At 46.4% G+C, this 144,179-nt stretch overlaps 5 protein-coding genes and 1 non-coding gene across 6 annotated transcripts; 5 read left to right on the plus strand and 1 right to left on the minus strand.

The window, feature by feature from the left end:
* The first annotated feature begins 11,079 nt into the window (after window positions 1-11,079).
* Window positions 11,080-13,164, plus strand: LOC138651118 (uncharacterized). Its single transcript, XM_069741115.1, has 2 exons — window positions 11,080-12,018; window positions 12,102-13,164. Exons 1-2 carry the CDS (start codon window positions 12,005-12,007, stop codon window positions 13,069-13,071), a joined length of 984 nt encoding a protein of 327 aa, XP_069597216.1. The 5' UTR covers window positions 11,080-12,004; the 3' UTR covers window positions 13,072-13,164.
* Window positions 13,165-14,864: 1,700 nt separating this feature from the next.
* Window positions 14,865-14,937, minus strand: TRNAF-GAA (transfer RNA phenylalanine (anticodon GAA)). The gene has a single exon. It is a non-coding gene; the product is annotated as a tRNA-Phe (tRNA).
* Window positions 14,938-19,387: 4,450 nt separating this feature from the next.
* On the plus strand, window positions 19,388-27,925 carry LOC138650891 (arylacetamide deacetylase-like 4). The gene is made up of 4 exons (XM_069740748.1): window positions 19,388-19,610; window positions 21,117-21,339; window positions 25,812-25,875; window positions 27,160-27,925. The coding sequence occupies exons 1-4, from the start codon at window positions 19,434-19,436 to the stop codon at window positions 27,914-27,916; spliced, it is 1,221 nt and encodes a 406-aa protein (XP_069596849.1). The 5' UTR covers window positions 19,388-19,433; the 3' UTR covers window positions 27,917-27,925.
* A 6,067-nt stretch (window positions 27,926-33,992) lies between these two features.
* On the plus strand, window positions 33,993-48,789 carry LOC138650907 (arylacetamide deacetylase-like 4). The gene is made up of 4 exons (XM_069740779.1): window positions 33,993-34,210; window positions 41,045-41,267; window positions 46,095-46,158; window positions 48,026-48,789. The coding sequence occupies exons 1-4, from the start codon at window positions 34,034-34,036 to the stop codon at window positions 48,780-48,782; spliced, it is 1,221 nt and encodes a 406-aa protein (XP_069596880.1). The 5' UTR covers window positions 33,993-34,033; the 3' UTR covers window positions 48,783-48,789.
* Window positions 48,790-55,153: 6,364 nt separating this feature from the next.
* LOC138652024 (arylacetamide deacetylase-like 4) lies at window positions 55,154-67,801 on the plus strand. Its single transcript, XM_069742720.1, has 4 exons — window positions 55,154-55,596; window positions 62,072-62,297; window positions 62,498-62,561; window positions 66,552-67,801. Exons 1-4 carry the CDS (start codon window positions 55,165-55,167, stop codon window positions 67,321-67,323), a joined length of 1,494 nt encoding a protein of 497 aa, XP_069598821.1. The 5' UTR covers window positions 55,154-55,164; the 3' UTR covers window positions 67,324-67,801.
* Window positions 67,802-69,911: 2,110 nt separating this feature from the next.
* CFAP107 (cilia and flagella associated protein 107) lies at window positions 69,912-90,188 on the plus strand. Its single transcript, XM_069741395.1, has 4 exons — window positions 69,912-70,079; window positions 82,455-82,568; window positions 85,830-86,004; window positions 89,573-90,188. Exons 1-4 carry the CDS (start codon window positions 69,969-69,971, stop codon window positions 89,851-89,853), a joined length of 681 nt encoding a protein of 226 aa, XP_069597496.1. The 5' UTR covers window positions 69,912-69,968; the 3' UTR covers window positions 89,854-90,188.
* The last annotated feature ends 53,991 nt before the right edge of the window (window positions 90,189-144,179 follow it).

The following is a 144,179-nucleotide window of genomic DNA, read 5'->3' on the forward strand; positions in this document are numbered from 1 at the left end:
GGGAGCAGTTGCTGACATTTGTCATAAAAACTAAATGTACCACTAGCTCGCCTTGCAACAGGAGTAAATGTGGACGGGATCTGCTCGCATGTGTCTGATATAATTTCTTCCCTCCCTTTCTGAGCATTTGCAAAAGGAGGGGTGTCACACCCGAAGATGGCATGCGTGGTTCATGGACCCTCTGTGCCACAGAGCCGGGCTTGCTTAGGTGGTGCTGATTGTGGAGTTAGGTTTGAGCTGCTGGTAGCCACCAGATACCACTCTTAGCCAGTTTCACACATCAGTGGCTCCGGTACGTGAGGTGACAGTTTCCTCACGTACCGGAGACACTGACTCACGTAGACACATTAAAATCAATGTGTCTCTCCACATGTCAGTGTGTTTTCACGGACCGTGTGTCCGTTTGGAAAACACGGAGACATGCCAGTGTTCGTGGGAGCGCACGGATCACATGGACCCATTAAAGTCAATGGGTCCGTGTAAAACACATACCGCACACGGATGCTGTCCGTGTGCAGTCCGTGTGCCGTGCAGGAGACAGCGCTACAGTAAGCGCTGTCCCCCCAGCTTGTGGTGCTGAAGCCCCATTCATTTCTTCTCTCCAGCAGCGTTCGCTGGAGAGAAGGAATGAAAAATCATTGGTTTTTTTTGTATTTAAAATAAAGTTCCCGGTAATCTCCCCCCTACCTCCCCCTGTGTGCCCGCCCGCTGGCATTAAAATACTTACCCAGCTCCCTCGGCGCTTCCATCCTCTCAGCGTCGCAGTTCTTCCTGTATGAGTGGTCACGTGGTGCCGCTTATTACAGTGATGAATATGCGGCTCCACCTCCCATAGGGGTGGAACTGCATATTCATCACTGTAATGTGCGGCACCACGTGACCGCTCATACAGGAAGAGCTGCGACGCTGAGAGGATGGAAGCGCCGAGGGAGCTGGGTAAGTATTTTAATGCCAGCGGGCGGGCGCACAGGGGAGGGAGGGGGGGGAATACCAGGAACTTTATTTTAAACACAAAAAAAAACAATGATTTTTCATTCCTTCTCTCCAGCGCACGCTGCTGGAGAGAAGGAATGAATTCTGGATTCAGCACCCAAATCAGGGGACAGCGCTTAACTCTAGCGCTGTCTCCTGCACGGTGCGTGTGGTACCCAGTCGGCACACGGACGGCACACGGCTGCCGCACGTGTGCCACACTGATGTGCCAGGTAAGCACACAGACACGGATAACTCCGGTACCGATTTTTCCAGTACCGGAATTATCTGGACGTGTGGGACAGGCCTTAGGCAGTCCCCGATGCTGCAGTTGCCGACCACATCGGTTGGGTTCGCTGGACGGGAACACGAGAATTAAGTCATTGACAGACAGGATTTGGAGGCTGATAGACAACCTGGACAATGTGGAATTCGGGAATAGGTTCTCGTTCAGACACACGGGTCTCGGGAAATGGTTCAGGTATCGTCTGACTGGCTCCAGGGTAATGTATATACTACAAAAGGCTACAGGGACAATACTGGTCAAGGAAATAACTGTAATAAATTGAGGGCGGTGGACCTGGCAACATAGAGTTGCACACACAATAACACAAAGGAACAATAGGGGTTGCTTGGGCACCACACTTTTCGGGAGGGTATCTTTTGTAGAAGATGTCTCCCAGCTATGGGCTGGGGGTATCTTTGCAGGTGTGCATGCTGTCCCTTTAGAAACAGTGGAGAGCAAGCGCATACTAGGTGCACCGCTGGAAGGCTTGTGCAGCATCCTCAGGGGAATGAGGGAGAGGAGCACAAAGATGCTGCCGCGGCAAGGGCAGTGAATATGTTGGTGTCCCCTCATGGAAGCAGAAGGAGAACCATGAAGGGCCTGGTCAATGGGTGTAATAAGGGGGGTATAAAGTTTAGGATCACAGTGCGGAGCCATTTTGTTGGTGACTGCAATGTTGCGATATGATACTAAGGTATGGACAACCTAACTGAGGACTGTTACCAGGGTCAATACTAGGCTTTTTACTAATTGAGCTGAAAATTGAAAGTGCAATAAAAACATGCATTGAATCACCACAATCATCCATTGTTTTTTAGGGTTCATTGTATATTGTATGGTAAATATGACTTGATAAAACGATTCTTGAGGTCAGTATGAGGATGGTGATACCAAGCGTGTAATTCAGAAGTTTGGGGGAAAAAGGGTATTTGTTGCGAGACTCGGAATGTTTTTTTTTCGTAGTTCTTCTGTGTGAGATCATCTTTTTCTGTGTGATGAGCTGATATGTTAATTTTAAATAAATACGATGTTTTGATAGCTTTCTCAAGTACCCTACTTTTCCAGTTGATGATACACAGCTAGAAGGAGGCAGGAATTGACAGAAGAACAGAGTGGCCTTCCACCTTAAAGGTTCCTAGGATGACGTGTCACGAGAAACCCTGAGCTTGATAAATGCTGAAGGTACGGACTTAAAGAGGACTGAGACTGTTGGATGAGTGAGGGTCCCTAGCGGTGGATCCAGGGCGTCCATGGCGATAGGACGTGGAGTCGCTGAGCGTGTGTACTCGCTGAGCTGTACCGTGGTGACAAGCTAGGCTGTGATGAAGTAGGGCGAAACAGTGTGCTTCACCAAGGAAACAATGTCTGTGAAAAGGCTTCTAGCTGTGAATGAAACGTGCTGAAGACTGTACTCGCTATTCCTTGCACGTAACCCTTATTAAGTACAGTAAATTTTCCATGTTGGCATGGAAGTCTCTTTCATTAATCTGTGGAACTCACTGTCCTGGCCAGCCAATAATAAGGCCCTCACAACGCTAACATCCAGCCAGGACCCACAATTGTCTGTAATAGGGTTGAGCGACTTTTACTTTTTTAGGGTCGAGCCGGGTTTCGCGAAACCTGACTATCTCTAAAGTCGAGTTGAGTGAAATCGGCCGATTATGGCGTAAAGTCGGGGATCGACCGAAACACGAAACCCAATGCAAAGTCAATGGGTTTTTTTTCTCTCTCTCTCTCTTTCTCTCTCTCTCTCTCCCTCCCCTCTGTCCCTGAATAGAAAAGCTGGTGTTACACATTTCAAATCGCTACAGCGCACAAGCGACAAGATGACGATAGGCGTCCACGCCCCTAAGACCTATGTCATCACTCTGCCCACGCTCCTTCATTGGCTGAAAAAATGGCGCCAAGCGCGTCATACGAAACGCGACTTTGGCGCGAAAGTCGCGTACCGCATGGCCGACCCCACACAGGGATCGGGTCGGGTTTCATGAAACCCGACTTTGCCAAAAGTCGGCGACTTTTGAAAATGAACGATCCGTTTCGCTCAACCCTAGTCTGTAACCTCCAGGGTGACACATGACACTCGTCGATGGCTATCACCCTGGGCACCATTACATCCAAAGGGGGAGGAGCAGGAAACTCTGGTATAAAAAACCCCATTGGTCTGGCCATATTGTCCTCATTGGTGCTGCTGCTGTTAACTCTGCTCTCTCAGGATGTTCAGTCGGAGGTAACGTTATGACAAGCAGACGGCAAATTTGAACAGCTTTCAGAAACACCTGCAGCCAGCAGCAGAGGGAAGCTTCAATCAGCACCTCTCATTTTTGATTGTCCAGCCCCCGAGGAGCAATGAGCATTACACTAGTGCATAGACAGCAGCCCATGAGCTGCAGACAGTAGACTATGAATGTGACTGAGTTCAGTCACACCCTCGAATAGAGGATATAAATCCCGTGCCCCTGAAAAGTGATATTAGGATGTGGTGTAGCCTGGAAAAAGCAACACTCTGCCCAACTAGTCCTAGCTCATAATATACCGAATGATACATAAACATTAGTTTTTCACGGTATAGAAGCATTTGTGTGAGACATGAAGCACTGTGTTATAAAGCAGGGGTATGCCAATTTAAGAAATTATTTATTGGTTATCGACTTAAGCTGTTAGGTGTTTTATTGTAATCTATTTAATAATTTTTATTATAAAAGTACTACGGGAAATTTCTTAAAATAAGTTGCATTGTTTTTTTTTATTGCAAGCTATGAATTGGTTACGAGTACGACATAGCACATATTGTCCCCTGGTATGGAGCACTTAAGGGGTTAATTACATGTGCGAGATGCCTGAGGCAAGAAATATTTTCTGGAGATCTCACACACAGAAGTTCTTCTCGATACTTCGACATTTGATAACTTGGACTGAAGCAGAGCAGATGATAATAGTATACAGATTGTACGGTGCTTCTTCTTTAGGAGCCCAAAGTCCTCGGCAATTACTATCAAGAGGAAACCGGAGGTGGAAGAAGAAACAAGGAAAAGCTGCAAAATGTTGGGAATATTTGCTTTGTGTAATCTGTAATTTTCCATACTTCTCATATTTTTAGGAATCACTTAGTACGAAGCCTCAAAAGCAGAGTACCCCCCTGGGGATTGCAAATCCTACATTTTTCGGACAGTGTTTACTTTTGGCACTGCCGCATTGATCGTGGTGAGTCCATAATTTGTTATTTGTTTTGCACTTGGACTTATTTGAACTTGTTCTCGCCGCAATCTGTAATTCTACAAATCTCAAAATGCTCGTTACCTGCAGTTTCCTGTTGCAGAAAGATGATTTTTCATGCCACTTTTTGGGAGGCGAAATAAACGAAATCTGGATTGTACTTAAAAAAAAAGAAAACTTCTGATATTCAGTAGCTAAATTTTAAATGCTTATCCTGCACGATGACATTATTTTGACAATACAAAACTAATAGATTTTTCATGTTTTTTTATTATGTTTTTTCTAGTTTTTGGTGGGTCAAGCTGTAGTTGTCCTTGGCACCCTTTTAGATGCATACAACTTTTCAATCACTTTTTCTTTCTTTCTTTTTTTTAAACGGTTTACCATAAAAAAACGATAAATCTGTTTTTTTTTATTCATGTACTTTATTTTACTTGTGCATAAAGCGGTTCCTTTAAAAAATGTGTTTTTTTTTTTGTTTGTCACATTCTGAAATCCATAACATTTTTTAGAATTGCTGTGTTAGGCTATGTGCACACGTTGCGGATTAGCCTTAGGAATTTCTGGTGCGGATTCTGCCTCTCCTGGCAGAAAACGCAGCTGCGGATTTGTTGCGTTTTTTTGTGCGTTTTTGCTGCGGTTTTTTTGCGGATTTGCTGCGTTTTTTACCCCTGCGGTTTTCTATAATGGAATGGGTACAAAAACGCTGCAGATTCACAAAAAAGAAGTGACATGCTACTTCTTTTAAACCGCAGAGTTTCCGCAGCGGATTTCCGCAACGTGTGCACAGCTTTTTTTTTTTCTCATTGATTTACATTGTACTGTAAATCAATTGCGGATCTGCAGCGTTCCTGCACCGCAGAGAATCCGCAATGTGTGCACATAATGAACATAACGCACCAACCCATTTCCATTAAGTTACGGATGAATAACACCCCAAACTTGATATAAACATATTGACCGTAAAGTTATTAAACTATACTCAGTCATGAAGTGTTTGATTAATAAAAACAAACCTTTATTCACATATAAACAACACACATGATAAAAACAGTGCCTCAAAATCAGAGCAAAATTCCATAGCAAAGGTAGACAAAGGGAACCGCAGGTATCCAGATAAGATTGCTCAAAATTGCTGCTGCATATATACCCATAAGAATTAATTGATCACTGGAAGAACAATTCCTTACAGCAAATATCAAAAAAAAAATTTTTAAATGACAATGTAAGGTTGCTACTACGCATATATTCATAAATGTTTACAAAGGATATTCAGTCACTCGGTAATTCCTTGCAGCATATATTTAGAATATTAAGGTGACAGTGCAGAGTAATTCATATTTTAGGGCAACACATGACAGTGCAACATGATCCTTATTGGGTTAAATCTCATACAAGTGCACTTACAGGATAAATAGTCTAACAATTCATTGACCGAAAAACATGGATATTCCCAATACCCAAAGTCAGACCCACCATCAATAAGTCAGAGTGGGACAGCCAAATATTGCACATTGATCCGCATGTCAATTGTAACCAGCTACGTCCCTACAAAATGTAGGGCACAGATCACACCATCACATTCCACTACATGGAGCCCAAATTATATTGCACGTTCCATCAACCTCATAGATGTCACACATAAAGAGTAGTAACAGAAAACTGTGGGCAATCCACTCGGTACATATTACCTGGATAAAGCCGCTGTTCACCTGCCTCATGGCACGCTACACTTTGATTACTTTGATTTTTGGGGTAATCAAAGTGTAGCGTGCCAAATATAATTTGGGCTCCATGTAGTGTAATGTGATGATGGTATCTGTGCCCTACATTTTGTAGGCACGTAGCTGGTTACAATTGGCAAGCGGATCAATGTGCAATATTTGTCTGTCCCACTCTGACTTATTGATGGTGGGCTCTGGCTTTGGGTATTGGGAATATCCCTGTTTTTCGGTCAATGAATTGTTTGACCACTTATCTTGTAAGTGCACTTGTATGAGATTTAACCAAATAAGGATCATGTTGCCCTGTCATGTGTTGACCTAAAATATGAATTACTCTGCACTGTCACCTTAGGGACGTAGCTGGTTACAATTGACATGCGGATCAATGTGCAATATTTGGCTGTCCCACTCTGACTTATTGATGGTGGGCTCGGACTTTGGGTATTGGGAACATCCCTGTTTTTTGGTCAATTAATTGTTTGACCACTTATCTTGTAAGTGCACTTGTATGAGATTTAACCCAATAAGGATCATTTTGCACTGTCATGTGTTGACCTAAAATATGAATTACTCTGCACTGTCACCTTAATATTCCAAATATATGCTGCAAGGAATTACCGAGTGACTGAATATCCTTTGTAAACATTTATGAATATATGCGTAGTAACCTTACATTGTCATTTAAAAATTTTTTTTCTTGATATTTGCTTTCTTGAATTTTTCTTCCAGTGATCAATGAATTCTTATGGGTATATATGCAGCAGCAATTTTGAGTAATCTTATCTGGATACCTGCGGTTCCCTTTGTCTACCTTTGCCATGAAATTTTGCTCTGATTTTTGAGGCACTGTTTTTATCATGTTTGTTTTTATTTATCAAACACTTCATGACTGAGTATAGTTTAATAACTTTACAGTCAATATGTTTATAACGTGTTCACATAGCCTAAGGGTTGGTTTAGTTAGTTCTCATTGGGATAAGTAAGAGGTAAATAGTGAAGTAGTTTTAGGGTATGTGCCCACGTTGCGGATTTGCCTTAGGAATTTCTGCTGCAGATTCTTCCCTCTCTTGCCAGAAAACGCAGGTCCGGTTTGGTTGCGTTTTTGCTGCGTTTTTTCCCATGCGGATTCGTATGCGTTTTTGAAAGCTAAATAAAGATCTATTATTGACAAAAAAAAAAGATTTGTGATGTCACTTGTCCAACCTCCTCTTTTACATTTGCCCAACCCACACTCCATTACACACAGAAAGGCCGGAGTCACACTACAACGAGACACGACCGAGTCTCGGGGGTTAAAAACATGCTTTGACACCGGCACTCTGGAGCAGAGCGTGCAAATCCATGTATTGCTGTGCGGCCGAACGCTCCGCTTTGGAGTGCCGGTGTCAGAGCTTGGTTTTAACCTGCGAGACTCGGCCGTATCTCGCTGTGTGTGATCCCGGACATAAACAGACAGATAGATAGAAAGAATGAGATCGATAAAAATTCCGCCAATGAAAGTCTTGCCAACCTTGCCAACGGATTACATACAGAACACTGTTTTGGGAATATTTCTGCGTATTGCGCCAGTAAAAAAACGGACCGTATTTTCCCACGCCAAGTGTGACGACGGCCTGAGATAGATAGATAGTGGAATGAGATGGATAGATGTAGATAGCTATATGGATGGTCAGGCTACTTTCACACATCAGTTTGTTTCCGTCAGGCAGGATGCGGCAAATTTTTGAAAAAACTGATCCGTTGCAAATAGTGGTAAACTGATGCAACTGATCCGTGTTTTTTTTTTTTTTTTAAAGAGAGAGTGAACGGAAAATGTGCATGATTTGAATGGAAACATGCATGAAAAAACGGATTCGGAGGTCGGATTCATCATTTAACATCTCAGTTTCATACGTTTTTTGCCGGATCCGTCGCTGTGCGTTTGTTCGCCGGACAGAAAAACCATTCTTCTGTATGTGTTTTCCGTCCGGCGGAAACAGATTTTTTGATGGATCCGGCAAAAAACGGATGAAACGTGTGGGCATCAGGCGCAATCCGGTGCTAATACAACTCTATGAGAAAAAACGGATCCAGCAGAAAAAAAACGGATCTTTTTTTTTCAAAGCTCGCCGGATTGTGCCTGATGGCAAAAACCTGATGTGTGAAATTAGCTAGATAGATATATGGATAGAAACATCTATGTATCTACTATATAATTGTCTAAGGGTTACTTCCGTCTTTCTTTCTGTCTGTCTGTCACGGAAATCCCAAGTCACTGATTGGTTGCGGCCAGCGACCGTGACCAATCAGCAACGGGCACAGTCTGGCCGTGAAATGGCCACTCCCTACTCCCCTGCAGTCAGTGCCTATTCCAAACTCCCCCCCAGTCAGCGCCCGCTGCCCACATAGCGTTGTAGCAGTTAAACTGACTGCATTACACCGCCGCATAACGCGGTGTAACGCGGTCTGTTAGCGCTGCTATTAACCCTATGTAACATAGTAACATAGTTAGTAAGGCCGAAAAAAGACATTTGTCCATCCAGTTCAGCCTATATTCCATCATAATAAATACCCAGATCTACGTCCTTCTACAGAACCATAGTAACATAGTTAGTAAGGCCGAAAAAAGACATTTGTCCATCCAGTTCAGCCTATATTCCATCATAATAATGTGACATAATATGTGACATAATATGTGACAAACTTTTTACTATTGATGCTGCCTATGCAGCATCAATAGTAAAAAGATCTAATGTTAAAAATAATAACAAAAATAAAAAATCGTGATATACTCACCTTTCGGGGCCTTTCCTGCTCCTTGCGAGGCTTCCGGGCCATGCATTGTGGTCTCGCGAGATGATGACGTAGCGCTCTCGTGAGATCGCATTCTTGGGACCGGAACGTCACGAGGAGCATCGCTGAACGCCTCGCCTGGATCCGGGGGCCGACAGAAGGTGAGTATATAACTATTTTTATTTTTATTTTTTTTTTAACGGGGATATGGTGCCCACACCGCTACATACTACTTGGGCTGTGTTATATACTACGTGGGCAGTGTTATATACTGCATGGGCTGGCTATATACTACGTGGAGAGTGTTATATACTACGTGGCCTGTGTTATATACTGTGTGGGCTGTGCTATATACTGCGTGGGCTGTGTTATATACTACATGGCTCCTATATACTACATGGCTGCTACATATTATGTGGGCAGTGTTATATACTACGTGGCTGTGTTATATACTACGTGGCTGTGTTATATACTACGTGGCTGTGTTATATACTACATGGCTGTGCTATATACTACGTGGCTATGCTATATACTACGTGGCTGTGCTATATACTACGTGGCTCCTATATACTACATGGATGTGTTATATACTACGTGGCTGCTATATATTACATGGGCTGTTATATACTACGGGGCTGTGTTATATACTATGTGGCTGTGATATATACTACGTGGCTGCTATATATTACATGGGCAGTGTTATATACTATGTGGCTGTGCTATATACTACGTGGCTGTGTTATATACTATGTGGCTGTGCTATATACTACGTGGCTGCTATATACATACATATTCTAGAATACCCGATGCGTTAGAATCGGGCCACCATCTAGTCTATAGATATATCCATAGATAGGCCAATATTGATTAATGAGCATAAAGAAAAAATAGGAAATAAAACGGCGTGGGCTCCCGTGCAATTTTCTGCGCCAGACGGGGAAAGCCGACGGCCGGGGGCCAATATTTGTTGCCTGGGAAGAGGTTAATACCCATGGCCTCTTTCCAGGCTATGAATATCAGCCTGCAGCTGTCTGCGTAGCCTTTACTGGCGATTAAAATAGGGGGACCCCCCAAAAAAGGATGTGGGGTCCCCCTATATTTTATAGCCAGAAAGGCTACGCAGACAGCTGTGGGCTGATATTCATAGCCTAGAGAGGGGCCATGGATATTGCCCCCCCGGCTACAAATACCATCCCGCAGCTGCCCCAGAATGGCGCATCTTCCCACTCCCGAGTAGCGGTGGGATATGGGGTAATAAGGGGTTAATGTCACCTTGCTATTGTAAGGTGACATTAAGCAGGGTTAATAATGGAGAGGCGTCAATAAGACGCCTATCCATTATTAATCCTAGAGTAGTGAAAGGGTTAAAAAAAAAGACACAGCCAGAAAAAAGTATTTTATTATTCTTAATTTAACCATACTTACCATACTTCAGCGCCTGCAAAAAACGTAAATAATAAACCGTATACTCCCTTCACCCCAATGCGCGTTTCGCCGCCAGCTTCTTCCGGGGGCGTCCCGAAACGCGCGTTGGGGTGAGGGGATGCCAGACTTTAACCACACATCAGGTAATTATCCACCTTTATTCTAGAACACTGTATGGTCCCTAATAAAACTTGTTAATACCAGGATAACCAGATTGGCACATGAATTATGTGGAGATCATGTAGTGAATTATAGAGACAGGTCTCCTTTTTCTGGGTATTATGTATTGTATTAAAACCACGTATGTGAATACATTGGGATTCGTACATATTAAGTTCAGTTGGATTTAAAAATGTGTGGAAAAGTTTTGGACTTTTGAATGACTATTGTCACAAAGTCTTATATAAATACAATTCAGACTTTATTAATATATTTAATATTGGTTGATAATTGGACAACCCGTTTGTTTTGAACTGTTAGGCCGGCGTCACACTGGCGTTTAAAACGGCCGAGTGCAATGCGATAAAAAATCGCATTGCACTCGGACCAATGTTAACATATGGGTCCGCTCCCAGCAGCCGACTTTTTGACGCCCGTTTTCCTCGGTCCGAGACAATCGCAGCATGCTGCGATTGTCACCGATTATCGGATCGGACTCGCCAATGCAAGTCTATGGATGCGAGGAAAAATCGGATTACAAACGGACCACAAGTGTGACTTGCGATTAAATCGCCAGGAAGCTTTGGCATGCTAATTACACTGGGAGAGTTAAAAAAAAACAGGAACAATGCCTCCACGGATTCCTACAAGCATGTCGACGCTAATTAACGTCGAGATGCTCATAGTTCTGGTCCAAGAGAGACCAGAACTATGGGACCAGAGAGATGCCCACTATGCCGACCGGGCATGCAAGGAGGCAGCGTGGAGAAGAATATGTTGCCAAATGTTCCCAGATTATGCAGACAGATCTCGGGAGGACCAGGAGAGAATTAGTAAGTACACTAATGTTTTTTTGGGGGGGTTTTGTCAACACAGTAAAATGTGCATTTTTGTAGTTTGAGGGAGGGTGAATTTAGCAAAAGTGTCCTCCTTGTCAGATAAACAGCTTTTTCAAAGTATTACGGCACATTGTTATGTGTGAATGTTTACCCCCTAAATTTTGGGCCGCAATGTATGTTGTCCCCATTACTTTGCTATGCATTAATTACCACATTTTTCACTCAAAAATTTTACCATTTCTTGTTGATGTTTTGCCCCTATCTTAGCCAGTATATAGGTGAATCAAAACATCATCATTGTAGTTACTTTCCTTTTCAAGTATGCTCTGATGAAGGTCCTTTTCCACCCTTTTTTTTTGGTGGGTTAATCAATTAATTAATTGATTTTTATTGTTTGCAAAGTCAATTTTTTTCTGGTCTGAACATACCATTTTTGTGTTTTCTAAACTTGTGTTTTGTGTTACATTTCAGTGAATGATGTGACAAGGCGTTGGCGTAGCTGTAGGGATTCATATAGGAGGGAGAGACAGCTGCGGAGCCGGAGTGGTGCGGATGGAACTACCAAGAGGAAATACCTCTACTTTGACCGGCTGAATTTCCTAGCTCCGGTGATGGATCTGAGACCGTAAGTGAATTTTATTATTCTGTTTTTGTTTAATGTTGGTGATTGAATTATTTTAATTTATATGATTTAATTTCTAAATATAGCACTGAGTCAAACCTGACAGAGAGGGAGACGGGTACCGAATCAGAGGTGCAAATTGATCCAGTGGGTGATGATGATGAACAGGCTGGTCCTTCCTCATCACTTTCCAGAAGCACCCAATCAGCACCACCACCACCACTACCACCACCGGAATCAGAAAGCCAGGCTGCGCATCCCGATGAACAGGCCATCAGTAGCAGCCCCACCATGCCTCTGGCTGCCTCTCCCCAGGCTTCTGGCATCCCACGGCGAGCCCGGCGAAGAAGAGAAGGAGCAGGGTCTGTCACAAGGACTCAGGTGGACAGAGGTGTTTTGGATTACTTGTCATCAGTGACTCGTGATGATGGGGAGGAGGCATATGGACGCAGTCTGGCACAGTATCTCAGGGCTATTCCCCGTGAGTTCCGGTTGCGTACAAGAGGGGCTATACAAATAGTCCTAGATGCCAGTACCCCACCCAATAATCCCAGGCCTGTTTTTGCTTTTTTAGAAAGGTGGCAGCTTACAAATGATAATCCAATACAGTCACATGTAAGCCATCAAGTGCAAGGTGAATCAGCCTCTCATCCTCCACAAGCTCCTCCTCCTACTCAAGCACGGATGCCTACACCTCCGCCACAGCTAGCACCACTCACAAATGTGCCTCATCAAGGCCAATATATGGGCCATAGTGCACATGCCCAATATGGCCACTTGAACATACCCAATGTTGTTGGCTGGCCACAACATGGGTATGGGCGACATGGCCATATTGGAGGATATAGTCAGTTTGGTCAGCCCTACACTCAGGACAACCCTCAACATTTACAAAATTTACAATACCAAAACCCACAACTGGATCCTGGAAGGTTCCAACAGAATCCAGGTCTGTCTGCCACCACACATTCTGACACTGAGGTTGGCCAGCAACCTAGGCAAGCAACCCAATCTGGACCACCGCCTTCTCCACCCCCGACCTACCATCATTTGTAGTTTTGATTTTGTGACACAGTGAGTGCCTTCTATTTTTTTTAAGAAAAATTTTTATGTTTGGTTTTATATTTGGACATTGATATGTGAGGATAACATTATACCATATGTTTGAAATATGGTTTTCTAATTTTCATACAAAACAAAAAATAAAAAGTTCCATGTTTAAGCACAATGACTCCTTGTTAATGTTAGGACATGTTATGTAATTTGTTAGCTAAATATAACAGGAAAACAATAGCAAAAGAACATACCCAAAATCGGGAAATGAAGAGAGTTTATACTAGGAAAATCTAACAACACTACATAGATAATGCATCCTCTTGACAGGGAGTAGCACCCTGAGGTGACACTAAATAAGTTGTTAACTCATCACGTACTTTAAGTCATCAAGGGGACGGATGGGGAGGGAGGGTCCTAGGGCAGGGAAGTAACTATGCTGATTCTAGGAACAGCAACATATCATTGTTTAGACATACAATAACGTAATGATAAGCTGCTCCTCTCAAGAAATAGGTTTGTGCATTCTGGTGTCCGGAAACGTGACCTCAGGGTGACCAATATCACCAAAAAAAAAAAAAAAACAAGGCCCATCCAAGAATATTGCAAATAATTGTCAGGATGGCTACGCAGACATGATTCTAGATGGGGGAAATGTCCTTTTAGTTAGCCTTTGCCTCAAAAGTGGATGGACCAACATTCTTGCTCCTCCTTCGCGGATCCACAATCACAGGGTATGCCTCTCAAAAACGTAGGAATAAAACACAATTGAAAAGCACACGCTCAGTGGTGGTTCAATGCCAGTCTATCTGTCATGTTTGTCACAAAGCACAACTAACACAAAACAAGCAACAAATGTTGGGTAAAGTTGGTAGCCTCACAATAAATAGGTGTCTGGCTGCTGTTTTTAATTTATTACAGGCCTAAAAACCGTTATTTGTCCATTTTGCTAGCCGCCGACAAAATATCGCCAGACAGATGTCAAACGGATTTCGAACGGACGCTCACATGCGAGGAAATCGCATCCTCGCATTACAATCGGATTACAGACGGATCAGTGTTTAGGAAACATTTGTGCGATTCTCGTCCGTATAAAACGGACCGATTTTTTAGACGTTGTGTGTGACGCCGGCCTTAGTCATGTGTGGGGAATTATTTCCATGATAGTGGTCTGGCGTCTCCTAGACGGCATTTTTCTTTTTTACTGTTTGTTGTTTATCGTCATTTTTTGGCTTGAATAAAAATATTTGATTTTACATAGCGTGGGATCGCTTCTTTGACCCTAACATGTATTGATGTGGGATTCGGTGGTTATGTTGTATGTATGTAGTATGTTGCATGTTGTATGTCTGTTGCATGTATGTAGTATGTAGCATGTTGTATGTATGTAGTATGTTGCATGTTGTATGTCTGTTGCATGTAATTTAGTACGTTGCATGTGTGTAGTGTGTTGCATGTATGTAGTAACATAGTAACATAGTTAGTAAGGTTGAAAAAAGACATTTGTCCATCCAGTTCAGCCTATATTCCATCATAATAAATCCCCAGATCTACGTCCTTCTACAGAACCTAATAATTGTATGATACAATATTGTTCTGCTCCAGGAAGACATCCAGGCCTCTCTTGAACCCCTCGACTGAGTTCGCCATCACCACCTCCTCAGGCAAGCAATTCCAGATTCTCACTGCCCTAACAGTAAAGAATCCTCTTCTATGTTGGTGGAAAAACCTTCTCTCCTCCAGACGCAAAGAATGCCCCCTTGTGCCCGTCACCTTCCTTGGTATATAAATTATGTTGCCAAAACCCGGGATCAAACCAGGGACCTTTAGATCTTCAGTCTAACGCTCTCCCAACTGAGCTATTTCGGCCAACATACGTTGCATGTGTGTAGTGTGTTGCATGTATGTAGTATGTAGCATGTTGTATGTATGTAGTATGTTGCATGTTGTATGTTTGTTGCATGTATGTAGTGTGTTGCATGTGTGTAGTGTGTTGCATGTGTGTAGTGTGTTGAATGTGTGTAGTGTGTTGCATGTATGTAGTGTGTTGCATGTAGCATGTTGTATGTTGCATGTTGTATGTTGCATGTAGCATGTTGTATGTACAGTATGTAGCATGTTGTATGTATGTAGTATGTTGCATGTTGTATGTTTGTTGCATGTATGTAGTGTGTTGCATGTGTGTAGTGTGTTGCATGTATGTAGTGTGTTGCATGTGTGTAGTGTGTTGCATGTGTGTAGTGTGTTGCATGTGTGTAGTGTGTTGCATGTGTGTAGTGTGTTGCATGTATGTAGTGTGTTGCATGTATGTAGTGTGTTGCATGTAGCATGTTGTATGTTGCATGTTGTATGTTGCATGTAGCATGTTGTATGTACAGTATGTAGCATGTTGTATGTATGTAGTATGTTGTATGTATGTATGTAGTGTGTTGCACGTATGCAGTATGTTGCATGTATGTAGTATGTTGCATGTATGTAGCATGTTGTATATATGCAGCATGTTGTATGTATGTAGTATGCATGTTGTATGTATGTTGTATGTATGTTGTATGCTTGTGTTTTTTTATACATTCAACACATTAGCCGGATGATGGGTCTACTAATGGCTAATGTGTCACTCACTGTCACTGTAGCAGGCATAGCCAGATGGGACTTGTAGTCCCATTGGACGATGCCTGCACACACACACACACACACACACACAGTGCCACACACACCCGGACAGGCCGCAGACCACCTGGACAGCCCGCAGACCCGGCACGGATAGCTCACAGACCCCGCCCACACATACACACGCACACAGTCACCGGCCACACTCCGCCCACACTCTTCCCCCCTCCCGAACTGCAGCGTTTCCTCCTCAGCTAAACCGCAGATCTTTTTTACATCTGCGGTTTTGATGCGGAAGTGCCCGACTCAATGCAAGTCAATGGGTGCAGAAACGCTGCAGTTCCGCACAAAGAATTGACATGGTGTGGAAAAAACAACGCTGTGTTTCCCCGCGTTTTTTTCCCACAGCATGTGCACAGCGGTTTTCCATAGGTTTACATGGTACCGTAGACCGCATGAAAAACTGCTGCAGATCCGCAGCGTCAAAAACACTGTGGATCCGCGGTAAAAACCGCAACGTGTCAACATGGCCTTATTGACCAGGCCAATTTTTACAATTCTGACCACTGTCATTTTATGAGGTTATAGCTCTGGAATGTTTCAATGAATCCCACTGGTTCTGAGAATGTTTTTTCGTGACATATTGTACTTCATGATGATGGTAAAAAAAATTCTATATGACTTGCATTTATTTCTGAAAACAATGGAAATTTGGCAAAAATTTGAAAAGTTTTGCAATTTTCAAACTTTCAATTTTTGTGCCCTTAAATCAGAGAGTCATGTCAAACAAAATCATTAATAAACAACATTTCCCACAAGTCTTCTTTACATCATTTTTTTCGTTCTGAATTTATAAGGATTAAAAGTTGACCAGCAATTTCTCATTTTTCCAACAAAAACATATTTTTTAGGGACCACATCACATTTGAAGACTGACAGATAGTACCCAAAAGTGACCACATTCTAAAAACTGCACCCCTCATGGACCTCTAAACCGCATTAAAGAAGTTTATTAACCCTTCAAGTGCTTCACGAGAACTGAAGCAATGTGGAAGGAAAAAATTAACATTTAACTTTTTTTTCACAAAAAAAGTACTTTAGACCCAAACTTTTTTATTTCCACAAGGATTACAAGAGAAAATGGGCCACAAAATTTGTTGTGCAATTTCTCCTGAGTACGCCGATACCTTGTATTTGGGGGAATACTACTATTGGATACACGGCAGGGAACAGAAGAGAAGGAGCACCGTTTGACTTTTTGAACGCAAAATTGGTTGGAATCGATAGAGGGCGCCATGTCGAGTTTGGAGGCCCCCTGATGTATCTAAACAGTGGAAACTCCCCACAAGTAACTCCATTTTTTAAGCCACACTCCTCAATGATTTCTCTAGATCATATCAGAGGAGAGAAAAATGAATTGTAAATCAGACTTTTTTTTTTCTGTGATCGCCTTTATTCGGTGAATAACGGCAAACACGTGATAGGGGACTGTAAAAATCGGCCCTGATCATGTTCTCCAGGTCGAGACCTTGGAGATTTTCCGACACTGGAGATGCTATACCCTTATTTCTCAGCACCGTTAAAAAGCAGCACAGAGGAATAAGTACCCATAACTGTCGCCGTTAAAAGGCGTATCGGTGGTCGTTAAGGGGGCGAGGGGTTGACATCTGGAGACTTTCCTCTCCAAACACACAACAGAGGAAATAAAAATAGTGGCTGAACATTTAACTTCCCAGCCACACCCTTGAAGGGACTCTGTCACCTGAATTTGGCGGGCTCTCTGTCCGGTCCGATGGGCGGTGTTTTCTCTCCTTTCATGCACCCATTCCTTTCCGGCTGGCCGCAATATTAGGCCGGGATCACACATGCGAGAAATACGTCCGTGTGTCTCGCATGTGAAATCCAAGCTCTGGCGCCGGCACTCCAGAGCGGAGCGTGCGGCTCCATGTGTTGCTATGCGGCCGCACACTCTGCTCCGAAGTGCCAGCGCCAGAGCTTGGATTTCACATGCGAGACACGGACGTGTTTCTCGCATGTGTGATCCCGGTCTTATCTTGAATATGAGTCTGTTCCCTCCGTAGTTCACGCGTGCGCAAAGCAATCTTGCCTTGCGCACGCGCAGTATGCTTTGCCCAACTGCGGGCAAAGCCGAAAAGCATTAGTGCGCATGCGCCGGCGCACTATGTCCCAGAAGTATTTCACTGTGTTCCGGGACATAGTGCGCCGGCGCATGCGTACTAATGCTTTTTGGCTTTTCCCACAGTTGGGCAAAGCATACTGCGCATGCGCAAGGCAAGTTTGCTTTGCGCACGCATGAACTATGGAGGAAACAAACTCATATTCAAGATAATATTGCGGCCAGCGGGAAATGAAGGGGTGCATGAAAGGAGAGAAAGCAAGGCCCATCGGACCGTTAACAGAGCCCGCCAAATTAAGGTGACAAGTTCCCTTTGAGGTGGAGATGTGGTGAGTAGGCATCTGCCCATCTCTCACATACTCACCAAAAAAACCTGGTCCTTTATCATGCTGATTAACCCCTTCAGCATATAGCATGTTGGAGAGAAACATATGCGTTTTTAGATCAAGGAAGAAAGCAATCTTCGTGACACATATCTCCCCTCACATACCGCGCCAGTGATCTTGTCACAGGGAACCTGTCACCAGAAAAAACGCTATAAACCTGCAGACATGAGGGGTTAATCTGCAGGTTAACCCCTTTATCCCGCACCCCATTTTAGTTTTTCCTCCCCTTCTTCCGAGAGCCATAACTCTGTTATTTTTCTGTCCACATAGACATACGAGGGCTTGTTTTTTGCGGGTCAAGTTGTACTTTTGAATAACACCATTCATTTTTACCACATAGTGTACTCAAAAATGGAGAAAAAAAAAATTCCAAGTGCAGTGAAATTGTGAAAAAACACACAATTCTAATTTTTTTGGGGGGATTGTTTTCACTGTGTACATTTAGTAGTAAAAATGACCATGCAATATTATTCTCCTCATCAATACGATTGCGGTAATACCAAACATGTCCAATTTTTTTTTTTTATTTTAATGGTAAAAACAAAATCTGAAGCTGGCATAAAAAAATTGGGGGAGTTGTGTCCCCATTTTCCAAGACCCGTAACATTTTTATTTTTAGTCTGATGGAGCTATATTTTCGTTTTTTTTTTTTGCGAGGCGAGATGAAATGTTATTAATGCCATTTTTGGATATACGTGATTTTTTAATCTAGTTTTTTATGTAATTGTGGCCACCAAAAAAAAATGTAATTTTGGCGTTCTTCAATTTTTTTTATTACGGTGTCCGATACTGATCCAAGTGTCTGATCAAGATCTGCAACACAAGTCTATGTGTCCATGAAAAAAATATCAGATCTCACTCAGACACTATCCGAGTGTTGCCTGTTTTTCACGGACTACTAGATAGGAGAAGGTGGAGAATTTTGGGGGGGTTTTCATACAAGAAAAACTGATGAAACGCTCACCAAAATTACTGATAAAATCTTTGACCGTTTTACTCATGACGTTTGAATGAGTCTTTAACATGGTTCATTCAAGAAAGAAAAAATATAAGTGCAAATTACGCCCAAAAAAATGGAGTAAAAGGAAAAACTGCCCCTTATCATATTATAAAGATCTCGTGCTACTTCTCCTTTAAGTGTCAGTTACTCTCTGTTATCATGCATTTACTTCCGGCAATAACTATGGAGGCTCACCAGGAAGTGAGAGAAGAAACAACAAAAAGCTGCAAGAATGCTCGGAGTATTGTGCGCTCCTCTCTGTGCAATCGGCATTTTCCTTGCCTTGTTCCTTCTAATATTTTTGGGAGTGACTTGGTATGAATCCTCAAAAGTTCAGATCCCATCAGGGATTGCAAATCCTGACTTACTTCGGAGAATTCATACATTTTCTACTGGTGCATTCGTCCTGGTGAGTCCATAGCCTGAGCCCCCAAAAATTCTTATCTGTGTTGTTTTTTTCTCTAATTTTTCAGGCTTCTAATTACGGTTGTGTGAGCCCACATCGGTGCCGCTGCTGGGGTCAACGTAGTCATTGGGGTTTTCTAAAACTACACTTGCACCCTAATTATAATTGACAAGCGTGCTTTTTGTATGTCATTCGGTACTTTTTTTAAGTGGGTAGAACTTGGTTTGCAACAATTTTTCCATAAATGTTCAAAAGTGGACAATTTTTGTTCTTGTTTTATTCCCTGTTTTTTTTTTTCATTCCTGCTACTTTACTTGAAATTTCTGCTTTTTCTTTTCTTTTTTTTTAATCCGCCGTACTGTTCTTTTTATTTAGTGGATCCAATAAGCTAATTTTTACCGTCTTCACCGAGGGCGTTTCTCACATATTTGTAGCTCGTGTCTTTAGGCTGTTCTGCACTTTTGCCCTATGAGCCGCACCTTCTTGCAAAGGCTGGAAAAACTGGCACTAAATAAAGAGGCTCATATCTCTGGAACCGTATGGTGGATTTAAAAAAAAAAAAAATGGAATAGTCAAGGAATAAAATAAAAAGCAAATCCTTTTGCTTTTTGAGGTTTGCTAACCCCTTATCAGTCACTGTTAATAAGACTAGTCTATACTGCTAACCCCTAGGACACCCATGTGTCAGAAAAACAAGGGATTTATTAATACATGGAGGTGGAAATTAAAGTTTGCGGCTCTTTGCTTGAATTCTAAGTGCTCGCTCACACCACCTTTAGTAATCGAACGAGTGTTATCTGATTATTTTATCTGATCGCACTTGGACCAATGATATGTAATGGGGCAATGCTTATCAATTATTTCTTTCTTATACCAATTCGTCATACGAAAAATAATCACAACATGCTGCTATTTGACGCGTATATCAGACGAGACTATGATTGCTTGGAAATCATCGAACTGCACTCGGATGGTATCCGAGTGCAGTTTGATTTCCGCGGACTCACAGAACGGAGAAATTTTGTCTTCATCTTCTCCACACACAGTGTGCTCACATCCGAGAGAATCGGATCGAACTATGCTGACAGTGTGATAAGAATGTCATTAGCATAATCAACCTGATGAGAGAATCTACCGTCATGTGATCCTAGCCTGAGGGAGTTTTTGGCTTGGGTATCTTCATGTCTACGAGGCCTCATTCAGACATCCATTTTTTATCAGTATGCTGGATCCAATTTTCTTCCATTTTTTTAGGAGGTTTGCATCTGATTTTATCATCATCAGTTTATCAACTTTTTTTCTCGTGTTTAAATTTTAAAACACGACAATTGGCCCCCACTAATTATCTTTTTTGTTTTTAATAATTCTTTTTTTTTTTTTTTAACCTAGAGACATCTACCAATAATACATTGAGAAATCGAGCCGTTGCCCGTATTGTTTGTTAATAATTCACCGGATTGTTTTTTGGGAACCTTCAATATGAAATTATTTTTAATTTTGTTTTCATAGGGGAAGGCTCTTGATAAATTCGGAGTAGGGAATGTTGCAGGCCTTATTAACTATTTACAAAAAATATCAGTACCCAAGCCGAAGGAAGATCCGGAGATCTTCAAGAAAGACTTAGAATTTGGAGGAGTGCCGGTGAGGGTCTACCAGCCCCGATCTCCTTCAGCTGGGGGCAGAAAAGGAGTCATGTTCTTTCATGGAGGAGGATTCGTGTTTGGAAGTATCGGTAAGGAAATCCGAGGATGATCCGTAGCTGTTCATTTGTCTTAGGGCTCATGCACACAGCTGTATTATAGCTCGGTGGCTCAGTGGTTAGCACTGTACTATGTATAGGGCAGATCAGTGGTTAGCACTGTAATATGTATAGGGCAGTACGGTGGCTCAGTGGTTAGCACTGTACTATGCATAGGGCAGTACGGTGGTTAGCACTGTAATATGTATAGGGCAGTACGGTGGCTCAGTAGTTAGCACTGTACTATGTATAGGGCAGATCAGTGGTTAGCACTGTACTATGTATAGGGCAGATCAGTGGTTAGCACTGTACTATGCATAGGGCAGCTCAGTGGTTAGCACTGTAATATGCATAGGGCAGATCAGTGGTTAGCACTGTACTATGCATAGGGCAGATCAGTGGTTAGCACTGTACTATGCATAGGGCAGCTCAGTGGTTAGCACTGTAATATGTATAGGGCAGATCAGTGGTTAGCACTGTACTATGTATAGGGCAGATCAGTGGTTAGCACTGTACTATGTATTGGGCAGTACGGTGGCTCAGTAGTTAGCACTGTACTATGCATAGGGCAGATCAGTGGTTAGCACTGTACTATGCATAGGGCAGCTCAGTGGTTAGCACTGTACTATGTATAGGGCAGCTCAGTGGTTAGCACTGTACTATGCATAGGGCAGCTCAGTGGTTAGCACTGTACTATGCATAGGGCAGATCAGTGGTTAGCACTGTACTATGTATAGGGCAGATCAGTGGTTAGCACTGTACTATGTATAGGGCAGTACGGTGGCTCAGTAGTTAGCACTGTACTATGTATAGGGCAGATCAGTAGTTAGCACTGTACTATGTATAGGGCAGATCAGTGGTTAGCACTGTACTATGCATAGGGCAGCTCAGTGGTTAGCACTGTACTATGCATAGGGCAGATCAGTGGTTAGCACTGTACTATGTATAGGGCAGCTCAGTGGTTAGCACTGTACTATGTATAGGGCAGATCAGTGGTTAGCACTGTACTATGTATAGGGCAGATCAGTAGTTAGCACTGTACTATGCATAGGGCAGCTCAGTGGTTAGCACTGTACTATGTATAGGGCAGCTCAGTGGTTAGCACTGTACTATGCATAGGGCAGCTCAGTGGTTAGCACTGTACTATGCATAGGGCAGATCAGTGGTTAGCACTGTACTATGTATAGGGCAGATCAGTGGTTAGCACTGTACTATGTATTGGGCAGTACGGTGGCTCAGTAGTTAGCACTGTACTATGTATAGGGCAGATCAGTGGTTAGCACTGTACTATGCATAGGGCAGATCAGTGGTTAGCACTGTACTATGCATAGGGCAGATCAGTGGTTAGCACTGTACTATGTATAGGGCAGTACGGTGGCTCAGTAGTTAGCACTGTACTATGTATAGGGCAGATCAGTGGTTAGCACTGTACTATGTATAGGGCAGATCAGTAGTTAGCACTGTACTATGTATAGGGCAGATCAGTGGTTAGCACTGTACTATGCATAGGGCAGCTCAGTGGTTAGCACTGTACTATGCATAGGGCAGATCAGTGGTTAGCACTGTACTATGTATAAGGCAGATCAGTGGTTAGCACTGTACTATGTATAGGGCAGATCAGTGGTTAGCACTGTACTATGCATAGGGCAGCTCAGTGGTTAGCACTGTACTATGCATAGGGCAGATCAGTGGTTAGCACTGTACTATGTATAGGGCAGCTCAGTGGTTAGCACTGTACTATGTATAGGGCAGCTCAGTGGTTAGCACTGTACTATGTATAGGGCAGTACGGTGGCTCAGTAGTTAGCACTGTACTATGTATAGGGCAGATCAGTGGTTAGCACTGTACTATGCATAGGGCAGCTCAGTGGTTAGCACTGTACTATGCATAGGGCAGATCAGTGGTTAGCACTGTACTATGTATAGGGCAGCTCAGTGGTTAGCACTGTACTATGTATAGGGCAGCTCAGTGGTTAGCACTGTACTATGTATAGGGCAGTACGGTGGCTCAGTAGTTAGCACTGTACTATGTATAGGGCAGATCAGTGGTTAGCACTGTACTATGTATAGGGCAGTACGGTGGTTAGCACTGTAATATGTATTGGGCAGTACGGTGGCTCAGTAGTTAGCACTGTACTATGTATAGGGCAGATCAGTGGTTAGCACTGTACTATGTATTGGGCAGTACGGTGGCTCAGTAGTTAGCACTGTACTATGTATAGGGCAGATCAGTGGTTAGCACTGTACTATGCATAGGGCAGATCAGTGGTTAGCACTGTACTATGTATAGGGCAGATCAGTGGTTAGCACTGTACTATGCATAGGGCAGATCAGTGGTTAGCACTGTACTATGTATAGGGCAGATCAGTGGTTAGCACTGTACTATGTATAGGGCAGCTCAGTGGTTAGCACTGTACTATGTATAGGGCAGATCAGTGGTTAGCACTGTACTATGCATAGGGCAGATCAGTGGTTAGCACTGTACTATGTATAGGGCAGTACGGTGGTTAGCACTGTAATATGTATTGGGCAGTACGGTGGCTCAGTAGTTAGCACTGTACTATGTATAGGGCAGATCAGTGGTTAGCACTGTACTATGTATTGGGCAGTACGGTGGCTCAGTAGTTAGCACTGTACTATGTATAGGGCAGATCAGTGGTTAGCACTGTACTATGCATAGGGCAGATCAGTGGTTAGCACTGTACTATGTATAGGGCAGTACGGTGGTTAGCACTGTAATATGTATAGGGCAGTACGGTGGCTCAGTAGTTAGCACTGTACTATGTATAGGGCAGATCAGTGGTTAGCACTGTACTATGTATAGGGCAGATCAGTGGTTAGCACTGTACTATGTATAGGGCAGCTCAGTGGTTAGCACTGTACTATGTATAGGGCAGATCAGTGGTTAGCACTGTACTATGTATAGGGCAGTACGATGGCTCAGTAGTTAGCACTGTACTATGTATAGGGCAGATCAGTGGTTAGCACTGTACTATGCATAGGGCAGCTCAGTGGTTAGCACTGTACTATGCATAGGGCAGCTCAGTGGTTAGCACTGTAATATGTATAGGGCAGTACGGTGGCTCAGTAGTTAGCACTGTACTATGTATAGGGCAGATCAGTGGTTAGCACTGTACTATGCATAGGGCAGCTCAGTGGTTAGCACTGTACTATGTATAGGGCAGCACTGTGGTTCAGTGGTTAGCATTGTACTATGCATAGGGCAGATCAGTGGTTAGCACTGTAATATGTATAGGGCAGTACGGTGGCTCAGTAGTTAGCACTGTACTATGTATAGGGCAGATCAGTGGTTAGCACTGTACTATGCATAGGGCAGCTCAGTGGTTAGCACTGTACTATGTATAGGGCAGCACTGTGGTTCAGTGGTTAGCACTGTACTATGTATAGGGCAGCTCAGTGGTTAGCACTGTAATATGTATAGGGCAGATCAGTGGTTAGCACTGTAATATGTATAGGGCAGTACGGTGGCTCAGTAGTTAGCACTGTACTATGTATAGGGCAGTACGGTGGCTCAGTAGTTAGCACTGTACTATGTAGAGGGCAGCGCGGTGGCTCAGTGGTTAGCACTGTACTATGTATAGGGCAGCTCAGTGGTTAGCACTGTAATATGTATAGGGCAGATCAGTGGTTAGCACTGTAATATGTATAGGGCAGATCAGTGGTTAGCACTGTAATATGTATAGGGCAGTACGGTGGCTCAGTAGTTAGCACTGTACTATGTATAGGGCAGTACGGTGGCTCAGTGGTTAGCACTGTACTATGTAGAGGGCAGCGCGGTGGCTCAGTGGTTAGCACTGTACTATGTATAGGGCAGCTCAGTGGTTAACACTGTAATATGTATAGGGCAGCACAGTGGCTCAGTGGTTAGCACTGTACTATGCATAGGGCAGCTCAGTGGTTAGCACTGTAATATGTATAGGGCAGCACAGTGGCTCAGTGGCTAGCACTGTTTTGCTTCATTGGGGTCCTGGTTTGAAATCCCACCAATGCCAACATCAGTAAGGAGTTTGTATGTTCTCCCCGTGTTTGCGTGAATTTCATCCGGGGTCTCCGGTTTCCTCCCACGCTCAAAAGACATAGTGATATAGAATCTAGATTGTGGGCCCCAATGGGGACAGTGATGATAATGTCTGTAAAACGCTGTGTAATATGATGGCGCTATATAAGCAACGCATAATAATAATCCTACTGAGCGGGAAGGGGAGGTGGTGTCATCTTTTGATAGATGAGAGGTATTGTGAACCCCATTTGCAGAAGAAGCAGGAGCCCGCCAGTTGTGCCTCCTATATCTGGCTCTCTTCGTTATAGCTCTAGTATTATCTCTTTATGTAAATGTGACCCGTTACTATTTGCAGCAGAGAATTGTTTTTTTGTTTGTTTGTTTTTTTTTATTGATAGAGCGATAGAACGGATCCGATAACTCATGTCCTGTTTATTTGGTTTTAGACACATATGACTCTCTCTGCCGATACCTAACAAAAAATTCTGGAGCCGTGGTCGTCTCTGTCGGGTAAGGAGACAATCATTCCGCTAACATTTCCTTACATTATAATTAAACTACCGTAATAATGTAGGCATGATGTATTATGTTCAGTGTTCATCACTTCAGCCTTCAAGTAATGTGACGACTAATTTCCAAAAGTGTTTTCCCAAACAATCAATCCGATTATAAAGGTGATGTCTGTTTGGTTGTTTGGGGAACTGTCCAAATTTTTGTCTTTAGTAGTTTGTATACACAAGGCCTAATGGGGAAGTAAATTAAAGGAAATCTGTCAGCAGAAGTTAACTCCCCCTGAATTATTTATATGTGCATGTACCTCTTTCAAAGACAAGCCCAGCAATACCTATACATGTCCAGTCCGTTCCTCCGTTACTGAGAAATCACCATTTGAATTGATATGCAATTGAGACTGAAGAGCTATGGTAGATCTGAAGCATCTGTCACTCCAGCTCTATTCAGCACACATCGTCGCTTCATCCTCCTTGCTTGACTGACGGACTCCTTTGCTTATGGTCGCACATCATAGAAGCTGTCAGTCAAGCAGGAGGAGGTGGCGCTGGGTGTGGGATAGAGCTGCAGTGACGTAGACTTCAGATCTATCATAGCTCTTTAGCTCCAGTTGCAGATCAATTCAAAAGGTGATTCCTTAGTAACAGAGGACTGAACTTCCCTAATAAAGGTATAGCTGAGCTTGTCTTTGAAAGAGCTACATGTGCATAGAAATAGTTTAGGGGGGTGAAATCCTGCTGACAGATTATTTATAGCTGCTTTTTTATTTAGATTTTTTTTCATTCCATTTTTTCAAGGGTCATAAATAAGCTGCAGTTTTGAATGCCACCCTTTAATTTACCATGAAATAGGCAATAAAAAGGGAGGCACAGGGTGGTAGAAGGTGGGTGTAAACTGCAATGATTGGATCTAGCTCTGATCACTGCAGATACAGGAAGGTTCTGGCTATATCACAAGTTGAGTAGGTTACAAGAAGGGCGGAGGAGCAATCATTTATCTATTAACTCTATGTGTCGGAAACATTTTGATCATTTAGGGGGTCCCCAATTCAGGACTCAACTCTTGGGGCTCGAATTAGCTGCAGACATCTCTATCTCTCTGCAGGAAGTAGCCTGACTATGGCTTGTTGTCAATGGACATAGTGTAAAAATGCAGGGTAATTATTAATACCTTAAGAAGAGTACCTCCAGACTTGGTAGAGGTAGTACACAATGCCTGTGAGAACCTTATAATATTCAGGTATTTACTCTCGTTTCACAAAAACATTTTGATTAATAATTTTAGGTACCGCCTGGCCCCAAAACACAGATGCCCGGCTGCATTTGATGACTGTGTCTTGGCTACAGTTCACTTTCTGAAGACGGCACAAGAACATGGAGTCGATCCTTCTTCTGTTATAATATGTGGAGACAGTGCCGGGGGCAATCTTACAGCTGGGGTTTGTCAAGCTCTCGTGGGTAGATCAGATATTCCAAAGCCTCTTGCCCAAGTGATGATATACCCATCGGTCCAGAAGGCGGACTTTAATGTACCATCTTACCAACAAAACAAGATGGTCCCATTGTTACTCCGAGAAAATGCTTTATACTACTCACTGACCTATATAGGTGGTGATCTCTCTTTATCAAAAGAAATGATGAAGGGCAGCCATGTTCCTCCCGACGTAAGACAAAAATTAAGTAAATGGTTGAGTTCTGAAGAATTTAAGGTTGAAGGCTACAAACCTCACATCATGGCGCCCTTTAGTAAAGACGTTTATGAGAAAATTAGGAAAGTTCTTGACCGTCCATGTTCTCCATTGTTCTCTGATGATGCTGTGATCCGGCAACTACCACAGGCCTACATACTAACATGTGAGTTTGATGTTCTCCGCGATGATGGGATACTCTACAAGAAACGGTTGGAGGACAATGGAGTCCCGGTCACATGGTATCATGTTAAAGATGGCTTCCATGGAATTGTTAGCTTTTTTGATCAACCTGATGGGGTGTCTGGAAAGCTGGCTGTGGATAATGTTATTACTTATATTAAAAACCTTTAACTCTTAAAAGTGAAAAAAATTGGTGATTTTAGATGACCCAAAATCTTATTCTGTTTCAAACGATGAATTTCAGCTTTATTTTTTCAGTTCTATTATAAAATTGTTACCTTTTACTCAAGGGTTTATCTCACTAAAGTTTTGATAGATGAGGTCCATACATGATGACATGTGTCAATGTTATCTAATCAGTAGGTTGTTTCGAAAAAAGGTCATATCCGAACCTGAACCTCGTCAATAAAAAAACTACTTGAACTTCTCCAAGAGTATGAAACTACTCTTCAACCAATAGCAGCATGGTAAGTATCATACATCTATGCCTCTTCACTTGATGTGTCAGTGTTTGGCACAGTGCTTAAAGGGACTCTGTCACCTGAATTTGGAGGGAACAATCTTCAGCCATGGAGGCGGGGTTTTTGATTCACCCTTTCCTTACCCGCTGGCTGCATGCTGGCCGCACTATTGGATTGAAGTTCATTCTCTGTCCTCCATAGTACACGCCTGTGCAAGGCAATCTTGCACAGCGCAGGTGTGTACTATGGAGGACAGAGAATGAACTTCAATCCAATATTGCAGCCAGCATGCAGCCAGCGGGTAAGGAAAGGGTGAATCAAACACCCAAAAACCCCGCCTCCATGGCTGAAGATTGTTCCCTCCAAATTCAAGTGACAGTGTCCCTTTAAAAGAGAAGTAGAAAAGTGCCTGGCATCCAAAACATTGTCAATTTATCATCAATTGTATAAAAATCTGTACTAGAGCCTTTATCTATCATACATTTAGTTGTGACTTCCTCATATGGAGCATGCACTTTTTTGATTCTCCAGACTCTAGAGCCTGACTTCATTCCCCAACTATCTATTAATCCAGAACATTCGATAATCCACTACTGTTGAACACTCGTAAGTGCCTAACAAAAGGAATTTCACCAAACTACTAATTTGTTTTGGTTCAGTTACTCACACCTAAGGGTATCGTCACACAGTGGCACTTTGGTCGCTAGGACGGCACGATCCGTAACGTTCCAGCGATATCCTTACGATCTCGCTGTGTCTGACACGCTACTGCGATCAGGGACCCCGCTGAGAATCGTACGTCGTAGCAGATCGTTTGAAACTTTATTTGGTCGCTGGATCTCCCGCTGACATCGCTGAATCGGCGTGTGTGATGCCGATTCAGCGATGTCTTCACTGGTAACCAGGGTAAACATCAGGTTACTAAGCGCAGGGCCGCGCTTAGCAACCCGATATTTACCCTGGTTACCAGTGTAAATGTAAAAAAAAAAAAACACTACATACTTACATTCCCGGTGTCTGGTCATGTCCCTCGCCTTCAGCTTCCCGCACTGACTGGTGAGCGCCGGCCAGACGTAAAGTACAGCGGTGACGTCGCCGCTCTGCTTTCCGGCTGTCCGGCGCTCACTGTCAGTGCAGAGAAGCACAGCGCCGAGGGACGCGACAGGAATGTAAGTATGTAGTGTTTTTTTTTTTACGTTTACGCTGGTAACCAGGGTAAACATTGGGTTACTAAGCGCGGCCCTGTGCTTAGTAACCCGATGTTTACCCTGGTTACCGGGGACCTCGGGATCGTTGGTCGCTGGAGAGCTGTCTGTGTGACAGCTCTCCAGCGACCAAACAGCGACGCTGCAGCGATCGACATCGTTGTCGTATCGCTGCAGCGTCGTTTTAGGGTGACGGTACCCTTAGTGATCTTTCAGATGTGCTAGTGTTCACCATAGGTCATTCGTTAATGTGGTCTATGATCTTTTTGAGCTTTCTTACAGTCTTATCGTATACATAACGTAATTCCATGGGGACCTCAAATCTGTTGTTTTATTACAAATGTCCCCCAATGGCAGGGGGACAGCTTTAATGCCCATAGGGATGAAACCCTATTACTGATTGAGGAAAAATTTGACATCGGATTGAACACATCTATAACTTCCACTCTATGAAACTGGTATACTTGGCCCAATGCAATAATTCTCCAACCCAAAGGTTACAGGAACTTGCTGCCTTGGACCTTAGGTGTGACCTTCTTAATGTACAGTTCCTCTAAGAGGACATGGGAAATATAGCGAGATAATTTTGAGGCCTACTCCCTAATGCTGGCCCCTAGAGGTTTGCACTATGGACCTTTGTCAGTTCCAGGAGTCTATGCAGGGCCATCACCACTATTTTTTCCTGATTATGGACTATAAACCTCCCAACGAGGTTTCCCAAGTTGCCACCTCATTTCTATCTGAGGATATTAAGCCTGCTTTCATCAGCCAGCAGAGAGCTAGGAATAAATGTCCAACTCAATCTCCAATCTACCTAGAGGAAACTCTGAGTCAGCCTCACTATGTTTTGGTAAAGGACTGCAATGGGAACATTGGCGTACAAGAAATCAGCGGATTCAGGATAAGAGAGAGGCAAGTGAAGCTGGAAGCACCAGATATTGCAGTAGGGGCAGTCACATACAAGAGCAGCAGAGAAGTACATGCAGTACAGAACTTCAGCAGTAATATGATTAACAGCCGAGACATATATGCAATCAAGGACTTGCAGTAGGGATATGGTTAAAAAACAGAAACGCAAATGCAATTTGTTAACTTGGTTGCAAGAGGCGATTACACACAGAAATAATATACGTATAGGCTATCTGGTAACTTGCTTGCAGAGCCAAAGGTGTAAACAGCCCAAGTATTAGCAGATATCTGACTGAGCAAGGAAATAGTTGCAGATTGCAGGATAGCAGACTGGTGTTTGCTGGTGCGTTCATTATTCACCTGGATGTATCTGAAAGGCTGCAACAAACTCCTTTAAAGGGACACTGTCACCTGAATTTGGAGGGAACAATCTTCAGCCATGGAGGCGGGGTTTTCAGGTGTTTGATTCACCCTTTCCTTACCCGCTGGCTGCATGCTGGCTGCAATATTGGATTGAAGTTCATTCTCTGTCCTCCATAGTACACGCCTGTGCAAGGCAAGATTGCCTTGTGCAGGCATGTACTACGGAGGACAGAGAATGAACTTCAATCCAATATTGCAGCCAGCATGCAGCCAGCGGGTAAGGAAAGGGTGAATCAAACACCTGAAAACCCCGCCTCCATGGCTGAAGATTGTTCCCTCCAAATTCAGGTGACAGTGTCCCTTTAAATATCCTAGTAAATGGATGCAATGCTTCCTGAATACTCAGTCACACATGGATGCCTGAGCCAGCCTTAACACGCCTTGGGTGATGACCTTAAAGATGGTTTCATGGTTTTCAAAGTAACCTGGCACAGGCTAGTACAAAGGGAGACGGCTATAAGAGAAGGGAGCAAGGCCCAATGTTGGAGTCGGGATAGGTGAGTAACAGTTTTACTTTGAAAGACCCCAGAGGTGGATGCAGCCAAGGGACATTTAAGGGAAAAGTTGTCCAAGAAGCTGGCTGTTGACCTGACCAAGACGTGAATGGCTAGGATGAGGAAAGTTTGGTCATAAAAAGTCCTATCATTTTAGATCTGCTAAGTCATACAAAGTGACCATGTTTACTCCTTTTGGGCTGATGTCAGATGTGCCTGAACAACCAAAGGTCAGCTAGATATATCCATGGGCAACTGACAGGAGAAACCAAATTACCACTCGGTGAAAACCACTGCTGCTTTTCTTAGGATCAAGTTTGTACCTCTGCGATGTCTGACAATATAACTGCTGTGCTGAAGTATGTGAGTTTATATTCCCTTAGTTACCTGTCGGGTTTACCTAACATGACACACTACCGTACTGGCGGGAGCAACCCTTCATTTCACTGTTTTGTGTGTAAGGATAGCGGGAAGAAGAGATTAGTGGACCAACTTAAAAAAGAAAAAAACACTACATTTTGGTATGAATTTGCCACAAAAATTTTAATTCGCCATTTGGACGCCATTTTGGATTCTTTTGAGCTCTCAGAAGGGCTTACAATTTAATAAAAGATTATACTTGCTTGTCCACGTCTACCCATCCTCCTGCGTCAACTCCCCACCCAGACTTTCATGTTCTGCTGCTAGTTTGGCTTCATGGGGTCACGTAAGGCACAATGTGCATCACTGGCATCAATATAATGCCACAAACTGGTAACACCTAGTTGTCAATATTTCCAGGAAAATTAATATTTAATTTTGCAGTGGCAGCCAATATATCCAGGGGTATTCCCCTCCTAATCGCCAGCATGTCACACTCATGTAGTAGGGTCCCAGATATTTTCTTAAAACTGTGCATTATACCTTTTCTTTGGTATTGCTATTATCAATAAATTGTAGTAATAGCAAATAGTGGGATAAAAACATAATATTTATTATGTAAAATCTAAAATAAATATAGGAGGTCCACTCCTGGCCAATAACCAAAACACACCAAAAAAGTAGCACACAACTTATAAATAATAAGAAACGCCCTGTTAAGCAGCACCCCAAAGTTACAAAACACCGGTTGGTGTATTAATGCTTAAGCAAAACATTGAAGGTGTGCATATAAAAAGGATAACTCAAATAAATATCATTATATTGAGTATAGATAAGTAATAATCTCACCACAATATGAAGATACATCCTCAGTTGTTCCCTGGCGACCCCTCATTTGCATGGAGGAAGGGTCAAGTCCGAACCCAAACTTGCCTAACATCAGAGATTCCAATTGTGGTCTCCCGATGCGTTTCCTCAGTTAAGATTCATCAGGGGGAGTAAAAAAGTATGGTCGTGCCTGGTCCCAGGCTAGTACTATATTGGCTCCCCTGATGAATCTTAAATGAGGAAACACGTCAGAAGATGACAATTGAATATGCAGATCAATTATCGGAAAGTGGAGCTGAGCACCTTATAGGTTGAAGGGTAGGATGCAGTGCCCCTTACTTTCTAAGAGGCCCCGAGAATGGTGGTTATAGCAGACTTATGAGGCAGCAGGTTGACTTGAACAGGGGCGAAACAGTTGGTGCTTGCAACAAAAGGTTGACACTTGCGGCAATTTGTAATGTTCCACCATTCTGCGGATGTCTCTGTGCCTCTGTTTCAGCAGGTCACACTCTCTATATTGGTCACTCACAACTCCTCTCCTGGTCACCTTTCAATGGCAGCATTATTCTGGAATATATTGGTTTATCAATTTTGCACACTGGTGCAGCCTACTCTCACAATCATCCATGACAAAAGCAACATACTGACTAAGGATTGGCATTTCTATTCACACGTCACCTTCCAGACTTTTCAGGTGATTATCTTTACAGACGGATATACTCTTCACTGTCAGGAACGAGAATCTGCTCCCTGTGAAAATCTGTGCCCAATATTGGGGGTACCTAAGGCTGTTGAGCATGCTACCCAACTGCATGAGGATATTTTTGATCCTGAGGATTATCTCTCCTGAAAACTCTAAGGCCTTCTTCAGACGTCCAATTTTTCCACGTACGAGAAGATAGGAGCGATTATTCCGATCAGAGTGTGGTCAGAGTGTCATCCAATTTTCTCATGCGTGAAGTCATTGAAGAAAATACTTTCTCCACCTTCTCCATTCTGACAGTCCGTGAAAATCAGATTTTTTTTTTTAATGGACCAATTGACTTGGATTTTTTAATTTTTGATCCGATACGTCTCTGCCATTTTGCTCTCACCGACTTGTGACTTGCCCCATTAACTATCACAGGTGCGAGTGCTATCCATGAAAATCAGAGCAAAATTCGGATGTCTGAATGAGGCCCAACTGTGACCTCATCACTCTCTCCTCAAGGCAATGGAATAATTCCGTCTGTTGAAAATATATTGCATCCTAAAACTTTTAAAGGACAACTCAGATAAAGCAATGACATTGTGTAAGTGGCACAATGGACACGTCACAATGCAGAGCTACAAAACATACAACTGAGGAGCGTTATTCTATAGGGAACAGACCGGTTGGGACAGACCACAGGCTGTTTATAAATTACATGGAGCACTGGGCTTAAGGGGGTTAAATGCATATACGATATGTCCCCAATGAGTTGTCCTTATAGAGACGACATTCTTGCACGTTAATATTTGGCTAATATAAACATCTGGTGGCACTTCTCCTTTAAGAGACTGCTTAGATACAAAACCCAGAGGAGAAACAGGAAGTCACAGGAGGACAAAGTATCAGAAACCGTGAAAATGTTTGGAGTATTAGCTTCTCCGCTTTGTGCAATCAGCGTTTTTCTTCTTTTATGTCTTCTGATGTTTTTGGGGATAACTTGGTATGAATCCTCAAAAGCGGAGTACCCCCCGGGGATTGCAAATCCTGAATTACTTCGGAGATTTTATACATTTTTGACAGGCGTTCTCCTCCTGGTGAGTTCATGACCGGAATCTGATTTGTGTTGCTTCTTCCTACAAACCTCACAATCCCCGCTTTACATGCAATTCTACTTCTGCTACTGGGATCAGATGTTACACTGAAGCCATTGGGATTTTATGTTGTTGAAAACCCTGCAGTTTTTATGGCATTTTATGTTTTCGTTGTGTTTTCCCATAAACTTCAGTAGAGACAACGGCTTCTATGAAAATCATTTCCAAACGCTACATCGTGTAGTACCGCAATATGACAGGCAAATAAATTTTTTATAAAATTATTACTGGGCTGTTACCAAGGCAAAATATAATAAGTTCTTTTGGAATTTTTGTGTTGCATTTTTTGTTATGTGGAAATGTGCAGCTGGCGGCTTTCCTGTAAATTGTACTTGGAAGTGTCCAGTGGGAAACATAGAAATCAGGGGTCCCCATAGCACTTGCATGAATTGTGTGAATTGTGCACGGCTTCCTAACATACAATTGTACAGTAAAGTCAGGCAGGATCACATCATGTAGGCGCAGTCACACAAGAGCATAAGTCCAACAGACAAGGAAGAGGAACATGTAAAGTGGCGCACAAAATAGTGCCCTAATGAAGCCCCTCCTTGTTCCCACCCATTATGACACCCATTTCATGGCCTCCATGCAGTATGATGCTCCCATGAAGCGCATCCACCAAGCATGATACGTACATAGTGCCCCTCAAACATGATGCCCTCACAATTTCCCCAAACACACTGTAATGCCCCCAGAATGCTGACACATGACGCCCCAACAGTTCCCCCTACACAGGATGATGCCCCCATTGTGATCTGACACACAATGCTCCCAAAGTTCCCCTTATATAGTATGATGCCCCAATAGTGCTGTGACACACAATGCCCTCACAGTTCCCCTTACACAGTATGATGCCCTATAGTGCTGTGACACACGATGCCCTCACAGTTCCCCTTACACAGTATGATGCCCCATAGTGCTGTGACACATGATGCCCTCACAGTTCCCCTTACACAGCGTGATGCCCCATAGTGCTGTGACACACAATGCCCTCACAGGTCCCCTTACACAGTATGATGCCCAAAAGTGCTCTGACACACAATGCCCTCACAGTTCCCCTTACACAGTATGATGCCTCGTAGAGCTGTGACACACGATGCTCTGACACACCATGCCCTCACAGTTCCCCTTAAACAGTATGATGCCCCAATAGTGCCGTGACACACGATGCCCTCACAGTTCCCCTTACACAGTATGATGCCTCATAGTGTTGTGACACACAATGCCCTCACAGTTCCCCTTACACAGTATGATGCCCAATAGTGCTCTGACACAATGCCTCCTCAGTTCCTTTTACACAGCGTGATGCCCAAATATTGCTCTGACACACCATGCCCTCACAGTTCCCCTTACACAGTATGATGCCCCAATAGTGCCGTGACACACGATGCCCTCACAGTTCCCCTTACACAGTATGATGCCCCAAAACTGCTGTGACACATGATGCCCTCACAGTTCCCCTTACACAGTATGATGCCCCAATAGTGCCGTGACACACGATGCCCTCACAGTTCCCCTTACACAGTATGATGCCTCAAAAGTGCTGTGACACATGATGCCCTCACAGTTCCCCTTACACAGTATGATTACCTATAGTGCTGTAACAGACGATGCCCTCACAGTTCCCCTACACAGTGTGATGCGGTGTAGTGCTGTGATACATGATGCCCTCACAGTTCCCCTTACACAGTATGATGCCCCAATAGTGCTCTGACAGACGATGCCCTCACAGTTCCCCTTACACAGTATGATTACCTATAGTGCTGTAACACACGATGCCCTCACAGTTCCCCTACACAGTGTGATGCGGTGTAGTGCTGTGATACATGATGCCCTCACAGTTCCCCTTACACAGTATGATGCCCCAATAGTGCTCTGACAGACGATGCCCTCACAGTTCCCCTTACACAGTATGATGCCCCAATAGTGCTCTGACACACGATGCCCTCACAGTTCCCCTTACACAGTATGATGCCCCAATAGTGCTCTGACAAACGATGCCCTCACAGTTCCCCTACACAGTGTGATGCGGTGTAGTGCTGTGATACATGATGCCCTCACAGTTCCCCTTACACAGTATGATGCCCCAATAGTGCTCTGACAGACGATGCCCTCACAGTTCCCCTTACACAGTATGATGCCCCAATAGTGCTCTGACAGACGATGCCCTCACAGTTCCCCTTACACAGTATGATGCCCCAAAAGTGCTGTGACACATGATGCCCTCACAGTTCCCCTTACACAGTATGATGCCCTATAGTGCTGTGACACACGATGCCCTCACAGTTCCCCTTACACAGTATGATGCCCCAAAAGTGCTGTGACACATGATGCCCTCACAGTTCCCCTTACACAGTATGATGCCCTATAGTGCTGTGACACACGATGCCCTCACAGTTCCCCTTACACAGTATGATGCTCCAAAGTGCTGTGACACATGATGCCCTCACAGTTCCCCTTACACAGCATGATGCCCCATAGTGCTGTGACACACAATGCCCTCACAGGTCCCCTTACACAGTATGATTCCCCAATAATGCTCTGACACACGATGCCCTCACAGTTCCCCTTACACAGTATGATGCCTCATAGTGCTGTGACACACGATGCCCTCACAGTTCCCCTTACGCAGTGTGATGCCCAAAAGTGCTCTGACACACAATGCCCTCACAGTTCCCCTTACACAGTATGATGCCTCATAGTGTTGTGACACACAATGCCCTCACAGTTCCCCTTACACAGTATGATGCCCAATAGTGCTCTGACACAATGCCTCCTCAGTTCCTTTTACACAGCGTGATGCCCAAATATTGCTCTGACACACCATGCCCTCACAGTTCCCCTTACACAGTATGATGCCCCAATAGTGCCGTGACACACGATGCCCTCACAGTTCCCCTTACACAGTATGATGCCCCAAAACTGCTGTGACACATGATGCCCTCACAGTTCCCCTTACACAGTATGATGCCCCAATAGTGCCGTGACACACGATGCCCTCACAGTTCCCCTTACACAGTATGATGCCTCAAAAGTGCTGTGACACATGATGCCCTCACAGTTCCCCTTACACAGTATGATTACCTATAGTGCTGTAACACACGATGCCCTCACAGTTCCCCTACACAGTGTGATGCGGTGTAGTGCTGTGATACATGATGCCCTCACAGTTCCCCTTACACAGTATGATGCCCCAATAGTGCTCTGACAGACGATGCCCTCACAGTTCCCCTTACACAGTATGATTACCTATAGTGCTGTAACACACGATGCCCTCACAGTTCCCCTACACAGTGTGATGCGGTGTAGTGCTGTGATACATGATGCCCTCACAGTTCCCCTTACACAGTATGATGCCCCAATAGTGCTCTGACAGACGATGCCCTCACAGTTCCCCTTACACAGTATGATGCCCCAATAGTGCTCTGACACACGATGCCCTCACAGTTCCCCTTACAAAGTAAGATGCCCCATAGTGCTGTGACACACGATGCCCTCACAGTTCCTCTTCACTGTATTATGCCCCAATAGTGCTCTGACACATGATGCCCTCACAGTTCCCCTTGCACAGTATGATGCCTCATAGTGCTCTGACACACGATGTCCTCACAGTTCCCCTTACACAGTATGATGCCCAATAGTTCTCTGACACAATGCCTCCACAGTTCTTTTTACACACCGCAATGCCCCAATAGTGCTCTGACACACAATGCCCTCACAATTCCCCTTACACAGTATGATGCCTCATAGTGCTGTGACACACGATGCCCTCACAGTTCCCCTTACACAGTATTATACCCCAATAGTGCTGTGACACATGATGCCCTCACAGTTCCCCTTACACAGTATGATGCCCCAATAGTGCTGTGACACATAATGCCCTAACAATTCCCCTTACACAGTATGATGCCTCATAGTGCTGTGACACACGATGCCCTCACAGTTCCCCTTACACAGTATTATACCCCAATAGTGCTGTGACACATGATGCCCTCACAGTTCCCCTTACACAGTATGATGCCCTATAGTGCTGTAACACACGATGCCCTCACAGTTCCCCCTACACAGTATGATGCCCAATAATGCTCTGATACACGATGCCCTCACTGTTCCCCTTACACAGTGTGATGCGGTGTAGTGCTGTGATACATGACGCCCTCACAGTTCCCCTTACATAGTATGATGCCCCAATAGTGCTCTGACACACGATGCCCTCACAGTTCCCCTTACACAGTATGATTCCCCAATATTGCTCTGACACACGATGCCCTCACAGTTCCCCTTACACAGTATGATGCCCCATAGTGCTGTGACACACGATGCCCTCACAGTTCCCCTTACACTGTATTATGCCCCAATAGTGCTCTGACACATGATGCCCTCACAGTTCCCCTTGCACAGTATGATGCCTCCTAGTGCTGTGACACATGATGCCCTCACAGTTCCCCTTACGCAGTGTGATGCCCAATAGTGCTCTGACACACGATGCCCTCACAGTTCCCCTTACACAGTATGATGCCCGATAGTGCTGATATATAACGCCCTCACAGTTCCCCTTTACACAGTATGATGCCCCAAGTTTTCCCCCATCCACATTATGATGACCTTAACATTCCCCAACACAATATGAAATCCTCACCATGCCCCTTACACATTATGATGCTCCACAGTGCTCCCTAACGCAGTATATAAAATCCAAATAAGAGTCCACTGACAAAATAAAAAAAGCTACTCATGTAGCCCTGTTCCCACACTGAGCTGCTCTGCTTTGTGCTGAACCGAGATGTAGATGCATATGGGGAAGGGCGTTGACATCTCCCTGCTCCACCAGTTTCTTCATCTCTATCTGTGTCCTGAGGAAGCAGATTCCATTGAGGTCCTTATTAAGCTGTCATTTCATGTTCTTGGACCGACCTGCCATCTGGCTGAGACTTGCATCGATAATATGCCCATCTGAAAAAAATGGTGATGCACATCTCTGCCAACCAGAAACTATAGTGGTCACATGTAACGAAAGGTCATCATAGGGTGCCAGGATGCACTGAGACTGGCATAGAAGCCCTGTTAAGGTACCGTCTCACAGTGGCACTTTGGTCGCTACGACGGCACGATCCGTGACGTTCCAGCATTGCTCCATTATCGCTCCAGCGTTGTAGACTGCGGTCAAACTTCGCAATGCACGACGCTGGAGCGATAATTTCATGACGTATTTGCGATGTAGAATCAGCAGAGGAGGTGGAGAATATCGTGCACACCTTTGTTACACGATGCGATCATGCCGCCACAGCGGGACACTTGACGACGAAAGAAAGTTTCAAACGATCTGCTACGACGTACGATTCTCAGCGGGGTCCCTGATCGCAGTAGCGTGTCAGACACAGCGAGATCGTAAGTATATCGCTGGAACGTCACGGATCGTGCCGTCGTAGCGACCAAAATGCCACTGTGAGACGGTACCCTTAGAGTAAGTTCACACTGGCCGTTTTTGCTGCTTTTTTTCTGCAGCAAAACCTGATTTCTTGGCAGGAAACAAGCTGTTGCAAAAACGCCGGTTTAGGTGCATTTTTGGTGCGGTTTTGTGTCTCTTTGTCAATACTAATGGCCATGACTTTTCTGCAGAGAAAATGCTGCAAATAATGATACCTGCGTTTTTGCCGCATTTTTTCAACACCCATTCAAGCCAATGGGTGAAAAACGATGCAAAAACACTGCAAAAACGCTGAAAGAAGTGACATGCTCTATATCCAAAAAAAAAAAGCAGCAAAGCACAAAATCCTGATGACACAAAAAACCAATGTGTGTGCATGAGATCTCTGAAATCTCATAGACTTTGCTGGTACTGTAAAAAGCAGCTCAAAATTAGCATAAAAAAGCAGCAAAAAAAAGCCCAGTGTGAACTTACCCTTAGTGGGAGAGCAATCACTAGGGGAATCGGCAGCAATGTCTGTAAGGTGTCCAGGGCGAGCTGCTGCTTCTCCACACCCACCACCGAGATCTGCTACGTTTCCCTCTCGTGGTTCCCCGTATGGCTTTCTCTGTATGGAAGGGATTAAGGCACGCTCCTCAGTGCTTAGTTTGGGTCCGTAGGACCTAGATATTACAGGAAGGTCCACACAAAAATTGGTCCGACTTCATGCTGTCAGAACGATATGTACTCCACGTGCCTCCTGCCCACTGCAGCTTAAACCTGAAGTGCACACGAACCTCTCTCTAACTCAGACTTTCTCTATCCAACTAAACCAGGAAATGCTTCCCCTTTTTGCTTCACTTAATCCCCTTCCATGCCGGGCTGGTCCCAAACATTTAACCATCTCTGTTCCTGCAGTCTGTTGCTGGGACGATCTAACCTTTCACCTATATTCCAGTACACAGGTTTCATTACTTTCCTATGTTAACACTATGCTAACAATATTTATAGTATTCCTATATATTTCACACTAATAGGCCCACCACTTCCTAACTGTCCTAATCTTCCTATCTATTACTAAGTACTAAACTATGTTCTAAACTATCCCTATACCCGAGCTGAATATACCAGAGGTCCTCAGGCGTTACCTTTCAGTGCCCACACAACTGCACCAGTACCTATAACACTCGATGTATTTCACAAGTTTCATCGCACCATAAACCACAATGAAACCACACACCACACTTCACAATTGTTGTCTTCAGGGGCGGGTGCAAATTTCTGTGGATCTGCCACTCTTGACATTCCTGCAGATACCAATAAGGACAATTCTTGTTTTATTTTCATAACTTTGTTTCTTCATTCTATAGACAGAAGCTCTTCATAAAATCGGATTGAGGAACATTGAAGGGATTTTTCATTTTGTACAAAAATTATTAATGCCTGTCCAGAAGGATGATCCAGAGGTTTTCACGAAAGACTTAGAATTTGGAGGAGTGCCGGTGAGGGTCTACCAGCCCCGAGCTCCATCAGTCGGTGGTAGAAAAGGAGTCATGTTCTTTCACGGAGGAGGATTCATGGCAGGCAGTATTGGTAAGCAAGTCAAAATTTGTGCTTTAAGGGTTGATCCATTGTGTGGTGGGATGTCTTTGTCTAATTATCTTTTCAATCGTCTTAGGGTTAAAGGGTTTTTACAGGTTTGGGATGAAAGTCTGCAGTGTCTCTATGTGGCTGCAGAATTGTGAATCCTCACAGCGCGCTCAGTGCACGCTGTCAGGATTCTCTGGTGCCAAGAACAGGCAGTCACGTGACCACAAAAGTATGTGATTTACATCCTTCCTGCCACATTCTGACTAGACATGTCCTTGCTGGCACCCGAGAATCCTGACAGCGTGCAGTGTGCGCGCTCTGAGGATTCAAAAGTCTGCAATTACATAGAGTCACTGCTGACTTTCATCACAAGCCTGGACAACCCCTTTAATGCACAAAGCCGTTTGTATTACAGATCTCTTTTGTAAAGTGCTACAAAATGGATTTCATGGAGGTACGTGAGAGCTCGACTTTAACTATGCGTGCCTATGACGGAATAGTGAAAGATGTGTAAGGGGTGACAGATACTGGTATATGCCCCCACCCCTTTAAGCACGTCCCGGTTGAAACTAGTACTAAATGATGCTTGTTCAATGTGTATATTGTTGTAGTTGAATGCCGTATCTAGTGCTGTTTAATGTAGAAGGTTACTTAGGGAAAGCGCAGTTCCTTGATTGGGACACTAGATGGGGCACAGTAGGATTAGGTTATAGAAGCTGAGTATAGTAACTAGTTAATGAGACGCCCGCCAGGGCCTTGGGGTACTCGGTACCGGGTCCGGTACTTAAAGGGGATGTCACGGTGGCTGTGACACTGTCCGTGGCCTTGGGTGCCCAAGTAAAAGGGAAGGACTTTAAAGGAGTTTGGATAAAGTTTGTTTGTGATGCCACCTGTGCTTAAAGGGAACCTGTCACCCCCAAAATCGAAGGTGAGCTAAGCCCACCAGCATCAGGGGCCTATCTACAGCATTCTGGAATGCTGTAGATAAGCCCCCGATGCATCCTGAAAGATGAGAAAAAGAGGTTAGATTATACTCACCTGGGTGGTCCGATCCGATGGGCGTCGCGGTCCGGGGCCTCCCATCTTCTTACGATGACGTCCTCTTCTTGCCTTCACGCTGCGGCTCCGGCGCAGGCGTACTTTGTCTGCCCTGTTGAGGGCAGAGCAAAGTACTGCAGTGCGCAGGCGCCGGGAAAGGTCTGACCTTTCCCAGCGCCTTCCTACGCTTCCAAGCGTGACATCGCTCTCCCCGTGAGGAAATGAATGCAATGTAACGACCAGGACCTTGGGGTGTTACACTCAAATCCCCCTGTTGAATCCAGTACTCCCGGACTGGGAAAAGAAGAAAACATAAACAATACAGGTTATTAAAAAGACATACAAAAAAAAACATTTTTATATGCATGTAAACTGGTTAAATGTTGGCTTCCCTTTATGGGAGGTAATTGATACTTTTAACGTTGCAGAACATATATACAAAGATATAAATAACTTTTCAGAATTAATACATTTTACTTTAACATACTATGAAGCAGTAACTACCCTCACAGGTATACTATCTTTAAGACTTTCTTTAATTAAAGTGCAAAAAAAAAAAAACATCAACTTTCTTTACTAGTTCTCACTCTATAATTCTTTAACACTATCTGGTAACTTTTCTGACTATATATTTTGACTATCTGACACATACCAACTCACTTCTTCTAATAATACTATGCAAAACATGTATGCTATAAAACTCTCTGGCATATAAAATACAATCCTAGCTAATTTTTCTAACCATATTAAATATTATCACTTTATTAAACAAGTGCAAAAAAGCAATTTTCCTATATTGAGGTAGCGCAATTAAAAGTGCAAATAATATTCAAGTCAATTAATAACAGCAGTAACAATATGGGGGACCCCTTTCATAAACCCCCAACATAGGATTGGGCGGGCTACCAGACCTTGTCGTGGGCTGCGCCAAATGGGTTTTTCTTCAGGTCTCTGTAAAACTAATTAACTTTTTAGTGCAAAACAATGATGAATAGTATATTTAATGGTTCCTTGTAAAACCAGTAGAAAGCACCGAAGTAGGTGCAAACTATTTACAAAAGTGTTTGTAGCCCAATCAGTGTTGTGATGCAGTGACCCCTGTTACAGGTAGGGGGCACTGCATGGTCTTCCCAGAATACGCATGGAGGCATATTGAGGCCATAGGAATGCATGGCAATCGCAGGCATAACTGTGGTGATGATGAGTCAAAGTCCGGCATTATTGTGAATGGCCGGTATGTGTGTCGCAGAGGAAGATACTCTATGCTGTCAGCCTGAAGTAAAGATGTTCTGGGACCTGTAGTCCCACAAGTAAATGTGCTGTTTGTATAATTGTAAAAGGAGGCTGGCAGGGCTAGTTATGAGAGCTGGGCGGGTCGAACTAGCCACACACACACTCCCATCTAGGGGAGTAGCTACAAGTATATAATGAGACCAGGGTGTGGGTCACATGTCTCTGAGTGTGGATCTGAATGGTCTGTGCTGAAGGTCCTGGAAGAGCCTATGTGTTGGGAGTGCTATCTCCCTGAGTAGCACATGGTGGGGCTTTGGACCTGGTGGCCTGGGGTGTTGGATGAACGTCCTGAATAGCACCTGGACAGTCCACACGCCTCTCTGTTGGACGGACCGACGTGGGGACGGACGTCCTGAATAGCGCACTGTGGAAGGACTGTGTTGGGAGGTCCTGGGAGTAGGACTGGATCCCTGAAGAGCACAGGGTGCAGTAAAGAACGGAGGACACAGGTTTGCAGTCTCTTTACCTGGTTTACTGAAGACTTCAGGCAGCCACAATCCAGGGCACCAGATCACAGGTACAGGCAGGTCCGGTCGGCTTGGAAGTGAATTCAACACGTGGAGTTAAAAGCCTTCCTACTAGCGCGGTGGTGTAATCCCTTGCTGCCTATGGCTTCTGTCAAGGTCCTCACAGTTCTCTCTGTCCTCCTTAAAGGTGGGACACAAACCCATATGACAGGTGGCTCGAGCCTTTTTACAGGGTCTCTATCACGACCCGGGCTCTATGCGCCATTGTGTCTCCTGGGTATTAGGGCGGACAGGTGACGTGTAGTCCAGCTGTCCTTTCAGTTTCTGCTGTGCCTCCTAGAGTCCGACACAACCTCAGTCTTCCGGCTACCGGTGTCTGCGCTCTGTCAGGGAGGTAGCCTAGTCACAGCTATCCTCCCCAGTTGTCACTCTCCTGCGCCTCGCTCTCCTGCACGCTCACTACATGCTGTTCTTCCTTCTGTATTCTGCGAAGAGAAGAAAGTAAGGTTATTTGTTTAAAGACGAACGTGAACTCTGTCTCGTTTTGTGCAATAACACCAGCAGCAAAGCCCCAGCTGCTGAGATGGGACCCTGAGGGTGCAGATGATGTGGCTGAAGGTAGGCAAAAAAGGGGACATTGTTTGCATGTGGCGGGAGGCCAGGGTGCATGTAAACAGATAGATTCAGCCACGACTACGGCCCTGGCCCTGCCTCACAGATGCAGCCTATCAGCAGCAACTAATTGACTGTGATGGTCATGGGACATATTAATGTCACACTTTCTTATCTGGCAAGGTACACAGACCCGTTAAGGGCTTAGTTTTGTTTGACAGGGGCTGTAACCTAGCGATTGATGATTGATAAGCTAGAATTATGGTGCATATTTCTGACACAAGGTAAGACAACTAAAAGGTGGTGTAAACTTAGACTAAGCAGTCTCAATGATGGCTGGACTATACAAGGTAAATACTCTGTACCCCTTTTTCATCATAGATTGTAACCCCTCACTCTTCTTGTATACATTGTTTTGGTTTTATATTATTTGTAAATGTCAACTCTGAATTTTAAGAAGGAAGGAGAGTTGTGAGAAGTGACTGCGTCACAGCTAGGTAGAAGTAAGTGAGAGTAGTACTCCTTACATATATGTAAGAAGTGCTACCCCAAAGCTGCAAAGTTGCAAACATAAAGTCCCAGCTTGTTCTGCCATGCATGTAATTTGACCCACATGATGGAGGACACCTTAAGTGCAAGACGGAGTACCATCACTGCTGAGAGATGGTGAGGATCGCCTTCATAGAGGGGAGCATAGGCTTATTCATCAAGAATGAGTTTCAGTCACTGCTTATCTGAGTTAGGTAGTTTGCCATCTCGGAGATTAGGAGGTGACTGATACAAGGTAACGGAGGGAGCAGTTTGTCGGAGTGTACAAGATTGCCAGAACACAATAGCAGCGCATTGGTTTAAAGGGGGACGACTGGGATCACGGCTGCACTAAGCACTAGGAGAGACTGTGCTGTGACGTATTGAGAGTGGCACAAAGACTGTGACATTAGCTTTTAGTTCTGAATCCAGTGTTACGTGTACATTTTTCTGTCAATTTTTATCATAAATGTTTGATTATTGCGGCGGGGTTCACTTCCGGTAGAATTGAGACGTGCAGCAAAAGCTGGGCAACCAGGGGAGAAAGGCAGGGGACCACCATACACCCATTTATCTCTCTAACTCCAACGTTCAGTATTTGTAAGCCAAAACCAGGAGACGACCAATCAGAGGAAAAGTATAATCGAAACACGTCACCACTTCTGTATTTATCACCCACTCCTGGTTTTGGCTTACACATTCTGAGGTAAAATACTGACCAAATACTGAACATGTAAACGTGGCCTTATAGCCAGCAGAATCTGGAATCCTCGCTATATGTAAATATGATTGATTGTTATGGATAACAGAGCATTTTTCATTTGTCATGATATTGGATAATTGTTTGGTATAATGGATTCCTATAACTCATGTCTTACTTATTTGGTTTTAGAGAGCCATGACACTTTCTGTCGATACCTGTCAGAGAAATCTGGAGCTGTGGTTGTCTCTGTTGGGTAAGATGGAATCGTTCATCTAATGTTTCCTTACGTTCTAATTAAAATAATGAATTAGTGAAAGTGAATTGCGACTAATTTTTGTAGAATGAAAGTGATCTGACCAAAGGATCTTTTCCGAGTTCTGTCGGAAACTAAAGCTGTAATCTGATTGGTTGCTTTGGGCAACTGTTCCATTTGTTTTGTCGGTAGTAGTTTTTATATTCCCCGAAAATGAAAAAAAAAACATGTCCAGGAACAAAATAATGAGAACTGGGTTCACATTTTGTTCAAAACCATTATAAATATTCATTATCGAGATTGAAAAAGACATACTGATGCACAGAAAACAGTTGGGTGAGCCAGGACCCAGTCATTAATATAGGGCAAAAAAATATCTATTTGTGTATTGTATGGAGTAACCGCCAAGTATACCTCATTTGTGAGTATTTCAATTATTTTTTTTCCCCATCTGCAATTAAAGGGGTTGACATATCCTTTATTTGCACATATTGAAATACCATGGAGATATAACTGGCTATTACTCAATAGTATATAGAAATAGATATCGCTATGGTCCAGAGGTGTTGGCACTTATTCTCCTGGGGCTCACATGACATTATGTCACTCAAGCTCTGCAGCCAATAGGCGGCCGCTTCACTCCTTCCCCCTTCAGAAAAATCAGACATGCCTAGTAAATCAGAGCTGCGGCTGCTCTCACTTTCTCCAGAAGTCTGATTTGTCTGAAGGAAGAGAGAGTGAAGAGGCCACGGATTTGGCTTCAGGGATTGCGTGACGTAATGTCATGTTAGTGCAAGGAGAGCCAGTGCCGTCAATGCTGGAACCGCACCCCCACTGGAGGTGAGTATAGCTGCTATTATTTTCTAAGGGGGTAACCTAGTGATTCAGAAGGGGATGTTAGAATAGCGAACAACCCCCTTAATGTGTTTCCTCAAAAGTTGTCTATAACTGACCCTTTGCTTTATAAGTACTGGTGGATGAGAGACAGCGACTGCAGCACTGGCCTCCTGATCACATCCCGTTTGAGTATCCCAGAATGCACTGGGGATTCTCAAACAAAACGTCAGCAGAACAGAAAAAAAAAAAAAGCAGAAAGATAGTAGAGAAGGAATGATAGGGAATTTTTAATTAAAGTATGTTAAAAAAAAGTGATCAGATGATTAGATTACAAATATAGAAATTCAGGATTAAATTCAATTGGTTTTGGATCACCCTTTAATGAATTTGGCCCATCTTTCAAGTGCCGTGCGCCACCAACAGAAAGGTCACTCTGGAGTTTTTGTCGTAATTTACAACACTTTTGTGGTGTAAACTATGACAAATTTGTCAAGTGCTCTTAGTAGGTCCCATCCAATGTGAGCCGAGTCTTCTTTTCTAAAAGTGGCCAGGACTGGTGTAAAAAAAACCACCAAAAGTTGCTACATTTTTTGCACAACTTCAAGTCACGCAAACATTTTGTGAGATTTCACGGAAAAAAATGTACTTAATGAATAGGGCACAAAGTCGACAACATGATTGGTTTCAAAAAATAAATGTTATCAAGTGTTGTCTACTTCGGACAGCCCCTGCCCATTTACCTTATTGAAGCATTTTTTAAGAGGAGGACTCAATTCTGAACCCACATCTTTTGCATAGAGAAAAGAGGATCTACAACACTATCTCTCAGTCTGGAGGACGTACGGTAGCTTGGTAATAAATCATTGCCATTAGACCGCTGTGAATTAATTAACACCGTAAAGAACATCTAAAATGGCGGAACTAGGTGGAGATATTAACCAATGCAAATGTTGGTCCCTATTATCCAAATATTGACTGTTGCTTCCCATATCAAAGATCTAATAATCTTTTTTTAAATCATTAATTTTAGGTACCGCCTGGCCCCAAAACACAGATGCCCGGCTGCATTTGATGACTGTGTCTTGGCTACAGTTCACTTTCTGAAGACGGCACAAGATCATGGAGTCAATCCTTCTTCTGTTATAATATGTGGAGACAGTGCTGGGGGCAATCTTACAGCTGGTGTTTGTCAAGCTCTTGTGGGTAGATCGGATATTCCAAAGCCTCTTGCCCAAGTGATGATATACCCAGTGCTCCAGATGGCGGACTTCAATTTACCTTCATATCAGCAAAACAAGATGGTCCCATTGCTATACCAAAAGTATGCATTATACTGCACAATGAAATACATAGGTGGTGATCCATCTTTGTCAAAAGAACTGATCAAGGGCAGCCATGTTACTCTTGAGATAAGACAAAAATTAAGTAAGTTGTTGAGTTCTCAAAAATTTAAGGACAAAGGCTACACACCTCACGTCATGGCACCTTTTAATAAAGAAGTTTACGAGAAAGTTAAGATAACTCTTGACCTTCCATGTTCTCCATTGTTCTCTGATGATGCTGTGATCCGGCAATTACCACAGGCCTACATACTAACATGTGAGTTCGATGTTCTCCGAGATGATGGGATACTCTACAAGAAACGGCTGGAGGACAATGGAGTCCCGGTCACATGGTATCATGTTGAAGATGGTTTTCATGGAGTAGTTATCTTCTTTGATCGGTCTGATGTGGTGTCCGGAAAGTTGGCTATGGATAATATTATCACTTACATTAAAAACCTTTGAGACTTTGTATGGGTGAAATATTGTTTATCTGTGTATGAAATAACGAGATATCTTACATGTTCTTTATTTTGGGTTTATGTCATGAGTTGTATTACAAAATTGTATTATTTAGCTAAACTGTTTCTCACTAAGGTTCCTTCACACATATGTTTTAGTTTTTGATTTGTAAGAAACACTGTGATTTTCATGCATATTTTTGACGTGTTGTTGGCAGGGTGTAGACAGGCAGTTGCAAAATGCGTTTTTCCAGTCCTATGGATAATCCTATTAAAAAAAATGCATGGAAAAAGTGGCACACTTGGGCAATGCTGCATTTTGTCAAATATGTCAGTGATCAAACAAATGCACCAAAATTGAAGTTAAATGACCACGCACTGTAGATAACAGACAGAAAATGCCCCCCCCCCCCGTGCAAGAACAATATATGGGGCTTATCAAAAGTCTGCATCCTGAGTTTCTTCCTATTCCCCATTCACCGCCGGCCTCCTGAATCTGATTGAGAAGTCACACTTGTTTCAGTGACCTTCCTCTCCTGTCCGAGATTTTGCACAAGCACAATTATTGCAGGGACTCATCCGCTCAGAAGGAGCAGAGCATGTGCAGATTGTTAGTCCGGGACTTGCAATGTCATCGGGACCTTACTGCACATCTACTGCCTCAGGCAATTACTGCGCTTGCGCAAAATTTCAGTGTACTGCTGGGGTTTCTTTCTTATACTGCACTCTCCCTCTGCTCCTTAGGGAGTGACATGATATGCAGCGCCCTAGGGTCCTGGTTGTGGCAGTAATATCATTCTCCTCTAGGGGGAGTGATGTTACGTTTGGGAGGCAAAGAAGGACAACTGAATCCAGGTATCACAAACATGCAACACATTTCGCACTCCAGGCCACTAGGGGAAGCTCTGTTCCTATTTATTAGGGCACTCCTCACACTTAGGTAAAACTGGTTGCCTGGGGAGGAAGTTAGTTAGTTGCTGGCTGAGCTTTGCTCAGTTAGTTGGTCCCTGACAGGGGTTGGACCCTGTAGAGGCCGAGACAGAAGGACACAGAGTTGTGCCTGCCCTGAGTGCGGCAGCTTCTAGGAAGAGACACGGAAGGAGAACTGCATTGTAGAGAGGGTGAAGAAGTCGTAGCAAAGGAGTGGATTTCAGAGGAGTTCTGCCCTACACAGGCTGTCTCCTTCTGAGGTGCAGGATTCCGGTAGCCGGAACCCCGAGGGAGCAACAGTCCTTTATGCCTTGCTCCAGAGCTCGGCAGGACAGCTAATTTCACGTTACCTGCCCGCCCTATACCCAGGAGGCAAGGTGGCACCACTTAGAGGCTGGGGCATGATAGAGTCCCTGTAAAACGCCTCAAGCCACCGGTCATACGGGTTTGTCCTATCCATCTGGGGGACAGAGAGAGACATAACATCTGTAACATCTTCAATAGTTGTGAGGACCTTATGAGATGCTTAGCAGTAAGGTACTACAACACACGGCGCTAGAGGAAGGCTACTGATTTCTATCTGGACTAGGGAACTCTAGATTTGCCTCCAAACTGGCCGGACTCTGCCTGTCCTGTGGTCTGGTGCCCTGGACTGTGGATGCTGAAGCCTTAAGTAAAAGGTAGAGAGACTGCAACCTTGTGTCCTCATTCTTCACTGCGCCTCTCACCATCCACCATCTACACACTTGGAAGCCCTGGTGACATACTTCACCTGTGGGAAGGTTTACCATCTAGCTGCCATAACATCACCCAAGCGGACCCCCTTAAACCAGCGTCGGTCACCCTGACCGAATACCACAGGTGGCGTCACGAACATTCCCTTTAAAGATCTTTCCCTTCAACACGGTCGTCCCAAGGGCCACGGACCAGGTCAGCCACGTGACATCCCCCCGTGAACCGAAGGACCCGATAACAAGTACCCTGCTGCCCTCGGGGGCGCTCCATGATACACTCAGCAACCTTTCAAGGAGCCAGGTCTGAGTTGTCTTCTCTAGTTTTACCTTCAGGGTCTATGCAGATGGCGCTGGAACCGCTAGGACCTGCTTTACTGGATAATATAGTCTGTACCGGAAGTGGGGTTTTTGCAGTTTTTTCATAGTTAGATCCTTTACCCCCGTGCTTGCGCAGTGTGTATTGTAAAGCCACGCTTGCGCTGTGTGTATCGTCAAGCCGTGCTCGTGCAGTCTTGCATTGTGAACCGGGCATGCGCAGTGTGTATCGTGAAGCATCATTTGCGCATGTGCATCATCAAACCGCGCTTGCGCAGTGTGTATCGTGGAGCCACGCTTGCACAGTGTTGACCGCATGCAACATGACAAGTGTGTGTATTGACGCTGTGTGTAGTACCCAGCTTCACTGACTGTGCGAGCATGCACAGCTTGTCACGGTGCAAGTGCGGGGAGCCGCTCAAAACGGAGCATAGGCAGCTCCTTGAGCTGGCCGCTCAACTCTGCAACCGCTGCTCTCCACACAACACTGCACAAGCGCGGCTCTCAGCTAAACACTGCACAAGCGCGGCTCTCTGCTCAACACTGCACAAGCGCGTGCTCCGCTCAACACTGCACAAGTGCGACTCTCCGCTCAACACTGCACAAGCGCGGCTCTCCGCTCAACACTGCACAAGCATCGCTCTCCACTCAACACTGCACAAGCGCGGCTCTCCGCTCAAAAGTGCACAAGCACGGCTCTCAGCTCAACACTGCACAAACACGGCTCTCAGCTTAACACTGCACAAGCGCGGCTCTCAGCTCAACACTGCACAAGCGTGGCTCTCAGCTCAACACTGCACAAGCGCGGTTCTCCGCTCAACACTGCACAAGCACGGCTCTCAGCTCAACACTGCACAAGCACGGCTCTCAGCTCAACATTGCACAAGCGCGGCTCTCAGCTCAACACTGCACAAGCACGGCTCTCAGCTCAACACTGCACAAAGCACGGCTCTCAGCTCAACACTGCACAAGCGCAGCTCTCTGCTCAACACTGCACAAGCACGGCTCTCAGCTCAACACTGCACAAGCACGGCTCTCAGCTCAACACTGCACAGGCGCGGCTCTCCACTCAACACTGCACAAGCACGGCTCTCAGCTCAACACTGCACAAGCACGGCTCTCAGCTCAACACTGCACAAGCACGGCTCTCAGATCAACACTGCACAAGCGCGGCTCTCAGCTCAACACTGCACAAGCGCGGCTCTCAGCTCAACACTGCACAAGCACGGCTCTCAGCTCAGCACTGCACAAGCCCGGCTCTCAGCTCAACACTGCACAAGCGCGGCTCTCAGCTCAACACTGCACAAGCGCGGCTCTCAGCTCAACACTGCACAAGCGCGGTTCTCCGCTCAACACTGCACAAGCACGGCTCTGAGCTCAACACTGCACAAGCATGGCTCTCAGCTCAACACTGCACAAGCGCGGCTCTCAGCTCAACACTGCACAAAGCACGGCTCTCAGCTCAACACTGCACAAGCGCAGCTCTCTGCTCAACACTGCACAAGCACGGCTCTCAGCTCAACACTACACAAGCACGGCTCTCAGCTCAACAGTGCACAAGCGCGGCTCTCCGCTCAACACTGCACAAGCACGGCTCACAGCTCAACACTGCACAAGCGCGGCTCTCAGCTCAACACTGCACAAGCGCGGCTCTCAGCTCAACACTGCACAAGCACGGCTCTCAGCTCAACACTGCATAAGCGCGGCTCTCAGCTCAACACTGCACAAGCGCGGCTCTCAGCTCAACACTGCACAAGCACGGCTCTCAGCTCAACACTGCACAAGCGCGGCTCTCAGCTCAACAATGCACAAGCGCGGCTCTCAGCTCAACACTGCACAAGCACAGCTCTCAGCTCAACACTGCACAAGCCCGTCTCTCAGCTCAACACTGCACAAGCGCGGCTCTCAGCTCAACACTGCACAAGCGCGGCTCTCAGCTCAACACTGCACAAGCGCGGCTCTCCCCTCAACACTGCACAAGTGCAGCTCTCAGCTCAACACTGCACAAGCACGGCTTACAGCTCAACACTGCACAAGTGCAGCTCTCAGCTCAACACTGCACAAGTGCAGCTCTCAGCTCAACACTGCACAAGTGCAGCTCTCAGCACAACACTGCACAAGTGCAGCTCTCCACTCAACACTGCACAAGTGCAGCTCTCTACTCAACACCGCACAAGCACGGCTCACAGCTCAACACTGCACAAGTGCAGCTCTCTGCTCAACACTGCACAAGTGCAGCTCTCCGCTCAACACTGCACAAGTGCAGCTCTCAGCACAACACTGCACAAGTGCAGCTCTCCACTCAACACTGCACAAGTGCGGCTCTCCCCTCAACACTGCACAAGTGCGGCTCTCCCCTCAACACTGCACAAGTATGGCTCTCCGCTCTACTCTGCACAAGTGCGGCTCTCAGCTCAACACTGCACAAGTGCGGCTCTCCGCTCAACTGTGCACAAGCGTGGGATTTGAAAGCGAATTTGAGCGATGTTGGTGCCACCCCAAGAACATCATTCAAATTGCGTGGGCAGCGACAACTGTGACTGAATGACATGAAGCACACCCCTACGACTAAATGAGCAGGCATGATATAACTATATAACGTGCATTTTTCACATGATTAGACCACTGCTTTTAATGAAAAAAAATGTGTTAGTGATGCACATTGCATCACCAACAATGCACAGGGGACAGTTTACATGCTAAAATGGACATGACTGGTTCCCTTTAAGAACAGAGAGGATCTTTAATAGGATATAGACTGGCAATAAGTGCCACAATGAATATTACTGAATTGCCAGCGTGTGTTTAGTTATTCCAGTCCAGAAATGCTAGTGGTCACTACAGGTTATCCATTAATGTGGACTATGTCCTCATACGTCCAGAGCTTTCTTATCATCTCATCCTAAGCTTGAAGGTATATGCTGGAGAAAAAAAACAAAAAAAAAAAAGACAAAGCGCTACTGGGGTAATAATGCTTAAAAACAAAAACCCCACGAAAGATGGGCGGGTAGGAGCGCTCACCTGGGGAGGTTATGCTATGGCATCACTGATTTTAGGGCTTTTTCTCCAGCCTATGTGGGGTGCTGCAGGCGCTGGAGAGCCTGTCGGTACGAGGTATAGGGTATAGGTTTTCTGTTTAGTGTCGGTCATTCCTTATAGTCACGGGCACAGGTTTCTGTCAGGGCTCGTGCATACAGCTCAATATATCTGACGTCTGCTCTTCGTGGTATTCACAGATGACACTCGTACCCATGATATTCTGTGGAGCTTCGCACATGTCCATTTTTTTGTGCTTGGACCGAGGAAAAATTGGAGACGTCCGATTCTGATCCAAGTGTCAGATTAAAATTGGCAATGCCAGTCTATGGGATGTGAAAAGCATGGGACCGCGCTCGGATGACATCTGAGTGCAGTCCAATTTTCACAGACTGACAGAATGGAGAAGGTGGAGAAAGTTTTTTTTCTCCACCTCATTAAAAAACTGATGACACTCTGATCAAAACCCGAAAAAACTTGGCACTCTAGATGAATAACTATTATATGCAAAAGGTTTATTGATGTGCATCCATAAAGGCAAGTCGAACGTTTTCGGTCCACATGCGAACCTTCATCAGAACAAATATACTGGATGCAGCAAGACGTCCTGACCACGTAGGCGCACGTGTGATGCGACCGGAGTCGCTGGGTAAATGAGCGCCGATTTAGTTACAGCAGGGATTTTGCTCATTTTGTTTCGTGTAGGTTTTGTATGTTTTATGGCCAATGTGAACATGCGTTTATGTGCTGAATGTATACCAAGTCAAACCAAGCTCAATTTTTTTTTTTGCATTCTGTGTAATCCTGAGTGTGGGCTCCCTCTCCTGAGCTGGTGTCTACTGGTTGGGACCCAGTCCTTTTGTCTGCCCTTATTCACACTGAGGTCAACTCTGACACATGGTAAGGTTTTTAATATTTGCCAGCGTAGGACCGTCCCGATCAGAGTTAACTTGCTGTGGGATGGCTTTTATGCTATTTTTGATCAAACACAGTATTACTAAGAACCTTGTGTTATTTAAATGCACTTTTGCTTTTTACTTATTTAGTTACAGCAGGGTTTTTGCTCATTTTGTTTCTTGTAGGTTTTGTGTATTTTGTGGCCACTGTGAACATGCGTTTATGTGCTGCGTGTATACCAACTCAAACCAAGCTCAATTTATGTGGTTTTTTTTCTGTGTAAGTGTATTTGCACAATTTCATTATTTGCAGCAGAAAAATCTGAAAATCCTGATGTACTTGCAGGAAAAACACAGCATAAAATTCATGCATTTTTTTTTTACTCCTTTTTGATGCATCCATTAATATGTGTGAAATCTGCTGCAAAAACGCTGAAAGAATTGACACGCTCCAGATCGACATCACAAATGACCAATGTGTGCACGAGACTTCAGGAATCTCATTCGCTTCGCTGTTTGTAGCAAATCATTCAGGTTTTGTGACAAATCTGCAAATCTTGTAAGGAGGCTCCAATGGGCACGTGAAATTCCACCGTGCGCACAGCTCCTCCGTCCCCTCCAGGCCGCTGCCACTCCCTCACCTGCTGCAGAAGGAACAGAAGAGCAGGAAATCGACAAGTGTCAACTCAAAGTCAGTTGTGCCTGCGCTGAGCACCCGGCAGCAGCAGCCATGGGCCTCGCTCTGGCATTGGTGGCCATCACTGCCGGCATTTTCATTGCGCTATTCTTTTTATTGGTGGCCGGCATCATTTATTTTGAATTTGCCAATTCGGACATCCCACCAGGAGTTGCCAGTCCTGCCAAGCTTAGGATCATTCACTGCATCATGATTGGCATTGCGGTGGTGGTGAGTACCCAATATACATAATATATATAGAAAATATCGGAGGTGGAACTACAATTGTCAGCTTGACATCTGCCTGGACGGACGTATGGCCTAGTGCGCGGTTAGCGTTTGTGACATCTCTCGTCATACAGGAGCTCTCGGCGCAATATTGTTTTCCATACACAATTGCTCAGAGATTTCTATCCTAAAACTTCCCTAGCTTCATTATTCTGACTCTTTGCTTTTACACAGTCCTATACGTATTTAAAAGGGTTGTCCACAACTTTTATATTATACCTTATCGGTGAGGGTCCGATGCCTGGCACCACCTTCAGCAGCTGCCGGATGTGCGCGGAGCGGAGCTGCTGAGTTCCATATTGTTTAGTGACCGCCAGGTTCTAAACATCAGCTCCTGATCTGCCAGGGCTGATAGCAGCTGATTTATGGGGGGAGCCTGGTATGGGACCCCCTCCGATCAGATATTGATAACCTGTTCTAAGGATTGGTCATCATTATTAAAATAAAGAAAAAACCAGAAGGCGCTGCTTTATCATTTGAGATTAATTGCGGCAAATATAAGGACGAAACCACTCCTCTTCGTCCAAAATAATAATATATTTTTACTTTCCCCTTTATCATTATTAAAATACCCTTTTCAGTTTACTGAAACTACTCGGGATCTGTTATCACAGTTTTTTTTTCTTCAACGTGTATTTTTAAGCCAATTTGCTTCAAAATCCACTTCAAATAATCAAATACATTGATTTCAATGTGAATTTCACATTTCTGTTCCTATTGCAAGAGTTTGGTTTTTTTTCAACCAAGTTTTAAAAATCTCGCTGCTGGTAAAAAAAAAATTGACGTGTCACGTATTTAATGGGGATTCCTTCACAGTACCAACAAGTCAGGAACAAAAAAGTATCAAAAACCTCTTCAAATCTGCTTCAAAATCATGCTCATGTTCGAAAAGGTTACAAAAAACTGTGTCGAATAAGAAAAAAAAAAGTGTCAAAAAGCAAGTGGATTTCTCGTGAAAACCACATCAGACCTGTCAGGGTTTTTTTGCTTTTAAGCTCTATAGTTGGAGTGGATCTGCTCTAAAACAAAAATCACTAAAAATGCTGTAAATTGTTGTTTTTTTTATGGCAACTATATCACTAAAAGTTAAACTACAGGTATGAGTTTAAGGCACTGGCGGACGTAGGCGGAAGAGGCCCCTGTGCAAAAACGATATAAGGGTCCTTTGCCATCCAATATCTCATCATAATGCACGATGCCATATGTTTTAGAGATGGTAGTGGCCCCCTTACCTGCTGGGCCCCCGTGCACAAGTTGCACCAATGATATCTCGGCCCCTGGTTTAAGGGCTCGCTCACACTGGCGGGTAGCATCCAATGATTCACTCATGCGAGAGAATCGGATGCTATATGCAAATGACCCTCAGCTCAAACTCTGCTACGAGTGTGATCCGAGCGTCATTTGTACTCTGATCCGAGTCTCTTGCATGTAAGATCCCAGGTGCGGAGAAGATGGACAACTTAATTTCTCCATCTTCCCCATTCTGTGTGTCGGCATATATCAGACTGCACTCGGATAACATCTGAGTGCAGTCCGATGTTTTGCATGCACCCATCAATTTGCATGGATGTGTACCGTCCGATATACTCTGCTAATCGCAGCATGCTGTGATTTTTTTTTTTATACTACGGACCTAGTTGGCACTTGTCCATAGTATAACACTGGAGCGAGTGTTATATTGGAGAGCACTTGTCTGAGTTATACTCTGGCTACTTGCCAGTGTGAGCGTGCCCTTACTAGTGGCTAAGTCCCCTACATGCCTGTATAAGTGGATTAGATAGGAGTTTTGGGGTAACATACCCCCTTTTAATAGGAACTATGCATTGCTTCTCTTTTCTCCTGCAGTGGAGCTAGTGGGCTTTACCCGATTTCTAGGAGTACCAGAACTGGGGCATCCTGTGATCATCATAGTATTGTTGAACACCTTTTAAAAATGTGGTTGTCCAAGGCAGATAATCTTAAATAGTATGAAACGTCCGGTTTTGGTCAATGAGTTTAGGCCTCCAATGATGAGACGTGTCTGCCACTTGCATCTCCTTCTCAGGTATCCCCAAAAGTGAAGCTAATGGGGTAATCCAGGCTAAAATCAATGGGTCCCACCATTGTTGGAGGCACTCTGTCTGTATTAATAGTCAAAAGGTCTTAGCACAAAAGCCCTTTATCAATAAAGGGCCAAGTTCCCTCCAGGGCCGCACAGTTAGGGACCCTTAATAATGATATGTTTGGACCTGTCCTTATTATTAGCGTCGTCTTTATATTATTTACACTTGTACCAGTTTAGATTCAGGTTTTACGACACCAAACTAGAAAAACCTGTAGTGATAAGAAGAGAGGGAGCTGGTTTCATGATGGCAGGTGATAATTATCAGCAACGATATGGCTTCAGTGGGTGCAGAGGTGGCATCTACTCTTGAGCCCTGGTGTCATCCCATCAATCCAGGAGAGTAGCTAGGGGCTAGCTTGGACCAAGGGTGTAGCGAAGGGGGTGGTAACCCCATGGTGCTGGATTTCGGAGCCACATTTCACGGGCAGTATATTGAACCTTTTGCCCTGGGCGAAAAGTTCTTGCTTCAGTTCCGGCTTGAACTAATATATATTCTTGTGTCCTTCTGATCTTGGGTGCTGCGACTAGGACAGAAGTCAACACCAACAGGTTGTCTATTGGCATGATACTCGGGGACTGGACAGTTGCTGTTTTTTCTATGGTCACTCTTTCCGAAACTTTAACAAGTTCCAAAGATTCTAGATTATCACGTACCAGGGTGAAGGTCGAATGTAAATGCTAAATTTTCCCGTTGGTGTTTCCATTTTTATCTGCTGATACTGCTTAGTTACTATCAATGTGTAAAGCTAAAATATATAAGATAATACAAGTTTATCCATTAACACTATGTAATCACAGAAGAGTAAACTTCAACCCTATGGTTATAGATCCGAGAAGATTAAACACGCACTATACATAAAACAGCCAAAACAAGCTACCCCAAACCACAAGACACGAAATGGTCAGGTCAATCACAGGCGCCAATATTGTCTGTGAATTACTTTCATGTAAAAATGGTTGAAATAGTTAATTGCAGCAAAAAATCATCTTAGATTTCTGTCGTGGATTTACTGTAAAATCCATAGAGGATGCCTACATAGTGTGAAAATGGACGTAGGATGAATCAACTGCAAAAATGTTCAGAATTTGCTGCGGATTTTCCTTTTGTATCGCAATATGCTAGCACTATATAAGTAATCGTAATAAATAAATTAAGGGTGATCTCTACCAGGGAATTAAGTGATGTCAAGAATATTCCACCACTGCCATGGATAACAGCCGGAGGGGTGGCGCAGACACCATCACTTCCACTAGTTTGTCAAGGAGGACAGCGGGGGTTCACGCAGATCCCACTGCAGTCACCTTTTTGTCAAAGAGAAGGAACTCTGCTGCGGAAAGATGGAAGTGTCAGTTGTCTCTCTATAACTTTCTGTTTTAACTAGTTTCTCTCTTTCTCAGTTATAATTAGTTTCTCTCTTTCTCAGTTATAATTAGTTTCTCTCTTTCCCTGCCACAATTAATCCCTTATGTTCAATGTGAGGGTGAGATGTCTCCTCTACGGAGATGTCATATGGATTTTAGTTTCTCTCTATAACAAGTGCTTATTTCACGTTATGTGTGTATGGGGCTTGAAAATCTCATCGATATGTATTTTTCAGGTTGCCTAAGAATTTACAGACATAGTGGGCCTGATTCATTCAAGCTTGCATGCCAGAATTCTAGTGTAACAGCTTTGAAAAGTAATAAACGTATGGCAAAACTTGGAGTTGTCCCAAAAATTACCAACTTTTGGTATTTTCACACCAGTTTCTCCCAGCTACAACAAAATGGGTAAAGATGGGGTGCCACCACAAAACTTCATGACGAGGTGTGAAATCTCACTCCAGTCCCTTAGGTTAACTTTGTACTAGTGGGGGAAGGGCTTCTGCTACAGCCAGTTGTCTCACAGCCAGAGCAGAGCTGATCGGAAACTTGGGGGAAGAGGACAAAGGTCACATTTAGTACCCCCAAGCCATAATGCACTTCTCTCGGCCTTGCTCATCTAGTAAAATGCTGAAAGATAACCCTCTTATCTTTCAGCCTACTATACCATAACAGATTCCGGAACTGAACTTTGCACATTGTACATATATAAACTGAAAAAAAAATGAAGGTAAACATCTCCCCTGTATGTTTTACATAAGGATCTTGATATGGATTCGTCTCTATTGTTACTTTTGCAAGAATGAAAGGTGGGGAAATCCATGGTAATCATCTGCGGTGAGGATTACTTAATAGAACAATATAAATGAATGTGTCTTTAAAGGGAACCTGAAAGGTCGGATAACGCTACTAATCTGCAGATATAGGGTTAATCTGCGTATAAATAGTGTAAGGTGCCAAGCCACCTTACTGAAAACCCGGCTAATGGGAAAAATTAACTTTATTCCTCCCAAGAGCCGCCGGCTTTCATGCGTACAGGGATGCCATTGCAAGCACGCCCGACACTTTGAGTGACAGCTCGCAGTGGAGTGCCTCAGTCGGTTGTCAAAGTTCTAGGGGGTGTTTGCAGCAAGTCACGGGTTTTGGGCCGGCTATTGGTTTTCTTTAAACACCCCATTCACAAGTTTAAACAAAATTATGAAAGAAAATTAGAGCAATTTGTGGAATTTTACATTTGCTGCATTCTCATTCACAGCAGATTTTACCTTTGTAATATAGTTGGGGGGCAATCCGCAACTAACTCCACCAGTAGGGACAGTTTCCATCTCCTTCTCAGGTATTCCCAAAAGTGAAGCTCATTGGGTAATCCTGGCTAAAATCAATGGGTTCCACCATCATTGGAGGCATTCCGTCCACATCAGTAGTCAAAAGGTCTTAGCACAATAGCCCTTTATCAATAAAATTGTCCCATTGGATAGTTAAAGGGTCAAATAAATGAAGGTCTGCACAGTTAGGGACCTTCAATAATGACATGTTTGGACCTGCCCTTATTAGTGGCGTTGTCTATTAAATTATTTAAACTTGTACCAGTTTAGATTCAGGTTTTACGACAACAAACTTGAGAAACCTGTAGTGATAAGCAGAGAGGGAGCTGGTTTCATGATGGCAGGCGATAATTATCAGCAAAGATATGGCTCCAGTGGGTGCAGAGGTAGCATCTACTCTTGAGTCTTGGCATCATCCCATCAATCCAGGAGTGCAGCAGCTTGGACAAGGGGTGTAGCTAGGGGGGCGGCAACCCCATGGTGCTGGATATGGACCAGCCATGGTCTTCTAATTGGAATTCAGCAGAATCATATGTGCCTGACAGTAGACTCGCGGCTGCTCGGAACATCGCAGTCGATATTCAGTCCTTGAATTTCGATTGTGTGGCCTAATTTATGAAGATCTTGTTGAAGATTTGTCATAAATTTGTGACCAAATCTGGACCCTAATAATCTACTTCAAACTAGACATGGCAGCTGAGAATGCACCATACCCGGGATGAAGTCCTGTGATAGATAACAAATTGTGGCTAATGAGTTTAGATATCCATCTCACGTCTACTAATTAGCTTACCTTGTTCCATGCCATGAAACACAAAGGGATCAATTCATCAGAGCAATTTTGCCAGAATTCTGGCTTTGAAAAGTCACAAATTTTCTTGCAAAATTTTGGAGAATTTTGGCAGAGCTGGGGCAGGAAGTGGACGTGGTGGGGGAGTAATGTCTGTTAACGAATCAGGAGCGTCTGAATCCTACATTCCCCCGACTCAAGACCGCTAAGAAAATCACCGGTATTGATGATCGGGACCATAAACTCATAATAAGTGTGGTGTGAGGCATTTACGTCAGTTTTTTTGGTGCAAATTAACCAGGTGGAGAATCCGCGGGGCACATCATGGCAGAAGAATTCAGGAACATGAACGAGATAACCTAACCTGCCCTGTACTAGGCATGATTCAGGATATACATATGATATTCCTCAGGGTGATTCTGTAAAGTGTCCATCATGGCTGATACACCAGTCACATCTAATACTATATTCCATGTTCCTTTGAATTTGCACAACTGATTTAGACAACGCGGCGCCATGTTTTGGTGGCCCATGCCGGCTAATTTGGACTCATGATTTGCATGTTCTAGTAAGAGCTCCAGTCTATTTTTTAGGATATGTGCATAGTTTTTTGAAGAGGTCAAAGAAACGCTCCTTCTTTAGGACGTTTTTTATTTTCCTGAAGCTGTTTTTAAGAGCTTTTGAAGGTTTTTTTTGCGGCCTTCTGATTGGGGCAGTGCCTAGTTTGGAGCATTTTCTATCAGGAGCTGCGTCACATAAGTGACACGCACTTTCTTTTTTTCCTACACTTGGAACAAGTTATAAATGACATGGAATTTTACGTTTTGAATTTAACAGGGGAAGATCGCGCAGAACATGTTCATATGCAGCCAGCTTGACTTCACCCGTTTCATCAGAGATAAACTTCTGGCCAGAAGATTAGGAGAAGACCCCAAACTGCTTATTAAAAACCTGACGTTTGAAGGAATTCCGGTGAGAGTTTACCAGCCCAAGTCGCCATCTGCTGGAGGAAGAAAAGGCGTCCTGTTCTTTCATGGAGGAGGATGGATATTCGGGAGCATCGGTAAGCAAGTTCATGATAGAAACATTTCACGTATTAAATTTGATGAAACACCAAGATCAGCCGAGAAGAAACATGAGATTCCTAATATATGAGGATTAATATAACATTCTCTTAATCCAAAGCGCTGCAGAATACGTTGGCGATATATATAATCACGCCTAACATGATCCTTATCCTCTCCACGTTTCCTTTTTGCCCAGATTCCTATGATGTGTTATGTCGCTACATCTCAAAGGGAACAGAATCAGTGGTCGTCTCCGTTGGGTGAGTCGTTCATGATTACGAGATTTTCTTTAAATGACTTTTGACCGGTGAACTTTTTATCTTTATGTTCAACTTCATTCTATTATCAGTATGGAAAAAAGATAATATTCCTTGTCTCGGATCTCAAGGCCCTAGTCCAAGATTACAAAGTTCCCCTCGAAAACCGTACCATTGTTATTCATTGGCAGTGTCTGGTTTTGAAAAGCAGCCCAAGAGTTTGAAATAATAGCAAACCTTTCCTGTTATGTTATACAGCCCATCATATTAGAGCATATGATGCCCTATCAAAGCTTAAAGAGTAACTAAAATTTTTTTTATTTAATTATCCTCCAAAGTTATGAAGGTTTGTATTATACCTCATTACCTTATTTTGCTTCTTTCTCTCTCAAACACCAAGGTGCAGAGCTGTTTCAGTTCCCAATTTATGCTCCTTTAGAAGCTGCTTTTAACTGCTGCCTGACAAGATCAATACACTAGATTCAATAAGAAAAATAAAATCGGCTTACCAACAAATGGGAAAATGTGATCTTTGGCTTTAGGCCACGTTCACAGGTTCAGTATGTGGTCAGTATATTTTACATCAGTATTTGTAAGCCAAAACCAGGAGTGGGTGATAAATACAGAAGTGGTGCATATGTTTCTATTATACTTTTCCTCTGATTGTTCCCCTCCTGGTTTTGGCTTATAAATACTGATGTAAAATACTGACCAAATACTAAACATCTGAGTGTGGCCTTAAGGTACCGTCACATTTAGCGACGCTGCAGCGATCTAGACAACGATCCCGATCGCTGCAGCGTCGTTGTGTGGTCGCTGGAGAGCTGTCACACAGACAGCTCTCCAGCGACCAACTATGCGAAGTCCCCTGGTAACCAGGGTAAACATTGGGTTACTAAGCGCAGGGCCGCGCTTAGTAACCCGGTGTTTACTCTGGTTACCAGCGTAAATGTAAAAAAAAACAAACACTACATACTTACATTCCGGTGTCTGTCCCCCGGCGCTGTGCTTCTCTGCACTGACTGTAAGCGCCGGCCGTGAAGCAGAGCATAGCGGTGACGTCACCGCTGTGCTCTGCTTTCCGGTCGGCGCTTACACAGTGCAGAGAAGCACTGCGCCGGGGGACAGACACCGGAATGTAAGTATGTAGTGTTTTTTTTTTTTTTACATTTACGCTGGTAATTCAGCATGCCACAAAATATAATGCAACCCCTCAGCTATAACGCAGTCCCCACCATAGAAAATAATGTAGCACCCTCATAGGGTATAATGCAGCCCCCCTCATAGTATAATGCAGCCCACCACAGAATATAAAGCAGTCCCCCATAGAGTATACTGTAGCCCCCTCATAGGGCAAAATGCTGCCCCCCTAATATAGTATGATGTAGCCCCCCAGAATATAATGTAGTCCCGAGAGAATAATGCAGCCCCACCACAGTATATAATGCAGCCCCCCATAGAGTATACTGTAGTCCCCTCATATAGTATGATGTAGCCCCCAGAATATAATGTAGTCCCCTGAGAATAATGCAGTCCCTCACAGAATATAATGTAGCCCCCTCATAAAGTATAATGCAGCCCCTCTCCACTCTCATCATTGTTCTTATCATTGCCTTCTCCCCCACCACCCCTATCATTCTCCCCCACCAACCCATCACTGCGTCCTCCCCACCACCATCATTGTCCATTTCATCACCTCCATCATTGCCTCACCCCACCACCATCATTGCCCATCACTTCCATCATTGCCACCCCCCACCATCATTGCCCAGCAACTCCATCATTGTCTCCCCCACCGGCATCACTGCCCATCACCTCCATCAGTGCCCATCACTTCCATCATTGCCCATCACCTGCATCATGGCCTCCCCCACGACCCCTCTCTCACACACACACACACACACACACACACACAGCACCGCATCACTCTCTCACACTCACACACAAAGCACGGTACCACATACACAGGCACACAGCACAACTCACCTCCCCACAGCAGCAGCTCATCCCAGCAGCCTCTTCCTCGCCGACACGGCAGCTTTCTGTCTGAGACAGGAAGCCGGTTGCCGGGATGTGCTGCGCTGTGTGTCTGTGTGCATTTGTGTGTATGTGGTGCGGTGCTTTGTGCATGTGTGTATGTGGTGTGGTGGTGGGGCTTTACATGCGGGCAGTGTTAGCTGCAGCCTGCTGCTAACGCTGCCCGCTATTAAAGAGAAATGGTATTCACGCCTCTCCACGCCCATAGGGGCGTGGGGAAGCGTGAATATTCACTTTGCTTTAGCAGCGGGGACAGGATCCTGTCTCCAGCTGCTGCTACGCTGGCACAGGGAGGGCCCCCTTGACTCAGGGGCCCCTGGAGCAGTGGGGGCCCTGGGTAGCTGCTGGGCAGTATGCCAGCAGGTGTCAGTGCCTGGGCCCACCGGAAAATCCTCTGCTTCTCTGGTGGGGCAGACCAAGCCTGGATATATTACAGATTCCTTAGTCTGCATTTTTTACTGTGGTTTACCTGGATAAACCTGGCTAATGAACAATCATCGATCAGTAAAGGGTAAATAATCTGCGGTTATTTAAAACTGCCGGTCAATTTATGTGAAGAGACCTTAAGGTCCTGATTCATCATTTGTGTTCTTTTTAGAGTCACTTTCCTTCTTTAACTTGGGGTATTAGTTGCTGCTTTGGGCACACGCAACTCATGAATTTGACACAAAGTCAAAATAGGGCTTTCTTCCTGTCTTGAACTGTTTTTGCAGCCTTCTGCACACTTTAGCACCAAAAGTTTCAAAAATTACACCAAAAGTTTGGCATTTTCATGAACAGACCAGAGGGAGGACTGGAGTGAAATTACACTAAATTTTGCGATTTGTTTTGAAAAATCGCAATTTCATGAATCAGGTTCAAAGCATCTGAAATTACTAGACTCTGCAGAAAAAGAGGGAAAGAAAATTAAGCACAAACAAAACATGCTTAAAAAAGGCACAAATAGAATAATGATTTGGGTGCAAACAAGAAAAAAAAGGCACAAAGCTAGACAAAAAACGTAAGCGCGCAAAGGCAACGATGAATTGGGGCCTAAGTCTCTCTGCTTCTGACCCCCATACTCAGACAGGGAAAGTACCATACGCAGATTTTTTTAGTATAATGTACCAAACTTGTTGAGCAGCGGTTGAAAGGAGCTTCTAAAGGAGCATGAACTGGGTTTCAAACAGCACTGCAGCATAAAGTTTGCTAGAGAAGGATTCAAAATAAGAAAATGAAATATAACACAAAAATTCATAACTTTACAAAACCTGCTGGAAATTTAAATGATACAACATTTTTTAGCTACTCTTTAGTACAGGTATAGGAAAAATCTCTACAAGTGCACTTTAACATTGATGGCCTATCCTTAGAATAGGTCATAAATGTCTGATGGGAGGGTGTGCGACATCCGGCACCCCCGACAATCAGCTGTCCCTGGTTTGGATGACGGCCAGAACTGCTCAGTTACTGTGCACAGCACAGCTCCGTCGACTGTATGGTGGATGCTGCCAGGTACTGCACATCCCCCCCCTATTGATTTGGCTAGCAAACTGATGCACAGTACCCAGCTGTGGCCACTAGACAGTCAGCGGAGCTGTGCTGTGCAGCTCCGTAATAGAGCAATTCCAGAGGACGATGACACCGGGAACTGATCGACCATGGTGCCGAGTGTCGCACCCCCACCAATCAGACATTGATGACATATCCTAAGGATAGGCCATCAATCTTAAAGTACTGAACAACCCATTTAAGGGACCTCTTAGAACCTTAAAAAATCTGCCTCCATAGCTGGATGCTGACTTAGGCTCACACCCCTTGGACACTTTGTGTAAGAGACCTCTCAGTTGTCAATTCATCTATTAACATTTTAGTAACTGAAACTAACTGGACTGGTTTTTTGAAAACAAAGGAAAAATGAGAGGTGAAAAAATGTGTTGACATATAGGAATCTTATGTGTATGTTTGTTTGTTTAGGTACCGCCTGGCGCCAGAACATAAGTACCCTGCGGCATTTGATGATTGTCTAAAGGCCACAAGACATTTTTTGAAGACTGCAAAAGAATATGGTGTAGACCCATCATCTGTAATAATCAGTGGTGACAGTGCTGGGGGTAATCTCACTGCTGCCGTTTGCCAAGACCTTTTGGGCGCAGACCTTCCAAAGCCTCTTGCCCAGGTGCTGATATACCCATTGGTCCAAGGTATTGATTTCCACTTACCATCCTATACCCAAAACTGTGCAGTGCCCATTCTCTATCGGGAACGAGCTGTTTTCTACATGATAAACTATATTGAAGGCAACCTGCAAATGATGGAAGAAGTTATAGATGGAGACCATGTTCCTGTTGACTTGAAGTTGAAGTTCAAGAAGTGGTTGGGTCTTGATAATATTCCTGATGAGTTTAAGGTCCGGGGTATTAAGCATCCTCTGATGGCTTCACATTCTGAAGATGTCTACGAAGCCCACAAGCAACTGTTCGAGACACACTTCTCTCCATTGTTGGCCGAGGACTCTGTCTTCCGTCTTCTCCCCAAAGCTTACGTTCTAACATGTGAGTTTGACGTCTTGCGTGACGATGGAATCCTTTATAAGAAACGTCTGGAGGACAATGGAGTCCCGGTAACATGGTTTCATCTCAAAGATGGCTTCCATGGAATAGTTAGCTTTTTCGACAATGGAAAACTCACTTTTGAATCTGGAAAGTTGGCTGTCGATAATATTGTAAAGTTCATTAATGATGTTTGACATTTTGGTTTCACCCATCTGTTTTTTGATGACTTTTAGTACAATGGATGTTATTTCATGGAGCAATGGAAGCCAAAAGAAACAAAACTTGGAGCAATGGAAGCCAAAAAAAAAAACAAAACTATGTCCATTCCTTAAGGGAGTGAAGTCTTCCAAGAGCTACACATGGTGGCTCAGTGGGTAGCACTGCAGCCTTGCAGCACTGAGGTCCCGGGTTAAAATCCCACCAAGGACATCATCTGCAAGGAGTTTGCATGTTCTCCCCGTGTTTGCGTGGGTTTCCTCCAGGTTCTCCGGTTTCCTGCCACACTCCAAAGACATACTGATAAGGAATTTAGATTGTGATCCCCATTGGGGGCAGTGATGATAATGTCTGTAAAGTGCTGCTGAATAAAATAGCACTATATAAGCAAAGCATAATCATAATGAATAAATACATAAAAATGTGTAATAAAGTTAATTTAAATTAAATGGTTAATCATTGACTATCACTTTATTAGGTCCTTCTTGCACGTTTCAGATGTCTCCATTTAATCTCTTGACTCCCCTCCAGAAAGTGGATACATGGGGCCTGAGCAACGGGCCGCATGTACCACACACTGGTTGGATGAACTCAGCCAGGTATGTTTGACTCTGAAACGTTGCGGTATGAAAAATAAACTTTAAGAGCCGCCGGGGATGGAGTCGTGCTGGAGATTAGTCAGGCAGTGGCTTCTCCCTGCCCTCTCCTCTTAAGTGACAGGTCTTCCTGCCTGCCTCCACGGGAGCAGGTGAGTAGAAGCCGCCAGGGATCCGCCTTTTTGACTAGTCTCCTGTACTGCTCAGTCAACAGTGGCCTTCAAAGTCTATTTTGCTCGGTCATAGTCAAACTAACCATACAGTCAGGGTGTGAAACATGCGGCCCGTGGATCGAGCAGCTTGTATCCGCCATCAGGTTCCTTTTACATCCACAGTAACATTTGGTAATTATTTCCCATTTTAAAGACCTAAAAATCTGCCCATATATAATATGTAAAGTTAGGGCTCCTCAACAATTGGCCATCCGCGAGTTGTGGTAAAATATCACCATCACTGTGACTTGTATGTGACTTCTGTGCTTCCCTACAGAAATATATTGTGCCATTTTACCTCTACTCCATTTGTAGCCGTGGACTCTAATGATGCTAGTCAGATTAATATAATCTCTGACGTGTAATAATTCAGAGACCTCTTTTGTATTGAGCAGTGCAGTTGTGTCATTTGGACATTATCACGGGTTTCGGTAGATGTGTCCATTTAATGAAGCAAGCCTCGATCCTGAAAATGGTGAAAAACTGAAAAGAAAAACAGGAGTTGCAGAATTTTTCACACTATTCTAATATTGAATGTATTGTGTGGAGTCCTGAAGCAATGATACTTTGATTTATGGGCTGTTTCAGCTATTGGAGCTCCATTTATCGATCGGCTGCAATGCCAAATGCAGCCAGCAGACAATTGTGGCGCTGTTTCACTTCACTAGAATAAAGTGCAATAATGAAAGCAGCCTGTGGACAAGAGGATATTATACGAAAGTTGAGCAACTTCTGTATATGTATTTACAAAATTTCACTGGCAGCATTAGGACCTATTAGACTCATCTCTTCTTATTATTCTTTTCGTTCATGTTCGTTACTTTCATTATTTTACTGGACTCTCCAACACCAAAAAAAAGTGTCCAAATCGGCTCTCAGTTCATGGGTCTTAACACAACATTCAGATAAAACACAAAGCAAAAGTGCATTGAAATAACACAGGGTTCTTAGTAATACTGTTTTGATCAAAAATAGCATAAAAGCCATCCCACCACGTCAAGGTGACCCTGTTCGGGAAGGTCCTACACTGTCAAATATTAAAACCTTACCATGTGTCAGAGTTAACCTCAGTGTGTGAATAAGGGCAGGCAAAGGAAAAACTTTAGGGGTGCAGATTTAGAATGATGTCACTTTTGGGTATTTTATGTCACTTCAAATGTGAGATGGTTCCTGAAGAAAATTGGCTTTGTAAGTTTTGTTGGAAAAATGAGAAATCCGCTGGTCAACTTTTAACCTTATATCTTCTTAACAAAAAAAAACAATTGTTTCAAAAATTGTGCTGATGTAAATGAGACATGTGGGAAATGTTATTTATTAAATATTTTATGTGACATAACTCTTTGTTTTAAAGGCATAAAAACGAAAAGTTAGAAAATTGCGACATTTTCCAAATTTGCCATATTTCCATTTTTTTTCTTCAGAAATACATGCAAGTCATATCAAAGAAATTTTACCACATAAAGTGACAGTGGTCAGAATTGTAAAATTTGGCCCGGTCGGGACGGTGGAAACAGGCTTGGAGGGTGAAGGGGTTAAACCACAATGTGTGCGAAATCTCTAAAAGCTGTCTGGTCATTTAAGACGAAAAAGCTCAAGTTAAGGGGCTAAAGGCGCTGTTTAAGTGATCTTGACCCTGTATTAACTGTAGGTGAATCGTTACTTTTCTTAGGAGGTTGACACGGCCGTATCCATTGGATATCTGCTGATGAATGGAACTCAGCTGTCAATGTGGTTCCCATGGCAACGGTAAACATTCCGACTGCAGACAGAACAGTGAGACGTGATCTCCGGAGAGCAGACAGATCCAGTCTCACTATGGCGACATATCCCCTTTGTGCTAAGAATGGATCTCTGCCGGGATGGAGGATCGAGCAGAGATATTCTAACAGAGTGCTCATTGGGAACTGGGCGGAGGAGCGAAAAAAGGTACTTTCCATGTACGAAGGCGTCATTGTGGTACAAATAGCAAGGTTATAAATTGGGGAAAGGGAATTGTGTCCTATTTTTGATAACCTTCCTCTTACTTAGTGCAATATTTGATTACAACCCACCTGCTCTTGTCATTCAAAGAAGCCAAAAAAAACCCACTCACTGTCCCCTCTTCATTTGGTCCCTGTCCGTATTCCGTCACTGCCGACACTTGCTAGATGGGGTTTCCCAGTCTTTTAATAGAAGTAAACCCCAAACGGGACTCCCCCATCAGACATCACATACCGTACATAAAAAAACAATATAGGGGCTTTTTTTATTCATCTAGCCCTATGAAGAACAAGGGTTCTTTCCATTTTTTTTTGTTTTACGTTGTTTGATTTTATATAGGCGTGATCAGATAAACAAAAGAAGAGAATATTTTTTCTGATAAAAACTACAGACAAAATTCAGGTAAACGTACAGTATATACAAAAAAACATGAATACAAATAGGGATAAACATGTTATAGGTTTTAAAAAAAAGAGTTCAAATAAAAGATCCTGCAAATATGCGCAATCAGAGCCATTGGATAATTATTTAAAAAAATATAAAATTAAATTCACTTAAGAAAATGACAGTTTTTTATGCTAAATATATTTTTATTTTATTTTTATAATATTGTTTTTCAATTTTCTGCATCTATGAAAAAAAAAACCAGAAATCTTACAATTTTTACACTGGTCTCATAATCTTATACCAGAGATTCACAATTGCTGTTCTGTGTAGAAGACTTTTCAGCAGTTTCATTATCATCACAGAAAGGATTTCAAGGAAATGTAACCTCTATACACAGTAGATGATACAGGATCCACCAATCACAATATGCGATGCCTCATCTGCTCCCTCTTCCTTCACAAGGACCTTTTGGGTCAGGCTCAGATGAAAAGCTCAGAAGTTTTTTTACGCAAAAGTCCGTGTCTGAGTTAGTCTATTCCTGTTACGTCCACCTGCCCAACAAGAAGAGTCTTAAAGGGAACGTATCACCTTGGAAAAAGCTATTTACGTACAGATTTACAGTTACTCTGCAGGTCAATAGCGTTACAATACTGTCTGGGCATTTTACTGATCGTGCGGCTACAAGGAGAAAATGAACTTATTTCCTCCCAGCAGCCCCTGGCTTTCAGTCATGGGAGGTGCCCTCAACGGCGACAGTGGGCAAATGGGAGCAAAAGCTTTATCATTGAGCATCGAAGAAACATTGTCTGGTCAGATGTTTCCAGATTGCTTGTGTATCATGCCCCTGGTAGGGTCAGAATTTTGCACGTGCAACATGAACCGGTGAACCCTTCTTGACAGGTGCCAACTTGTGTAGGTGAAGTAATGGTGCGGGGAATTGTGTTTTGGGCACATCATGGGTCCTTATCTAAGCATTGTACCCGACCTTTATGGCAGTAGTTTACCCTATGGCAGAAGGACGCTATCAGCAGGACAATGCACCATTGCCACGAGGGTGAAATAGTCATGGATTGGATTAGAGGAACATGATCGTGACTTCTCGTTTCGTCCCTGGTCTTTGGAGCCACCTAGAGAACGTCTCTGGGACGAGGTGGAAAGGGCCATTCCGGACATGTCAATACCTCCATGTAATTTGCTGCTACTGTGAGATGCTATCCTGTCCTCCATCATGGGCCAATATTTGTCTAGAATGATTTCAACAGTCACTGGAATGTACTCTTCAATGAATAGCTGCAGTTCTGAAGACCAAAGGCGATTAACCCAATGGGTGGTAGATCGGTGCCTCCAATAAAGCGGCCATTCACTGAGATTTGCCTTACTGTACAAAGATTACCCTCACTCCCGCAGACCCTGTCCCCAGTGGAGCTCACAATCTAATTTTCCTGTCCCAGGCAGATTATGGAAACTAGATTACCCAACCAGTATGATTTTGGAATGTGGATTATATTGGAGAATTTGGGGAGGATCTCTTAAGACAGGAAGCACATACTGTACATATTCCATGGAGATGTTATCTTTAGTAAACCCCATGATCCGAGCACGGCGAGGCAACATTGCTAACCATTGGGTCACCGTGCTTTTCATTACATGCGCTGCCTACTTCTCTACAGCACATTCTGAGCACCGCTGAATCCGCACAGCCCCCTCACTGTCTGTGCAATGTGTCAGGCAATGTCTGATGCCACCGCTACCGTCTGCCAGGATCATCGGACTAAAATCTGAAATCATCTATGTAACCTAACGACTGGTGCTAACTGGTAACACCACTGTCTGGAAGGCTCCACCAGGAACAATTGCAGAACTGTCAGAAGAAATCCCAGGGACCTCAGAGTTCTGGAAAGAAAATCCTGTGCCGCCTGTCATCTAAATTATCTACATTTGTGAGCAGCATGTTCAGCGTCATACTCAATGTGATGCGCCAGGATACAAGGACTGGAGTCATAAAGCAGAGACACAAATATAATAATATACGTACAGATGTGAAAAACGGCAATAACCACAAGGTGGCGATATTCATTATGCATATTTAAGTCATAACTTGGAGAAGGGAATTTTTCTAGAATTAAATCCCTTGAATACGTTATTTAGGTACAGTTTGGGCAATGTTCACAGTGTGATTGTGCACAGTTGTCACCCATCTTTAATTTCTTCTTTCTTTATGAAGATGTCCATGCTTTGTCTGATAAGGAAATTCACATAAGAAGAGCTCAGCGCACACATTCCACAAGCACAGCACACTTGTCATGCAAGCACAGCATGCACATCACACAAGCACAGCACATACATCACACAAGCACAGCATGCACATCACACAAGCACAGCACATACATCACACAAGCACAGCACATACATCACACAAGCACAGCACATACATCACACAAGCACAGCACATACATCACACATGCACAGCACATACATCACACAAGCACAGCATGCACATCACACAAGCACAGCACATACATCACACAAGCACAGCACATACATCACACAAGCACAGCATGCACATCACACAAGCACAGCACATACATCACACAAGCACAGCACATACATCACACAAGCACAGCACATACATCACACAAGCACAGCACATACATCACACATGCACAGCACACACGTTACACAAGAACAGCAGATATGCCACACAAGCACAGCACACGTCACACAAGCCCATTGCATACATTACAAAAGCACAGAGCACATATCACACAAGCACAGCACATACATCACACATGCACAGCACATACATCACACAAGCACAACATATATGCCACAAAAGTACAGCACATACATCACACAAGCACAGCACACACGTCACACAAGCATAGCGCACATTGTATACATCAGAAAAGCACAGCGCACATGTCACACAAGCACAACGCATATGCCACAAAAGCACAGCACATATACTGTATCACACAAGCACAGCGCACACATCACACAAGTACAGTGCATACATCACACAAGCACAGCACACACGTCACACAAGCACAGCGCACATTGTATACATCACAAAAGCACAGCACATATATCACACAAGCACAGTGCATACATGACACAAGCACAGTGCACACGTCACACAAGCACAGTGCATACATCACACAAGCACAGCACACACGTCACACAAGCACAGTGCATACATCACACAAGCACAGTGCATACATCACACAAGCACAGTGCATACATCACACAAGCACAGTGCATACATCACACAAGCACAGCACACACATCACACAAGCACAGTGCATACATCACACAAGCACAGCACACACATCACACAAGCATAGTGCACATTGTATACGTCACAAAATCACAGCGCACATATCACACAATCACAATACATATGCCACAAAAGCACAGCACATATACTGTATCACACATGCACAGTGCATACATCACACAAGCACAGCGCACACGTCACACAAGCACAGCACATACGTTACACAAGAACAGCAGATATGCCACACAAACACAGCACATGTCACACAAGCCCATTGCATACATTACGAAAGCACAGAGCACATATCACACAAGCACAACATATATACGACACAAAAGCACAGCACATACATCACAAAGCACAGTGCATATATCACGCAAGCACAGTGCATACATGACACAAGCACAGGGCATACATCACACAAGCACGGCACACACGTCACACAAACACAGCACATACATAACATAAGCACACCACACACGTTACACAAGCACAGCACATGCATCACACAAGCACAGTGCATATGTCACACAAGCCCATTGCATACATTACGAAAGCACAGAGCACATATCACACAAGCACAACATATATGCCACACAAGCACAGTGCATATATCACGCAAGCACAGCGCACATGTCACACAAGCACAGGGCATACATCACACAAGCACAGTGCATATATCACGCAAGCACAGTGCATACGTCACACAAGTACAGGGCATACATCACACAAGCACGGCACACACGTCACACAAACACAGCACATACATCACATAAGCACACCACACACGTTACACAAGCACAGCACATACATCACATAAGCACAGCGCACACGTTACACAAGCACAGCACATACTGTACATCACACAAGCACAGCACATACATCACACAAGCACGGCGCACACATCACACAAGCACAGCACACACTTTACACAAGAACAGCACATACATCACACAAGCACAGCACATACATCACACAAGCACAGCACATACATCACACAAGCACAGCACATACATCACACAAGCACAGCACACACTTTACACAAGCACAGCACATACATCACACAAGCACAGAACATACATCACACAAGCATAGCGCACACATTACACTAGCACAGCACATGCATCACACAAGCACAGAACATACATCACACAAGCATAGCGCACACATCACACAAGCACAGCACATGCATCACACAAGCACAGAACATACATCACACAAGCATAGCACATACATCACACAAGCACAGCACATACATCACACAAGCACAGCACATACATCACACAAGCATAGCGCACACATTACACAAGCACAGCACATGCATCACACAAGCACAGAACATACATCACACAAGCATAGCGCACACATTACACAAGCACAGCACATACATCACACAAGCACAGAACATACATCACACAAGCATAGCACATACATCACACAAGCACAGCACATACATCACACAAGCACAGAACATACATCACACAAGCATAGCGCACACATTACACAAGCACAGCACATGCATCACACAAGCACAGAACATACATCACACAAGCACAGCGCACACATTACACAAGCACAGCACATGCATCACACAAGCACAGAACATACATCACACAAGCATAGCACATACATCACACAAGCACAGCACATACATCACACAAGCACAGCACATACATCACACAAGCATAGCGCACACATTACACAAGCACAGCACATGCATCACACAAGCACAGAACATACATCACACAAGCATAGCGCACACATTACACAAGCACAGCACATGCATCACACAAGCACAGCACATACATCACACAAGCACAGTGCATACATCACACAAGCACAGCACACACTTTACACAAGCACAGCACATACATCACACAAGCACAGAACATACATCACACAAGCATAGCGCACACATTACACAAGCACAGCACATGCATCACACAAGCACAGAACATACATCACACAAGCATAGCACATACATCACACAAGCACAGCATATACATCACACAAGCACAGAACATACATCACACAAGCATAGCGCACACATTACACAAGCACAGCACATGCATCACACAAGCACAGAACATACATCACACAAGCATAGCGCACACATTACACAAGCACAGCACATACATCACACAAGCACAGAACATACATCACACAAGCATAGCACATACATCACACAAGCACAGCACATACATCACACAAGCACAGAACATACATCACACAAGCATAGCGCACACATTACACAAGCACAGCACATGCATCACACAAGCACAGAACATACATCACACAAGCACAGCACACACTTTACACAAGCACAGCACATACATCACACAAGCACAGAACATACATCACACAAGCATAGCGCACACATTACACAAGCACAGCACATGCATCACACAAGCACAGAACATACATCACACAAGCATAGCGCACACATTACACAAGCACAGCACATGCATCACACAAGCACAGAACATACATCACACAAGCATAGCACATACATCACACAAGCACAGCACATACATCACACAAGCACAGCACATACATCACACAAGCATAGCGCACACATTACACAAGCACAGCACATGCATCACACAAGCACAGAACATACATCACACAAGCATAGCGCACACATTACACAAGTACAGCACATACATCACACAAGCACAGAACATACATCACACAAGCACAGCACATACATCACACAAGCACAGAACATACATCACACAAGCATAGCGCACACATTACACAAGCATAGCGCACACATTACACAAGCACAGCACATACATCACACAAGCACAGAACATACATCACACAAGCATAGCACATACATCACACAAGCACAGAACATACATCACACAAGCATAGCGCACACATTACACAAGCACAGCACATGCATCACACAAGCACAGAACATACATCACAAAAGCACAGCGCACACATTACACAAGCACAGCACATGCATCACACAAGCACAGAACATACATCACACAAGCATAGCACATACATCACACAAGCACAGCACATACATCACACAAGCACAGCACATACATCACACAAGCACAGAACATACATCACACAAGCATAGCACATACATCACACAAGCACAGCACATACATCACACAAGCACAGCACATACATCACACAAGCATAGCGCACACATTACACAAGCACAGCACATGCATCACACAAGCACAGAACATACATCACACAAGCATAGCGCACACATTACACAAGCACAGCACATACATCACACAAGCACAGAACATACATCACACAAGCATAGCACATACATCACACAAGCACAGCACATACATCACACAAGCACAGAACATACATCACACAAGCATAGCGCACACATTACACAAGCATAGCGCACACATTACACAAGCACAGCACATACAGTGGGGCAAAAAAGTATTTAGTCAGTCAGCAATAGTGCAAGTTCCACCACTTAAAAAGATGAGAGGCGTCTGTAATTTACATCATAGGTAGACCTCAACTATGAGAGACAAACTGAGAAAAAAAAATCCAGAAAATCACATTGTCTGTTTTTTTAACATTTTATTTGCATATTATGGTGGAAAATAAGTATTTGGTCAGAAACAAACAATCAAGATTTCAGGCTCTCACAGACCTGTAACTTCTTCTTTAAGAGTCTCCTCTTTCCTCCACTCATTACCTGTAGTAATGGCACCTGTTTAAACTTGTTATCAGTATAAAAAGACACCTGTGCACACCCTCAAACAGTCTGACTCCAAACTCCACTATGGTGAAGACCAAAGAGCTGTCAAAGGACACCAGAAACAGAATTGTAGCCCTGCACCAGGCTGGGAAGACTGAATCTGCAATAGCCAACCAGCTTGGAGTGAAGAAATCAACAGTGGGAGCAATAATTAGAAAATAGAAGACATACAAGACCACTGATAATCTCCCTCGATCTGGGGCTCCACGCAAAATCCCACCCCGTGGGGTCAGAATGATCACAAGAACGGTGAGCAAAAATCCCAGAACCACGCGGGGGGACCTAGTGAATGAACTGCAGAGAGCTGGGACCAATGTAACAAGGCCTACCATAAGTAACACACTACGCCACCATGGACTCAGATCCTGCAGTGCCAGACGTGTCCCACTGCTTAAGCCAGTACATGTCCGGGCCCGTCTGAAGTTTGCTAGAGAGCATTTGGATGATCCAGAGGAGATTTGGGAGAATGTCCTATGGTCTGATGAAACCAAACTGGAACTGTTTGGTAGAAACACAACTTGTCGTGTTTGGAGGAAAAATAATACTGAGTTGCATCCATCAAACACCATACCTACTGTAAAGCATGGTGGTGGAAACATCATGCTTTGGGGCTGTTTCTCTGCAAAGGGGCCAGGACGACTGATCCGGGTACATGAAAGAATGAATGGGGCCATGTATCGTGAGATTTTGAGTGCAAACCTCCTTCCATCAGCAAGGGCATTGAAGATGAAACGTGGCTGGGTCTTTCAACATGACAATGATCCAAAGCACACCGCCAGGGCAATGAAGGAGTGGCTTCGTAAGAAGCATTTCAAGGTCCTGGAGTGGCCTAGCCAGTCTCCAGATCTCAACCCTATAGAAAACCTTTGGAGGGAGTTGAAAGTCCGTGTTGCCAAGCGAAAAGCCAAAAACATCACTGCTCTAGAGGAGATCTGCATGGAGGAATGGGCCAACATACCAACAACAGTGTGTGGCAACCTTGTGAAGACTTACAGAAAACGTTTGACCTCTGTCATTGCCAACAAAGTATTGAGATGAAATTTTGTTTCTGACCAAATACTTATTTTCCACCATAATATGCAAATAAAATGTTAAAAAAACAGACAATGTGATTTTCTGGATTTTTTTTTCTCAGTTTGTCTCCCATAGTTGAGGTCTACCTATGATGTAAATTACAGACGCCTCTCATCTTTTTAAGTGGTGGAACTTGCACTATTGCTGACTGACTAAATACTTTTTTGCCCCACTGTACATCACACAAGCACAGAACATACATCACACAAGCATAGCACATACATCACACAAGCACAGAACATACATCACACAAGCATAGCGCACACATTACACAAGCACAGCACATGCATCACACAAGCACAGAACATACATCACACAAGCACAGCGCACACATTACACAAGCACAGCACATGCATCACACAAGCACAGAACATACATCACACAAGCATAGCACATACATCACACAAGCACAGAACATACATCACACAAGCATAGCGCACACATTACACAAGCACAGCACATGCATCACACAAGCACAGAACATACATCACACAAGCACAGCGCACACATTACACAAGCACAGCACATGCATCACACAAGCACAGAACATACATCACACAAGCATAGCACATACAGTGGGGCAAAAAAGTATTTAGTCAGTCAGCAATAGTGCAAGTTCCACCACTTAAAAAGATGAGAGGCGTCTGTAATTTACATCATAGGTAGACCTCAACTATAGTAGACAAACTGAGAAAAAAAAAATCCAGAAAATCACATTGTCTGTTTTTTTAACATTTTATTTGCATATTATGGTGGAAAATAAGTATTTGGTCAGAAACAAAATTTCATCTCAATACTTTGTAATATATCCTTTGTTGGCAATGACAGATGTCAAACGTTTTCTGTAAGTCTTCCCAAGGTTGCCACACACTGTTGTTGGTATGTTGGCCCATTCCTCCATGCAGATCTCCTCTAGAGCAGTGATGTTTTTGGCTTTTTGCTTGGCAACACGGACTTTCAACTCCCTCCAAAGGTTTTCTATAAGGTTGAGATCTGGAGACTGGCTAGGCCACTCCAGGACCTTGAAATGCTTCATACGAAGCCACTCCTTCGTTGCCCTGGCGGTGTGCTTTGGATCATTGTCATGTTGAAAGACCCAGCCACGTTTCATCTTCAATGCACTTGCTGATGGAAGGAGGTTTGCACTCAAAATCTCACGATACATGGCCCCATTCATTCTTTCATGTACCCGGATCAGTCGTCCTGGCCCCTTTGCAGAGAAACAGCCCCAAAGCATGATGTTTCCACCACCATGCTTTACAGTAGGTATGGTGTTTGATGGATGCAACTCAGTATTGTTTTTCCTCCAAACACGACAAGTTGTGTTTCTACCAAACAGTTCCAGTTTCGTTTCATCAGACCATAGGACATTCTCCCAAAACTCCTCTGGATCATCCAAATGCTCTCTAGCAAACTTCAGACGGGCCCGGACATGTACTGGCTTAAGCAGTGGGACACATCTGGCACTGCAGGATCTGAGTCCATGGTGGCGTAGTGTGTTACTTATGGTAGGCCTTGTTACATTGGTCCCAGCTCTCTGCAGTTCATTCACTAGGTCCCCCCGCGTGCTTCTGGGATTTTTGCTCACCGTTCTTGTGATCATTCTGACCCCACGGGGTGGGATTTTGCGTGGAGCCCCAGATCGAGGGAGATTATCAGTGGTCTTGTATGTCTTCCATTTTCTAATTATTGCTCCCACTGTTGATTTCTTCACTCCAAGCTGGTTGGCTATTGCAGATTCAGTCTTCCCAGCCTGGTGCAGGGCTACAATTTTGTTTCTGGTGTCCTTTGACAGCTCTTTAGTCTTCACCATAGTGGAGTTTGGAGTCAGACTGTTTGAGGGTGTGCACAGGTGTCTTTTTATACTGATAACAAGTTTAAACAGGTGCCATTACTACAGGTAATGAGTGGAGGAAAGAGGAGACTCTTAAGGAAGAAGTTACAGGTCTGTGAGAGCCAGAAATCTTGATTGTTTGTTTCTGACCAAATACTTATTTTCCACCATAATATGCAAAAAAAATGATAAAAAAACAGACAATGTGATTTTCTGGATTTTTTTTTCTCAGTTTGCCTCCCATAGTTGAGGTCTACCTATGATGTAAATTACAGACGCCTCTCATCTTTTTAAGTGGTGGAACTTGCACTATTGCTGACTGACTAAATACTTTTTTGCCCCACTGTACATCACACAAGCACAGCACATACATCACACAAGCACAGCACATACATCACACAAGCATAGCGCACACATTACACAAGCACAGCACATGCATCACACAAGCACAGCACATACATCACACAAGCACAGTGCATACATCACACAAGCATAGCGCACACATTACACAAGCACAGCACATGCATCACACAAGCACAGCACATACATCACACAAGCACAGTGCATACATCACACAAGCACAGCACACACTTTACACAAGCACAGCACATACATCACACAAGCATAGCACATACATCACACAAGCACAGCACATACATCACACAAGCACAGCACATACATCACACAAGCACAGCGCACACATTACACAAGCACAGCACATACATCACACAAGCACAGAACATACATCACACAAGCATAGCGCACACATTACACAAGCACAGCACATGCATTACACAAGCACAGAACATACATCACACAAGCATAGCGCACACGTTACACAAGCACAGCACATGCATCACACAAGCATAGCGCACACGTTACCCAAGCACAGCACATGCATCACACAAGCACAGCACACACTTTACACAAGCACAGCACATACATCACACAAGCACAGCAGATACTGTACATCACACAAGCACAGCACACACTTTACACAAGCACAGCACATACATAACACAAGCACAGCACATACATCACACAAGCACAGCACATACTGTACATCACACAAGCACAGCACACACTTTACACAAGCACAGCACATACATAACACAAGCACAGCACATACATCACACAAGCACAGCACATACTGTACATCACACAAGCACAGCACAAACTTTACACAAGCACAACACATACATAACACAAGCACAGCACATACATCAAACAAGCATAGCGCACGTCACATAAGCTTTGTGCAAGTCACTCATGCACAGCGCACACATCACACAAGCGCAGCACATATGTTACACAAGCACAGAGCATGTCGCACAAGCACAGCCCACTTGTCATATAAGCACATAGGACGCATTACACAAGCACAGTGCATACACCACTCAAGAATAGCTCACACATTACACAAGCACAGTGCATAGGGCACACAAACATAGTGTTTTATCTGCTGCACATCTACCAGTTCTCTAAATGCTGAGCTCTTTATAACCCTGCCCACATCACTGTTTGGCAGCCTTCTGTGTATACTGTGCATAGGCAGAAAGCTGACAATCAGTGTTGGGGAGGGGTTACATAGAGCTCATAAATTAGGAGGACTACATGGCAACAGATTTATTAGTCCTGTAGCAATAATCTCCTCTTGATAAAAAAGGAATTTTACAAAGATTATAGCAAGCAGCCCAGTAAGTGACACATCACTGGAATCAGGGTCTCTGCCCCTATATTATACTTATCTCAGATTAGGTGGAAAAAACCTAATGGCAGATTACCTTTAGGTGTACCATTCTTCAAAGGCTCATATGCATGTGTACCTTTTATTAATTTTGTAGGGACAGAGCAATGCAATCATATCAAAATATTGAAACAGTTTATTTAAATAGTGGCTGTTACTATATGTCTTCATTATTACATTTGAACATCTATCTTTATTATAATACACATTTTCATTTATTGTGTTTTTTTCTTTGTTTTTATTTTTAGTTTATGAGAAGCAATCTTTCACCATCCAAGAGCTGCTATCAAAAAGACTTTGTACAGTTCTCAGGCACTAAACCAGATCGAATACAGAGGAGATATTTCTTAAAAAGGATGGAGGTAAAAAAAAGTTCCTTAATATTGAAACTGAGCCTTCTGGATTGAGCTTTTGTTTAGTTTAGCATTATGATAGTTAATATGTGCTAAACACGACAATCATTAACCATGAAAGCTGCAGTTGAGCTTGAAAACACACCTGGCTCCTTATAGGGGTGTGTGGCATCCCAGGAGTCAGGTTGCCACAATGGCATTGCCTTCCACATGGGGGAGGGTGATGTCATGCCTGGAAGTAAGGAGGGATCCCCTTAGCAGGTAACACAAACATACAACACCTTCCTGACTCCAGACCAGAAGGGGGAGCTCTAAACCCGGTTTCAGGGGAACTTCCCTATAAGTTCTGGTCTGGAGGCTGGGTTAGAGAGTTTACTGTGAGACAGTGAAGGGAGAGGAAGCATGTGAGGGGAGAGACTGGGAGTGGAACTGTGACTGAGCTCTTCTCAGGATTAAGCACAAAAGAAACCGGACACCGGAGTCCGTGGTTGCACGGGTACTAAAGGCCCAGCAACTAGAACCAGAGGGCAGGAGATTGCAGGTCTCCTGGCCCATCTAACACCTGGAGGCACCACAACAGGTCAGGAGCCTGGGGCTGCCAGTGAGAAGACAGTGCCCATGAAAGGCTCATGCTGTGAACCATATGGGTTAGGAGTAACAGACACCAAGAGGAACTTGTGTAAAGCTTCAGGCAGCAAGGGACAGAAAATACAGCACAGAAGAAAGGCCTCCGAACCCACCTGGCTAGGTGGATCCCAAGTAACTCCCAGGCTGCCCGAATGCCATCAATACCTGCAACCTGTGCCCCGGACTGCACCTGCAATTCACAAGTAAAAGGTAAAGGAAACTGCAACCCCTGTGTTCTCTAATTATTTCCTGTCCCCTCAGTCCTGCGCCCCACCGTCTATCATCCCTTACCAACTGCACCGGTAGCCTTGGGGCCCCACTACACCTGTGGGGAGCAGAACCATCTTCGCTGTGTTACCGTCTGCCCCAGCGGTCCCTTTAAGCAGCGTCGGCCATCCTGGCCAAACATCACAGGTGGCGTCACAAATTATCCCCCATAGACTTTATTTTCCACTTCCCTTCATTTTTGTTGGACGCCCAGGGCCACGGACCGGGTCATCTCTTCCGTGACCACCCCTTTAAGTACCGCCGGACCTGGCCTGAGTACCCCACAGCACTAGCGGGTGCGCCATTTCCACTTCTAGAGGGTGCATTACACTATATGGAGGACTAAGAGCGTACATTATGCTATATGGAAGACTTTGGAGGTACATTATACTATATGGAGGAATATGGGGAGTGCATTATACTATATGGAGGACTATGGGGAGTGCATTATACTATAAGGAGGTCTATGGGGAGTACATTATACTATATGGAGGATTATGTGGTGCGTTATGCTTTATGGAAGACTATGGGGTGCATTATGCTATATGGAGGACTATGGGGTGCATTATGCTATATGGAGGACTATGGGGTGCATTATGCTATATGGAGGACTATGGGGTGCATTATGCTATATGGAGGACTATGGGGTGCATTATGCTATATGGAGGACTATGGGGTGCATTATGCTATATGGAAGGCTATGTGCAGGCTATTATAATATTTGGGAGGCTATTTGGGAGCCTTTTTACTGTATGTAAACAATTGTACAATGTGAATATTTGTGTGGGATCCATCATGCTATGGGGAGGGCTGTTTGGTGGCCATTATACAGTGTGAGGCCATTATACTGCATGTAGGCCCATTATACTACATGATACAAAAACCAGGCAGCATACTAAATACCACAGAGAGGATAGAGCACTAGGTAGTGCCACACTGCCCCTCACCCGAAAGGGAACCCAACTCCATACAGACCATGGAAAATAGGAGTACACCAGGAGCATATAGGTAATTTGAAAAATGTAATATTTTATTAAATCACATATAATATCATATAATTTACATCTAAATTTGCAAAAACCAGTAATATACAAAAGAATCTAATAGAGTACAAAGCTAAAGGCCGCCGGCCGGAAACCATGTGACCGCTCACATGGTAGATATCGGCCAATGGATGCAGGATAGAACGGCGCATGCGTGCGCTGCCAGCCGAGTACAACGTCACGGAAGGCGTCACACCCCGCACGGGCGCCTGGGAAACAGATCCAGGACGCACGCGCAAGGCCAGGACAGACGCCGCCGCGGCGGAGGACAAGTGAAGGAGCACAGCGCATGCGCACACCCGCAAAACACTGGCCACAGACCAGTCTGTGGTTTCCGGCCGGCGGCATTTAAGGGAGCCACATACACTCCTGGGCATCTCCCCTTGAAAAAGCAACTTCACTCGTGGGCGAAACGCGCGTCGGGGGTCGGTCTGTGGATCTCATCCGGTGTGCCCCGTCTTGGTGCCTCGCATTGATCTTCCTTGGGTAAGAGCCGCTCTTATTCACCTGTCACCTTACGCCGCTTCTGGCATTTCACATGGACAGTGTGACAGGTAGTTGGCAGCTGTACATTTCTTCCACCTTTTGGTATGCATGTTGGCTCTGATGACGGTGTACACCGGGGGATGCTCACTCACGTTTTTACCATCCTTTAGCTTTGTACTCTATTAGATTCTTTTGTATATTACTGGTTTTTGCAAATTTATATGATATTATATGTGATTTAATAAAATATTACATTTTTCAAATTACCTATATGCTCCTGGTGTACTCCTAGTTTCCATTATACTACATGAAGGACTGTATGGTGGATCACAGTTGGAGGATCATACTGTGTTGGGGTCACCATACTTTTCTGGGGGAGTTGAGGGGTGGGTACAGTAGGATCATCATACTGTGCATGTCTAGGGTACTGTGCAAGAATTCAATATGGGGTATCACAGTGTTTGTGTGGCACTTTTGTTGGCATCATACTTTATGGGTGCAATGAATGGGAATCTAGGGCTCCAGCAGGAGGAAAATTACTTTACAAAGGCTGCTAAGTTGTGAGATATGCTCTTCTGTTACCCTGCTGAATATTCTTACTTTTCCTTTTTTGGGGGGGAAGGTTGGAGCAATTAGAACTTCTGCTCTGGAGCCCTATGATTTCTATGTACACCCCTGGCATCACATTATGCCTTTAGTTCCAGATTATGGCAGCCCGTTGTAATTAGCGCACATCCAATGATTTCAGTGCCTTGCAGTCATGTCCATTGTGACTTTCTTGCTGTAAAAGCCAATTCCGAAAAACTGAAAACTGGGGAAAATGACATATTTGTATTCCATATTCCAGGGTTTACCAGGACATCATTTGCTGTCCCATCACGGAGAGCCCGGTTCTGGACACTTAGTCTCACACTATGACGACCATTACATAAGACGCGGCAACTCTACTTTGCCTCCTCTTCGGAGTTGGGATAGAAACTGTCTGACCTGGGCTCCAGAGAAATCTGACTTTCCTTCTACGGGTAAAAGAAAAGTTTATTTAATTTTTCTTATTCCATTTCAATAGTATCAGAATGTTTAATTCAGCAATTTCCCGGTGTCAGACGTGATCCCGCAGCTTAGGCCTCATTCAGATGTCTGTTTTAAACAGACAGAATGTGCATTTATTACCCTGTAACGACCTGTTCACATGTCCGTGTTTTTTTGTGTCCGCAAATAATCATGGAGACATGTCAAATTTCATCACTTTTTTAAATCAAAATCACCCATAGAAGTCTATGGGTCTGTAAAAATCCCAGCTAGCACACGGATGGTGTCAGTGTACACCCCATGTACTCCCCATTGCAGTGGAAAGGAAATGGGCCAAATCCTCACTTCCAGGACTCCTTGTTCTTCTTTACGCAGATAATAGTTATTGATGACATTGGCCGTATGTTTGGGGTCTTTGTCCAGCTGCATACTAAATTTGGAGCCAATCAGAAGCCTCCCTGATGGTCTACGTGATGGATAAGTAACTGCCTGTATTTCTCAGCATTGAGATCCTGAACAAATCCCCAACTCAATTTGTTGAAATGTAACCCCAAACGTGCAGGACCCTCCTCTGTGGTTCACTGTTGCCTGCAGACCCTCATTATTGTACCCCTCTCCAAAAAACTGTCTGCTGTTACAACCAAATATTTCACATTACTCCAGGGAACCTGCTGCCATTTTGCTAGCCAGACTTTTCTGAATAGAAGTTGGGTGCATCTGGGTCCCACTGGTTGTTGCCAGTTCTGCACTGATGGCACTGCTGGAAATCTTCCAATTTAGCAGGAAACTAAGCATGATGTGTCTTTCATCTGCTGCACTAAAGGTACCTTCACACATAAGGATTTCGTTAACGATATCGTTGCATTTTGTGACGTAGCAACGATATCGTTAACGAAATCGTTATGCGTGACAACGACCAACGATCAGGCCCCTGCTGGGAGATCGTTGGTCGTTGGGGAATGATCAGAACCTTTTTTTGGTCGCTGATCACCCGCTGTCATCGCTGAATCGGCGTGTGTGACGCCGATCCAGCGATGTGTTCACTGGTAACCAGGGTAAATATCGGGTTACTAAGCGCAGGGCCGCACTTAGTAACCAGATATTTACCCTGGTTACCATTGTAAAAGTTAAAAAAAAAAAAAACAGTACATACTTACATTCCGATGTCTGTCACGTCTCCCGCCGTCAGCTTCCCGTACTGACTGTCAGCACCGGCCGGCCGTAAAGCAGAGCACAGGGGTGACGTCACCGCTCTGCTTTACGGCCGGCGCTTACACAGTGCAGGGAAGCTGACGCCGGGGGACGTGACAGACATTGGAATGTGAGTATGTACTGTTTTTTTTTTTTTTACTTTTACAATGGTAACCAGTGTAAATATCGGGTTACTAAGCGCGGCCCTGCGCTTAGTAATCCCAATATTTACCCTGGTTACCCGGGGACTTCGGCATCGTTGAAGAAAGTTTCAACGATGCCGAAGTCTTTCCCCTGATCGTTGGTCGCTGGAGAGAGCTGTCTGTGTGACAGCTCTCCAGCGACCACACAACGACTTACCAACGATCACGGCCAGGTCGTATCGCTGGTCGTGATCGTTGGTAAGTCGTTTAGTGTAACGGTACCTTAAGTTTCCTTGGCCGAACTACTGCGACAACGGTCTTCAGCTTTGCTTATTTCTTGTTGCTTCTTCAAAAAAAACTTGAACAGCACAACTTGAAACCCCAGCCTTCTTTACATAGTTAATATGGAAAAAAGACACATGTCCATCAACTTCAAGCAAGGGATGCTTTGAACTCTTGCCTGCTGGAGACCTTGCTGTTGCACTATAACTACCTTGTGTCTTGCTGCTGTGCTCATTCTGCGGCATGAATCTGTCTTCCACAACCTCACCTTTATAGCAGAGTTTGGCTATTCCCCAGGGAGTTTTTAAAAGAACAAGTGTGTCTTTACGCAGTCTGATATTGGCAACACTGATTGGAGAGTGTCAGTATGTAGGGACAAGCCGCCAACTCGTCACAGTTATCAATTTAGTCATACGCTTCTTTTAAAAAAACAAGAGGAGAAGACATTATAAATAATAAGAATTCTAGAATTGCTAATTCATAAAGATTGTCAGCTTTTACAGAAACACTTCATGAGTCACTTATCATAAATATAAATAGAAAGAAGTCTAGCACTCAACTTAAGCGGCAAAAGATTTGATTTATTTGTAGCACTCGAAACGTTTCAGTCCATAAGGACTTTCTTCAGTCACTACAAAGTCATAACAAAATAAACAAAATAAAGAGTACAACCAGTACAAAACAACGAAAGTATATACAAATGACAAAAAAACAAAATATCATATAAACATATAAAGCCGATAACAATGAGGACATCATAAACGATCATATCTGAGTAAATATATGAAGGCAGTGGATATATAGCAAATAGCTCCGCTCAGTGCCAAATGAGGTGATAGTGAGTTGTTGTGAGGACCGATATAGCCAGAAGAAAGCAAAAAGGGAACAAAAAACGTACCGTGCCGTTAGAAGCCCGTAGGGCTGGGTTCAGAAAGAGCAGGGATGCACAGAATGTGCCTAATAAAATGCAGAAAGAAGACAATCGGTAAATGGAGCAGGGAGTTCCCCCTGCTCCATTTACCGATTGTCTTCTTTCTGCATTTTATTAGGCACATTCTGTGCATCCCTGCTCTTTCTGAACCCAGCCCTACGGGCTTCTAACGGCACGGTACGTTTTTTGTTCCCTTTTTGCTTTCTTCTGGCTATATCGGTCCTCACAACAACTCACTATCACCTCATTTGGCACTGAGCGGAGCTATTTGCTATATATCCACTGCCTTCATATATTTACTCAGATATGATCGTTTATGATGTCCTCATTGTTATCGGCTTTATATGTTTATATGATATTTTGTTTTTTTGTCATTTGTATATACTTTCGTTGTTTTGTACTGGTTGTACTCTTTATTTTGTTTATTTTGTTATGACTTTGTAGTGACTGAAGAAAGTCCTTATGGACTGAAACGTTTCGAGTGCTACAAATAAATCAAATCTTTTGCCGCTTAAGTTGAGTGCTAGACTTCTTTCTATTTGTATTGAAGGTCTGGGAACCTAGTCTAAGCACCACAGTATAGCTGTGCACACGGTGTTTTCTCTCACTTATCATAAATATGGCATGTCATTTATGTATGCGGTGTAAATGCCGCTCTCCTCCTAAACCCAACCTTGTTTTTCTTTTGTTTCTGTCCCTCATCGTTCCTGAGATATGGCCGTTTCATCCTTGTATATGAATCTAGTCTTGACGGTCAAGTGGGCGGGACCTCAATGGGTTTTGTGGGAGTCACCGCCCTATTGGCTAAAAAGAGTGACATTTATATACACGTAAGACATGATCATATTTCAGGAATGAAGAGGCGCGGGAATAAAAGAAATACAGCGCCAGAGTCAGGAGAACAGCGGCATTTACACCAGATAAATTACATATTTATGACAAATTACAGGTCTTAAGAAGATTTACATAAAAAAGGAGTAAAAGAGGGTGAAATAATATTTGTCTCTTTTTCAGATCCTCCAACCAATTTTGGGCTTTTGCAAGAAAAGCAAAAAAACTGGAGAAAGCAAATCTCTGAAGAGCCGAGAAGCGTTTACTCTGCGTCATACCGGCAACCACCACCCTCCGCCCTCATCACCGTCCGCTACGGCGTGGCTCCCCGCATCCTGTCCAGCACTGTGCATCAGCCCAATAATACCAACAAAGCTTTAGACTTTAAATGTCAAACGTACCTTCAAGTCCCAGACGACCTAGTTAGAAGAACTAACCACAACCTGACAATAGACTCATCCTAACGCAATTCATAGAAATCTGACTATTCCACCATTAGCAATTTGTCTTACAAGATCAATGTGATGATGATACATTGTAATTAATAACTTCAAAATTATTTTTTGCGATTTTCTTTTCATGAAAATGTAACCACAGTTTAGTATAGTGGATGATTGAAATCCTGACATTTTATCCTATGAAAGTTGTCATGTGAAAATGACCCAAAGGGTTGGTGTATATGCAGATATGCCCCAAGGTGGGCATTTTGGGGTATTAGGATGTTTGAGTAATGCTGGGTAGACAAGTGTAACTTAAAACTGTTGCAAAAGAGGATTCAAACATGACCTGGATAAATAAGTACCGTATATTGTGTCGTGGATACAGCTAAAACACAATATGGAGAAAGTATTGGAACACGTGTCCTAATTATTGATTTCAGGTTTCTCATTCAGTCTCTTTGCCCCGGTGTATAACATCTGGCCCCTCGCTCCCAGTATATAACTTCTGCCCCCCCCTCCCCCGATGTATAACATCAGACCTCATGCCCCCCGGGTATAACATCTGGCCCCTCGCTCCCAGTATATAACTTCTGCCCCCCCCCCCCGATGTATAACATCAGACCTCTTGCCCCGGTGTATAACATCTGGCCCCTCGCTCCCAGTATATAACTTCTGCCCCCCTCCCCCCCCGATGTATAACATCAGACCTCTTGCCCCGGTGTATAACATCTGGCCCCTCGCTCCCAGTATATAACTTCTGCCCCCCCCCCCGATGTATAACATCAGACCTCTTGCCCCGGTGTATAACATCTGGCCCCTCGCTCCCAGTATATAACTTCTGCCCCCCCCCCCCCCCCCGGTGTATAACATCAGACCTCTTGCCCCGGTGTATAACATCTGGCCCCTCGCTCCCAGTATATAACTTCTGCCCCCCCGATGTATAACAGACCTCTTGCCCCGGTGTATAACATCTGGCCCCTCGCTCCGAGTATATAACTTCTGCCCCCCCCCGATGTATAACATCAGATCTCTTGCCCCCTGGGTACAACATCTGGCCCCTCGCTCCCAGTATATAACTTCTGCCCCCCGCCCCCCCCCCCCCCCGATGTATAACATCAGACCTCTTGCCCCCTGGGTATAACATCTGGCCCCTCGCTCCCAGTAAATAACTTCTGCCCCCCGATGTATAACATCAGACCTCTTGCCCCCGGTGTATAACATCTGGCCCCTCGCTCCCGGTATATAACTTCTGCCCCCCAATGTATAACATCAGACCTTTTGCCCCCTGGTTATAACATCTGGCTCTTCACCACCAGTGTATAGTATCCAACCCCTCGCCATGCGGTCTGCCTTCTCTAACATGGGACAGAATGGCTCGTGGTGCAGAACTCACTGGTACCAGTCCCGTCCTATAACAGGAGCCATCGGCGTAACAAGTCCTTCATGACACTTCCACCACTAAGCACAATGCCAAGTGGCGTAAAGCCGCCACCACCGGACGCTGGAGCTGTGGAAACGTGTTCTGTGCAGTTGTAGATCACACTTCTCTATTTGTCATCTGATGGATGAGTCTGGGTTTGGGTTTGGTGAATTCCAGGAGAACGTTACCCGCCTGACTGCATTGTGTCCCCTGTACATATGGAAGAGGGATAATAGTATGAGGATGGAAAGTCTTAAACCTTCAACACAAAACATTTTGGACAATTGTAGCTTCCATCTTTGTGGGAACAGTTCGGGGTAGACTCTTTTCTGTTCCCCATGAATATGCACAAGGTCCATACAGACATGGTTGGAGGAGTTTGGTGTGAAAGAATAGGGCCGGCCAGACAGAACCTGGACCTCAACCCCATCCTACACCTTTGGGATAAATGGAGATTGTGAGCCTGGCCTCCCCCAACATCAATATCTGACCTCACAAACGCTCTCCTGGATGAAGGGGTAAAAATTCTCACAGGAGACCTCCAAAATCTTGTAGGAAAGTCTTCCTAGAAGAGTGGAAGCTGTTATAGCTGCCGAGGGACGATTTCTATGTTGTCACCTATGGATTTAGGATGGGAGGTCATAAAAGCTCCTGTAAGTGTAATTTTCAGGGGGCACATACTTTTATCCATATGTAATGTGGCGTGGGGCGGTAGCCGTGGGTGAGGTACTAGTCTTTTATGCCCTGGCACATTGCATGAAGTTGAGGGTCATGGCTGGGTGTGTGGGCTTTGTCTATGGGGGTGCTACGCTCTTGCAGGCCGCATGATGCTGTTAAATTTAGCTGGCCCAGCTAGCATCCCTACCATCAACACTACCCAGCCTGGTACTTCGGGTATCTCTTCAGTCCTCAATAATGGTACTACAGACTATTAACTGTCAGTCCTATAGTTCAACCCGCGGTTCCATGTCCTTCTTATACCTTTGGGGGGGTAGATCGCCACTATAGCCTTTACTTAGCTTCTCTGCTTGTTGACGCCTTGGAACTCCCACCCGGGGCACTCTCTTCGTCTCACGTTCCTGTTCCATCCTGTCCCGTTACCTCTCTGAGTTGCAAACTCGGAGGCCGTACTGCTAGGCTTCCTGTCCTAGGACCCGTCTCCAGTGCATCACTCTCTTTCTGTCGCTTTTCTTCATCCCTACCTCGGATCTTGCTATTCACAGCCTTGGTCTCCACTCACATCAAGGACACCCATATCATGTGGCTCTACTGACTATTCAGACCTTAGGTGTACTTTCACTGAAGGCTGAGTGCTATCTGACATCCTGACAGGAAACTGTCTCTGTCCCTTTACTTTAGCCCCTCTCACTCTGGGCTAGTCCCAACTATTAAGACTAACTCTCCCTACTGTGGGGCAGAACGCAACACTGTCACCAACAACGCATATCACAATACACACTTCCATCTTCTGACATATATAATGTAAGTGTCTCTGTGTTCATAGACTACAAACTACGCTTCATCTGATTTTGCTGTTGGGGTAGTAGCAGGTCAGCAGCCACCTGTATTATTTGTAGTTATCCTAGCAATCCTTTAAAAATTAATGTCTAAAATTCTGTATCACTTTATTGGCAACTGCACATTTATACTAGACGGGCTGCAACCCGAATTCTATTGTCTAACCTGCAGATTTTGGTTCTTTTTGATAGAAAGGTGCTATGAAAAGAAGTTCATTGCAAGGTGTCTTGCTGCTGGAAACCCAAGAAATTAAGGATTATGTTGTGCCTAGAGTTGAGCGACCTTGACCTTTTTAGAGTCGAGCCGGGTTTCGCGAAACCCGACTATCTCAAAAGTCGGGTCGAGTGAAATCGGCCGATTATGGCGAAAAGTCGGGATCGACCGAAACACGAAACCCAATGCAAGTCAATGGGGCAGCATAGTCGGCAGTGAGTGGGGGCCAGGAAAACACCTAGAGTGCCCATTTTAATGTCAAAACCATCCATTCTTCTTAATGAAGCTTGTCAAGGGTAATTTACCTTATAATAATTGGAAGGCATTTGAAATTGGGGGTCATTTGGCTAAAGTTGTGTGGGGTAGGGCTGGTTCAAGTAATTAGTGGGCCCAGGAAATCTGGACCACGTCACGGCAGTGGAGCAGGGAGAGGTAAGTATTTCAACTTTGCAAGTGCTGTGATCCTGAGCAAGCAGGGGGGGCCCACTTGTTGGCATTGGCACTGGCACAGGGCCCCTCAAAGTACAGCGGTGTGTTTGCACGGCGGGGGCGCCTCCCACCGGCAGCAACACTTTTGCGTACTATGAGAGGCCCTGTGCCAGTGACGTCGCCAACTAGTATTCCTCCCCCCACCTGATGAAGGAACCTGCACTTTCATCTGCACCTTCCTCTTTGTCCCCGTGTAAGGTGGTATGGTATGCGGGAAGAGCAACCTGACTTTCAGCAGGGTCACAATGTTGTTGTGTAGCATGCACGGGGAATGTTGCGTTATGGGTCAATGTACCAGCAGACTCATCTATCACTGGCTGGGCAATGGGCACGATGAAGTGGAAACACAGATATAGGCCCAAAGAATAAAGTGGGCTAAATGCAGTTCAAAATTGGTAACACAGGAATAACCAGGGGGCATTGCAGTGGAGGACAACTGGAATGAGAGGCTGACACAGAGAGTAGGGCCAAATCAGTAAGTAGTCGAAATGCAGTTCAAAATTGGCAACCGTAGTAAACAGGCGGCACAGCTTTGTTCAGTGGAGGAGAACAGCAAGGAGTGGCAGACACCGATAGTAGGCCCCAACCCAACTAGTAGGCCAAATGCAGTCTAACATTAACAACTACTTAACGAGAGCCTGAAAATGGAATTTCAGGACAGGAAACCAGGAGAACAGCAAGGAGTGGCAGACACCGATAGTAGGCCCCAAACCAACTAGTACGCCAAATGCAGTTGTTCCATTTAACCACAATTTAATGAGAGCCTGAAGATAGAAGCTCAGGAAAGGCAACCTGGGGAACACCTTGGAGTGTAACACACCCTCTCTCTACACCCCATACCCAATTTGAAGGCCTAATGCAGTGTAGTTTCCAAGAACTACTAAACGAGAGCCGGAAGATCGAAGCTCAGGAAAGGCAACCTGGGGAACACCTTGGAGTGTAACACACCCTCTCTCTACACCCCATACCCAATTTGAAGGCCTGATGCAGTGTAGTTTCCAAGAACTACTAAACGAGAGCCGGAAGATCGAAGCTCAGGAAAGACAACCTGGGGAACACCTTGAAGTGTAACACAACGTCTCTCTACACCACGGAAGGGCTGATTCTTAGGAAGGAAGGCTGTTGGAAATAAGCATTGCGCGTCCGAGGGTGATTATATTCTTATTAGGTATATACTCACCCTCGGACGCGCCCTGCTTCTTTATTTGGAATGAATGTTTATTTGCAATGTGGTGTTGACTTTCTCTATTATTTTGGTAATTAATGATTTTATTATTTTCATTGTTTTGCATCTTCTCGGCAATAATATAAAGAAGACGCGACAGGACAACACTCGGTGGATGCCATATCTGTGTTTTCAATTTAAAAAACCTTTCAGTTAAATACTTGCAGGATAAAGTAATTGTAGCTGGTGGCCATTTTTAGTACTGTACCAGATTTTAGTTGTGTGTTTGTTTTTAATGTTAAAATGTCTGCATTTGATATCTCACCAGTATTTTCTTTTTTATAAGCAAAATACTTTTTTTTTTATTTTATGATGTTGGTTCCAGGGGAACACGGGCAGCAGTAGACAGGTCAGTGGAGGCCTAGTGGAAGGAGGGACCGCAGACAGGCTTCGAAGCCCTAACATAATAAATTGGGCTGCCTGTAGGCAATTTAAAATTGGTTCCAGGGGAACACGGGCAGCAGTAGACAGGTAAGTGGAGGCCTAGTGGAAGGAGGGACCGCAGACAGGCTTCGAAGGCCTAACATAATAAAATGGGCTGGCTGTAGGCAATTTAAAATTGGTTCCAGGGGAACACGGGCAGCAGTAGACAGGTCAGTGGAGGCCTAGTGGAAGGAGGGACCGCAGACAGGCTTCGAAGGCCTAACATAATAAAATGGGCTGGCTGTAGGCAATTTAAAATTGGTTCCAGGGGAACACGGGCAGCAGTAGACAGGTAAGTGGAGGCCTAGTGGAAGGAGGGACCGCAGACAGGCTTCGAAGGCCTAACATAATAAATTGGGCTGCCTGTAGGCAATTTAAAATTGGTTCCAGGGGAACACGGGCAGCAGTAGACAGGTAAGTGGAGGCCTAGTGGAAGGAGGGACCGCAGACAGGCTTCGAAGGCCTAACGTAATAAAATGGGCTGGCTGTAGGCAATTTACAATTGGTTCCATGGGAACACGGGCAGCCGTAGACAGGTCAGTGGAGGCCTAGTGGAAGGAGTGACGGCAGACAGGCATCAAAGGCCTAACATCATAACATTGGGCTGTTGGCAATTTAAAATTGGTTCCAGGGGTACACGGGCAACAGTGGTCTGGTCAGTGGAAGTCTAGTGGAAGGAGTGACGGCAGACAGGCATCAAAGGCCTAACATAATAACATTTGGCTGTTGGCAATTTAAAATTGGTTCCAGGGGTACACGGGCAACAGTGGTCTGGTCAGTGGAAGTCTAGTGGAAGGAGTGACGGCAGACAGGCTAAGAAGGCCTAACATAACAAAATTGGGCTGGCTGTAGGCAAGTTTAAATTGGTTCCAGGGGAACACGGCCAGCAGTGGCCTGGTCAGTGTAGTAGTTGTAGAAAGAACGGACCGCAGACAGGCTTCGAAGGCCTAACATAACAAAAATGTCAAAACAATGGTATTGTCAGTGCCAGGCATTGAAGGATGTCAGCGCATAGACTAAACATTGGTGAAGCTGTGAGAGATAATTTTGCTAGTGGTAGAGCACTGTTTGAGCTGGGGGGGGAACTGTCTTGTGGCTGGCGGTACAGGCCCAGGGCCCCTCATATTACAATGGTGTGTCTGACGTTTGGGTGCGCACCACCACCGCCAGAGACACTTTATTGTACTATGAGGGACCCAGTGGCAGTGCCGTCGACCAAAAGCGGGCACACCCACCTCTTCAGACAAACAGCACTCTCACGGGTGCTGGCGCAAAGTGGCGATACCACGGCCCCGTGTGGGGAGTTTGGCCATTTTGTTAGGAGTAAACATGTCGTATGCTGGACAATCAGGTGCAGAAAATTACGAGATTGGAAAAGTCATTCAGAAGAGTCCACAGGCAAGACCTTTTCATAGGAAAGTTAGGTGTCAGCCGGGCAAGGTGGGGCAAAAGATTTCGAAATCCAGTTGTGGTTCATTTTAATGAAGGTTAGATCATCTACATTTTGGGTAGCCAGACGAGTCCTTTTTTCAGTTAGTATTGAACCTGCAGCACTGAATACTCTTTCTGATAGGACACTAGCTGCCGGGCAAGCAAGCTCCTGCAATGCATATTCTGCCAATTCTGGCCAGGTGTCTAATTTGGATGCCCAGTAATCAAATGGGAATGACGGTTGAGGGAGAACTGTTGTGAATTCTGTGGCTGAGTTCACTTCTGTGGTCACAAGTGGTATTGCAGTCTCTGGGCTTCCTCCCTCAGGTGTTTTGGTGAGCTCGTTGGCTGCCTTGCTATTTAGCTCCACCTGAGTCTGTCTTCCTTGCTCCTTGTCAATGTTCCAGTGTTGGATCTGAGCTACTGCATCTTTCCTTGGGCCTGCTGCTCTGCTAGATAAGTGCTTCTAGTTTGTTTTCTGTTTTTTCTGTCCAGCTTGCTATTAACTTTTGCTGGAAGCTCTGAGAAGCAAAGGGGTGCACCGCCGTGCTGTTAGTTCGGCACGGTGGGTCTTTTTGCCCCTTTGCGTGGTTTTCGTTTTAGGGTTTTTTGTAGACTGCATAGTTCTCTTTGCTATCCTCGCTCTGTCTAGAATATCGGGCCTCACTTTGCTGAATCTATTTCATTCCTACTTTTCATCTTGCTAACAGTCATTATATGTGGGGGGCTGCCTATTCCTTTGGGGTATTTCTCTGAGGTAAGTCAGGCTTGTATTTCTATCTTCAGGCTAGTCAGCTCCTCAGGCAGTGCCGAGTTGCATAGGTAGTGATAGGCGCAATCCACTTCTGCTTATAGTTGTGTGAGGATAGATCAAGTACTGCAGTCTACAGAGATTCCACGTCTCAGAGCTCGTCCTATTGTTTTTGGTTATTGCCAGATCTCTGTATGTGCGCTGATTACTGCACGCTGTGTTGCCTGATTGCCAGCCATAACAGAGAACGTCGATAAGGGATGAAAAATAGTTTGTAACCATACTGGACAAATGTTGTCTCCTGTCACTTTGAATTGATGCTGCAGTACCTGTCCTGTCTGCGGTCATAGCAAAATCACTCCACAACCTGGTCAGAAAACCCCTCTGGCCAACGCCACTTCTGATTTCTGCCCCTCTAACACCTCTGGTCTGCTGGTCCCTGGAGCTCGTGTGAGAACGATCACGGGCGCTGTGTGCAGGGAATGCCAGAAGCAAACGGTCAACAAGAGTTGATTGTTTTGTTGCTAATATTAGTTCCAAGTTCTCATGTGGCATAATATTTTGCAATTTGCCTTTATAGCGAGGATCAAGGAGGCAGGCCAACCAGTAATCGTCATCGTTCATCATTTTTGTAATGCGTGTGTCCCTTTTGAGGATACGCAAGGCATAATCCGCCATGTGGGCCAAAGTTCCAGTTGTCAAATCTGCGGTTGTGCTTGGTTGAGGGGCAGTTGCAGGCAAATCTACGTCACTTGTGTCCCTCAAAAAACCAGAACCCGCCCTTGCCACGCCACCAATTTCCAATGACCCCGGGAAAGCTTCCTCATTAAAAATATACTCATCCCCATCATCCTCCTCATCCTCCACCTCCTCTTCGCCCGCTACCTCGTCCTGTACACTGCCCTGACCAGACAATGGCTGACTGTCATCAAGGCTTTCCTCTTCCTCTGGTGCAGACGCCTGATCCTTTATGTGCGTCAAACTTTGCATCAGCAGACACATTAGGGGGATGCTCATGCTTATTATGGCGTTGTCTGCACTAACCAGCCGTGTGCATTCCTCAAAACACTGAAGGACTTGACACATGTCTTGAATCTTCGACCACTGCACACCTGACAACTCCATGTCTGCCATCCTACTGCCTGCCCGTGTATGTGTATCCTCCCACAAAAACATAACAGCCCGCCTCTGTTCGCACAGTCTCTGAAGCATGTGCAGTGTTGAGTTCCACCTTGTAACAACGTCTATGATTAGGCGATGCTGGGGAAGGTTCAAAGAACGCTGATAGGTCTGCATACGGCTGGAGTGTACAGGCGAACGGCGGATATGTGCGCAAAGTCCACGCACTTTGAGGAGCAGGTCGGATAACCCCGGATAACTTTTCAGGAAGCACTGCACCACCAGGTTTAAGGTGTGAGCCAGGCAAGGAATGTGTTTCAGTTGGGAAAGGGAGATGGCAGCCATGAAATTCCTTCCGTTATCACTCACTACCTTGCCTGCCTCAAGATCTACAGTGCCCAGCCACGACTGCGTTTCTTGCTGCAAGAACTCGGACAGAACTTCCACGGTGTGTCTGTTGTCGCCCAAACACTTCATAGCCAATACAGCCTGCTGACGTTTGCCAGTAGCTGCCCCATAATGGGAGACCTGGTGTGCAACAGTGGCAGCTGCGGATGGAGTGGTTGTGCGACTGCGGTCTGTGGACGAGCTCTCGCTTCTGCAGGAGGACGAGGAGGAGGAGGAGGGGGTGCGAACGGCTACAGCCAACTGTTTCCTAGACCGTGGGCTAGGCAGAACTGTCCCAAACTTGCTGTCCCCTGTGGACCCTGAATCCACCACATTTACCCAGTGTGCCGTGATGGACACGTAACGTCCCTGGCCATGCCTACTGGTCCATGCATCTGTTGTCAGGTGCACCTTTGTGCTCACAGATTGCCTGAGTGCATGGACGATGCGCTCTTTAACATGCTGGTGGAGGGCTGGGATGGCTTTTCTGGAAAAAAAGTGTCGACTGGGTAGCTCGTAGCGTGGTACAGCGTAGTCCATCAGGTCTTTGAAAGCTTCGCTTTCAACTAACCGGTAGGGCATCATCTCTAACGAGATTAGTCTAGCTATGTGGGCGTTCAAACCCTGTGTACGCGGATGCGAGGCTAAGTACTTCCTTTTTCTAACCATAGTCTCATGTAGGGTGAGCTGGACTGGAGAGCTGGAGATCGTGGAACTAGCGGGGGTGCCGGTGGACATGGCAGACTGAGAGACGGTGGGAGATGGTATTGTTGCCGCCGGTGCCCTAGATGCAGTGTTTCCTACTACGAAACTGGAGATTCCCTGACCCTGACTGCTTTGGCCTGGCAAAGAAACCTGCACAGATACTGCAGGTGGTGCAGAAAATGGTGGCCCTACACTGCCGGAAGGGATGTTGCGTTGATGAGTAGCTTCATTGGCCGAGGGTGCTACAACCTTAAGGGACGTTTGGTAGTTAGTCCAAGCTTGCAAATGCATGGTGGTTAAATGTCTATGCATGCAACTTGCATTGAGACTTTTCAGATTCTGCCCTCTGCTTAAGGTAGTTGAACATTTTTGACAGATTACTTTGTGCTGATCAATTGGATGTTGTTTAAAAAAATGCCAGACTGCACTCTTTCTAGCATCGGATACCTTTTCAGGCATTGCAGACTGAGCTTTAACCGGATGGCCACGCTGTCCTCCAACAGGTTTTGACTTTGCCACGCGTTTTGGCCAAGATACGGGCCCGGCAGATGGAACCTGTTGCGATGTTGATGCCTGCTGCGGCCCCTCCTCCTCCGCTTCAGAACTGCTGCCGCCTGCACCCTGTTCCCCCAATGGCTGCCAATCGGGGTCAAGAACTGGGTCATCTATTACCTCTTCTTGTAGCTCGTGTGCAACTTCGTCTGTGTCACCGTGTCGGTCGGTGGTATAGCGTTCGTGATGGGGCAACATAGTCTCATCAGGGTCTGATTCTTGATCAGCACCCTGCGAGGGCAATGTTGTGGTCTGAGTCAAAGGACCAGCATAGTAGTCTGGCTGTGGCTGTGCATCAGTGCACTCCATGTCAGATTCAACTTGTAATGGGCATGGACTGTTAACTGCTTCACTTTCTAAGCCAGGGACGGTATGTGTAAAGAGCTCCATGGAGTAACCCGTTGTGTCGCCTGCTGCATTCTTCTCTGTTGTTGTTTTTGCTGAAGAGGACAAGGAAGCGACTTGTCCCTGACCGTGAACATCCACTAACGACGCGCTGCTTTTACTTTTACCAGTTTCACGAGAGGAGGCAAAAGAGCTAGAGGCTGAGTCAGCAAGATAAGCCAAAACTTGCTCTTGATGCTCTGGCTTTAAAAGCGGTTTTCCTACTCCCAGAAAAGGGAGGGTTCGAGGCCTTGTGTAGCCAGACGACGAACCTGGCTCCACAGCTCCAGACTTAGGTGCAATATTTTTTTTCCCACGACCACCTGATGCTCCACCACTACCACTACCCTCATTACCAGCTGACAATGAACGCCCCCGGCCACGACCTCTTCCACCAGACTTCCTCATTGTTTTAAAAACGTTACCAAACGAACGGTATTTGTTGCTGTCACACAACTTACACGGTGAGCTATAACTTCAGTATGATTTAGCTACCCATTTACAGGTGGGTGAGACCACAACGAAAATCAGCCACAATGTTACACACTCTGTTGTTGTTGGCAACAAATGAGATGGCACACACGCAGGACTGTCACTGAAGCGCAAATGTAAATATTTATCTCCCACTGATTTGTGTTTGTTTTTTTTAAAAGGGAGACTTCAGAAAAAAAAAAAATTAAAAAAAAATTATTTTTTACAGAAGAATTTATAAAACAAATAAAATGAAATGATTGTTTCAGGGAGAAGTTAGAAAACAAATAAAACAAAAAATAGGCTTTCTAGGGCCCACTGAGTGACAGATGACGCACACAGGAGTCAGGAGTGGCACACAAGCCCAGAGGCCAATATTAATCTCCCACTGATTGATTTAGTGATTATTTTTGGTAGATTTTGGAACCCAAATCAAGCAAAAAAATTAATAGGCTTTCTATGGCCCACAATTGGGGAGAGAGAGAGAGAGATGGCACACCCAGGAGTCAAGACTGGCACACAAGCAGAAGGGGCAATATGAATCTCCCACAGATTTTTTTTTTTTTTTTCAGGGAGACTTTAGAGAAAAAAAAATACAAAAAAAATGATTTTTTTCAGGAATAATTTAGAAACCAAAGAAAATAAAATGATTTTTTCAGGGAGAATTTAGAAAACAAATAAAACAAAAAATAGGCTTTCTAGGGCCCACTGAGTGACAGATGACGCTCACAGGAGTCAGGAGTGGCACACAAGCCCAGAGGCCAATATTAATCTCCCACTGATTGATTTAGTGATTTTTTTTGGTAGATTTTGGAACCCAAATCAAGCAAAAAAATTAATAGGCTTTCTATGGCCCACTATTTGTGAGAGAGATGGCACGCTCAGGACTGGCACACAAGCCCAGAGGCCAATATTAATCTCCCATTTTTTTTTTTTCCAGGGAAAATTTATAAACCCAATAAAAAAAATAATAATAAATAGGCTTTCTATGGCCCACTATCTGAGAGAGAGAGATGGCACGCTTAGGACTGGCACACAAGACCAAAGGCCAATATTAATCTCCCACTGATTGATTGATTGATTGATTTTTTCAGGTAGAATTATGAACCCAAATCAACCAAAAAAATAAATAGGCTTTCTATGGCCCACTATTTGTGAGAGAGATGGCACGCTCAGGACTGGCACACAAGCCCAGAGGCCAATATTAATCTCCCACTTTTTTTTTTTTCCAGGGAAAATTTATAAACCCAATAAAATAATAAAAAAATAGGCTTTCTATGGCCCACTATCTGAGAGAGAGAGAGATGGCACGCTTAGGACTGGCACACAAGCCCAAAGGCCAATATTAATCTCCCACTGATTGATTTATTGATTTTTTCAGGTAGAATTTAGAACCCAAATCAAGCAAAAAAATTAATAGGCTTTCTATGGCCCACTGAGTGAGAGATGGCACACACAGGAGTCAGGAGTGGCACACAAGCCCTGAGGCCAATATTTTTCTCCCACTGATTGATGTTGTGATTTTTTCTGGTAGATTTTGGAACCCAAATCAAGCAAAAAAATAAATAGGCTTTCTATGGCCCACTGAGTGAGAGATGACACAGACAGAGATGGCACTCTAGCAGAAATGTCAATCTTAATCTCCCACAAAAAAAAAAAAAAAAAAAAAAAAAGGAACTGTCCTTCAATTACTATCTCCCTGCAGTAATCTCAGCCAGGTATGGCAGGCAGCAATAAGGAGTGGACTGATGCACAAATTAAATAAAAAGTGTGGACAAACAAACAAGATAGCTGTGCAGAAAGGAAGGAACAAGAGGATTTGTGCTTTGAAAAAAGCAGTTGGTTTGCACAGCGGCGTACACACAGCAATGCAGCTATCAGGGAGCCTTCTAGGGCAGCCCAATGAGCTACAGCGCTGAGGAAAAAAAAAAAAAAAGGAGCTTCCACTGTCCCTGCACACCGAAGGTGGTGTTGGGCAGTGGAAATCGCTACAGCACAAGCGGTTTTGTGGTTAATGGACCCTGCCTAACGCTATCCCTGCTTCTGACGAAGCGGCAGCAACCTCTCCCTAAGCTCAGATCAGCAGCAGTAACATGGCGGTCGGCGGGAACTCCCCTTTATAGCCCCTGTGACGCCGCAGACAGCAAGCCAATCACTGCAATGCCCTTCTCTAAGATGGTGGGGACCAGGACCTATGTCATCACGCTGCCCACACTCTGCGTTTACCTTCATTGGCTGAGAAATGGCGCTTTTCGCGTCATTGAAACGCGACTTTGGCGCGAAAGTCGCGTACCGCATGGCCGACCACGCACAGGGGTCGGATCGGGTTTCATGAAACTCGACTTCGCCAAAAGTCGGCGACTTTTGAAAATGTTCGACCCGTTTCGCTCAACCCTAGTTGTGCCCAATTAACTTAATAGGCTGTCCATGTACTGCACAGATATGTGAGGCCCAGGAAGAATAGGAGGAGAGAAATACTGCATTGAACATATTTCTTGTTCAGAAATACTAATGTTGATGGATTCTCATAGTATCCAAAGAGTTAACATATTTTTCTAAATGAAATACTGTTCTCTCACTTGTTAATTGACAAACAAGCTTTTGTCACTAAGAATATTTGCATAGAAGATTAATCTTGACATTGGCTTCCATGGTTGTCACCTTGATTTCATAAATGTGTGTTCATTCTAAACTGCGCTAAGGACATACTTTTCATTATTGTTATTTTGTCACTGGACCTATATAGATATTAAACCTATTTGTACTTGTCAGAACTTTACTAATATAGAGCTAGAGTTTGTGCTTCAGAGCTGATTCCTACAACTCCTCTATAAGGACAGTAAGTTGCAAATCAACTAAAGTCAAGCATTATGGGGGCAGCTCTTGGTCAATCGGTCAGTCATTCGGATGCCTCTCTGTGGTCCAGGGCAGTGTTCCCACTCTTACCAGTAGCTCCCAGCTGCTCCTGTGCTCTGATTAATGCCTCTATCTGTAATGGACTGACCTGGGTTGGAGTAGTGGTATTGCAACCACTAGGGGCAGCAGTGGAAGGTTGCGTAGTCAGGAATTCCCAGGGGTCGGTTCACGGTAGCAGCAGTATAATCTTGGATGAAGCAGCGGGTGAAAGGAAGCTTGACTAAAGACTGGGAGCTCAATAATCTTGTAAGGAAGGAAGTGCAATTCCAGGTTTAAGTAGCATGTTTAATCAGGAGATTACAAGGTGGAGCCAATCAGGAACTCAGGGTGGAGACAATCAGAAACAAAACAGGTACTAGTATCTGTGGGAATGTGGGAATTCCCTAACAAACAGGCATTCCTCACATGTATTCAGCGTATCTGGAAGCCGTAAATCATGCAACTGAGGGGATGAAAACTATATCTCCGAGCAATAACAAATACTCGGAGGTCACCCGAATGTGCTCCGGAAAACCCGAGCAACGAGTATATTCGCTCATCACTACTCGGCACCTCTTTTGCGACCTTCCTTTCTTTGTGGTTTGAGTGATTTTTCCAGGGTAAATGTTGACCTGGTATGATACCAACACCTTCAGTTTCGGAAGTACTGGGGCTGCCTCCTTCCAGATCTTCAAAGATTATGGCCTTGATCACTACCTCCTGGAACTGAAGGTACGACGTACCAGTCTGTCCTGCACATTGTGATAGCACGAAAGCGTTGTACATTGCCATGTGTACGATATGGACGACCAGGCCCTATGAATAAATACCTCTGGTGGGGCCAAGAAACTCCAATCCGACAATGGGCAGAATTATTGAGAAAGCATCAGGTTCAGGTTGTATACTGTATCTACGAATGACTTTATTGGAGATTGACAATGCGCTTGTGAACACTTACCGTATCACCGTGAAAAACAATGGTAACCCCATAGATTCCGATTTTTTGATATTCCATAGTGGGAAAGATTCAGACTTGTTTTGTGTATTTGCGATGGCCTTTCATGCTGTCTTGTATTAACATCAAGACGTCAAATCACAAAGAACAATTTCCGATGTATAGTCAACATTGGCTTCTGAAAGATGACTTTACAGTCGTCCCGGAGCATTGTTGGATCGGCAAGCACCGAGTTCCTTCGCTGTATCTGTCAGGCCGTATTAATGAACTAACATATTATATTATTCCAGACAATAATGATATTTTTGTTACCCGCTTTGGTATTTTTGAATAAGCCTCAGGTAATTTCCTAACAAACATATTACAGTCATGTTACAAATATTACTTTTCCCAGGTGTGACAGTTTACCGGGAGAATAAGGTACAGAAATCCCTTATAAAATATATATCACTTGCAAAACGGCCTGCTGTACATTATAAAATGAATCCCTGACATCACAATGTACATGATCCATGATTTAAAGATGAACAGTCACTGGCTATAAATATGTTTTTTTTAAACTGGTGTAAATGCTGCTGTTCTCCTGAATCCGGGGACGTTCTGCTTTTGTTCCTATACACTCAACTCATGGGTAAAATGTGTATTCAGTGAAGACAGATTTTTCCATTACTGAGATAGAAGATGACAGTTGGTGCACATCAGATTCTATGGAAGGGGAGGAGCTAGAGGCAGGCCCAGAAATTCTAGGGAGGAGCTAGAGGCAGACACAGACATCTAAGGAGGAGCTAGAGGAAGACACAGACATTCTAGGGAGGAGCAAGAGGCAGACAGACATTCTAGGGAGGAGCTAGAGGCAGACAGACATTCTAGGGAGGAGCTAGAGGCAGATACAGACATTCTAGGGAGGAGCTAGAGGCAGACACAGACATTCAAGGGAGGAGCTAGAGGCAGACAGACATTCTAGGGAGGAGCTAGGGAGAAGCTAGAGGCAGAGAGACATTCTAGTGAGGAGCTAGAGGCCGACACAGACTTTCTAGGGAGGAGCTAGAGGCAGACACAGATATTCTAGGGAGGAGCTAGAGGCAGACACAGACATTCCAGGGAGGAGCAAGAGGCCGACACAGACTTTTTAGGGAGGAGCTAGAGGCAGACACAGACTTTCTAGGGAGGAGCTAGAGGCAGACACAGACATTCAAGGGAGGAGCTAGAGGCCAACACAGACTTTCTAGGGAGGAGCTAGAGGCAGACACAGACATTTTAGGGAGGAGATAGAGGCAGACACAGACATTCTAGGGAGGAGCTAGAGGCCGACACACACATTCTGGGGAGAAGCTAGAGGCAGACAGACATTCTAGGGAGGAGTTAGAGGCAGACACAGACATTCTAGGGAGAAGCTAGAGGCAGATACAGACATTCTAGGGCGGAGCTAGAGGCAGACACAGACATTCTGGGGAGAAGTTAGAGGCAGACAGACATTCTAGGGAGGAGCTAGAGGCCGACACAGACATTCTAGTGAGGAGCTAGAGGCCGACACAGACTTTCTAGGGAGGAGCTAGAGGCAGACACAGACATTCTAGGAGAAGCTAGAGGCAGAGAGACATTCTAGGGAGGAGCTAGAGGCAGAGAGCCATTCTAGTGAGGAGCTAGAGGCCGACACAGACTTTCTAGGGAGGAGCTAGAGGCAGACACAGACATTCTAGGGAGAAGCTAGAGGCAGACACAGACATTCTAGGGAGAAGCTAGAGGCAGACACAGACATTCTAGGGAGAAGCTAGAGGCCGACACAGTCTTTCTAGGGAGGAGCTAGAGGCAGACACAGAAATTCTAGGGAGGAGCTAGAGGCAGACACAGACATTCTGGGGGGAGCTAGAGGCAGACACAGACATTCTAGGGAGAAGCTAGAGGCAGAGAGACATTCTAGTGAGGAGCTAGAGGCCGACACAGACTTTCTAGGGAGGTGCTAGAGGCAGACACAGACATTCTAGGGAGAAGCTAGAGGCAGAGAGACATTCTAGTGAGGAGCTTGAGGCCGACACAGACTTTCTAGGGAGGAGCAAGAGGCCGACACAGACTTTCTAGGGAGGAGCTAGAGGCAGACGCAGACAATCTAGGGAGAAGCTAGAGGCAGACACAGATATTCTAGGGAGGAGCTAGAGGCAGACACAGACATTCTAGGGAGGAGCAAGAGGCCGACTCAGACTTTCTAGGGAGGAGCTAGAGGCAGACACAGACTTTCTAGGGAGGAGCTAGAGGCAGACACAGACATTCTAGGGAGGAGCTAGAGGCAGACACAGACATTCTGGGGGGAGCTAGAGGCAGACACAGACATTCTAGGGAGAAGCTAGAGGTAGAGAGACATTCTAGTGAGGAGCTAGAGGCCGACACAGACTTTCTAGGGAGGAGCTAGAGGCAGACACAGACATTCTAGTGAGGAGCTAGAGGCCGACACAGACTTTCTAGGGAGGAGCTAGAGGCAGATGCAGACAATCTAGGGAGAAGCTAGAGGCAGACACAGATATTCTAGGGAGGAGCTAGAGGCAGACACAGACATTCTAGTGAGGAGCAAGAGGCCGACACAGACTTTTTAGGGAGGAGCTAGAGGCAGACACAGACTTTCTAGGGAGGAGCTAGAGGCAGACACAGACATTCAAGGGAGGAGCTAGAGGCCAACACAGACTTTCTAGGGAGGAGCTAGAGGCAGACACAGACATTCTAGGGAGGAGCTAGAGGCAGACACAGACATTCTGGGGGGAGCTAGAGGCAGACACAGACATTCTAGGGAGGGGCTAGAGGCAGACACAGACATTCTAAGAAGGAGGAGCTAGAGGCAGATACAGACATTCTAGGGAGGAGCTAGAGGCAGACACAGACATTCTAGGGAGGAGCTGGAATCAGACACAGACATTCTAGGGAGGAGCTAGAGGCAGACACAGACATTCTGGGGAGAAGTTAGAGGCAGACAGACATTCTAGGGAGGAGCTAGAGGCCGACACAGACATTCTAGTGAGGAGCTAGAGGCCGACACAGACTTTCTAGGGAGGAGCTAGAGGCAGACACAGACATTCTAGGGAGAAGCTAGAGGCAGAGAGACATTCTAGGGAGGAGCTAGAGGCAGAGAGCCATTCTAGTGAGGAGCTAGAGGCCGACACAGACTTTCTAGGGAGGAGCTAGAGGCAGACACAGACATTCTAGGGAGAAGCTAGAGGCAGACACAGACATTCTAGGGAGTAGCTAGAGGCAGACACAGACATTCTAGGGAGAAGCTAGAGGCCGACACAGACTTTCTAGGGAGGAGCTAGAGGCAGACACAGAAATTCTAGGGAGGAGCTAGAGGCAGACACAGACATTCTGGGGGGAGCTAGAGGCAGACACAGACATTCTAGGGAGAAGCTAGAGGCAGAGAGACATTCTAGTGAGGAGCTAGAGGTCGACACAGACTTTCTAGGGAGGTGCTAGAGGCAGACACAGACATTCTAGGGAGAAGCTAGAGGCAGAGAGACATTCTAGTGAGGAGCTTGAGGCCGACACAGACTTTCTAGGGAGGAGCTAGAGGCCGACACAGACTTTCTAGGGAGGAGCTAGAGGCAGACGCAGACAATCTAGGGAGAAGCTAGAGGCAGACACAGATATTCTAGGGAGGAGCTAGAGGCAGACACAGACATTCTAGGGAGGAGCAAGAGGCCGACTCAGACTTTCTAGGGAGGAGCTAGAGGCAGACACAGACTTTCTAGGGAGGAGCTAGAGGCAGACACAGACATTCTAGGGAGGAGCTAGAGGCAGACACAGACATTCTGGGGGGAGCTAGAGGCAGACACAGACATTCTAGGGAGAAGCTAGAGGTAGAGAGACATTCTAGTGAGGAGCTAGAGGCCGACACAGACTTTCTAGGGAGGAGCTAGAGGCAGACACAGACATTCTAGTGAGGAGCTAGAGGCCGACACAGACTTTCTAGGGAGGAGCTAGAGGCAGATGCAGACAATCTAGGGAGAAGCTAGAGGCAGACACAGATATTCTAGGGAGGAGCTAGAGGCAGACACAGACATTCTAGTGAGGAGCAAGAGGCCGACACAGACTTTTTAGGGAGGAGCTAGAGGCAGACACAGACTTTCTAGGGAGGAGCTAGAGGCAGACACAGACATTCAAGGGAGGAGCTAGAGACCAACACAGACTTTCTAGGGAGGAGCTAGAGGCAGACACAGACATTCTAGGGAGGAGCTAGAGGCAGACACAGACATTCTGGGGGGAGCTAGAGGCAGACACAGACATTCTAGGGAGAAGCTAGAGGTAGAGAGACATTCTAGTGAGGAGCTAGAGGCCGACACAGACTTTCTAGGGAGGAGCTATAGGCAGACACAGACATTCTAGTGAGGAGCTAGAGGCAGACACAGACATTCTGGGGGGAGCTAGAGGCAGACACAGACATTCTAGGGAGAAGCTAGAGGTAGAGAGACATTCTAGTGAGGAGCTAGAGGCCGACACAGACTTTCTAGGGAGGAGCTAGAGGCCGACACAGACTTTCTAGGGAGGAGCTAGAGGCAGACGCAGACAATCTAGGGAGAAGCTAGAGGCAGACACAGATATTCTAGGGAGGAGCTAGAGGCAGACACAGACATTCTAGGGAGGAGCAAGAGGCCGACACAGACTTTTTAGGGAGGAGCTAGAGGCAGACACAGACTTTCTAGGGAGGAGCTAGAGGCAGACACAGACATTCAAGGGAGGAGCTAGAGGCCAACACAGACTTTCTAGGGAGGAGCTAGAGGCAGACTCAGACATTCTAGGGAGGAGCTAGAGGCAGACACAGACATTCTGGGGGGAGCTAGAGGCAGACACAGACATTCTAGGGAGAAGCTAGAGGCAGAGAGACTTTCTAGTGAGGAGCTAGAGGCCGACACAGACTTTCTAGGGAGGAGCTAGAGGCAGACTCAGACATTCTAGGGAGGAGCTAGAGGCAGACACAGACAATCTAGGGAGGAGCTAGAGGCAGACACAGACAATCTAGGGAGGAGCTAGAGGCAGACAGACATTCTAGGGAGGAGCTAAAGGCAGACACAGACATTCTAGGGAGGAGCTAGAGGCAGACTCAGACAATCTAGGGAGGAGGTAGAGGCAGACACAGACATTCTAAGGAGGAGCTAGAGGCCGACACAGAATTTCTAGGGAGGAGCTAGAGGCAGACAGACATTCTAGGGAGGAGCTAGAGGCAAACACACATTCTGGGGAGGAGCTAGAGGCAGACACAGACATTCTGGGGAGGAGCTAGAGGCAGACAGACATTCTAGGGAGGGGCTAGAGGCAGACACAGACATTATAGGGAAAAACTAGAGGCAGACACAGACATTCTAGGTAGGGGCTAGAGGCAGACACAGACATTCTAGGGAGGAGCTAGAGGCAGACAGACATTCTAGGGAGGAGCTGGAATCAGACACAGACATTCTAGGGAGGAGCTAGAGGCAGACACATACATTCTAGGGAGGAGCTAGAGGCAGACACAGACATTCTGGGGAGGAGCTAGAGGCAGACACAAACATTCTAGGGAGGAGCTAGAGGCAGAAACAGACATTCAAGGGAGGAGCTAGAGGCAGACACAGACATTCTAGGGAGGAGCTAGAGGCCGACACAGACATTCTAGGGAGGAGCTAGAGGCAGACACAGACATTCTAGGGAGGAGCTAGAGGCAGACACAGACATTCTGGGGAGGAGCTAGAGGCAGACACAGACATTCTAGGGAGGAGCTAGAGGCAGACACAGAAATTCAAGGGAGGAGCTAGAGGCAGACACAGACATTCTAGGGAGGAGCTGGAGGCCGACACAGACATTCTAGGGAGGAGCTAGAGGCAGACACAGACATTCTAGGGAGGGGCTAGAGGCAGACACAGACATTCTAGGGAGGAGCTAGAGGCAGACACAGACATTCTAGGGAGGGGCTAGAGGCAGACACAGATATTCTAAGGAGGAGGAGCTAGAGGCATATACAGACATTCTAGGGAGGAGCTAGAGGCAGACACAGACATTCTAGGGAGGAGCTGGAATCAGACACAGACATTCTAGGGAGGAGCTAGAGGCAGACACAGACATTCTAGGGAGGAGCTTGAGGCAGACACAGACATTCTGGGGAGGAGATAGAGGCAGACACAGACATTCTAGGGAGGAGCTAGAGGCAGACACAGACATTCAAGGGAGGAGCTAGAGGCAGACACAGACATTCTAGGGAGGCGCTAGAGGCCGACACACACATTCTGGGGAGAAACTAGAGGCAGACAGACATTCTAGGGAGGAGCTAGATGCAGACACAGACATTCTAGGGAGAAGCTAGAGGCAGACACAGACATTCTAGGGAGGGGCTAGAGGCAGACACAGATATTCTAAGGAGGAGGAGCTAGAAGCAGATACAGACATTCTGGGGAGGAGCTAGAGGCAGATACAGACATTCTAGGGCGGGGCTAGAGGCAGACACAGACATTCTAGGGAGGAGCTGGAATCAGACACAGACATTCTAGGGAGGAGCTAGAGGCAGACACAGACATTCTAGGGAGGAGCTAGAGGCAGACACAGATATTCTAAGGAGGAGGAGCTAGAGGCAGATACAGACATTCTAGGGAGGAGCTAGAGGCAGATACAGACATTCTAGGGAGGAGCTAGAGGCAGACACAGACATTCTAGGGAGGGGCTAGAGGCAGACACAGACATTCTAAGGAGGAGGAGCTAGAGGCAGATACAGACATTCTAGGGAGGAGCTAGAGGCAGACACAGACATTCTGGGGAGGAGCTAGAGGCAGACACAGACATTCTAGGGAGGAGCTGGAATCAGATACAGACATTCTAGGGAGGAGCTAGAGGCAGACACAGACATTCTGGGGAGAAGTTAGAGGCAGACAGACATTCTAGGGAGGAGCTAGAGGCCGACACAGACATTCTAGTGAGGAGCTAGAGGCCGACACAGACTTTCTAGGGAGGAGCTAGAGGCAGACACAGACATTCTAGGGAGAAGCTAGAGGCAGAGAGACATTCTAGGGAGGAGCTAGAGGCAGAGAGCCATTCTAGTGAGGAGCTAGAGGCCGACACAGACTTTCTAGGGAGGAGCTAGAGGCAGACACAGACATTCTAGGGAGAAGCTAGAGGCAGAGAGACATTCTAGTGAGGAGCTAGAGGCCGACACAGACTTTCTAGGGAGGAGCTAGGGGCAGACACAGACATTCTAGGGAGAAGCTAGAGGCAGACACAGACATTCTAGGGAGAAGCTAGAGGCAGACACAGACATTCTAGGGAGAAGCTAGAGGCCGACACAGACTTTCTAGGGAGGAGCTAGAGGCAGACACAGAAATTCTAGGGAGGAGCTAGAGTCAGACACAGACATTCTGGGGGGAGCTAGAGGCAGACACAGACATTCTAGGGAGAAGCTAGAGGCAGAGAGACATTCTAGTGAGGAGCTAGAGGCCGACACAGACTTTCTAGGGAGGTGCTAGAGGCAGACACAGACATTCTAGGGAGAAGCTAGAGGCAGAGAGACATTCTAGTGAGGAGCTTGAGGCCGACACAGACTTTCTAGGGAGGAGCTAGAGGCCGACACAGACTTTCTAGGGAGGAGCTAGAGGCAGACGCAGACAATCTAGGGAGAAGCTAGAGGCAGACACAGATATTCTAGGGAGGAGCTAGAGGCAGACACAGACATTCTAGGGAGGAGCAAGAGGCCGACTCAGACTTTCTAGGGAGGAGCTAGAGGCAGACACAGACTTTCTAGGGAGGAGCTAGAGGCAGACACAGACATTCTAGGGAGGAGCTAGAGGCCAACACAGACTTTCTAGGGAGGAGCTAGAGGCAGACACAGGCATTCTAGGGAGGAGCTAGAGGCAGACACAGACATTCTGGGGGGAGCTAGAGGCAGACACAGACATTCTAGGTTGAAGCTAGAGGCAGAGAGACATTCTAGTGAGGAGCTAGAGGCAGACACAGACATTCTAGGGAGGAGCTAGAGGCAGACACAGACATTCTGGGGAGGAGCTAGAGGCAGACACAGACATTCTAGGGAGGAGCTAGAGGCAGACACAGAAATTCAAGGGAGGAGCTAGAGGCAGACACAGACATTCTAGGGAGGAGCTGGAGGCCGACACAGACATTCTAGGGAGGAGCTAGAGGCAGACACAGACATTCTAGGGAGGGGCTAGAGGCAGACACAGACATTCTAGGGAGGAGCTAGAGGCAGACACAGACATTCTAGGGAGGGGCTAGAGGCAGACACAGATATTCTAAGGAGGAGGAGCTAGAGGCATATACAGACATTCTAGGGAGGAGCTAGAGGCAGACACAGACATTCTAGGGAGGAGCTGGAATCAGACACAGACATTCTAGGGAGGAGCTAGAGGCAGACACAGACATTCTAGGGAGGAGCTTGAGGCAGACACAGACATTCTGGGGAGGAGATAGAGGCAGACACAGACATTCTAGGGAGGAGCTAGAGGCAGACACAGACATTCAAGGGAGGAGCTAGAGGCAGACACAGACATTCTAGGGAGGCGCTAGAGGCCGACACACACATTCTGGGGAGAAACTAGAGGCAGACAGACATTCTAGGGAGGAGCTAGATGCAGACACAGACATTCTAGGGAGAAGCTAGAGGCAGACACAGACATTCTAGGGAGGGGCTAGAGGCAGACACAGATATTCTAAGGAGGAGGAGCTAGAAGCAGATACAGACATTCTGGGGAGGAGCTAGAGGCAGATACAGACATTCTAGGGCGGGGCTAGAGGCAGACACAGACATTCTAGGGAGGAGCTGGAATCAGACACAGACATTCTAGGGAGGAGCTAGAGGCAGACACAGACATTCTAGGGAGGAGCTAGAGGCAGACACAGATATTCTAAGGAGGAGGAGCTAGAGGCAGATACAGACATTCTAGGGAGGAGCTAGAGGCAGATACAGACATTCTAGGGAGGAGCTAGAGGCAGACACAGACATTCTAGGGAGGGGCTAGAGGCAGACACAGACATTCTAAGGAGGAGGAGCTAGAGGCAGATACAGACATTCTAGGGAGGAGCTAGAGGCAGACACAGACATTCTGGGGAGGAGCTAGAGGCAGACACAGACATTCTAGGGAGGAGCTGGAATCAGATACAGACATTCTAGGGAGGAGCTAGAGGCAGACACAGACATTCTGGGGAGAAGTTAGAGGCAGACAGACATTCTAGGGAGGAGCTAGAGGCCGACACAGACATTCTAGTGAGGAGCTAGAGGCCGACACAGACTTTCTAGGGAGGAGCTAGAGGCAGACACAGACATTCTAGGGAGAAGCTAGAGGCAGAGAGACATTCTAGGGAGGAGCTAGAGGCAGAGAGCCATTCTAGTGAGGAGCTAGAGGCCGACACAGACTTTCTAGGGAGGAGCTAGAGGCAGACACAGACATTCTAGGGAGAAGCTAGAGGCAGAGAGACATTCTAGTGAGGAGCTAGAGGCCGACACAGACTTTCTAGGGAGGAGCTAGGGGCAGACACAGACATTCTAGGGAGAAGCTAGAGGCAGACACAGACATTCTAGGGAGAAGCTAGAGGCAGACACAGACATTCTAGGGAGAAGCTAGAGGCCGACACAGACTTTCTAGGGAGGAGCTAGAGGCAGACACAGAAATTCTAGGGAGGAGCTAGAGTCAGACACAGACATTCTGGGGGGAGCTAGAGGCAGACACAGACATTCTAGGGAGAAGCTAGAGGCCGACACAGACTTTCTAGGGAGGAGCTAGAGGCCGACACAGACTTTCTAGGGAGGAGCTAGAGGCAGACGCAGACAATCTAGGGAGAAGCTAGAGGCAGACACAGATATTCTAGGGAGGAGCTAGAGGCAGACACAGACATTCTAGGGAGGAGCAAGAGGCCGACTCAGACTTTCTAGGGAGGAGCTAGAGGCAGACACAGACTTTCTAGGGAGGAGCTAGAGGCAGACACAGACATTCTAGGGAGGAGCTAGAGGCCAACACAGACTTTCTAGGGAGGAGCTAGAGGCAGACACAGGCATTCTAGGGAGGAGCTAGAGGCAGACACAGACATTCTGGGGGGAGCTAGAGGCAGACACAGACATTCTAGGTTGAAGCTAGAGGCAGAGAGACATTCTAGTGAGGAGCTAGAGGCCGACACAGACTTTCTAGGGAGGAGCTAGAGGCAGACACAGACATTCTAGGGAGAAGCTAGAGGCAGAGAGACATTCTAGAGAGGAGCTAGAGGCCTACACAGACTTTCTAGGGAGTAGCTAGAGGCAGACACAGACATTCTAGGGAGGAGCTAGAGGCAGACACAGACAATCTAGGGAGGAGCTTGAGGCAGACACAGACATGCTGGGGAGGAGATAGAGGCAGACACAGACATTCTAGGGAGGAGCTAGAGGCAGACACAGACATTCAAGGGAGGAGCTAGAGGCAGACACAGACATTCTAGGGAGGAGCTAGAGGCCGACACACACATTCTGGGGAGAAGCTAGAGGCAGACAGACATTCTAGGGAGGAGCTAGAGGCAGACACAGACATTCTAGGGAGAAGCTAGATGCAGACACAGACATTCTAGGGAGGGGCTAGAGGCAGACACAGATATTCTAAGGAGGAGGAGCTAGAAGCAGATACAGACATTCTGGGGAAGAGCTAGAGGCAGATACAGACATTCTAGGGCGGAGCTAGAGGCAGACACAGACATTCTAGGGAGGAGCTGGAATCAGACACAGACATTCTAGGGAGGAGCTAGAGGCAGACACAGACATTCTAGGGAGGAGCTAGAGGCAGACACAGATATTCTAAGGAGGAGGAGCTAGAGGCAGATACAGACATTCTAGGGAGGAGCTAAAGGCAGATACAGACATTCTAGGGAGGAGCTAGAGGCAGACACAGACATTCTAGGGAGGGGCTAGAGGCAGACACAGACATTCTAAGGAGGAGGAGCTAGAGGCAGATACAGATATTCTAGGGAGGAGCTAGAGGCAGACACAGACATTCTGGGGAGGAGCTAGAGGCAGACACAGACATTCTAGGGAGGAGCTGGAATCAGACACAGACATTCTAGGGAGGAGCTAGAGGCAGACACAGACATTCTGGGGAGAAGTTAGAGGCAGACAGACATTCTAGGGAGGAGCTAGAGGCCGACACAGACATTCTAGTGAGGAGCTAGAGGCCGACACAGACTTTCTAGGGAGGAGCTAGAGGCAGACACCGACATTCTAGGGAGAAGCTAGAGGCAGAGAGACATTCTAGGGAGGAGCTAGAGGCAGAGAGCCATTCTAGTGAGGAGCTAGAGGCCGACACAGACTTTCTAGGGAGGAGCTAGAGGCAGACACAGACATTCTAGGGAGAAGCTAGAGGCAGAGAGACATTCTAGTGAGGAGCTAGAGGCCGACACAGACTTTCTAGGGAGGAGCTAGAGGCAGACACAGACATTCTAGGGAGGAGCTAGAGGCAGACACAGACATTCTAGGGAGAAGCTAGAGGCCGACACAGACTTTCTAGGGAGGAGCTAGAGGCAGACACAGACATTCTAGGGAGAAGCTAGAGGCAGAGAGACATTCTAGTGAGGAGCTAGAGGCCGACACAGACTTTCTAGGGAGGTGCTAGAGGCAGACACAGACATTCTAGGGAGAAGCTAGAGGCAGAGAGACATTCTAGTGAGGAGCTTGAGGCCGACACAGACTTTCTAGGGAGGAGCTAGAGGCCGACACAGACTTTCTAGGGAGGAGCTAGAGGCAGACGCAGACAATCTAGGGAGAAGCTAGAGGCAGACACAGATATTCTAGGGAGGAGCTAGAGGCAGACACAGACATTCTAGGGAGGAGCAAGAGGCCGACTCAGACTTTCTAGGGAGGAGCTAGAGGCAGACACAGACTTTCTAGGGAGGAGCTAGAGGCAGACACAGACATTCTAGGGAGGAGCTAGAGGCCAACACAGACTTTCTAGGGAGGAGCTAGAGGCAGACACAGGCATTCTAGGGAGGAGCTAGAGGCAGACACAGACATTCTAGGGAGAAGCTAGAGGCAGAGAGACATTCTAGTGAGGAGCTAGAGGCCGACACAGACTTTCTAGGGAGTAGCTAGAGGCAGACACAGACATTCTAGGGAGGAGCTAGAGGCAGACACAGACATTCTAGGGAGAAGCTAGAGGCCGACACAGACTTTCTAGGGAGGAGCTAGAGGCAGACACAGACATTCTAGGGAGAAGCTAGAGGCAGAGAGACATTCTAGTGAGGAGCTAGAGGCCGACACAGACTTTCTAGGGAGGAGCTAGAGGCAGACACAGACATTCTAGGGAGGAGCTAGAGGCAGACACAGACATTCTAGGGAGAAGCTAGAGGCCGACACAGACTTTCTAGGGAGGAGCTAGAGGCAGACACAGACATTCTAGGGAGAAGCTAGAGGCAGAGAGACATTCTAGTGAGGAGCTAGAGGCCGACACAGACTTTCTAGGGAGGTGCTAGAGGCAGACACAGACATTCTAGGGAGAAGCTAGAGGCAGAGAGACATTCTAGTGAGGAGCTTGAGGCCGACACAGACTTTCTAGGGAGGAGCTAGAGGCCGACACAGACTTTCTAGGGAGGAGCTAGAGGCAGACGCAGACAATCTAGGGAGAAGCTAGAGGCAGACACAGATATTCTAGGGAGGAGCTAGAGGCAGACACAGACATTCTAGGGAGGAGCAAGAGGCCGACTCAGACTTTCTAGGGAGGAGCTAGAGGCAGACACAGACTTTCTAGGGAGGAGCTAGAGGCAGACACAGACATTCTAGGGAGGAGCTAGAGGCCAACACAGACTTTCTAGGGAGGAGCTAGAGGCAGACACAGGCATTCTAGGGAGGAGCTAGAGGCAGACACAGACATTCTAGGGAGAAGCTAGAGGCAGAGAGACATTCTAGTGAGGAGCTAGAGGCCGACACAGACTTTCTAGGGAGTAGCTAGAGGCAGACACAGACATTCTAGGGAGGAGCTAGAGGCAGACACAGACAATATAGGGAGGAGCTAGAGGCAGACACAGACAATCTAGGGAGGAGCTAGAGGCAGAAACAGACATTCTAGGGAGGAGCTAGAGGCAGACACAGACATTCTAGGGAGGAGCTAGAGGCAGACTCAGACAATCTAGGGAGGAGCTAGAGGCAGACACAGACATTCTAGGGAGGAGCTAGAGGCCGACACAGACTTTCTAGGGAGGAGCTAGAGGCAGACAGACATTCTAGGGAGGAGCTAGAGGAAACACACATTCTGGGGAGGAGCTAGAGGCAGACACAGACATTCTGGGGAGGAGCTAGAGGCAGACACAGACATTCTAGGGAGGGGCTAGAGGCAGACACAGACATTATAGGGAGAAACTAGAGGTAGACACAGACATTCTATGGAGGAGGAAGAGGCAGACAGACATTCTGGGGGTAGCTAGAGGAAGGCACAGACATTTTAGGGAGGAGATAGAGGCAGACACAGACATTCTAGGGAGAAGCTAGAGGCAGACACAGACATTCTAGGGAGGGGCTAGAGGCAGACACAGATATTCTAAGGAGGAGGAGCTAGAGGCAGATACAGACATTCTAGGGAGGAGCTAGAGGCAGATACAGACATTCTAGGGATGAGCTAGAGGCAGACACAGACATTCTAGGGAGGAACTGGAATCAGACACAGACATTCTATGGAGGAGCTAGAGGCAGACACAGACATTCTAGGGAGGAGCTAGAGGCAGACACAGATATTCTAAGGAGGAGGAGCTAGAGGCAGATGCAGACATTCTAGGGAGGAGCTAGAGGCAGACACAGACATTTTCGGGAGGAGCTAGAGGCAGACACAGACATTCTAGGGAGGGGCTAGAGGCAGACACAGACATTCTAGGGAGGACCTAGAGGCAGACACAGACATTCTAGGGAGGAGCTAGAGGCAGACACAGATATTCTAAGGAGGAGTAGCTAGAGGCAGGCCCAGAAATTCTAGGGAGGAGCTAGAGGCAGATACAGACATTCTAGAGAGGAGCTCGAGGCAGACACAGACATTCTAGGGAGGAGCTGGAATCAGACACAGACATTCTAGGGAGGAGCTAGAGGCAGACACAGACATTCTAGGGAGGAGCTAGAGGCAGACACAGACATTCTGAGGAGAAGCTAGAGGCAGACAGACATTCTAGGGAGGAGTTAGAGGCAGACACAGACATTCAAGGGAGGAGCAAGAGGCAGACTCATACATTCTAGGGAGGAGCTATAGTCCGACACAGACATTCTAGGGAGGAGCTAAAGGCAGACACAGACATTTTTAGGGAGGAGCTAGAGGCATACACAGACATTCTAGGGAGGAGCTAGAGGCAGACACAGACATTCTGGGGAGGAGCTAGAGGCCGACACAGACATTCTAGGGAGGAGCTAGAGGCAGACACAGACATTCAAGGGAGGAGCTAAAGGCAGACACAGACATTCTAGGGAGGAGCTGGAGGCCGACACAGACATTCTAGGGAGGAGCTAGAGGCAGACATAGACATTCTAGGGAGGGGCTAGAGGCAGACATAGACATTCTAGGGAGGAGCTAGAGGCAGACACAGACATTCTAGGGAGGGGCTAGAGGCAGACACAGATATTCTAAGGAGGAGGAGCTAGTGGCAGATACAGACATTCTAGGGAGGAGCTAGAGGCAGATACAGACATTCTAGGGAGGTGCTAGAGGCAGACACAGACATTCTAGGGAGTTGCTAGAGGCAGACACAGACATTCTGGGGAGAAGCTAGAGGCAGACAGACATTCTAGGGAGGAGCTAGAGGCAGACACAGACATTCTAGAGAGAAGCTAGAGGCAGACACAGACATTCTAGGCAGGGGCTAGAGTCAAACACAGATATTCTAAGGAGGAGGAGCTGGAGGCAGATACAGACATTCTAGGGAGGAGCTAGAGGCAGACACAGACATTCTAGGGAGGAGCTGGAATCAGACACAGACATTCTAGGGAGGAGCTAGAGGCAGACACAGACATTCTAGGGAGGAGCTTGAGGCAGACACAGACATTCTGGGGAGGAGATAGAGCCAGACACAGACATTCTAGGGAGGAGCTAGAGCCAGACACAGACATTCTAGGGAGGAGCTAGAGGCAGACACAGACATTCAAGGGAGGAGCTAGAGGCAGACACAGACATTCTAGGGAGGCGCTAGAGGCCGACACACACATTCTGGGGAGAAACTAGAGGCAGACAGACATTCTAGGGAGGAGCTAGATGCAGACACAGACATTCTAGGGAGAAGCTAGAGGCAGACACAGACATTCTAGGGAGGGGCTAGAGGCAGACACAGATATTCTAAGGAGGAGGAGCTAGAAGCAGATACAGACATTCTGGGGAGGAGCTAGAGGCAGATACAGACATTCTAGGGCGGAGCTAGAGGCAGACACAGACATTCTAGGGAGGAGCTGGAATCGGACACAGACATTCTAGGGAGGAGCTAGAGGCAGATACAGACATTCTAGGGAGGAGCTAGAGGCAGATACAGACATTCTAGGGAGGAGCTAGAGGCAGACACAGACATTCTAGGGAGGGGCTAGAGGCAGACACAGACATTCTAAGGAGGAGGAGCTAGAGGCAGATACAGACATTCTAGGGAGGAGCTAGAGGCAGACACAGACATTCTGGGGAGGAGCTAGAGGCAGACACAGACATTCTAGGGAGGAGCTGGAATCAGATACAGACATTCTAGGGAGGAGCTAGAGGCAGACACAGACATTCTGGGGAGAAGTTAGAGGCAGACAGACATTCTAGGGAGGAGCTAGATGCCGACACAGACATTCTAGTGAGGAGCTAGAGGCCGACACAGACTTTCTAGGGAGGAGCTAGAGGCAGACACACACATTCTAGGGAGAAGCTAGAGGCAGAGAGACATTCTAGGGAGGAGCTAGAGGCAGAGAGCCATTCTAGTGAGGAGCTAGAGGCCGACACAGACTTTCTAGGGAGGAGCTAGAGGCAGACACAGACATTCTAGGGAGAAGCTAGAGGCAGAGAGACATTCTAGTGAGGAGCTAGAGGCCGACACAGACTTTCTAGGGAGGAGCTAGGGGCAGACACAGACATTCTAGGGAGAAGCTAGAGGCAGACACAGACATTCTAGGGAGAAGCTAGAGGCAGACACAGACATTCTAGGGAGAAGCTAGAGGCCGACACAGACTTTCTAGGGAGGAGCTAGAGGCAGACACAGAAATTCTAGGGAGGAGCTAGAGGCAGACACAGACATTCTGGGGGGAGCTAGAGGCAGACACAGACATTCTAGGGAGAAGCTAGAGGCAGAGAGACATTCTAGTGAGGAGCTAGAGGCCGACACAGACTTTCTAGGGAGGTGCTAGAGGCAGACACAGACATTCTAGGGAGAAGCTAGAGGCAGAGAGACATTCTAGTGAGGAGCTTGAGGCCGACACAGACTTTCTAGGGAGGAGCTAGAGGCCGACACAGACTTTCTAGGGAGGAGCTAGAGGCAGACGCAGACAATCTAGGGAGAAGCTAGAGGCAGACACAGATATTCTAGGGAGGAGCTAGAGGCAGACACAGACATTCTAGGGAGGAGCAAGAGGCCGACTCAGACTTTCTAGGGAGGAGCTAGAGACAGACACAGACTTTCTAGGGAGGAGCTAGAGGCAGACACAGACATTCTAGGGAGGAGCTAGAGGCCAACAAAGACTTTCTAGGGAGGAGCTAGAGGCAGACACAGGCATTCTAGGGAGGAGCTAAAGGCAGACACAGACATTCTGGGGGGAGCTAGAGGCAGACACAGACATTCTAGGGAGAAGCTAGAGGCAGAGAGACATTCTAGTGAGGAGCTAGAGGCCGACACAGACTTTCTAGGGAGGAGCTAGAGGCAGACACAGACATTCTAGGGAGAAGCTAGAGGCAGAGAGACATTCTAGTGAGGAGCTAGAGGCCGACACAGACTTTCTAGGGAGTAGCTAGAGGCAGACACAGACATTCTAGGGAGGAGCTAGAGGCAGACACAGACAATCTAGGGAGGAGCTTGAGGCAGACACAGACATTCTGGGGAGGAGATAGAGGCAGACACAGACATTCTAGGGAGGAGCTAGAGGCAGACACAGACATTCAAGGGAGGAGCTAGAGGCAGACACAGACATTCTAGGGAGGAGCTAGAGGCCGACACACACATTCTGGGGAGAAGCTAGAGGCAGACAGACATTCTAGGGAGGAGTTAGAGGCAGACACAGACATTCTAGGGAGAAGCTAGAGGCAGATACAGACATTCTAGGGCGGAGCTAGAGGCAGACACAGACATTCTAGGGAGGAGCTAGAGGCAGACACAGATATTCTAAGGAGGAGGAGCTAGAGGCAGATACAGACATTCTAGGGAGGAGCTAGAGGCAGATACAGACATTCTAGGGAGGAGCTAGAGGCAGACACAGACATTCTAGGGAGGGGCTAGAGGCAGACACAGACATTCTAAGGAGGAGGAGCTAGAGGCAGATACAGGTATTCTAGGGAGGAGCTAGAGGCAGACACAGACATTCTGGGGAGGAGCTAGAGGCAGACACAGACATTCTAGGGAGGAGCTGGAATCAGACACAGACATTCTAGGGAGGAGCTAGAGGCAGACACAGACATTCTGGGGAGAAGTTAGAGGCAGACAGACATTCTAGGGAGGAGCTAGAGGCCGACACAGACATTCTAGTGAGGAGCTAGAGGCCGACACAGACTTTCTAGGGAGGAGCTAGAGGCAGACACCGACATTCTAGGGAGAAGCTAGAGGCAGCGAGACATTCTAGGGAGGAGCTAGAGGCAGAGAGCCATTCTAGTGAGGAGCTAGAGGCCGACACAGACTTTCTAGGGAGGAGCTAGAGGCAGACACAGACATTCTAGGGAGAAGCTAGAGGCAGAGAGACATTCTAGTGAGGAGCTAGAGGCCGACACAGACTTTCTAGGGAGGAGCTAGAGGCAGACACAGACATTCTAGGGAGACGCTAGAGGCAGACACAGACATTCTAGGGAGAAGCTAGAGGCAGACACAGACATTCTAGGGAGAAGCTAGAGGCCGACACAGACTTTCTAGGGAGGAGCTAGAGGCAGACACAGACATTCTAGGGAGAAGCTAGAGGCAGAGAGACATTCTAGTGAGGAGCTAGAGGCCGACACAGACTTTCTAGGGAGGTGCTAGAGGCAGACACAGACATTCTAGGGAGAAGCTAGAGGCAGAGAGACATTCTAGTGAGGAGCTTGAGGCCGACACAGACTTTCTAGGGAGGAGCTAGAGGCCGACACAGACTTTCTAGGGAGGAGCTAGAGGCAGACGCAGACAATCTAGGGAGAAGCTAGAGGCAGACACAGATATTCTAGGGAGGAGCTAGAGGCAGACACAGACATTCTAGGGAGGAGCAAGAGGCCGACTCAGACTTTCTAGGGAGGAGCTAGAGGCAGACACAGACTTTCTAGGGAGGAGCTAGAGGCAGACACAGACATTCTAGGGAGGAGCTAGAGGCCAACACAGACTTTCTAGGGAGGAGCTAGAGGCAGACACAGGCATTCTAGGGAGGAGCTAGAGGCAGACACAGACATTCTAGGGAGAAGCTAGAGGCAGAGAGACATTCTAGTGAGGAGCTAGAGGCCGACACAGACTTTCTAGGGAGTAGCTAGAGGCAGACACAGACATTCTAGGGAGCAGCTAGAGGCAGACACAGACAATATAGGGAGGAGCTAGAGGCAGACACAGACAATCTAGGGAGGAGCTAGAGGCAGAAACAGACATTCTAGGGAGGAGCTAGAGGCAGACACAGACATTCTAGGGAGGAGCTAGAGGCAGACTCAGACATTCTAGGGAGAAGCTAGAGGCAGACACAGACATTCTAGGGAGGGGCTAGAGGCAGACACAGATATTCTAAGGAGGAGGAGCTAGAAGCAGATACAGACATTCTGGGGAGGAGCTAGAGGCAGATACAGACATTCTAGGGCGGAGCTAGAGGCAGACACAGACATTCTAGGGAGGAGCTGGAATCGGACACAGACATTCTAGGGAGGAGCTAGAGGCAGATACAGACATTCTAGGGAGGAGCTAGAGGCAGATACAGACATTCTAGGGAGGAGCTAGAGGCAGACACAGACATTCTAGGGAGGGGCTAGAGGCAGACACAGACATTCTAAGGAGGAGGAGCTAGAGGCAGATACAGACATTCTAGGGAGGAGCTAGAGGCAGACACAGACATTCTGGGGAGGAGCTAGAGGCAGACACAGACATTCTAGGGAGGAGCTGGAATCAGATACAGACATTCTAGGGAGGAGCTAGAGGCAGACACAGACATTCTGGGGAGAAGTTAGAGGCAGACAGACATTCTAGGGAGGAGCTAGAGGCCGACACAGACATTCTAGTGAGGAGCTAGAGGCCGACACAGACTTTCTAGGGAGGAGCTAGAGGCAGACACAGACATTCTAGGGAGAAGCTAGAGGCAGAGAGACATTCTAGGGAGGAGCTAGAGGCAGAGAGCCATTCTAGTGAGGAGCTAGAGGCCGACACAGACTTTCTAGGGAGGAGCTAGAGGCAGACACAGACATTCTAGGGAGAAGCTAGAGGCAGAGAGACATTCTAGTGAGGAGCTAGAGGCCGACACAGACTTTCTAGGGAGGAGCTAGGGGCAGACACAGACATTCTAGGGAGAAGCTAGAGGCAGACACAGACATTCTAGGGAGAAGCTAGAGGCAGACACAGACATTCTAGGGAGAAGCTAGAGGCCGACACAGACTTTCTAGGGAGGAGCTAGAGGCAGACACAGAAATTCTAGGGAGGAGCTAGAGGCAGACACAGACATTCTGGGGGGAGCTAGAGGCAGACACAGACATTCTAGGGAGAAGCTAGAGGCAGAGAGACATTCTAGTGAGGAGCTAGAGGCCGACACAGACTTTCTAGGGAGGTGCTAGAGGCAGACACAGACATTCTAGGGAGAAGCTAGAGGCAAAGAGACATTCTAGTGAGGAGCTTGAGGCCGACACAGACTTTCTAGGGAGGAGCTAGAGGCCGACACAGACTTTCTAGGGAGGAGCTAGAGGCAGACGCAGACAATCTAGGGAGAAGCTAGAGGCAGACACAGATATTCTAGGGAGGAGCTAGAGGCAGACACAGACATTCTAGGGAGGAGCAAGAGGCCGACTCAGACTTTCTAGGGAGGAGCTAGAGGCAGACACAGACTTTCTAGGGAGGAGCTAGAGGCAGACACAGACATTCTAGGGAGGAGCTAGAGGCCAACACAGACTTTCTAGGGAGGAGCTAGAGGCAGACACAGGCATTCTAGGGAGGAGCTAGAGGCAGACACAGACATTCTGGGGGGAGCTAGAGGCAGACACAGACATTCTAGGGAGAAGCTAGAGGCAGAGAGACATTCTAGTGAGGAGCTAGAGGCCGACACAGACTTTCTAGGGAGGAGCTAGAGGCAGACACAGACATTCTAGGGAGAAGCTAGAGGCAGAGAGACATTCTAGTGAGGAGCTAGAGGCCGACACAGACTTTCTAGGGAGTAGCTAGAGGCAGACACAGACATTCTAGGGAGGAGCTAGAGGCAGACACAGACAATCTAGGGAGGAGCTTGAGGCAGACACAGACATTCTGGGGAGGAGATAGAGGCAGACACAGACATTCTAGGGAGGAGCTAGAGGCAGACACAGACATTCAAGGGAGGAGCTAGAGGCAGACACAGACATTCTAGGGAGGAGCTAGAGGCCGACACACACATTCTGGGGAGAAGCTAGAGGCAGACAGACATTCTAGGGAGGAGTTAGAGGCAGACACAGACATTCTAGGGAGAAGCTAGAGGCAGACACAGACATTCTAGGGAGGGGCTAGAGGCAGACACAGATATTCTAAGGAGGAGGAGCTAGAAGCAGATACAGACATTCTGGGGAAGAGCTAGAGGCAGATACAGACATTCTAGGGCGGAGCTAGAGGCAGACACAGACATTCTAGGGAGGAGCTGGAATCAGACACAGACATTCTAGGGAGGAGCTAGAGGCAGACACAGACATTCTAGGGAGGAGCTAGAGGCAGACACAGATATTCTAAGGAGGAGGAGCTAGAGGCAGATACAGACATTCTAGGGAGGAGCTAGAGGCAGATACAGACATTCTAGGGAGGAGCTAGAGGCAGACACAGACATTCTAGGGAGGGGCTAGAGGCAGACACAGACATTCTAAGGAGGAGGAGCTAGAGGCAGATACAGATATTCTAGGGAGGAGCTAGAGGCAGACACAGACATTCTGGAGAGGAGCTAGAGGCAGACACAGACATTCTAGGGAGGAGCTGGAATCAGACACAGACATTCTAGGGAGGAGCTAGAGGCAGACACAGACATTCTGGGGAGAAGTTAGAGGCAGACAGACATTCTAGGGAGGAGCTAGAGGCCGACACAGACATTCTAGTGAGGAGCTAGAGGCCGACACAGACTTTCTAGGGAGGAGCTAGAGGCAGACACCGACATTCTAGGGAGAAGCTAGAGGCAGAGAGACATTCTAGGGAGGAGCTAGAGGCAGAGAGCCATTCTAGTGAGGAGCTAAAGGCCGACACAGACTTTCTAGGGAGGAGCTAGAGGCAGACACAGACATTCTAGGGAGAAGCTAGAGGCAGAGAGACATTCTAGTGAGGAGCTAGAGGCCGACACAGACTTTCTAGGGAGGAGCTAGAGGCAGACACAGACATTCTAGGGAGACGCTAGAGGCAGACACAGACATTCTAGGGAGAAGCTAGAGGCAGACACAGACATTCTAGGGAGAAGCTAGAGGCCGACACAGACTTTCTAGGGAGGAGCTAGAGGCAGACACAGACATTCTAGGGAGAAGCTAGAGGCAGAGAGACATTCTAGTGAGGAGCTAGAGGCCGACACAGACTTTCTAGGGAGGTGCTAGAGGCAGACACAGACATTCTAGGGAGAAGCTAGAGGCAGAGAGACATTCTAGTGAGGAGCTTGAGGCCGACACAGACTTTCTAGGGAGGAGCTAGAGGCCGACACAGACTTTCTAGGGAGGAGCTAGAGGCAGACGCAGACAATCTAGGGAGAAGCTAGAGGCAGACACAGATATTCTAGGGAGGAGCTAGAGGCAGACACAGACATTCTAGGGAGGAGCAAGAGGCCGACTCAGACTTTCTAGGGAGGAGCTAGAGGCAGACACAGGCATTCTAGGGAGGAGCTAGAGGCAGACACAGACATTCTAGGGAGAAGCTAGAGGCAGAGAGACATTCTAGTGAGGAGCTAGAGGCCGACACAGACTTTCTAGGGAGTAGCTAGAGGCAGACACAGACATTCTAGGGAGCAGCTAGAGGCAGACACAGACAATATAGGGAGGAGCTAGAGGCAGACACAGACAATCTAGGGAGGAGCTAGAGGCAGAAACAGACATTCTAGGGAGGAGCTAGAGGCAGACACAGACATTCTAGGGAGGAGCTAGAGGCAGACTCAGACAATCTAGGGAGGAGCTAGAGGCAGACACAGACATTCTAGGGAGGAGCTAGAGGCCGACACAGACTTTCTAGGGAGGAGCTAGAGGCAGACAGACATTCTAGGGAGGAGCTAGAGGAAACACACATTCTGGGGAGGAGCTAGAGGCAGACACCGACATTCTGGGGAGGAGCTAGAGGCAGACACAGACATTCTAGGGAGGGGCTAGAGGCAGACACAGACATTATAGGGAGAAACTAGAGGTAGACACAGACATTCTATGGAGGAGGAAGAGGCAGACAGACATTCTGGGGGTAGCTAGAGGAAGGCACAGACATTTTAGGGAGGAGATAGAGGCAGACACAGACATTCTAGGGAGAAGCTAGAGGCAGACACAGACATTCTAGGGAGGGGCTAGAGGCAGACACAGATATTCTAAGGAGGAGGAGCTAGAGGCAGATACAGACATTCTAGGGAGGAGCTAGAGGCAGATACAGACATTCTAGGGATGAGCTAGAGGCAGACACAGACATTCTAGGGAGGAACTGGAATCAGACACAGACATTCTAGGGAGGAGCTAGAGGCAGACACAGACATTCTAGGGAGGAGGAGCTAGAGGCAGATGCAGACATTCTAGGGAGGAGCTAGAGGCAGACACAGACATTTTCAGGAGGAGCTAGAGGCAGACACAGACATTCTAGGGAGGGGCTAGAGGCAGACACAGACATTCTAGGGAGGACCTAGAGGCAGACACAGACATTCTAGGGAGGAGCTAGAGGCAGACACAGATATTCTAAGGAGGAGGAGCTAGAGGCAGGCCCAGAAATTCTAGGGAGGAGCTAGAGGCAGATACAGACATTCTAGAGAGGAGCTCGAGGCAGACACAGACATTCTAGGGAGGAGCTGGAATCAGACACAGACATTCTAGGGAGGAGCTAGAGGCAGACAAAGACATTCTAGGGAGGAGCTAGAGGCAGACACAGACATTCTGAGGAGAAGCTAGAGGCAGACAGACATTCTAGGGAGGAGTTAGAGGCAGACACAGACATTCAAGGGAGGAGCAAGAGGCAGACTCATACATTCTAGGGAGGAGCTATAGTCCGACACAGACATTCTAGGGAGGAGCTAAAGGCAGATACAGACATTTTTAGGGAGGAGCTAGAGGCATACACAGACATTCTAGGGAGGAGCTAGAGGCAGATACAGACATTCTAGGGAGGATCTAGAGGCAGACACAGACATTCTAGGGAGGAGCTAGAGGCAGACACAGACATTCTGGGGAGAAGCTAGAGGCAGACAGACATTCTAGGGAGGAGCTAGAGGCAGACACAGACATTCTAGGGAGAAGCTAGAGGCAGACACAGACATTCTAGGCAGGGGCTAGAGGCAGACACAGACATTCTAGGGAGGAGCTTGAGGCAGACACAGACATTCTGGGGAGGAGATAGAGGCAGACACAGACATTCTAGGGAGGAGCTGGAATCAGACACAGACATTCTAGGGAGGAGCTAGAGGCAGACACAGACATTCTAGGGAGGAGCTTGAGGCAGACACAGACATTCTGGGGAGGAGCTAGAGGCAGACACAGACATTCTAGGGAGGAGCTGGAATCAGACACAGACATTCTAGGGAGGAGCTAGAGGCAGACACAGACATTCTAGGGAGGAGCTGGAATCAGACACAGACATTCTAGGGAGGAGCTAGAGGCAGACACATACATTCTAGGGAGGAGCTTGAGGCAGACACAGACATTCTGGGGAGGAGATAGAGGCAGACACAGACATTCTAGGGAGGAGCTAGAGGCAGACACAGACATTCAAGGGAGGAGCTAGAGGCAGACACAGACATTCTAGGGAGGCGCTAGAGGCCGACACACACATTCTGGGGAGAAACTAGAGGCAGACAGACATTCTAGGGAGGAGCTAGATGCAGACACAGACATTCTAGGGAGAAGCTAGAGGCAGACACAGACATTCTAGGGAGGGGCTAGAGGCAGACACAGATATTCTAAGGAGGAGGAGCTAGAAGCAGATACAGACATTCTGGGGAGGAGCTAGAGGCAGATACAGACATTCTAGGGCGGAGCTAGAGGCAGACACAGACATTCTAGGGAGGAGCTGGAATCAGACACAGACATTCTAGGGAGGAGCTAGAGGCAGACACAGACATTCTAGAGAGGAGCTAGAGGCAGACACAGATATTCTAAGGAGGAGGAGCTAGAGGCAGATACAGACATTCTAGGGAGGAGCTAGAGGCAGATACAGACATTCTAGGGAGGAGCTAGAGGCAGACACAGACATTCTAGGGAGGGGCTAGAGGCAGACACAGACATTCTAAGGAGGAGGAGCTAGAGGCATATACAGACATTCTAGGGAGGAGCTAGAGGCAGACACAGACATTCTGGGGAGGAGCTAGAGGCAGACACAGACATTCTAGGGAGGAGCTGGAATCAGATACAGACATTCTAGGGAGGAGCTAGAGGCAGACACAGACATTCTGGGGAGAAGTTAGAGGCAGACAGACATTCTAGGGAGGAGCTAGAGGCCGACACAGACATTCTAGTGAGGAGCTAGAGGCCGACACAGACTTTCTAGGGAGGAGCTAGAGGCAGACACAGACATTCTAGGGAGAAGCTAGAGGCAGAGAGACATTCTAGGGAGGAGCTAGAGGCAGAGAGCCATTCTAGTGAGGAGCTAGAGGCCGACACAGACTTTCTAGGGAGGAGCTAGAGGCAGACACAGACATTCTAGGGAGAAGCTAGAGGCAGAGAGACATTCTAGTGAGGAGCTAGAGGCCGACACAGACTTTCTAAGGAGGAGCTAGGGGCAGACACAGACATTCTAGGGAGAAGCTAGAGGCAGACACAGACATTCTAGGGAGAAGCTAGAGTCAGACACAGACATTCTAGGGAGAAGCTAGAGGCCGACACAGACTTTCTAGGGAGGAGCTAGAGGCAGACACAGAAATTCTAGGCAGGAGCTAGAGGCAGACACAGACATTCTGGGGGGAGCTAGAGGCAGAGAGACATTCTAGTGAGGAGCTAGAGGCCGACACAGACTTTCTAAGGAGGAGCTAGGGGCAGACACAGACATTCTAGGGAGAAGCTAGAGGCAGACACAGACATTCTAGGGAGAAGCTAGAGGCAGACACAGACATTTTAGGGAGGAGATAGAGGCAGACACAGACATTCTAGGGAGAAGCTAGAGGCAGACACAGACATTCTAGGGAGGGGCTAGAGGCAGACACAGATATTCTAAGGAGGAGGAGCTAGAGGCAGATACAGACATTCTAGGGAGGAGCTAGAGGCAGATACAGACATTCTAGGGATGAGCTAGAGGCAGACACAGACATTCTAGGGAGGAACTGGAATCAGACACAGACATTCTAGGGAGGAGCTAGAGGCAGACACAGACATTCTAGGGAGGAGCTAGAGGCAGACACAGACATTCTGAGGAGAAGCTAGAGGCAGACAGACATTCTAGGGAGGAGTTAGAGGCAGACACAGACATTCAAGGGAGGAGCAAGAGGCAGACTCATACATTCTAGGGAGGAGCTATAGTCCGACACAGACCTTCTAGGGAGGAGCTAAAGGCAGACACAGACATTTTTAGGGAGGAGCTAGAGGCATACACAGACATTCTAGGGAGGAGCTAGAGGCAGATACAGACATTCTAGGGAGGAGCTAGAGGCAGACACAGACATTCTAGGGAGGAGCTAGAGGCAGACACAGACATTCTGGGGAGAAGCTAGAGGCAGACAGACATTCTAGGGAGGAGCTAGAGGCAGACACAGACATTCTAGGGAGAAGCTAGAGGCAGACACAGACATTCTAGGCAGGGGCTAGAGGCAGACACAGACATTCTAGGGAGGAGCTTGAGGCAGACACAGACATTCTGGGGAGGAGATAGAGGCAGACACAGACATTCTAGGGAGGAGCTGGAATCAGACACAGACATTCTAGGGAGGAGCTAGAGGCAGACACAGACATTCTAGGGAGGAGCTTGAGGCAGACACAGACATTCTGGGGAGGAGCTAGAGGCAGACACAGACATTCTAGGGAGGAGCTGGAATCAGACACAGACATTCTAGGGAGGAGCTAGAGGCAGACACAGACATTCTAGGGAGGAGCTGGAATCAGACACAGACATTCTAGGGAGGAGCTAGAGGCAGACACAGATATTCTAAGGAGGAGGAGCTAGAAGCAGATACAGACATTCTGGGGAGGAGCTAGAGGCAGATACAGACATTCTAGGGAGGCGCTAGAGGCCGACACACACATTCTGGGGAGAAGCTAGAGGCAGACACAGACATTCTAGGGAGGGGCTAGAGGCAGACACAGATATTCTAAGGAGGAGGAGCTAGAAGCAGACACAGACATTCTAGGGAGGAGCTGGAATCAGACACAGACATTCTAGGGAGGAGCTAGAGGCAGACACAGACATTCTAGGGAGGAGCTAGAGGCAGACACAGATATTCTAAGGAGGAGGAGCTAGAGGCAGATACAGACATTCTAGGGAGGAGCTAGAGGCAGATACAGACATTCTAGGGAGGAGCTAGAGGCAGACACAGACATTCTAGGGAGGGGCTAGAGGCAGACACAGACATTCTAAGGAGGAGGAGCTAGAGGCAGATACAGACATTCTAGGGAGGAGCTAGAGGCAGACGCCCCCGGATGAAGATACTATCGAAACGCGCGTAGGGGTTTTCCATTGCGTGTGCTTCAGCAAGGTGAATATGCTTTTACATTTTATACTTACCATCGTAACATTCTAACTGAGTATGTGCAGGACTATTAAGGTGACCACTAAGGGACCTTCCAGTGAAGTTGAGCCAAAAAAACAGTCGATTTACTTTACCTTTATATATATTAGCATTTCCATAGTGGATTTTGGCCGCCAAATTCTGGCATATAAATAAGCACATTGGCACTTTAGTGATTTTTAAGGCAGCCACCTTGCAGTAATAGTAACTTAGAGCCTGCATAGCATTGTCATATAAAAATTGACTTGAAATAAGGTATTCAACCAAAGAGAAATATGCATGTCAGGTATTATTATTAAGCACATGTCAATTGTTGTTCTTTTGGATTGGAGGTACATGTACAAATTGTCATATTTTATATGTTTTTTTATAAAGTTGTTTCTTATGGATCAATAAAAATTTATATTTTTGAACTAAAACATTCTGGGCCCTGAATAACATTCTTGGGGGCCTTTTGGGTGATATCAGATTTTTGAATGTGTTCCAGCAATAATTATATGGACTAATATGTATAAATTCTAGGGAGAAGCTAGAGGCAGACACAGACATTCTAGGGAGAAGCTAGAGGCAGACACAGACATTCTAGGGAGAAGCTAGAGGCCGACACAGACATTCTAGGGAGGAGCTAGAGGCAGACACAGACATTCTGGGTGGAGCTAGAGGCAGACACAGACATTCTAGGGAGAAGCTAGAGGCAGAGAGACATTCTAGTGAGGAGCTAGAGGCCGACACAGACTTTCTAGGGAGGTGCTAGAGGCAGACACAGACATTCTAGGGAGAAGCTAGAGGCAGAGAGACATTCTAGTGAGGAGCTTGAGGCCGACACAGACTTTCTAGGGAGGAGCTAGAGGCCGACACAGACTTTCTAGGGAGGAGCTAGAGGCAGACGCAGACAATCTAGGGAGAAGCTAGAGGCAGACACAGATATTCTAGGGAGGAGCTAGAGGCAGACACAGACATTCTAGGGAGGAGCAAGAGGCCGACTCAGACTTTCTAGGGAGGAGCTAGAGGCAGACACAGACTTTCTAGGGAGGAGCTAGAGGCAGACACAGACATTCTAGGGAGGAGCTAGAGGCCAACACAGACTTTCTAGGGAGGAGCTAGAGGCAGACACAGGCATTCTAGGGAGGAACTAGAGGCAGACACAGACATTCTGGGGGGAGCTAGAGGCAGACACAGACATTCTAGGGAGAAGCTAGAGGCAGAGAGACATTCTAGTGAGGAGCTAGAGGCCGACACAGACTTTCTAGGGAGGAGCTAGAGGCAGACACAGACATTCTAGGGAGAAGCTAGAGGCAGAGAGACATTCTAGTGAGGAGCTAGAGGCCGACACAGACTTTCTAGGGAGTAGCTAGAGGCAGACACAGACATTCTAGGGAGGAGCTAGAGGCAGACACAGACAATCTAGGGAGGAGCTTGAGGCAGACACAGACATTCTGGGGAGGAGATAGAGGCAGACACAGACATTCTAGGGAGGAGCTAGAGGCAGACACAGACATTCAAGGGAGGAGCTAGAGGCAGACACAGACATTCTAGGGAGGAGCTAGAGGCCGACACACACATTCTGGGGAGAAGCTAGAGGCAGACAGACATTCTAGGGAGGAGCTAGAGGCAGACACAGACATTCTAGGGAGAAGCTAGAGGCAGACACAGACATTCTAGGGAGGGGCTAGAGGCAGACACAGATATTCTAAGGAGGAGGAGCTAGAAGCAGATACAGACATTCTGGGGAAGAGCTAGAGGCAGATACAGACATTCTAGGGCGGAGCTAGAGGCAGACACAGACATTCTAGGGAGGAGCTGGAATCAGACACAGACATTCTAGGGAGGAGCTAGAGGCAGACACAGACATTCTAGGGAGGAGCTAGAGGCAGACACAGATATTCTAAGGAGTAGGAGCTAGAGGCAGATACAGACATTCTAGGGAGGAGCTAGAGGCAGATACAGACATTCTAGGGAGGAGCTAGAGGCAGACACAGACATTCTAGGGAGGGGCTAGAGGCAGACACAGACATTCTAAGGAGGAGGAGCTAGAGGTAGATACAGATATTCTAGGGAGGAGCTAGAGGCAGACACAGACATTCTGGGGAGGAGCTAGAGGCAGACAGACATTCTAGGGAGGAGCTGGAATCAGACACAGACATTCTAGGGAGGAGCTAGAGGCAGACACAGACATTCTGGGGAGAAGTTAGAGGCAGACAGACATTCTAGGGAGGAGCTAGAGGCCGACACAGACATTCTAGGGAGGAGCTAGAGGCAGACAAAGAAATTCTAGGGAGGAGCTAGAGGCAGACACAGACATTCTGGGTGGAGCTAGAGGCAGACACAGACATTCTAGGGAGAAGCTAGAGGCAGAGAGACATTCTAGTGAGGAGCTAGAGGCCGACACAGACTTTCTAGGGAGGTGCTAGAGGCAGACACAGACATTCTAGGGAGAAGCTAGAGGCAGAGAGACATTCTAGTGAGGAGCTTGAGGCCGACACAGACTTTCTAGGGAGGAGCTAGAGGCCGACACAGACTTTCTAGGGAGGAGCTAGAGGCAGACGCAGACAATCTAGGGAGAAGCTAGAGGCAGACACAGATATTCTAGGGAGGAGCTAGAGGCAGACACAGACATTCTAGGGAGGAGCAAGAGGCCGACTCAGACTTTCTAGGGAGGAGCTAGAGGCAGACACAGACTTTCTAGGGAGGAGCTAGAGGCAGACACAGACATTCTAGGGAGGAGCTAGAGGCCAACACAGACTTTCTAGGGAGGAGCTAGAGGCAGACACAGGCATTCTAGGGAGGAACTAGAGGCAGACACAGACATTCTGGGGGGAGCTAGAGGCAGACACAGACATTCTAGGGAGAAGCTAGAGGCAGAGAGACATTCTAGTGAGGAGCTAGAGGCCGACACAGACTTTCTAGGGAGGAGCTAGAGGCAGACACAGACATTCTAGGGAGAAGCTAGAGGCAGAGAGACATTCTAGTGAGGAGCTAGAGGCCGACACAGACTTTCTAGGGAGTAGCTAGAGGCAGACACAGACATTCTAGGGAGGAGCTAGAGGCAGACACAGACAATCTAGGGAGGAGCTTGAGGCAGACACAGACATTCTGGGGAGGAGATAGAGGCAGACACAGACATTCTAGGGAGGAGCTAGAGGCAGACACAGACATTCAAGGGAGGAGCTAGAGGCAGACACAGACATTCTAGGGAGGAGCTAGAGGCCGACACACACATTCTGGGGAGAAGCTAGAGGCAGACAGACATTCTAGGGAGGAGCTAGAGGCAGACACAGACATTCTAGGGAGAAGCTAGAGGCAGACACAGACATTCTAGGGAGGGGCTAGAGGCAGACACAGATATTCTAAGGAGGAGGAGCTAGAAGCAGATACAGACATTCTGGGGAAGAGCTAGAGGCAGATACAGACATTCTAGGGCGGAGCTAGAGGCAGACACAGACATTCTAGGGAGGAGCTGGAATCAGACACAGACATTCTAGGGAGGAGCTAGAGGCAGACACAGACATTCTAGGGAGGAGCTAGAGGCAGACACAGATATTCTAAGGAGTAGGAGCTAGAGGCAGATACAGACATTCTAGGGAGGAGCTAGAGGCAGATACAGACATTCTAGGGAGGAGCTAGAGGCAGACACAGACATTCTAGGGAGGGGCTAGAGGCAGACACAGACATTCTAAGGAGGAGGAGCTAGAGGCAGATACAGATATTCTAGGGAGGAGCTAGAGGCAGACACAGACATTCTGGGGAGGAGCTAGAGGCAGACAGACATTCTAGGGAGGAGCTGGAATCAGACACAGACATTCTAGGGAGGAGCTAGAGGCAGACACAGACATTCTGGGGAGAAGTTAGAGGCAGACAGACATTCTAGGGAGGAGCTAGAGGCCGACACAGACATTCTAGTGAGGAGCTAGAGGCCGACACAGACTTTCTAGGGAGGAGCTAGAGGCAGACACCGACATTCTAGGGAGAAGCTAGAGGCAGAGAGACATTCTAGGGAGGAGCTAGAGGCAGAGAGCCATTCTAGTGAGGAGCTAGAGGCCGACACAGACTTTCTAGGGAGGAGCTAGAGGCAGACACAGACATTCTAGGGAGAAGCTAGAGGCAGAGAGACATTCTAGTGAGGAGCTAGAGGCCGACACAGACTTTCTAGGGAGGAGCTAGAGGCAGACACAGACATTCTAGGGAGACGCTAGAGGCAGACACAGACATTCTAGGGAGAAGCTAGAGGCAGACACAGACATTCTAGGGAGAAGCTAGAGGCCGACACAGACTTTCTAGGGAGGAGCTAGAGGCAGACACAGACATTCTAGGGAGAAGCTAGAGGCAGAGAGACATTCTAGTGAGGAGCTAGAGGCCGACACAGACTTTCTAGGGAGGTGCTAGAGGCAGACACAGACATTCTAGGGAGAAGCTAGAGGCAGAGAGACATTCTAGTGAGGAGCTTGAGGCCGACACAGACTTTCTAGGGAGGAGCTAGAGGCCGACACAGACTTTCTAGGGAGGAGCTAGAGGCAGACGCAGACAATCTTGGGAGAAGCTAGAGGCAGACACAGATATTCTAGGGAGGAGCTAGAGGCAGACACAGACATTCTAGGGAGGAGCAAGAGGCCGACTCAGATGTTCTAGGGAGGAGCTAGAGGCAGACACAGACTTTCTAGGGAGGAGCTAGAGGCAGACACAGACATTCTAGGGAGGAGCTAGAGGCCAACACAGACTTTCTAGGGAGGAGCTAGAGGCAGACACAGGCATTCTAGGGAGGAGCTAGAGGCAGACACAGACATTCTAGGGAGAAGCTAGAGGCAGAGAGACATTCTAGTGAGGAGCTAGAGGCCGACACAGACTTTCTAGGGAGTAGCTAGAGGCAGACACAGACATTCTAGGGAGGAGCTAGAGGCAGACACAGACAATATAGGGAGGAGCTAGAGGCAGACACAGACAATCTAGGGAGGAGCTAGAGGCAGAAACAGACATTCTAGGGAGGAGCTAGAGGCAGACACAGACATTCTAGGGAGGAGCTAGAGGCAGACTCAGACAATCTAGGGAGGAGCTAGAGGCAGACACAGACATTCTAGGGAGGAGCTAGAGGCCGACACAGACTTTCTAGGGAGGAGCTAGAGGCAGACAGACATTCTAGGGAGGAGCTAGAGGAAACACACATTCTGGGGAGGAGCTAGAGGCAGACACAGACATTCTGGGGAGGAGCTAGAGGCAGACACAGACATTCTAGGGAGGGGCTAGAGGCAGACACAGACATTATAGGGAGAAACTAGAGGTAGACACAGACATTCTATGGAGGAGGAAGAGGCAGACAGACATTCTGGGGGTAGCTAGAGGAAGGCACAGACATTTTAGGGAGGAGATAGAGGCAGACACAGACATTCTAGGGAGAAGCTAGAGGCAGACACAGACATTCTAGGGAGGGGCTAGAGGCAGACACAGATATTCTAAGGAGGAGGAGCTAGAGGCAGATACAGACATTCTAGGGAGGAGCTAGAGGCAGATACAGACATTCTAGGGATGAGCTAGAGGCAGACACAGACATTCTAGGGAGGAACTGGAATCAGACACAGACATTCTAGGGAGGAGCTAGAGGCAGACACAGACATTCTAGGGAGGAGCTAGAGGCAGACACAGATATTCTAAGGAGGAGGAGCTAGAGGCAGATGCAGACATTCTAGGGAGGAGCTAGAGGCAGACACAGACATTTTCAGGAGGAGCTAGAGGCAGACACAGACATTCTAGGGAGGGGCTAGAGGCAGACACAGACATTCTAGGGAGGACCTAGAGGCAGACACAGACATTCTAGGGAGGAGCTAGAGGCAGACACAGATATTCTAAGGAGGAGGAGCTAGAGGCAGGCCCAGAAATTCTAGGGAGGAGCTAGAGGCAGATACAGACATTCTAGAGAGGAGCTCGAGGCAGACACAGACATTCTAGGGAGGAGCTGGAATCAGACACAGACATTCTAGGGAGGAGCTAGAGGCAGACACAGACATTCTAGGGAGGAGCTAGAGGCAGACACAGACATTCTGAGGAGAAGCTAGAGGCAGACAGACATTCTAGGGAGGAGTTAGAGGCAGACACAGACATTCAAGGGAGGAGCAAGAGGCAGACTCATACATTCTAGGGAGGAGCTATAGTCCGACACAGACATTCTAGGGAGGAGCTAAAGGCAGACACAGACATTTTTAGGGAGGAGCTAGAGGCATACACAGACATTCTAGGGAGGAGCTAGAGGCAGACACAGACATTCTGGGGAGGAGCTAGAGGCAGACACAGACATTCAAGGGAGGAGCTAGAGGCAGACACAGACATTCTAGGGAGGAGCTGGAGGCCGACACAGACATTCTAGGGAGGAGCTAGAGGCAGACATAGACATTCTAGGGAGGGGCTAGAGGCAGACACAGACATTCTAGGGAGGAGCTAGAGGCAGACAGACATTCTAGGCAGGGGCTAGAGGCAGACACAGATATTCTAAGGAGGAGGAGCTAGAGGCAGATACAGACATTCTAGGGAGGAGCTAGAGGCAGATACAGACATTCTAGGGAGGAGCTAGAGGCAGACACAGACATTCTAGGGAGGAGCTAGAGGCAGACACAGACATTCTGGGGAGAAGCTAGAGGCAGACAGACATTCTAGGGAGGAGCTAGAGGCAGACACAGACATTCTAGGCAGGGGCTAGAGTCAAACACAGATATTCTAAGGAGGAGGAGCTGGAGGCAGATACAGACATTCTAGGGAGGAGCTAGAGGCAGATACAGACATTCTAGGGAGGAGCTAGAGGCAGACACAGACATTCTAGGGAGGAGCTGGAATCAGACACAGACATTCTAGGGAGGAGCTAGAGGCAGACACAGACATTCTAGGGAGGAGCTAGGGGCAGACACAGATATTCTAAGGAGGAGGAGCTAGAGGCAGATACAGACATTCTAGGGAGGAGCTAGAGGCAGACGCAGACATTTTCGGGAGGAGCTAGAGGCAGACACAGACATTCTAGGGAGGGGCTAGAGGCAGACACAGACATTCTAGGGAGGAGCTAGAGGCAGACACAGATATTCTAAGGAGGAGGAGCTAGAGGCAGATGCAGACATTCTAGAGAGGAGCTAGAGGCAGACACAGACATTTTCGGGAGGAGCTAGAGGCAGACACAGACATTCTAGGGAGGGGCTAGAGTCAGACACAGACATTCTAGGGAGGACCTAGAGGCAGACACAGACATTCTAGGGAGGAGCTAGAGGCAGACACAGATATTCTAAGGAGGAGGAGCTAGAGGCAGGCCCAGAAATTCTAGGGAGGAGCTAGATGCAGATACAGACATTCTAGAGAGGAGCTAGAGGCAGACACAGACATTCTAGGGAGGAGCTGGAATCAGACACAGACATTCTAGGGAGGAGCTAGAGGCAGACACAGACATTCTAGGGAGGAGCTAGAGGCAGACACAGACATTCTGAGGAGAAGCTAGAGGCAGACACAGACATTCTGGGGAGGAGCAAGAGGCAGACTCAGACATTCTAGGGAGGAGCTATAGGCCGACACAGACATTCTAGGGAGGAGCTAAAGGCAGACACAGACATTTTTAGGGAGGAGCTAGAGGCAGACACAGACATTCTAGGGAGGAGCTAGAGGCAGACACAGACATTCTGGGGAGGAGCTAGAGGCAGACACAGACATTCTAGGGAGGAGCTAGAGGCAGACACAGACATTCAAGGGAGGAGCTAGAGGCAGACACAGACATTCTAGGGAGGAGCTGGAGGCCGACACAGACATTCTAGGGAGGAGCTAGAGGCAGACACAGACATTCTAGGGAGGGGCTAGAGGCAGACACAGACATTCTAGGGAGGAGCTGGAGGCAGACACAGACATTCTAGGGAGGGGCTAGAGGCAGACAGAGATATTCTAAGGAGGAGGAGCTAGAGGCAGATACAGACATTCTAGGGAGGAGCTAGAGGCAGATACAGACATTCTAGGGAGGAGCTAGAGGCAGACACATACATTCTAGGGAGAAGCTAGAGGCAGACACAGACATTCTAGGCAGGGGCTAGAGTCAAACACAGATATTCTAAGGAGGAGGAGCTGGAGGCAGATACAGACATTCTAGGGAGGAGCTAGAGGCAGATACAGACATTCTAGGGAGGAGCTAGAGGCAGACACAGACATTCTAGGGAGGAGCTTGAATCAGACACAGACACTCTAGGGAGGAGCTAGAGGCAGACACAGACATTCAAGGGAGGAGCTAGAGGCAGACACAGATATTCTAAGGAGGAGGAGCTAGAGGCAGATACAGACATTCTAGGGAGGAGCTAGAGGCAGACACAGACATTTTCGGGAGGAGCTAGAAGCAGACACAGACATTCTAGGGAGGGGCTAGAGGCAGACACAGACATTCTAGGGAGGAGCTAGAGGCAGACACAGATATTCTAAGGAGGAGGAGCTAGAGGCAGGCCCAGAAATTCTAGGGAGGAGCTAGAGGCAGATACAGACATTCTAGGGAGGAGCTAGAGGCAGACACAGACATTCTAGGGAGGAGCTGGAATCAGACACAGACATTCTAGGGAGAAGCTAGAGGCAGACACAGACATTCTAGGGAGGAGCTAGAGGCAGACACAGACATTCTGGGGAGAAGCTAGAGGCAGACAGACATTCTAGGGAGGAGGTAGAGGCAGACATAGACATTATAGGGAGAAGCTAGAGGCCGACACAGATATTCTAGTGAGGAGCTAGAGGCCGATACAGACTTTCTAGGGAGGAGCTAGAGGCAGACACAGACAATCTAGGGAGAAGCTAGAGGCAGACACAGACATTCTAGGGAGAAGCTAGAGGCCGACACAGACTTTCTAGGGAGGAGCTGGAATCAGACAGAGACATTCTAGGGAGGAGCTAGAGGCAGACACAGACATTCTAGGGAGGAGCTAGAGGCAGACACAGACATTCTGGGGAGGAGCTAGAGGCAGACACAGACATTCTAGGGAGGAGCTAGAGGCAGACACAGACATTCTAGGGAGGAGCTGGAATCAGACACAGACATTCTGGGGAGGAGCTAGAGGCAGACACAGATATTCTAGGGAGGAGCGAGAGGCAGACACAGACATTCTAGGGAGGAGCTAGAGGCAGACACAGACATTCAAGGGAGAAGCTAGAGGCAGACACAGACATTCTAGGAAGGAGCTAGAGGCAGACACAGATATTCTAGGGAGGAGCTAGAGGCAGACACAGACATTCTAGGGAGGGGCTAGAGGCAGACACATACATTCAAGGGAGAAGCTAGAGGCAGACACAGACATTCTAGTGAGGAGCTAGAGGCAGACACAGATATTCTAGGGAGGAGCTAGAGGCAGACACAGACATTCTGGGGAGGAGCTAGAGGCAGACACAGACATTCTAGGGAGGAGCTAGAGGCAGACACAGACATTCAAGGGAGGAGCTTGAGGCAGACACAGACATTCTAGGGAGGAGCTGGAGGCCGACACAGACATTCTAGGGAGGAGCTAGAGGCAGACACAGACATTCTAGGGAGGGGCTAGAGGCAGACACAGACATTCTAGGGAGGAGCTAGAGGCAGACACAGACATTCTAGGGAGGGGCTAGAGGCAGACACAGATATTCTAAGGAGGAGGAGCTAGAGGCAAATACAGACATTCTATGGAGGAGCTAGAGGCAGATACAGACATTCTAGGGAGGAGCTAGAGGCAGACACAGACATTCTAGGGAGGAGCTAGAGGCAGACACAGACATTCTGGGGAGAAGCTAGAGGCAGACAGACATTCTAGGGAGGAGCTAGAGGCAGACACAGACATTCTAGGGAGAAGCTAGAGGCAGACACAGACATTCTAGGCAGGGGCTAGAGTCAAACACAGATATTCTAAGGAGGAGGAGCTGGAGGCAGATACAGACATTCTAGGGAGGAGCTAGAGGCAGATACAGACATTCTAGGGAGGAGCTAGAGGCAGACACAGACATTCTAGGGAGGAGCTGGAATCAGACACAGACATTCTAGGGAGGAGCTAGAGGCAGACACAGACATTCTAGGGAGGAGCTAGAGGCAGACACAGATATTCTAAGGAGGAGGAGCTAGAGGCAGATACAGACATTCTAGGGAGGAGCTAGAGGCAGACACAGACATTTTCGGGAGGAGCTAGAGGCAGACACAGACATTCTAGGGAGGGGCTAGAGGCAGACACAGACATTCTAGGGAGGAGCTAGAGGCAGACACAGACATTCTAGGGAGGAGCTAGAGGCAGACACAGATATTCTAAGGAGGAGGAGCTAGAGGCAGGCCCAGAAATTCTAGGGAGGAGCTAGAGGCAGATACAGACATTCTAGGGAGGAGCTAGAGGCAGACACAGACATTCTAGGGAGGAGCTGGAATCAGACACAGACATTCTAGGGAGAAGCTAGAGGCAGACACAGACATTCTAGGGAGGAGCTAGAGGCAGACACAGACATTCTGGAGAGAAGCTAGAGGCAGACAGACATTCTAGGGAGGAGCTAGAGGCAGACACAGACATTATAGGGAGAAGTTAGAGGCCGACACAGATATTCTAGTGAGGAGCTAGAGGCCGATACAGACTTTCTAGGGAGGAGCTAGAGGCAGACACAGACAATCTAGGGAGAAGCTAGAGGCAGACACAGACATTCTAGGGAGAAGCTAGAGGCCAACACAGACTTTCTAGGGAGGAGCTGGAATCAGACACAGACATTCTAGGGAGGAGCTAGAGGCAGACACAGACATTCTAGGGAGGAGTTAGAGGCAGACACAGACATTCTGGGGAGGAGCTAGAGGCAGACACAGACATTCTAGGGAGGAGCTAGAGGCAGACACAGACATTCTAGGGAGGAGCTGGAATCAGACACAGACATTCTGGGGAGGAGCTAGAGGCAGACACAGATATTCTATGGAGGAGCGAGAGGCAGACACAGACATTCTAGGGAAGAGCTAGAGGCAGACACAGACATTCAAGGGAGAAGCTAGAGGCAGACACAGACATTCTAGGGAGGAGCTAGAGGCAGACACAGATATTCTAGGGAGGAGCTAGAGGCATACACAGATATTCTGGGGAGGAGCTAGAGGCAGACACATACATTCTAGGGAGGAGCTAGAGGCAGATACAGACATTCTAGTGAGGAGCTAGAGGCAGACACAGACATTCTAGGGAGGAGCTGGAATCAGACACAGACATTCTAGGGAGGAGCTAGAGGCAGACACAGACATTCTAGGGAGAATCTAGAGGCAGACACAGATATTCTAAGGAGGAGGAGCTAGAGGCAGGCCCAGAAATTCTAGGGAGGAGCTAGAGGCAGACACAGACATTCTAGGGAGGAGCTAGAGGCAGACACAGACATTCTAGGGAAGGTCTAGAGGCAGACACAGACATTCTAGGGAGAATCTAGAGGCAGACACAGATATTCTAAGGAGGAGGAGCTAGAGGCAGGCCCAGAAATTCTAGGGAGGAGCTAGAGGCAGACACAGACATTCTAGATTCTAGGGAGGGGCTAGAGGCAGACACAGACATTCTAGGGAGGAGCTAGAGGCAGACACAGACATTCTAGGGAGGGGCTAGAGGCAGACACAGATATTCTAAGGAGGAGGAGCTAGAGGCAGATACAGACATTCTAGGGAGGAGCTAGAGGCAGATACAGACATTCTAGGGAGGAGCTAGAGGCAGACACAGACATTCTAGGGAGGAGCTAGAGGCAGACACAGACATTCTAGGGATATGCTAGAGGCAGACACAGACATTCCAGGGAGGAGCTAGAGGCAGACACAGACATTCTTGGGAGGAGATAGAGGCAGACACAGACATTCTAGGGAGGAGCTAGAGGCAGACACAGACATTCTAGGGAGAGCTAGAGGCTTACAGACATTCTAGGGAGGAGCTAGAGGCAGGCGCAGACATTCTAGGGAGGAGCTAGAGGCAGGCACAGACTTTCTAGAGATGAACTAGAGGCAGACAGACATTCTAGGGAGGAGCTAGAGGCAGACATTGACATTCTGCTGCAAGTTCTCCTGGATCGACAGTTACAGTTCTCCAAAGAATTTTATGAGCACCATTTGTCATCTATCTCAGTAATGGGAAATTCTGTGTTCACTGAAGACACATTTTACCACTGAATCGAGAATTTTGGGAATGAATGATAAGTCCTGGAGGAGAAAAAACAGATTCATTGACTTATGAAAGAAAAATGTATATGATCGCTACTGATTAAGCTAAAATTGTATAATTGCTACAAAAGTGTTGCTGTTTGGCATTGAGTTTTCTGATTTTTATTTTTGTTTGTGTTCATCTT

Source organism: Ranitomeya imitator, chromosome 10, assembly GCF_032444005.1.
Source record: "Ranitomeya imitator isolate aRanImi1 chromosome 10, aRanImi1.pri, whole genome shotgun sequence".
NCBI classification, from domain to species: domain Eukaryota; kingdom Metazoa; phylum Chordata; class Amphibia; order Anura; family Dendrobatidae; genus Ranitomeya; species Ranitomeya imitator.

What these genes read in the sequence shown, in the direction of transcription:
- LOC138650907 (XM_069740779.1), top strand. Translation starts at nt 34,034, where the DNA reads ATGTTTGGAGTATTAGCTTCTCCGCTTTGTGCAATCAGCGTTTTTCTT. An exon ending in TGACAGGCGTTCTCCTCCTG is followed by an intron (nt 34,211 to 41,044) that starts GTGAGTTCATGA and finishes TTCATTCTATAG; the next exon opens with ACAGAAGCTCTTCATAAAAT. An exon ending in GCTGTGGTTGTCTCTGTTGG is followed by an intron (nt 46,159 to 48,025) that starts GTAAGATGGAAT and finishes CATTAATTTTAG; the next exon opens with GTACCGCCTGGCCCCAAAAC.
- CFAP107 (XM_069741395.1), top strand. Translation starts at nt 69,969, where the DNA reads ATGGCGACATATCCCCTTTGTGCTAAGAATGGATCTCTGCCGGGATGG. An exon ending in GGGCGGAGGAGCGAAAAAAG is followed by an intron (nt 70,080 to 82,454) that starts GTACTTTCCATG and finishes TTTTATTTTTAG; the next exon opens with TTTATGAGAAGCAATCTTTC. An exon ending in ATCTGACTTTCCTTCTACGG is followed by an intron (nt 86,005 to 89,572) that starts GTAAAAGAAAAG and finishes TCTCTTTTTCAG; the next exon opens with ATCCTCCAACCAATTTTGGG.
- LOC138650891 (XM_069740748.1), top strand. Translation starts at nt 19,434, where the DNA reads ATGCTCGGAGTATTGTGCGCTCCTCTCTGTGCAATCGGCATTTTCCTT. An exon ending in CTACTGGTGCATTCGTCCTG is followed by an intron (nt 19,611 to 21,116) that starts GTGAGTCCATAG and finishes TTGTTTTCATAG; the next exon opens with GGGAAGGCTCTTGATAAATT. An exon ending in GCCGTGGTCGTCTCTGTCGG is followed by an intron (nt 25,876 to 27,159) that starts GTAAGGAGACAA and finishes TAATAATTTTAG; the next exon opens with GTACCGCCTGGCCCCAAAAC.
- LOC138652024 (XM_069742720.1), top strand. Translation starts at nt 55,165, where the DNA reads ATGTGTGCACGAGACTTCAGGAATCTCATTCGCTTCGCTGTTTGTAGC. An exon ending in TGATTGGCATTGCGGTGGTG is followed by an intron (nt 55,597 to 62,071) that starts GTGAGTACCCAA and finishes TGAATTTAACAG; the next exon opens with GGGAAGATCGCGCAGAACAT. An exon ending in TCAGTGGTCGTCTCCGTTGG is followed by an intron (nt 62,562 to 66,551) that starts GTGAGTCGTTCA and finishes TTGTTTGTTTAG; the next exon opens with GTACCGCCTGGCGCCAGAAC.